Source organism: Somniosus microcephalus, chromosome 2, assembly GCF_052327205.1.
Source record: "Somniosus microcephalus isolate GS21.2 chromosome 2, FLI_Smic_1.0, whole genome shotgun sequence".
Classification (NCBI taxonomy): domain Eukaryota; kingdom Metazoa; phylum Chordata; class Chondrichthyes; order Squaliformes; family Somniosidae; genus Somniosus; species Somniosus microcephalus.
The window spans coordinates 302,102,151-302,223,763 of record NC_140988.1 but is presented as its reverse complement, the minus strand read 5'-3'; the positions used below and the strand labels follow the sequence as shown (position 1 = coordinate 302,223,763).

Below are 121,613 nucleotides of genomic sequence, written 5' to 3'. Positions count from 1 at the left end.
ATATATATAAAAAGAATAGTGGTGTCTGTCTGTCTGTCTGTCCGGGCATCACTCAAACATTATAGAGCATACCTACACATATGTTATATCAAAAGAAAGGTTATGATTAGGAGGGTGTCCTAGGCATATTTACTTTTAAAAAAACATTCAAAAAATGTACAAAATCCGCTAATTAGCGGTTGACCAATCAGGGGAGTGTCATAGGCATTTTTGACCAATCAGGGGAGTGTCATAGGCGTATTTACTTTTAAAAAACGTTCAAAAAATCAGGGGAGTGTCATAGGCGTATTTGACCAATCAGGAGAGTGTCATAGGTGTCTTTACTTTTAAAAAACGTTCAAAAAATCAGGGGAGTGTCATAGGCGTATTTGACCAATCAGGGGAATGTCATAGGCGTCATTACTTTTAAAAAACATTCAACGGTTGACCAATCCTGAGGTGAGTGGCGACCATTACAGACCGGCCGGACCAGCAGCTAAAAAAATTATTCTCTCTCTCTCCTTCCCCCCAGTCTCTCTCTCATCTCTCTTCTCCCCCCAGTCTCTCTCTCTCTCTCTCTCCATCCCCCCCTCTCTCTCTGAGCCGTCCCCAGACCGAAATCGGACACGGAGTCCGCAGCGAAAGGCGTTCGTCTGCCGCCCGGCCAACCGGGTCCAAAGGCCCGCCGCGTTAACGATGAGGAACCACGGGCTCGCTTCAGAGCGATGGGCACCCGATCTCCCGGTGTCGGACTGACTCCGTTCTGGTACCAGAAAGGAGGGAGAGACAGGGGGAGGCAGAGTGAGAGAGGGGGAGGGAGGGAGAGGAGAGGGTGAGAGGGAGAGAGAGGGAGAGGGGAGGGAGGGATGAGAGAGCTGGGAGAGTGAGGGGCGGGGGGGAGAGAGAGGGTCGGGGGACGAGAGAGAGGGGCGGGGAGCGAGGGGCAGGGAGGGAGCGAGGAGCGGGTGAGACGAGAGGGGCGGGGGGGACGAGAGAGGGGCGGGGGAGACGAGAGAGGGGCAGGGGAGAGCGGCAGGGAGAGAGAGGGGGAGGGAGAGAGAGAGGGGTGAGGGAGGGGGAGAGGGGGGGAGAGAGGGCCAGGGACGAGAGAGGGAGGAGAGAGAGAGGGAGAGAGAGAGGGGGGGAGGAGAGAGAGAGGGGAGAGAGAGGGGGGGGGAGAGAGAGGGGCAGGGAGAGAGGGGGAGAGAGAGAGAGGGGCAGGGAGAGAGGGGGGAGAGAGAGAGGGGCAGGGAGAGAGAGGGGAGAGAGAGGGGAGAGAGAGGGAGAGAGAGGGGGGAGAGGAGGGTCAGGGAGAGAGAGGGGCAGGGAGAGAGGGGCAGGGAGAGAGGGGTGAGAGAGAGAGGGGCAGGGATGAGAGGGGGAGAGAGAGAGGGGCAGGGAGAGACAGGGGAGAGAGGGGGGGAGAGAGAGAGGGGAGAGAGAGGGGCAGGGGGGGGAGAGAGAGAGGGTGAGAGAGAGAGGGGGGGGAGAGAGAGAGGGGAGAGAGAGGGGGGCAGGGAGAGAGAGGGGGAGGGAGAGAGACAGGGTGAGGGAGAGAGACAGGGTGAGGGAGGGAAAGAGTGAAGGGGTGGGAGAGGGAGGGAGAGCTCGCCTTCTTCCTTTCTTCCTTCGGCCGCCGCAATTCAAACTCTCTCTGTCTCTCTCTCCTTCCCTCTCTCTCTCATTCCATCGAATATTGGAAGGTGACCAGCAATGCACCTATTATTTCTAGGGCCACTTCCTTAAGTACCCTAGGATGTAGATTATCAGGCCCTGGGGATTTATCGGCCTTCAATCCCATCAATTTCCCTAACACCATTTCCCTACAAATACTGATTTCTTTCAGTTCCTCCCTTTCATCAGACCCTATGTTCCCCGACATCTCTAGGAGCTTATTTGTGTCCTCCTTTGTGAAGACGGAACCAAAATATGTATTTAATTGGTCTGCCATTTCTTTGTTCCCCATTATAAATTCCCCTGATTCTGACTGCAAGGGACCTACGCTTGACTTCACCAATCTTTTTCTCTTCACATATCTATAAAAGCTTTTACAGTCAGTTTTTATGTTCCTTGCAAGCTTACTCTCACACTCTATTTTCCCCCTCTTAATTAATCCCTTTGTCCTCCTTTGCTGAATCCTAAACTGCTCGCAATCCTCAGGTTTACTGCTTTTTCTGGCCAATTTATATGTCCGCTCCTTGGATCTTATGCTATCCCTAATTTCCCTTGTTAGCCACAGTTGAGTCACCTTTTTTGTTTTATTTTTATGCCAAACTGGGATGAACAAATTCTGTAGTTCATCCATGTGGTCTTTGAATGTTTGCCATTGCCTATCCACCGTCAACCCTTTGAGTGACATTCCCCAATCCATCCTACCCAACTCGCGCCTCAGACCATCGTAGTTTCCTTTATTTAAATTCAGGACCCTAGTCTCTGAGTCAACTACTTCATTCTCTATCTTAATGAAGAATTCGATCATATTATGATCGCTCCGACCCAAGGGGCCTCGTACAACAAGATTGCTAATTAATCCTTTCTCGTTACATAATACCCAGTCTAAGATGGCCTGATCTCTAGTTGGTTCCTCGACATGTTGGTCCAGGAAACCATCCCGTATACACTCCAGGAATTCCTCCTCCACAGTATTGTTACTAATTTGGTTAGCCCAATCTATATGTAGATTAAAGTCACCCATGATGACTGCTGTGCCCTTATTGCACGCTTCTCTAATTTCCCTTTTAATGCCATCCCCAACCTCCGCCTTACTGTTTGGAGGTCTATATACCACTCCCACTAACGTTTTCTGCCCCTTGGTATTTCTCAGTTCTACCCATACGGATTCCACATCATCAGAGCTAATATCCTTCCTTACAATTGTATTAATCCCTTCATTAACCAGCAATGCTATCCCACCTCCCTTTCCTTTTTGCCTATCTTTCCTGAATATTGAATACCCCTGGATGTTGAGTTCCCAGCCTTGGCCACCCTGGAGCCATGTTTCGTAATCCCAATCAAATCATATTTGTTTACCTCTATTTGAGCAGCTAATTCATCCACCTTATTACGAATGCTCCTCGCATTAAGACACAAAGCCTTCAGGCTTGTTTTCTTAACGCTCTTAGAACTATTAGAATAATTATTTACTGTGGCCATGTTTGATTTAAACCGTTGATTTCTCTGACTGCCACTTTTACATAGATACATAGATACATAGAAGATAGGAGCAGGAGTAGGCCATTCGGCCCTTCGTGCCTGCTCCGCCATTCAATGAGATCATGGCTGATCCTTTAATTCAGTATCCCGTCCCCGCCTTCTCTCCGTAACCCTTAACCCCTTTTGCCCGTAGAAATATATCTAATTCCCTCTTAAATATATTTAATGAGCTGGCGTACACTGCCCTCTGTGGCAATGAGTTCCACAGGTTCACCACTCTCTGAGTGAAGAAATTCCCCCTCATCTCTGTCCTAAATGGTTTAGCCCTTATCCTTAAATTATGTCCTCTAGTTCTGTTCTCACCCGCCAAGGGAAACATTCCTTCTGCATCCAGTCTGTCTAGACCTGTCAGAATTTTATACACTTCTATGAGGTCCCCTCTCAATCTTCTAAACTCCAGTGTGTACATCCCTAAACTACATAGTCTCTCCTCATAGGTCATTCCCGCCATTCCTGGTATCAGCCTGGTGAATCGCCGCTGCACCCCCTCCATGGCAAGAACATCCTTCCTCAGATGAGGCGACCAAAACTGTACACAGTACTCGAGGTGTGGTCTCACCAGTGCCCTGTACAGCTGCAGCAAGGTATCCCTGTTCCTGTATTCTAACCCTTTTGCTATGAAGGCCAGCATACCGTTTGCCTTCTTGACCGCCTGTTGCACCTGCATGCTCGCCTTCAGTGACTGGTGTACAAGAACACCCAGGTCTCTCTGTACTTCCCCCTCTCCCAATCTATTGCCATTTAAATAATAATTTGCCCTCCCGTTCCTGCACCCAAGGTGGATAACTTCGCACTTGTCCACATTATAGTGCATCTGCCATTTATCCGCCCAATCGCCCAGTCTGTCCAAATCGCTCTGGAGCTTCCTGGTCTCTTCCTCTGAGCCCACCCCCCCTCCTAGTTTAGTGTCGTCTGCAAATTTGGAAATGCTGCATCCGACTCCCTGATCCAGGTCATTAATGTAAATTGTGAACAGCTGGGGGCCCAGGACAGATCCCTGTGGTACCCCACTTGTTACTGCCTGCCATTCAGAAAATGAGCCGTTTATTCCAACTCTCTGTTTTCTATCTGACAGCCAGTTCCCTATCCACGCCAATACTTTCCCCTTTATCCCATGAGCCTCAATTTTCCATGCTAATCTTTTATGTGGGACCTTATCGAAGGCCTTTTGGAAGTCCAGGTACACCACATCTACTGGCTCTCCCCCATCTATTCTACCAGTTACTCCCTCAAAAAATTCCAATAGATTAGTCAAGCACGATTTACCCTTTGTAAATCCATGTTGACTCTGTCCTATCCTGTCCCCATTTGCTAAGTGCTCCGCTATTTCATCCTTAATGATGGACTCCAGCATTTTGCCCACAACTGATGTAAGGCTTACAGGTCTGTAATTACCTGCTTTTTCCCTACCCCCCTTTTTGAATAGTGGGGTAACGTTAGCTACCCTCCAATCCATGGGCACTGTTCCCGAGTCTAATGAATTCTGAAAAATCATCCTTAGTGCATCCGCTATCTCTAGGGCCACCTCCTTCAGTACCCTAGGATGCATGTTATCAGGCCCTGGGGATTTGTCCACCTTCAATCCCTTTAGCTTCCTTAACACCATATCCTTAGAGATATTGATTTGCGTCAGTTCCTCCTTTGCCAATGTCCCTATTTTTCCCGATATCCCAGGGAGGTTTTTTGTGTCTTCCTTCGTAAAGACTGACCCAAAGTATGCATTTAGTTGATCTGCCATTTCCTTATTTCCCATTATATATTCCCCCGTATCTGACTGCAATGGACCAACTTTGGTTTTCACCAGTCTTTTCCTTTTGATATACTTATAAAAGCTTTTGGAGTTAGTTTTTATATTTTCCGCCAGCTTGTTTTCGTAAGCTATTTTGCCCCTCTTGATTATGCCCTTTGCCCTCCTTTGCTCTATCTTAAACTGTTCCCAATCTTCCGCTCTGGCGCTTTTTTTGGCTATTTTATACGCCCTATCTTTGGATTTTATGCTGTCTCTAATTTCCCCTGTTATCCACGGTTGAGTCACCTTTTTAGATTTCCTTTTATGCCAGATTGGTATAAACAATTTTTGCAATTTTGTCATTCTATCTTTAAATGTTTGCCATTGTTTATCTACCTCCAGTCCTCCCAGGAACGTTGTCCAATCAGACCTACTCAGTTCCCGTCTCATGGCATCATAATTCCCCTTGTTTAAATTCAGGACCTTAGTCTCTGAGTCAATTTCTTCGCTCTCCATTTCGAGTGAGAAATCGATCATGTTATGATCGCTCTGACCCAAGGGTCCCCGTACAACAAGATTACTGATTAGTCCCTTCTCATTGCACAGTACCCAGTCCAATATAGCCTGTTCCCGAGTTGGTTCCTCGACATATTGATCCAGATAACCATCCCTTAAACACTCAAGGAATTCCTCCTCCTCATTATTTTTACTGATTAGGCTAGTCCAATCTATATGTAAGTTAAAGTCACCTATGATGACAGCTGTGCTCTTATTGCACGCTTCTCTAATTTCCCTCGTGATGCCCTCCCTAACCTCTATTTTACTATTTGGAGGCCTATATACCACTCCTATTAATGTTTTTCGCCCCTCGCTATTTCTTAGCTCCACCCATATAGATTCTGTATTAACTGAGTTAATATCCTTCCTTTCAATTGCATTTATCCCCTTTTTTACTAGCAATGCTACCCCTCCTCCCTTTCTTTTTTGTCGATCCTTCCTAAATACTGAATACCCCTGTATGTTAAGCTCCCAGCCCTGCTCACCCTGCAACCATGTTTCCGTAATCCCAATTAGATCATAATTATTAACCTCTATTTCCACAGCTAATTCATCTACCTTGTTCCTGATGCTTCTCGCATTAAGGTATAAAACCCTCAGGCTTTTTTTATGCTCACATTTTTTATGAATTAGTTTGGCCCTTTGTTTTTTGTTCCTCACCCTTTTACCATTTATTTCTGTCTGCCTTTCACTTTCCTCTATTTCACTACATAGGTTTCTAGCCCCCTGCCATACTAGTTTAAATGCTCCCGAACTGCTTTATCAAAAATTACCTCTTTATCTTTTGCTTTTATCCTTGTTTCCCTTTCCTCCATTCCCCTGCTCAGGTTCCCAACCCCCTGCCATTTTAGTTTAAACCCTCCCCCAGAGCACTAGCAAACACTCCCCCTAGGACATCGGTCCCGGCCCTGCCCAGGTGCAAACCGTCTGGGTTGAACTGGTGCCACCTCCCCCAGAACCAGTTCCAATGTCCCAGGAATTTGAATCCCTCCCCCTCACACCATTCCTCTAGCCACGTATTCATCTGAAATATCCTTCTATTTCTACTCTGACTAGCACATGGCACTGGTAGCAATCCTGAGATTACTACCTTTGAGGTCCTATTTTGTAATTTACCTCCTAACTCCCTATATTCAGCTTTTAGGACCTCATCCTGTTTTTTACCTATATCGTTGGTACCTATATGCACCACGACAACTGGCTGTTCATCCTCCCCTTCCAAGATGTTCTGCAGCCGCTCTGAGACATTCTTGACCCTTGCACCAGGGAGGCAACACATCATCCTGGAGTCTCGTTTGCGGCCGCAGAAACGCCTATCTATTCCCCTTACAATAGAATCCCCTATTTCTATAGATCTACCCCTCTTTTTCCTCCCGTCCTGTGCAGCAGAGCCACCCTAGGTGCCAGGAAGTTGGCTGCTGCTGCCTTCCTCTGATAAGCCATCCCCCCCAACAGTACTCAAAGTGGTGTATCTGTTTGAGAGGGGGATGTCCACAGGGGACCCCTGCACTACCTGCCTGTGCCTAGTACTCTGTCTGTTGGTCACCCATTCCCTTTCTGCCTGTCCAACCTTTGCCTGCGGTGTGACCAACTGATCAAACGTGATATCCACGACGTCCTCAGCCTCGCGAATGGTTCAGTACGTATCCAATTGCAGCTCCAGCGCCGCAATGCGGTCTGCCAGTAGCTGCAGCTGGACACACTTCCTGCACACATAGTTGTCAGGGACACAGGAAGTGTCCCTGAGTTCCCATATAGCACAGGAGGAGCATACCACAGCACCGGCTGTCCTGCCATGACTTACCCTTTAATTAATTGCAATTAAATTAAATCAAATCAATCCCACCAATTACACTACAGTTAAATGGTTTATTTAAGGGCCCTGGTTTACAAACAGTCCCCGCTACACCACAGAGACTTTAGAAACTATAAACCACAGAGTAAAAGTTTAAAAAGAGAGAAATACTCACCAACCAATCACTTACCTGCTTTCTGGTAACGTCACACTTCGATTACTTTTTACTTCTCTCCCTCTCTCTGAGACTGGAGATTAGTATGACTACCTGAGCCTCCGCCGCTCTTTTGTACCTCGCCGCTCCGAGACTCCCGCCGCACTGAGGCCTACGTGAGCCTCCGCCGCTCTTTTGTACCTCGCCACTCCGAGACTCCCGCCGCACTGAGGCCTACGTGAGCCTCCGCCGCTCTTTTGTACCGCGCCGCTCCGAGACTCCCGCCGCACTGAGGCCTACGTGAGCCTCCGCCGCTCTTTTGTACCGCGCCGCTCCGAGACTCCCGCCGCACTGAGGCCTACCTGAGCCTCCACCGCTCTTTTGTACCTCGCCACTCCGAAACTCCCGCCGCACTGAGGCCTACCTGAGCCTCCGCCGCTCTTTTGTACCTCGCCTCTCCAAGACTCCCGCCGTCGCTCCGAGCTTCCCGCCACACTGAGGCCTACCTGAGCCTCCGCTGCTCTTTTGTACCTCGCCGCTCCGAGACTCCCGCAGCACTGAGGCCTACCTGAGCCTCCGCCGCTCTTTTGTACCTCGCCGCTCCGAGACTCCCGCCGTTGCTCCGAGATTCCCGCCGCACTGCGGTCTACCTGAGCCTCCGCCGCTCTTTTGTACCTCGCCGCTCCGAGACTCCCGCCGTCGCTCCGAGATTCCCGCCGCACACCATGGCATGAGCCAGAATCCAGACCCTCTGAGTGCTTGCACCCTCAAAGGGATGACCAGAGTATATCCGGTGATACAAAAATGTAAAGCAGAAGTGACAGCAATGATAGGCATGGTACTCCTGATACCAGTGGTGGGACTAGACACGACTCCATACCCACAGTACCAGGTAACAAACATAGGTATAGTGAGGGGTGAGACATACCTCCAATACTATCCAATACTACCTATGCCATCAGGAAGAATGGTACTATGAGAGGCGTCTCCCTAAACGGATGCCACGGGAAAGGCATGCTTACGATATGCCCACATCCAGTAGGAGAAGGCCCTAAGGATGAGTTTGGCTATAATAAGACAGAGGGGCGTGTGTTGGAATTATCACATGTTGATCACCATCACACCTGCTCAGGATATAGAGGTGAAGGGGAATATTGTATAGCCACCACAGAGACTGAGTACCAATATAGTAACCTTGTATGTGCAATCACAATGCCTAACTTTGCTTTACGCCAAAGATCCCTGTGACAATTGGACACACCAGATTGGTGTACGTACATTCAAGGGAGGAAATAAAACTAAATGTGCCAGATAGTCTAAAGGACGAGTTGGTCAATTATGAAGATCCGGTAGGGGCCCCATACCCTGCCTGCAAGAGGATCTGCAAGAAATGAAAGGATTTAAGTAAGATGGTGAAACAATACATAATGTTGCAAAAGAATCTTGGGGAATTAGAAAAGGACATAGTGGTAGAGCTACAGGAAGTCCCGTGGTATGCGAAGCTGTGGGATTGGGGAATGAATGTCAACATACACCCATGGATCCGCATCATTTCTCATATTAATGGTAATGCAGTTAGTCATGGCTATAGGATGGGGAATAGCAGCATGCACTGCTTGTAAAAAGAAACGGACCAAACAAAGAGCTAAAATGAGTCGGAAAGTGCTGGAAAACACAAGTTTGCTCTAAACATGATGGGTATGCAGGACCTCATGAACCAGCGCCTGATCACCGCATGGGGCAGGAGGCACAGCGATGCTTATACATGTGGTTTAACTTGGGCAGGGGTCAAGTACCAAAAGGGGGGATTGCAGTGGGGAAAGAGTTAAACTGACATCGCTGGCAGTTTCACTGAATGGTGTAAGGAAGATAGGGACTAACATGAAAGACCACATCCATAAAGAAGCGGTCAAGATAAGCTGACTTTGAAAGCTAAACAAAAGCAATTAAATGCAGACAGAGTGTCTAGAATTTCAGCTGCCCGTAAGAACTTTATCATCTAGGTCGCATTCCAAGGTATCTTTTAATCAGCATTCAGCAGTTTGAGTGAGTAATTGAGGAGGCAGCTTTACATTAAGATTTGTAACCAATCAGTGAAGATGCATGCGAGCCAAGATCCAATCAGGTGGCAGGAATGAATTTTGCATGAGCTGGACATGTGTATGGTAATGTATAAAAATGTAGTGTTTGCTGTAACAATTTGGAGAAGTCTGGCTAAGACAGAGCAGACTGTTTCCCCACCGGTGTAATAAAGACAACTTGACTATCGATCTAAAATCTTGTGTCGAGTGTTGGTTTAAAATACTCCACAACAATGGATAGAGGATTGGCTAACTAACAGAAAACAAAGAGTCGGGGTAAATGGGTCATTTTCCGGTTGGCAAACTGTAACTAGTGGGGTGCCACAGGGATCAGTGCTGGGGCCTCAACTATTTACAATTTATATTAATGACTTGGATGAAGGGACCGAATGTACTGTAGCCAAATTTGCTGATGATACAAAGATAGGTGGGGAAGCAAGTTGTGAGGAGGACGCAAAGAGTCAGCAAAGGGCTATAGATAGGTTAAGTGAGTGGGCAAAAATTTGGCAGATGGAGTATAATGTGGGAAAATGTGAGGTTATCCACTTTGGGAGGAAGAATAAAAAAGCAAATTATTATTTAAATGGAGAGAGACTACATATGTTCCCAATGATGGGTGAAACTAGAACTAGGGGGCATAATCTTAAAATAAGGGGCTGCTCATTCAAAACTGAGATGAGGAGAAACTTCTTCACTCAGAGGGTGGTAGGTTTGTGGAATTTGCTGCCCCAGAAAGCTGTGGAAGCTACATCATTAAATAAATTTAAAACAGAAATAGACAGTTTCCTAGAAGTAAAGGGAATTAAAGGTTACGGGGAGCGGGCAGGAAATTGGACATGAGTCTAGGTTCGGAATGGTCATGGCCCTGTGGGTAGTGGAGTGGGCCCAGGGGCCGTGTAGCCTTGTTCTGCTCCTACTGTGTTCTAATTCTGTGTTAGATTTCAGGAGATGGTTTTATTCCTGTTCCTGGCTGGGGTGGAGATCGCCTTTACAGAAGGTAAGTACTGTAGAAAATATAGGGACAGAGTGATCTCCTGGAAGAATTTCGATCGCCTAGATGGGTCAGAGAGGAATTTCCCAGATTTTTTTCTCCCAAATTGGCCATTGGGTCTTTATCTGGTTTTTCACCTCTCCCGGGAGATCACATGGGTTCGGGTGGATGCAGAGTGATAGAAGATTTGAGGTTAGGATCAGATCAGCCATGATCTTATTGAATGGCGGAGCAGGCTCGAGGGGCCAATTGGCCTACTCCTGCTCCTATTTCTTATGTTCTTATGTTCTTAATGCTGCGGTACTGAGGGATCTGGGGGTCCTCGTACATGAAACACAAAAAGTTAGCATGCAGGTACAGCAAGTAATTAGGAATGCAAATGGAATGTTGCAAGGGGGATGGAGTATGAAAGTAGGGAAGTCTTGCTACAACTGTACAGGGCGCTGGTGAGACCACACCTGGAGTACTGCATGCAGTTTTGGTCTCCTTATTTAAGGAGGGATATACTTGCATTGGAGGCAGTTCAGAGAAGGTTCGCTAGGTTAATTCCTGAGAAGCAGGGGTTGTCTTATGAAGAAAGGTTGAGCAGGTTGGGCCTATACTCATTGGAGTTTAGAAGAATGAGAGGTGATCTTATTGAAACATATAAAATTCTGAGGGGGCTTGACAGGGTAGATGCAGGGAGGATGTTTCCCCTCGTGGGGGAATCTAGAACTAGGGGGCACAGTTTCACAATAAGAGGTCGCCCATTTAAAACGGAGATGAGGAGGAATTTCTTCTCTCAGAGGGTTGTGAATCTTTGGAATTCTCTACCACAGAGAGCTGTGGAGGTGGAGTCATTGAATATATTCAAGGTGGAGATAGACAGATATTTGAGCTATAGGGGAGTCCAGGGATATGGGGAGCGGGCGGGAAAGTGGAGTTGAGGCCAAGATCAGATCAGCCATGATCTTATTGAATGGCGGTGCAGGCTCGAGGGGCCAAATGACCTATTCCTGCTCCTATATCTTATGTTCTTACTAGGGAAAGAGGGAGCTGTTCCTTTGGGATGGGCTCCACTTAAACCTTGCTGGGACCAGTGTCCTGGCAAATCGAATAATTAGGGTAATAGACAGGGCTTTAAACTAATGAACGGGGGGAGGGGATGATTCAGCAAAGAGTAAATTTAAAAGCAGCAAGAGAAATGTCAAGGCTCTAGGGCAGAGTAGAGTTTTGGGTAAAAATAAACAGAATGGGTCAGGAAGGGACAGAGAGGTCATCGGGCATCAGTGACTAAGGTGACATCAGGGAAAAATAGTAAAAAGTCAAAGCTAAAGGCACTATATCTGAATGCACGAAGCATTTGCAACAAAATAGATGAATTAATAGTGTAGATAGAAATTATTAAGTTTGATCCAATAGCCATTACGGAGACGTGGTTGCAAAGTGACCAAGGTTGGGAACTAAATATTCCAGGATACTTAACTTTTAGAAGAGATAGGCAAAATCGAAAAGAAGGAGGGGTAGCCCTGATAATAAAGGATGGGATCAAGACAGCAGAGAGAAAGGATCTTAGCTCCAAAAATCAAGAAGTAGAATCAGTTTGGGTGGAGCTAAGAAACAGCGAGGGGCAGAAAACATTGGTGGGAGTAGTTTATAGGCCCCCAAACAGTAGTTGCAATGTAGGGCAGAGTATAAATCAGGAAATTAGAGGCGCATGTAACAAGGGTAATACAGTAATCATGGGGGACTTTAATTTACATATAGACTGGGCAAACCAAATTTGCAGTACTAGTGTGGAGGACGAATTCATGGAATGTATACAAGATAGTTTTCTAGATCAGTATGTTGAGGAACCAACTAGGGAACAGGCTATTTTAGATCTAGTATTGTGCAATGAGAAAGGGTTAATTAATAACCTTGTAGTAAAGGGGCCTTTAGGGAAGAGTGACCATAATAAGATAGAATTTTATATTGAGTTTGAAAGTGATTTAGTTAAATCCGAAACTAGGGTCTTAAATCTAAACAAAGCAAACTACGTAGGGATGAGGGGCGAGTTGGCTAAGGTAGATTGGGAAACTACATTAAAAGGTATGACAGTAGACAAGCAATGGCTAGCATTTAAAGAATTAATACATAATTTACAACAAATATACATTCCTTTAAGGCACAAAAACTCCACAGGAAAAGTGGTCCAACCGTGGCTAACAAGAGAAGTTAAAGATAGTATTAGATCAAAGAAAAAGGATTATAATTTGCCAAAAAGAATAATAAGCCTGAGGATTGGAAGGATTTTAGAATTCAGCAAAGGAGAACCAAGAAATTGATAAGGAAAGAGAAAATAGAATATGAGAGTAAATTAGCAAGAGACATAAAAACAGATTGTAAACGTTTCTATAAGTATGCAAATAGGGAGAGATTAGTGAAAGTAAACATGGGCCCATTACAGGCTGAGACAGGAGAAATTATAATGGGCAATAAGAAAATGGCGTAGACATTAAACAAATACTTTGTATCTGTCTTCACAGTAGAGGACACAAAAAACATTCCAGAAATTAGTATACATAAAGACATATTACTGGAGAAATTAATGGGACTAAGTGGCGACAAATCCCCTGGACCTGACGACCTACATCCTAGGGTTTTAAAAGAGGTAGCTGTAGAAATAGTGGATGCACTGGTATTAATCTTCCAGAATTCCATAGATTCTAGAACAGTCCCTAAATATTGGAAGGTTTCAAACATAACCCCGCTATTTAAGAAAGGAGGAAGAAAAAAAACAGGGAACCAAAGGCCAGTTAGCCTGACATCAGTAGTAGGCAAAATGCTAGAATCTATTATTAGAGACATGGTAACAGGGCTCTTAGAAAATCGTAATATGATTAGGCAGAGTCAACATGGTTTTACGAAAGGGAGATCGTGTTTGACAAATCTGTTAGAGTTTTTCGAAGATGCAACTAGTAGGATGGATAAGGGGGAACCAGTGGATGTGGTGTATTTGGATTTTCAGAAAGCATTCAATAAGGTGCCACACAAGAGGTTATTGCACAAAATTAGGACTTATGGCATCGGGGGTAATAGATTAGCATGGATTGAGGATTGGAAAACAGACAGTAGGAATAAACGGGACTTTTTCAGGTTGGCAGGCTGTAACTAGCGGGATACTGAAAGGATCAGTGCTTGGGTCTCAGCTATTTACAAACTATATTAATGACTTAGATGAAGGGACTGAGTGTAACGTATCCAAGTTTGCTGATGATACAAAGTTAGGTGGGAAAGTAAGCTGTGAGGAGGACACAAAGAGGCTGCAGAGAGCTATAGATAGGTTGACTGAGTGGGTAAGAACATGACAAATGGAATACAATGTGGGGAAGTATGAAGTTATCCACTTTGGTAGGAAAAACAAAAAATAATCTTTTTTGAATGGTGAGAGACTGGGAAATGTTTGCACTCAGAGGGACATGGGTGTTGTTGTACATGAATTACAGAATGTTAACATGCAGGTACAGCAAGAAATTAGGAAAGCAAATAATAGAATCTTAGAAATTTACAGCACAGAAAGAGGCCATTTAGCCCATCTTGTCCGTGCCGGCCTACAAAGAGCTATCCAGCTTAATCCCACTTTCCAGCATTTAGTCCATATCCTTGTAGGTTACGGCACTTCAAGTGCATATCCAAGTACTTTTTAAATGTGATGAGGGTTTCTGCCTCTACCACCCTTTCAGGCAGTGAGTTCCAGACACCCACCACCCTCTGGGTGAATTTTTTTCCCTCAACTCCCCTCTAAACCTCCTATCAATTACTTTAAATCTATGCCCCCTGGTAATCAACCCCTCTGCTAAGGGAAATAGGTGCTTCTTAGCCACTCTATCTAGACCTCTCATAATTTTATACACCTCAATTAGGTCTCCCCTCAGCCTCCTCTGTTCCAAAGGAAACAATCCCAGCCTATTCAATCTTTCCTCATAGCTAAAATTCCCAGGTCAGGCAACATCCTCGTAAATCTCCTCTGCACCCTCTCTAGTGCAATCACATACTTCCTGTAATGTGGTGACCAGAACTGTACGCAGTTAGCTCCGGCCTAACTAGTGTTTTATACAGTTCAAGCATAACCTCCCTGCTCTTATATTCTATGCCTCGGCTAATAAAGGCAAGTATCCCGTATGCCTTCTTAACCACCTTATCTACCTGGCCTGCTACCTTCAGGGACCTGTGGACATGTTGAAGGGATAATTACAGTCCTAGCCCTTTTGGGCTACCCCAGATCAGGCATATTCCCCAGACGTTCACCTTCAACTTAAGTTAGAGATAGCTGAATTCCATAAGATGCCTAAATGGGTCTTAAGCTTCAGGCTATCTCTCCCTAAAGGAACGGAACGACTAAAGATGTTACCGTCCTCCGGATAGTACTTTTAATAAGTTGAACTAGACTGTAACCTTCTGGATATTATAAGGGTTCGGAATACCCCCCAGAATTCTGCAACTCCTTACAAAAGAGTGTACAGAATTTGTGGGTTCGCGAGTTTATACAGAATTACTCTTTGAGACAATTCTAAAAATATATCGTTTTATTTAAGAGCCGACATTCAGTTAACATCTGTTGAATCAGTCGCAACATTAACAATTCAAAGTACTATTAGCTTACATTTCTTATTTCTCAGAAAGCCTTATTCTCACATCTTTACTTCGTTACATTTCTTATTTCTTACTTATTTCTAAATCCAGAACATCCCCCAAAATCAATCTGACTTCCCGAGACTCATAGTTAAAGACTTACAGAGATGCCTCTGTAAAGTTGAGAAACGCCCTGCCCGTCCAGCGTGTTCTGACTTCTGTTAAAAAAGGTCTTATTTTTATACCCTTTTGGCATTGGTTTCTTCTTTGATGTTCTCTGCTGATGTCAGCTAATTGTCTTATTCATTCTCTCTTTTGAATGCTTCTATTCTTTACCCTCATTTCAGCTGTTGCTCTTAGACTTCTGTCTCTTGTTTAGGTGTTTCAAATACGTATCATTAAATAACTACTATCGATTTATCTCCTTGATGTAATTCTTATTATCAGACGTTGTGACTCCATGTTATTCCAAGTTCAATACAAAAACAATGTAATTGCTTGGTGTCATCTATTGAAGTCATATTTTCAAAGCCTTCTTGTTGGTATGGTTTTTACTATGTCTAAATTAAAGACACTTTGACCAGGGTGGTTCATGCATTTCTAGCTATCTCAATTGGTTGCATATTTAATCTTATGGTTCCTGTTTTCCAAGTTTAACATAAAACTATTTGACCAGCAGATGTTTCTTTTACTTGATGTCATGTTTTCAAAGGCACATGCCTCTTTTAATGTTTGTATTTCTGTTCCAACGTGTTAGCTCTTAACACTTAAACTGGGTGATTCCATTGTGTTGGTTGCAAACCATAGACTCTCTGGAATCGCCAAACTGCCATTTCAATCTTTCATTGTTTTAGTATTTAACTAATTCCCATTTCAAAGCTTGTTTACAACTTTGTTATCAACTGATCTTATCTCAGAAACCTGTATTTCTGTTTACAGCCTGTCTGCTGAGACTTGTGTCTTTTAAACCCAGTATGTCTTTTATTAATAAATTAGAAATCTGTTCATAGTATCGTGTATTTCTCTGAATCATGGCTATTCCTTCACAATGCACTCCAAGGTCCCTCTGATCCTCTACACTTCTCAGTATCCTACCATTTATTGTGTATTCCCTTGCCTTGTTAGCCCTCCCAAATGCATTACCTCAGACTTCTCTGGATTAAATTCCATTTGCCACTGTTTCGCCCACCAGACCAGTCCATTGATGCCTTCCTGCAGTCTACAGCTTTTCTCATCATTATCAACCACACGGCCAATTTTTGTATCATCTGCAAACTTCTTAATCATACTTCCTACATTCAAGTCCAATTCATTGATATTTACCACAAAAAGCAAAGGACCCAGTACTGAGCCCTGCGGAATCCCACTGGAAACAGCCTTCCAGTCACAAAAACACCCTTCGACCATTGCCCTTTGTTTCCTGCCTCTGAGCTAATTTCGGATCCAACTTGCCACTTTGCCTTGGGTCCCATGGGCTTTCACTTTCGTGACCAGTCTGCCATGTGGGACCTTATCTAAAGCCTTGCTAAAATCCATATAGACTACATCAAATGCACTACCCTCGTCGACCCTCCTTGTTACCTCCTCAAAAAATTCAATCAAGTTAGTCAGACACGACTTTCCCTTAACAAAGCCATGCTCAAATGGTATGTTAGCTTTTGTTACAAAGGGTTTAGAGTTTAAGAGTAAAGAAGTCTTACTACAGTTATACAGGGCATTGGTGAGGCCACACCTGGAATACTGTGCACAGTTCTGGTCTCCTTACCTAAGGAAAGACACACTTACCTTAGAGGGAGTGCAGCGAAGGTTTACTAGACTGGTTCCTGGGATGAGGGGATCGCCCTATGTTCTGGACATTATGTGGACATTATGGACATTTTACATGCAGATAGCACCCTCTGGTGGTAGCTATCGTATTGCAGTGACATTCTGGACATTTTTACATGCAGTAGCACCCTCTGGTGGTGGTTATTGTGTTAGCAGTGTGTTTGTATGAAACAGAGGTCATTTGACCTTTGTTCCTTTCTTCCTGTGTGAGGTCATTTGACCTTTGTTCCTTTCTTCCTGTGAGAGGTCATTTGACCTTCGTTCCTTTCTTCCTGTGAGAGGTCATTTGACCTTCGTTCCTTTCTTCCTGTGAGAGGTCATTTGACCTTCGTACCTTTCTTCCTCTGTAACCCAGGAAGTAGAATCCCAGGAAGTAGAATTCCAGGAAGAACCTGGCAGTAATGGAGGATTCCATAAGGGTTTCACAATCCAATGTAATCTGATTTCATATGTTAGGCCAAGCGCAATATCTGTGAATATCTTTGTTTGTTAGCATAATAGCAACGTTGTCAGAGTAGTATCTCTTCCCCCCCGGCTCTCTCTTCCCCCCGGCTCTCTCTTCCCCCCCGTCGCTCTCTTCCCCCCCAGTCGCTCTCTCTCTTCCCCCCCAGTCGCTCTCTCTCTTCCCTCCCAGTCGCTCTCTCTCTTCCCCCCCAGTCGCTCACTCTCTTCCCCCCCAGTCGCTATCTCTCTTCCCCCCCAGTCGCTCTCTCTCTTCCCCCCCAGTCGCTCTCTCTCTTCCCCCCAGTCGCTCTCTCTCTTCCCCCCCAGTCGCTCTCTCTCTTCCCCCCCAGTCGCTCTCTCTCTTCCCCCCCAGTCGCTGTCTCTCTTCCCCCCCAGTCGCTCTCTCTCTTCCCCCCAGTCGCTCTCTCTCTTTCCCCCCAGTCGCTCTCTCTCTTCCCCCCAGTCGCTCTCTCTCTTCCCCCCCAGTCGCTCTCTCTCTTCCCCCCCAGTCGCTCTCTCTCTTCCCCCCCAGTCGCTCTCTCTCTTCCCCCCCAGTCGCTCTCTCTCTTCCCCCCCAGTCGCTCTCTCTCTTCCCCCCCAGTCACTCTGTCTCTTCCCCCCCAGTCGCTCTCTCTCTTCCCCCCCAGTCACGCTCTCTCTTCCCCCCCCCAGTCGTGCTCTCTCTTCCCCCCCCCAGTCGCTCTCTCTCTCTCTTCCCCCCCACCCCAGTCGCTCTCTCTCTCTCTCTCTCTCCTCCCCCCCCCAGTCGCTCTCTCTCTCTCTTCCCACAACAACATGCCCTCGAAAAGGCCTCGGCACCGCCGGGCACCCCCAGCTAGTATGTTTATAAAAGGTTAATATTTGATAGTTACAGAAGTTAGTCCAAATGTTAGTTAGTTATACAATTAGTCTACTCTACTGTTGTAAATATGTTTATATCTTATGTAATATCGAATGTATAGTACTCAGTTTATGTACAAAACATACTTTATCTTTGTTTACAGTTTCACAAAAAATTGTTCAAGTAAAGGCTTCAAACAGCAAACGGCTTCACGAAGAATTATTTTGAATAAGTGTTTAACTTGCTGGATAACTAGATAGGAGCACGTCTAGCGTGGCCAGTACACCCTATGAGGAGAGATTGAGTAGATTGGGCCTACATTCCTTAGAGTTTAGAAGAATAAGAGGTGATCTAATTGAAACATATAAAATTCTTAAGGGGCTTGACGGGGTTAATGCTGGGAAAATGTTTCCCCTGGCTGTGGAATTTAGAACACAGGGTTACAGTCTCAGAATAAGGGGTAGGCCATTTAGGACTGCGATGAGGAGAAATTTCTTTACTCAAAGGGTTGTGAATCTTTGGAATTCTGTAGCCCAGAGGGCTGTGGATGCTCAGTCGTTGAGTATATTCAAGACAGAGGTCGATAAATTTTTGAGAACGAAGGGAATTAAGGGATATGGAGATAGTGCGGGAAGGTGGAGTTGAGGTAGAAGATCAGCCATGATCTTGATGAATGGCGGAGCAGGCTCGAAGGGCCAAATGGCCTGCTCCTGCTCCTATTTCTTATGTTTTTATGTACGAGACCGGAACTCTTGTCTCCGCTTGCCAGGACTGTCTAGAGTGGGGCTCGAACCCATAACCTTCCAACTCAGATAGGGAATACTACCACTGAGCCAAAGGCTCACTCTGCCACATGTGTGTGTGTCAAAAATACTGTAAATCTGCAATTAGTAATGTAAACTAAATAAAGGCAATTACAAAATGCTACAGAATATAAATTCAGTTTTATTGCCAGCCTTTACAGGAACTATGATTTTTAAATATTAATGACAAATGTTCAGAAATCTGGTCATTTCTTATAAAAATGTAAAACAGTTTTTCATGTCAGTAATATGTTCTAAAGAATGTTATTTTGTAATTCTGAATTATTGTTAGCATGCAGCATTCCTTATAACACGTGTGCACATGTGACGCCTAGAGTTAAGTAACAAAACATCACGGTTCAACAAGCAAGCCCTTCCACTTGTTTAGAAGTGAATGTAATTTTATTCCTTGGAAATATTACAAGTGCTCAATATTTAAAAATAAATTGATTAGCTTTCCAAATATGCAGCTTTTTCTTTCAGGTTATGTGTCTAAGAATAATTTTTCCAGCCTATTAAGTAAATTCAACCTATGATATGGTACTGAGGCATAGAAACTAGGGAGATTCTTGGTTCAGTCCCTGGTTTGTACAGCTGCATGGGGTGCTGCAAGGGGCTTCAACACTACACGTGACAAAATTGTTGTTGGTTCCCGCACCTAGAGGCGTATCATGTGACCCTTGCTGAAAAATGAGAGTGTGAAGGGCAGAACTGCGTTCAGCTATCATTTCCCTTCCCTCCTACCAGTGAAACATAGAAACATAGACATAGAAACATAGAAGATAGGAGCAGGAGTAGGCCATTTGGCCCCTCGAGCCTGCTCCACCATTCAATGCGATCATGGCTGATCATCCTAATTCAGTACCCTGTCCCTGCTTTCTCCCCATACCCCTTGATCCCTTTAGCCTTAAGAAATATACCCAACTCCTTCTTGAATATATTTAATGAATTGGCCTCTACTGCCTTCTGTGGTAGAGAATTCCACAGGTTCACCACTCTCTGGGTGAAGAAATTCCTTCTCATTTCTGTCCTAAATGGCTTACCCCTTATCTTTAGACTGTGACCCCTAGTTCTGGACTCCCCCACCATCGGGAACATCCTTCCTGCATCTAGTCTGTCCAGTCCTGTCAGAATTTTATAAGTTTCAATGAGATCCCCTTTCATTCTTCTAAACTCCAGCGAGTATAAGCCCAATCGACCCAATCTCTCCTCATACGTCATTCCTGCCATCCCAGGTATCAGCCTGGTGAATCTTCGCTGAACTCTTTCCATGGCAAGAACGTCCTTCCTCAGATAAGGCGACCAAAACTGCACACAATACTCAAGATGTGGTCTCACCAAGGCCCTGTACAACTGCAGCAAGACATCCTTGTTCCTGTACTCAAACCCTCTCGCTATGAAGGCCAACATACCATTTGCCTTCTTAACCGCCTGCTGCACCTGCATGCTTACCTTCAGTGACTGGTGCACAAGGACACCCAGGTCTCATTGCACTTCCCCTTCTCCCAATCTATTGCCATTCAGATAATAATCTACCTTCCTGTTTTTGCCACCAAAGTGGATAACCTCACATTTATCCATGTTATATGGTCACGTAGGCAGCCGGTACTCACTGGGCTCACACATGAAGAATCATCACTTTGGTTACTGTCGCCTGTACAGTCATACAGTTATTTTCAGGAGAGTAAAGAAAAATGGGAGAAAACTAGCAGAAATTTTTGTAAATTCTCTATCCGAGATTATTTTATTTTATTTCCTGTTGCATGTCTTGCATACCAGTTAGAAACGATTAGCAATTTAATTTGTTTCCCCCCCACTTCCTACTCCCAACAGCTTGGTGCTTTTCCTAATAGCTTGTCAAAGATAAAGAAATCAATATTTATGGAATAATGTTCTGTATCTTATCATGAATTCTATTAAGGCTATTAGAGAAATGTTCAGAACTGTAGAACGTTGGCAGATTCATAACCTGTTGAAACTAAGTGGCCAAAATTCCAACTCCTGCTATGTCTGGCAAGAGCGCAGCAGAAGGTCAGTAATTAGACCGGGATCTGAATAAGTCAGGTCCCTCCGTCCAGTACAAACAAGGCCATCCATGCTCGGCGGGGGGGGCAGGGCATGGCCAGGGAGAGGGGACTCCAGGCTGGGAGTTTCCTTGTCCCTGGCCTGGTGGAACAGCAGTGGGCAGTACGCCCTGTGAAAGGAGGTGTACAAGCTGCTTCAAGAGTGCAACTGGACCCACCTCAGGTGTTCAGACCTGGGACTTTGACTGGACCCCCAAAAATGCTGACAGTTGTTAAAATCTTTTTCAATCCCCTGGTAAAAGGGTACGAACAGCATGTTTCCGCGGGGTGGGGCCTTGGCATCTCCCCCTCAACCTTGAAGCAGGCAACCTGTGCTGCAGTTTGTGCTAGTGTTAGCACCCTCATTGAGAAAAAGAGACTACAATCTGATCTCGATGTGATGAGGGAATGAGCCTGCATCTGACAGATTTTAGCAGCTGACGCACCTCCAAACCCGCCTCCTCAGGGCTGTTAAAATCGAGCCCTAAGTGTCCTTCTCACAACTTGCTTTCCACCTATCTTTATATCTTCAGCAAATTTGGCTACATTACACTCGGTCCCTTCATCCAAGTCATTAACGTAGATTGTAAATAGTTGAGGCCGCAGCACCGATCCCTGTGGCACCCCAATAGTTACCGTTTGCCAACCAGAAAATGACCCATTTCAATCATGCTATGATCACTCTTTCCTAGAGGATCCTTTACTGTGAGATCATTTATTAATTCTGTCTCATTACACAGTACCAGATCCAAGATAGCCTGTCCCCTGTTGGTTCCATTACATACTGTTCTAGGAAACCATCCCGGAAGCACTCTATGAACTCCTCCTCAAGGCTACCATGGCCAATTTGATTTGTCCAGCCAATATGGAGATTAAAATCACCCATGATTATTACTGTACCTTTTTACAGGAATCCATTATTTGTTGATTTTTACTCTGTCCAACAGCATTGCTACTGTTCAGGGGCCTGTAGACTACACCCACCAGAGACTTTTTCCCCTTATTATTTATCTCCACCCAAACCGATTCTACATCTTGATCTTCTGAACCAATATCACTTCTCACCATTGCACTGATCCCATCCTTTACCAAAAAAGCCACACCACCTCCCTTTCCTTTCTGTCTATCCTTCCGAATTGTCAAATACCCTGGAATATTCAGTTCCCAGCCCTGATCACCTTGCAACCACGTCTCTGTAATGGCGATCAGATCATACCCATTTGTAACTATTTGTGCCGTCAACTCATCTATCTTGTTATGAATGCTGCATGCATTCAGATATAGAACTTTTAACTTTGTGTTTTTACCATTTCTCCTTGTTTTGGCCCCATTTTCTGTTGCACTCTTACTTTTAAACATTCTGTCCCTTCCTGTCACACTCTGGTTATTATTTTCTCCATCTCTGTCCTGCTCTATTGCTTTCTCATTTCTCATTGACTTTTTAAATTCCCACTCACCTGGACCACCCCCCCCCCCCACAATTTAGTTTAAAGCCCTCTTTACAGCCCTCGTTATTCGATTTGCCAGGACTCTAGCCCCAGCATGGTTCAAGTGAAGCCCGTCCAAATGGAACAGCTCCCTCTTATCCCAGTACTGGTACCAGTGCCCCACAAATCGAAGCCCATTTCTCCCACACCAGTCTTTGAGCCACTCGTTCATTTCTCTGATCTTATTTACCCTATGCAAATTCGCTCGTGGCTCAGGTAGTAATCCAGAGATTATTACCTTTGTGGTTCTGCCTTTTAATTTAGCCTCTAGCTGCTCATACTCTCTCAGAAGAACCTCTTTCTGCTGGAGCGATACTAAACTACTCCCATTGCCCTGCTTTCTGCCCGTAGCTCTATATCTTCCTCTGTTTCAAATGTTTATCTACTCTTCCCTTAAAAGATGCAGTGATCTCAACCACTCGCTATGGCAAAGTATTCCACGCTCTAACAATTCTGCAAGAGAGATTAATGGCAAGTAGCTTTAAATTCAACCATTTCAAAAGGAATAGATGTGGGAGAGTAACGCTTGCCATGGGCAACATCTTTACTCAGAACCAATAGGATCAGTATATTGAGACATTGCAGGCTGTCTACTTTTGCTATTTTCTTTTGTTCAGAGTTTTGCCACAAGGAGGCCTCAGTTGAGCGTAGATTTCTCTGCTGTTGTGTTGATCCAGCATGTCCATTTCTTTGTAATAGTCAAATACAGGACTCTACAGAGGTTAGATGTAAATGTGAAAACTAGGAATTAATTCTAAAAATTAAAAAATAAGCTCCATGGCAGACACATTTAGAGGCAAATTGTTACCTATTCTGCTCCTTTAAGACAGTAGAATTGTATGATCCATCTATCAATGTCTTTTTTTATTTTTCTTAAATTCTTCCTGTGGTGTATGTGCCTTTAACAGCCCCTGTGTACTGTAATGCCGGTAGTGGCCACTCGGGCTATATAAGCCTGTATAGTGTCTTGTATCTTTCAGTTCACCTCCAGACTTTGTTCAGTAAACACCTGTTAAACCAGCTCCTGCATTCCGTGTCTCCATTAACACACGGATACAACAGTGGCGACGAATTGGAAACGGACTTAACTGCAATTCGGCAGCACTTCAAGGAGATCGATTCCTCAGAAGAAGGTCGAAGAAAAAAAAAAGAAAAAACTCTGGTTTCACCAGCTAGCCAGGCTGGTGGCAGGTACTGCAATAATCCTTCCTGGGCGGCGGGCTGGGGCTCGATCGGCTGGCTCTGCAGCGGGGCCGAGCAGCGAAGGCGTAGGCAAACAGAGACGGAGGGTGGAGCACTCAGGAGACGGCCAGCGCTGCAAAGCAGGTCGGCGTTCGGACCAAGCAGAGGGAGGGAAAAGTCCCAGAGAGTCCGGCGGGAACGAGTGTCCAACTATTAAAAATATCTGTACAAATAAAAACCGTGGAGAACAGCGTTGTCAGCAGCGGCAGCGGCGGGAAAGCGCGGGAGGCACCATTTTTTCTCGGCAGGGAAGAAAGGAAAGCGCGGGAAGCGCCATTTTTTTTCAGGATGCCTAAGACTGGCAATATTACTGCTTTCGATAGTGATGTAGAGGATTGGACCACATATGTGGAAAGAGTGGAGGTATATTGCACAGCGAATGAAATAGAGGATGATAAAAAGGCATCGGTACTTCTAAATCTAATGGGCGCAAGGACATACGGGCTGTTACGAAACTTAATCACTCCAGCCAAACCGATGGACAAGAATTTTAAAGAGATTGTTGATACCCTACAGGAGCACTTAAACCCAACACCGCTGCTGATAGCGGAACGATTCAAATTCTTCAGGAGGAATCAGCACAAGAATGAAAGTAACGCTGATTACCTCACCGAATCAAGAAAGCTGTCAAAGCACTGCCAATTCGGGGCAGGACTGGCAGATTCTCTTCGAGACAAATTCGTCTGCGGTCTCCTAAGTGAAGGAACACAAAAAAGGCTACTTTCTGAGAAAGATTTAACACTGGACAAGGCTTTCAGTGTGGCTGTATCATACGAAGCAGCAGCAAGAGGAGCTGCAGAGATACAGCAAAAGCCACAGGACTTCGGCACCCATGAAATGACACAGGGTTTCGAGAGATGTTATCGCTGCGGCAGATCCACCCATGACCAGAGGGACTGCTGGTTCAAGGACAAAGCATGCAGGCAATGCGGAAAGATGGGACACATTGCACGTGTATGCCGATCTGGAAACAAAAAATCCACTGACAAAAAAAAAATCAATAAGGAAAAGTAAAGAAAGGTACAAATGATGACGGACAGTAGCTCCGAAGACCAGAAGAGTGATAGCGACTCCGGAAACAAGAGACTAAGCTGTCTCAAATTACATAATGTAATTGCCAAAGAAGATTACCAGACCATTTGGGTTACCCTCACGATAGCGGGGTCCCCAGTTAAAATGGAGCTAGATACAGGATCAGCTTTGACCGTCATAAGTCGACGGGATTACGAGTGGCTATTTCCGCATATACCTTTGAAAGACACATCCATTATCTTGAAAACATATACGGGGCAGAAAGTATACCCCAGAGGGAAAATAAGGGTGCCTGTTGTATACAACGGCAAGGAAATACAGAAGTTGTATTTATACGTTCTGCAAGATGGTGGTCCACCGCTGTTGGGACGTGAATGGATCAGGAAGATACATTTAGACTGGCACTCCATTCAGGCACTGACGGTGACCAGTAAGAAAAAAAATGATGATGACGTCATACCTGAACGATTAAAAGACATCTTGGCCAACGCCAAAGAAGTGTTTCAACAGGAACTAGGAACCTTGAAAGGCATCACCGCCTCAATAAAAGTGGAAGATGCGGCAATTCCCAAGTTTTTTAAGGCAAGGCCGGTGCCATACGCAATTCGTCCAGCAGTCGAGGCAGAGCTGGAGAATTTGGAAAAGGCAGGCGTGTTATCCAAGATAGATTGGAGTGAGTGGGCAACACCCATCGTCCCGGTCATGAAGAAAATGTTGAATAATGATAAATCTGAAGAACAGAGAAAAATTCGCATCTGTGGGGACTTCAAGGTGACTGTAAACCCGGTCCTTCACACGGTACAGTATCCTCTTCCGAGGATAGAAGATATTTTCGCCTCACTATCCGGAGGGAAACGTTTCACCAAAATTGACTTGGCACAGGCATATCTACAGATGGAGGTTGAGGAGGCCTCTAAAACGTATCTCACGATAAACACACACAAAGGCCTGTACCAGTACAATCGACTGGTTTTCGGAGTAGCATCAGCTCCAGCTATCTGGCAAAGAGCTATGGAGCAAGTCCTGCAAGGGATTCCGGGGACTCAATGCTACCTAGATGACACCCTTGTAACAGAAGAAAACGACAACGAGCACCTTGCCAATTTGGAGCAGGTGCTCACTAGGCTGAGAGAACGGGGCCTACGAGCAAATCGCCCCAAGTGCGAATTTTTCCAGAAACAAATATCATATTGTGGCCACATAATTAACAAAGAAGGGTTGCATAAGTCACCTGAAAAAATTGAAGTGGTCATAAAAGCCCCAGCACCTGAAAATGTCTCACAATTAAGGTCATTCCTGGGATTGATAAATTACTATCATAAATTTTTACCGAACTTGTTAACTTTTCTGCACCCTCTTAACGAACTGCTACAAACGGGAGTAAATTGGAAATGGAGCGAAGACTGTAAACGTGCCTTCCATAAATGCAAAGGCTTGATCACGTCCAAGGAAGTTTTGGCTCATTACAACCCATCACTGCCAATCAGACTGGTGTGCGATGCATCCCCTTGTGGCGTAGGAGCGGTATTATCGCATAGGTTCCCTGATGGCTCGGAGCGGCCGATAGCTTTTGCGTCACGCTCATTGAACTCAGCTGAGCGTAACTATGCCCAGATCGACAGGGAAGCACTCAGCCTGGTATGGGGAGTGAAGAAATTCAACCATTACCTACACGGACAAAAATTTACCTTGTTGACTGACCATCAACCCCTCGTCTCCATATTCAACCCTAAAAAGGGCGTTCCCATTATGACAGCGCTAAGGCTACAGAGGTGGTCCCTTTTACTAGGGGCACACCAATATGACATAGAATACAAAGGATCAAAACAGCATGGAAATGCTGACGGCTTATCGCGTCTACCATTGCCAACGGTAGAAGAGGCACCTACAGTGGACCCAGTGGAGATGTTCCACTCAACCATAGTGGAATGTCTACCAGTAACAAATTCTACCATTGAAAAGGAAACAAGAAATGACCCGACTCTCTCACGAGATTACAATTTAACAGTGAAGGGATGGCTAGCACATGGCGAACCACTGTTGCCAGCATTCTCGCAAAGAAGAGAACAGCTGTCAGTGTGCCGAGGAACCTTGATGTGTGGATCCAGAGTGGTGATTCCATCCAAACTCCAGGATAAAGTGCTAAAGGAGCTTCACGAGGGGCATCTGGGTGGAGTGAAAATGAAGAACCTAGCCAGAGCGTTTGTGTGGTGGCCAGGTATCGATGGAGACATCGAAGAAATGACCAAGGGCTGTCTAGGATGCCAGAAGGTCCAAAACGCCCCACCACAAGCCCCTCTACATCCATGGGAGTGGCCCTCATCTCCCTGGCAAAGGGTACATATCGACTTTGCTGGTCCATTTATGGACTCAATGTTCTTAATCGCGGTTGATGCACACTCCAAGTGGCCGGAGGTAATAAAGATGTAATGGACCGCAATTTGTGTCCGAAGAATTCAGGAAGTTCTTAAAAAACAATGGGGTTAAGCACTACACGTCCGCCCCATACCATCCCGCCACCAATGGATTGGCTGAAAGGTTTGTCCAGACCTTCAAGAAGGCCATAAAGGCCATGGGTAATGAAGACGTAGATAACTTCTTGTTTGCATACAGGAATGCAACACATGTGGTTACAAACCAAACTCCCGCCATGATGTTTTTCAATAGAAGACTAAGATGCCGGCTGGATTTGATCAAGCTAAACATCAGAAGGGACGTAGAGAACCGGCAATTTCAAGGCATGAATGAAAGGCCAACTAGAACCTTCCAGATAGGTCAACAAGTTTTGGCCCGGGACTACCGTACCAAGAAATGGCAGCCTGGAACTATTTGCACACGACTAGGACTGCTGATGTATACCGTGGACATTGGAGAAAGCATAATAAGGCGCCATGCTGACCAGATCATAGAGTCATCCGAAAAGGGACAACCTACACCACAACTCTATACGCCTAATGATGAAGCAGAGATACCCATAGTATCTACCTCCGATCCGGTGATACTGGAACCAGATGAACCCGACACTGGCATTCAAGCCGAATCGACCTTGCCAAAAGAACCTACTACACCACCGAAAACTACTACACCACAGAGGCGTTATCCGGACCGAGTCAGGAAGCCTCCAGAGAGACTGACTTATAATTGATTAACTGCAGCAAATGTGTAGATTATTGTTCTTGTAAACATGTTAATTAATGATTACTTAAAATGTTATGTACTGGTTGTCTAAAAGGGGAGGAATTGTGGTGTATGTGCCTTTAAGAGCCCCTGTGTCCTGTAATGCCGGTAGTGGCCACTCGGGCTATATAAGCCTGTATAGTGTCTTGTATCTTTTAGTTCACCTCCAGACTTTGTTCAGTAAACACCTGTTAAACCAGCTCCTGCATTCCGTGTCTCCATTAACACACGGATACAACACTTCCTTTGCATTTAGTATTTTATGCAGGTTTAGGATGAGCAAGTATAACGGTCCATCTGAGAATCCATTTAATGCCGTCATTTTGTACATTGTTAATAAAGCAGCAGTCTTTGAGTACTTCTGATTTACCCCAGTTGGATTTAGTTGTAAGTATACTGCATGTTAGCATTGTCTTGGGTGTGTGATGTGCCAAATAACTGCCTGAATCCATGAGGTTAAAGCTTAAGACTAAAGGCTTTTATTAAGTAAGAACATGGCATCAAGTTAACACAGTCATCACCAACCCAGCCCTTGGTAGAACATTCCAGAAGAGGGGCAGGGCTAGGGAGGAGCATTAGTGGTTACACCGGTGGAACATTCCAGACATTAACAAGTACAACAACAACAACAACAATACAAATGCCAGAACACAGAGTTATTTCATCACATTCACCCCCTGCTATAGATTCAGTCTGTCAGGAGGTCTGATAATCCTCTGGGAACAACGTATCTCCTGCTGAGGCTCTTCCCGGAGTACTAACTCCGGTTCATTCGAATTCCCAGAATCATCAGTATTTTCCACACTGAGGGTTTGTGTCTCTGAAGGTCCAATACCACGATTGAAAACTCTACTCTCAGAGTCAAACTCTTTTCGAGCTCCAGCAGGTGCAAGATCTTTAATAGAGACCATATCCTCTCGCCCATCCGGATATTGAATATACGCATACTGGGGATTAGCATGGAGGAGTTGTACTCCCTCCACCAGTGGATCAGTCTTGTGGCCTCTCACATGTCTGCACAACAACACAGGGCCCGTGGTCGTCAACCGTGTGGGTAACATTACTCCGTTAGTAGCTTTTCTTGGAAAACTAAACATCCTTTCATGAGGGGTGGCATTCGTCGCTGTACACAAAAGAGACCTTATGGAATGCAGCATGCCTGGCAGGACATCCTGCCAGCAAGAGGTCGGCAGGCCTCGTGACTTCAGAGACAGTACAATAGCCTTCCACACTGTCGCATTTTCTTTCTCGACCTGCCCATTACCACGAGGGTTATAGCTGGTAGTTCTACTCGTTGCAATCCCTTTCGATAGCAAAAACTGTCGCAATTCTTCGCTCATAAAGGAAGAACCCCTATCACTATGTATATAGTTAGGCATGCCAAACAAGGAAAACAGTTGGCAGAGGCATTTAATTACAACAGCACTAGTCACATCCGGACAGGGGATAACAAAAGGGAACCGAGAGTACTCGTCTATAATATTAAGAAAATAGACATTACGGTCGCTTGATGGAAGGGGACCTTTAAAATCGAGACTCAAACGCTCAAATGGTCGAGTTGCTTTAATAAAATGAGCTGGCTCGGACGGCTTATAGAAGCGGGGTTTGCATTCAGCACAAACATGACAGGTTCTGGTCATTGTCCGGACCTCCTCAATAGAGTAGGGTAGATTGTGGGACTTAATGAAGTGGTTCATTCTGGTAACCCCAGGGTGGCAGAGTGTGTCGTGGAGACTTTGAAGCTTATCTATACCTAGACTAGCACATACTCCTCATGACAAAGCATCCGATGGCTCATTAAATACTCCAGGCCTGTACTGAATATCATAGTCATATGTTGACAGTTCTATTCGCCATCTTAAAATCTTATCATTTTTGATCTTGCCTCTCTGCTTAGTGTTGACATAAAGGCCACGGACCGCTGGTCAGTAATGAGCGTAAAACGTTGGCCAGCGAGATAATGTTTCCAATACCTGACTGCTTCGATAATCGCCTGTGCCTCCTTTTCCACTGAAGAATGTCGAACTTCTGGTCCTTGCAATGTACGAGAGAAGAAAGCTACTGGTCTACCAGCTTGGTTAAGAGTTGCTGCCAACGCAAAATCAGATGCATCACTTTCCACTTGAAAAGGGATCTTCTCATCCACGGCACATACCACTGCCTTCTCAATGTCCCATTTGATATTAAGGAAAGCCTCCTGAGCTTCCGCCGATAGCGGAAAAGACATCGACTTACTAAGAGGTCAGACTTTATCTGAGTCGTTAGCCACCCACTGGGCATAGTACGAGAAGAATCCCAGACACCTTCTTAAAGCTTTTACAGTGTGAGGTAAAGGTAATTCCTTAAGTGGGCATAATCTTTCAGGATCTGGCCCGATTACCCCATTCTCCACAACGCAACCAAGAATACACAAACGTGTAGTATTGAAGGTACACTTGTTTATGTTGTAGGTCAGGTTTAACCTCTTTGCAGTCTCTAGGAACTTCGCGAGATTTTGATCATGCTCCCGTTGGTCGCGCCCACAGATAGTAACATTGTCCAGGTACGGGAATGTTGCTTCCAACACGTATTCATCCACCATACGATCCATCTCCCGTTGGAAGATGGATACCCCATTTGTCACTCCAAAGGGCACCCTAAGGAATTGGTACAGGCGCCCATTAGCTTCGAAGGCCGTATAAGGTCGGTCTTCCATTTTAATGGGGAGTTGATGGTAGGCAGACTTTAAATCAATGGTGGAGAACACGCGGTACTGAGCTATCTGGTTCACCATCTCAGAAATATGAGGCAAAGGATAGGCGTCTAATTGGGTATATAAGTTTATAGTCTGGCTATAATCGACCACAAGTCTTTTCTTTTCATTAGTTTTAACCACCACCACCTGGGCATGCCACGGGCTATTACTGTGTTCGATGATTCCCTCCTGTTGAAGCCTGTCCACTTCCTCTTTTATAAATGTTTTATCTTCTGAACTATACCGTCGACTCTTAGTCGCTATAGGTCTACAATTAGGAGCAAGGTTTGCGAACAAAGAAGGCGGACTTACTTTTAAGGTAGAAAGGCCGCAGACTGTGAGTGGAGGCTGATATCCACCATACTTAAGGGTAACGCTCTCATGCTGACACTGGAAGTCCAGGCCTAAAATTAAGTTCACACACAACTGAGGTAATATGAGGAGTTTAAAGTCCTTATACTCCGTATCCTTAACGGTCAATGTGACTTTACAATATCCAGTTACCTCCGAAGTAAGGGACTTGGACGCCATCACAATTTCACTTCGAGTAGGATACACCTTCAATGAACATGAGTTAACAAGATTGGGGGTGTATAAAACTTTCAGTACTGCCACAGTTTATCAAACACCCAGTAGGACGACCATTAATCTTGATGTCCATCATAGATTTCGACAAGGAACACGGTATGGTCTGCTCAACCGTAGCCGAGGCTAGAGTAAAATGATGGGCGGCAGCAGAGAAGACATCGGGTACAGGATTACCCTTACACGCTTTACTAAAATGTCCCCGTTTCTTACATTTAAAACAGGTAGCCTCTCTGGATGGGCATCTTTGCCTGGGGTGTTTAGATTGGCCACAAAAATAACACTTAGACCCATGGGGTACAGCCGCAACAATAGGATTAAGTGGAGGCTCCATTGGTGTTATGGATGCCTCCATACTCGGAACACACGAGGCTGAGAGAGACGCATGGGCTGATGCATACACTTCTAAATTCTTCTGGGCTACATCTAACGATCGAGCAGTAGCGACGACCGTTTTTAAAACTAACGAGTCGTTCTCGAGGAGTCTCTGTCTAATATAATTAGATCGGAGGCCAGATATGAAAGAATTGCGGATGGCTTCTTCCTGATACACTATGGCAGAGACAGCCTTGTAGTTGCAATCCTTAGCCAAAGCCTTAAGGTCCTGCAGGAAATCGTCCAGAGATTCCTCGGGTAATTGCCTGCGAGTAGGCAAAAGATACCTGGCGTATACTTCGTTAACCGACTTAAGGTACTGGGCCTTAAGGGCTGCGAGGGACTCTTCATATGTAGTAATATCTTCAATTATCGAGTAAGTTTGATGACTTACCAAGTTGGTTGGAAGACCCAACTTGTTAACCGTCGAATCGACCGATGTGATGAACTGTTCAAAACATCAAAGCAATGCGTAAATTTCTTCGACGCGTCTGCCGAATGGGGATCGATATCCAGACGCTCTGGTTTCAAAAATCGATCCATCTTCCAAAAGTTGTTACTTAATAAAATTGATGTGCCAAATAACTGCCTGAATCCATGAGGTTAAAGCTTAAGACTAAAGGCTTTTATTAAGTAAGAACATGGCATCAAGTTAACACAGTCATCACCGACCCAGCCCTTGGTATAACATTCCAGAAGAGGGGCGGGGCTAGGGAGGAGCATTAGTGGTTACACCGGTGGAACATTCCAGACATTAACAAGTACAACAACAACAACAACAACAATACAAATGCCAGAACACAGAGTTATTTCATCACAGTGTGCATCAATGCAAAAAGTAGCGCCGTAATCTCAAGTCAGGTCCTGATCAAACAGCAGAATGTTCTGAAGCTAAGTGCTTCCAGACCCCTTCAGGAGGCCATTTTACACTACTTGAGCTTGGCAAAGCACTGTATGACAAACAACTCCAATCAGGTGTAATGTTGGATTTAAAAACTGGTCAGGCCATCCATTGGATCTCCTCGGCCTTTTATAAACTTAGTACTGAATCTTTTTATTGTTATGATAAAACAGATATTGCTGCGTTCTACTACCACTAAAAATATAACCACGAGGAGGTGGGCAGAGCACTACACGTGTGTAAGCATGCACTCGCGCACCTCACCAACACACTGTTATTCACAGTTCATAACCTGGACTTGCCAGCCACATTTTGCACTCTATAGCTATTGGTCTTAGGCCAGTAGTGCATTATATCTGCAGCCTTTAGTGTCCCTAGATTTTATATTACATACGAATATACGAATTAGAAGCAGGATTAGGCCACCCGGCCCCTCGAGCCTGCTCCACCATTCAATAAGATCGTGGCTGATCTGATTGCTCCACATTCCCGCCTACCCCATTCTCAAAGATTAGTTCCAGTATCAGTTTTAATGAGGTGAGCAGTTTTGGTTTCATGTTAACATTCGGATGCCAATTGCATACAGACAAATTGTAACACAAGATCCCATGGCACCGGATGAGCAGTGTGTGTCCTGACGACTACAGCAAAAAAAGTTGCAACACTAAAGCTACTTTTATACTGACCTTAGAGGAGTGCTAGTGCCGCTGGCACCCGGCAATGCAGATTTTATGCAGCCAAGGGCAACTCTAATGTAAACTTGCTATGTCCAGCTGCCAGGAACACCCAGTAAAAGCAGCCTGGGGGCTGGGGTTTGCGAATCTGGCTAGTTTACATTGGAATTACCTCCAGGACCTACACTGTCAGTAACTGGCAGCAATAACACTCTCAGCATAAATGCAAGTTTATAAAAATAGTATGTAAAGCACAGAGCAATCTTGTGCTGTCCCTCTCGCTTTAACAAAAGAGTTCCTTTATGGTACCACTCAATATTCAGGATGCCTGAGGTGCCTAGTGGAAGTCGATCAGGTAAGTTTAAGCTCATGTTAAAATGATTTGAATTTAGAATGATAGAATAAGCAAAATCATTCATCAAACTTTGCATTAAACTAACATAGAAGGTTATTTACACCTTTGTTTGAATGAAGAGTTTTGTGGAGTACATTCAATGGTGTAATGTCATTTAATCCTATTTGATCATATCATTTTCACCAATTTCCTGGAGGAAATTATCTCAGGTAGTGTCATTTGAATTGAGCGTCCTCTCTCAATTTGGGCTGTCACTCAACGTGTCCAGATCAATGACTTCTCCATGTATAATCCTACCTCCCCTTACTAGTAATCTCTCATAGAAACATAGAAGATAGGAGCAGGAGTAGGCCATTCGGCCCCTTGAACCTGCTCCGCCATTTAATGCAATCATGGCTGATCATCCAAATTCAGTACCCTGTCCCTGCTTTCTCCCCATATCCCTTGATCCCTTCAGCCTTCAGAAATATATCCAACTCCTTCTTGAATATATTTAATGAATTGGCCTCAACTGCCCTCTGTGGTAGAGAATTCCACAGGTTCACCACTCTCTGGGTGAAGAAATTCCTCCTCATCTCTGTCCTAAATGGCTTACCCCTTATCCTTAGACTGTGATCCCTGGTTCTGGACTCCCCCGCCATCGGGAACATCCTTCCTGCATCTAGTCTGTCTAGTCCTGTTAGAATTTTATAAGTTTCAATGAGATCCCCTCTCATTCTTCTAAACTCTAGTGAATATAAGCCTAATCGACTCAATCTCTCTTCATACGTCATCCCTGCCATCCCAGGTATCAGTCTGGTGAATCTTCGCTGCGCTCCCTCCATGGCAAGGCTATCCTTCCTCAGATAAGGCGACTAACACTGCACACAATACTCAAGATGTGGTCTCACCAAGGCCCTGTACAACTGCAGCAAGACATCCTTGCTCCTGTACTCGAATCCTCTCGCTATGAAGCCTTCTTAACCACCTGCTGCACCTGCATGCTTACCTTCAGCGACTGGTGCACAAGGACACCCAGGTCTCGTTGCACTTCCCCTTCTCCCAATCTATTACCGTTCAGATAATAATCTGTCTTCCTGTTTTTGCCACCAAAGTGGATAACCTCGCATTTATCCACATTATACTGCATCTGCCATGCATCTGCCCAATCACCCAACCTGTCCAAATCATACTGGAGTTTCTCTGCATCCTCCTCACAGCACACATGCCCACCCAGCTTTGTTTCATCTGCAAACTTGGAGATATTACATCTAGTTCTCTTGTCTAGATCATTAATATATATTGTGAATAGCTGGGGTCCTAGGACCGATCCCTGCAGTACCCCACTAGTCACTGCCTGCCACTCGGAAAAAGACCCGTTTATTCCAACTCTTTGCTTCCTGCCTGCCAACCAGTTCTCTATCCAAGTCAGTACCTTACCCCCAATCCCATGTGCTTTAACTTTGCATGCCAATCTCTTATGCGGGACCTTATTGAAAGCCTTCTGAAAGTCCAAATACACCATATCCACTGGTTCTCCCTTAATTATTCTACCAGTTACATCCTCAAAAAATTCCAGTAGATTAGTCAAGCATGATTTACCGTTTGTAAATTTATGTTGACTTTGTCCGATCCTGTCACTGTTTTCCAAGTGCTCTGCTATTACATCTTTTATAATGGACTCTAGCATTTTCCCCACTACCGATGTCAGGCTTACCAGTCTATAATTCCCCGTTTTCTCTCTGCCACCTTTTTTAAATAGTGGGGTTACATTAGCTACCCTCCAGTCCATGGGAACTATTCCAGAGTCTATAGAATTTTGGAAGATGACCAGCAATGCATCTACTATTTCTAGGGCCACTTCCTTAAGTACCCTAGGATGTAGATTATCAGGCCCTGGGGATTTATCGGCCTTCAATCCCGTCAATTTCCCTAACACCATTTCCTTACAAAGACTGATTTCATTCTATTCCTCCCTCTCATTAGACCCTATGGGGGAAAAATTCAGTTGATTGCGCCTTCCATTAGCGCCTTTAGAGGGCGCCAATTGGGGCGCAAAGCAACTAGAGGCCAAGCACGGCGATGTTTGTGCCGCTCGTGAAATTAACTAGACATTTTGCGGCAGCACTAAACACTGCCGCCACGATGTCCTGCGCCGCCAGATTGTGATGTCATTCGAGTGCGCAACGCCCCGTTAGCGCCCCAGACCAGATATTGAGTGGCGCCCCCTGCCTTACCGCCTGCCGCTAGCAACGACAGGTTGAGGGGAGCGTTATGCTGTCAGAAAGGGACTAGGGGAGCGCTATTTAAAGGCGACCGCTTCCTGCCTTTCTTTGTCGGTGACATTTTTGCACCACGCATTCAGAGAGAGAGAGAGACTTCTGGAGAGATTCAACGCTGTGTGAAGGAGTTTTGAGTACTGAGCAGCACTTTGCAGAGTTTATTTTGATTTGCCCTTCCTTGCTTCACCAGCACTCTAAGGTAGTGCCTCATACCTCAGCCTTTGTGCCTTAAGAGAGATGTGAAGCACCTGATAGGGCGCTCCAATCACCTCCAGGGGCGATAAAAGCCAAGTTTGCTGTCGGAGGCGATAATTAGCGCCAGGCGCTAAACATTGCGCACGGCCGATAACGGCGCCCCAAATGGGGCGATACCGAATTTTTCCCCCTATGTTCCCCGAAATCTCTGGCAGGTTATTTGTGTCCTCCTTTGTGAAGACAGAACCAAAGTATGTAGTTAATTGGTCTGACATTTCTTTGTTCCTCATTATAAATTCCCCGATTCTGACTGCAAGGGACCTACGCTTGACTTCACCAATCTTTTTCTCTTCACATATCTATAGAAGCTTCTACAGTCAGTTTTTATGTTCCCTGCAAGCTTTCCCCTCTTAATTAATCCCTTTGTCCTCCTTTGCTGAATCCTAAACTGCTCCTAATCCTCAGTTTTGCTGCTTTTTCTGGCCAATTTATATGTCCTCTCCTTGGATCATATGCTATCCCTAATTTCCCTTGTTAGCCACGGCTGAGTCACCTTTTTTGTTTTACTTTTATGCCAAACAGGGATGAACAAATTCTGTAGTTCATCCATGCGATCTTTAAATGTTTGCCATTGCCTATCCTCCGTCAACCCTTTAAGTAATGTTACCCAATCCATCCTACCCAACTCGTGCCTCATACCATCGTAGTTTCCTTTATTTAAATTCAGGACCTTAGTCTCTGAGTCAACAACTTCACTCTCCATCTTAATGAAGAATTCTATCATATTATGATCGCTCCGCCCCAAGGGGCCTCGCACAACAAGATTGCTAATTAATCCTTTCTCATTACATAATACCCAGTCTAAGATGGCCTGATCTCTAGTTGGTTCCTCAACATATTGGTCCAGGAAACCATCCCGTATACACTCCAGGAATTCCTCCTCCACAGTATTGTTACTAATTTGGTTAGCCCAATCTATATGTAGATTAAAGTCACCCACGATAACTGCTGTGCCCTTATTGCACGCGTCTCTAATTTCCCGTTTAATGCCATTCCCAACCTCAGCATTACTGTTTGGGGGTCTGTATTCAACTCCCACTAACGTTTTCTGCCCCTTGGTATTTCTCAGCTCTAACCACACAGATTCCACATCATCAGGGCTAATATCCATCCTTACTATTTTGTTAATCTCCTCTTTAACCAGCAATGCTACCCCACCTCCTTTTCCTTTTTGCCTGTTCTTCCTGAATATTGAATACCCCTGGATGTTGAGTTCCCAGCCTTGGTCACCCTGGAGCCATGTCTCCATAATTCCAATTACATCATATCCGTTTACATCTATTTGCGCAGCTAATTCATCCATCTTATTACGAATGCTCCTCGCATTAAGACACAAAGGCCTAGAAATTGGGTTCTGGTCTTGCCAGGGCTGTAGCGCCAGAAAGTTTGCGCCAGCGGTAATGCGGCAGCGCCCGACGAAAATTCGGGTGCGCCGGGCCCAGACGGCGGCGGGCGCTAAAACCCTCCTTTAGCGCCTCAAAACGGGCGTGAACTTGGGTTTCCCGGCGCTAATCCCCCGCTGCGGCACCCGATGCGGTGCGGCAGGCGGGGGAACTGCAGGCCTCCTCCTCCTGTTAAGGAGGAGCTGCCTGCAGCCGACAACTGTCCGGCGGATTGACCCGACATCTGAGCCCGGCACCTCGGGGAAGTGCCGGGCTCGCATGAGGCACTGATCAGGGCCGCGGGGGGGGAATGCAGGAGTCCGGGAAGGGAGGTGCGGGCAGGCGGCCGCCGGGAACGCGGCCGGCCGCCGCTCCACCTTTATGCGCCGGCGCACACTGGGGGAAGACTCTGTTGCCAGAGTCTTAGTTGCGCCTGCCACGGGCGAGGCGGGCGCAACTGAATTTCGGCTTGGGGCCGGGTTACCACGGCAACCGGGACGCTGCGCACACCGATGACGTCATCGGTGCTGGCGCAGCGCTACCGGTCTACCGCCGCGGAAGGGCCCCAGGCAATTTAGGAACCGGCGCCAATTGCAGCGCTAGGCCCTCTAGTGCCGCAAAATCGGTGCTAAAGGCACTGAATTTCTAGGCCAAAGCCTTCAGGCTTGTTTTTTAACACTCTTAGTCCTTTTAGAATTATTACTTACTGTAGCCCTGTTTGATTTACACCCATGATTTCTCTGCCTTCCACTTTTGCTTTTCTCCTTCCTGTCTTTTGTTTCTATCCTTGCTTCCCTTTCCTCTGTCTCCCTGCACAGGTTCCCACCGCCCTGCCATTTTAGTTTAAACCCTCCCCAACAGCACTAGCAAACACTCCCTCTAGGACATCGGTCCCGGTCCCGCCCAGGTGCAAACCATCCAGTTTGTACTGATCCCACCTCCCCCAGAACCGGTTCCAATGTCCCATCATTGTACCTATATGCACCACGACAACTGGTTGTTCACCCTCCCCCTCCAGAATGCCCTGCAGCCGCCCTGAGACATCCTTGACCCTTGCACCAGGGAGGCAACATACCATCCTGGAGTCTCGTTTGCGGCCGCAGAAACGCCTATCTGTTCCCCTTACAATAGAATCCCCTATCACTATAGCTCTCCCACTCTTTTTCCTCCCGTCCTGTGCAGCAGAACCACCCATGGTGCCAGGAAGTTGGCTGCTGCTGCCTTCCCCCGATAAGCCATCTCCCTCAACAATATCCAAAGTGTATTTGTTTGAGAGGGGGATGGCCACAGGAAACCCCTCCACTACCTGCCTGCGCCTACTACTCTGCCTGGTGGTCACCCATTCCCTTCCTGCCTGTGCAGCCTTTACCTGCGGTGTGACCAACTCCCTAAATGTGCTATCCACGATGTCCTCAGCATCGCAAATGCTCCAGTATGTATCCATTCGCAGCTCCAGCGCTGCAATGCGGTCTGTCAGTAGCTGCAGCTGGATACACTTCCCGCACACATATTGGACATATACAATGTTACTCCATAAGTCTTACACCTGTTCAGCATAAACTGTGCCTTCACCTCTTCCAATGAAATACATCCCTGCTGATAGCTTTCTAGTTTCTTACTCAACTACATGATTTACATGTTTTAAATTATCTTTAAAAATCTGAAATACAAACTATTTTAATAAGTACTAGTGCATCTCCCATGACATTGCTCATGAGTAGTGTGGAGTATAGTCGTGAGGTTTAGCTTCTAAGAGGGAGCTGCGCCTGTCCCTTTAAGAGCACTCCCTATGGGGAAGTGGCCTACATAGGCAAATCCAAGTAATTGTAGCTGCGCCTATATTCCTGAGGTGCTTGAAGTAGCTGCTTGTATAAATTTCAGGCTCCAGCTCATTAGAACACAGCATTTCCTGACTGGCCTTCTTTCTCTTTTTAAGATTGTTTAGCATTTGTACCAAACTGTGACATCTGGGTAGTGATGGACTAGCCATAAAATCTTTATATAATAGAGGTGTAGGCCCCGATATTTACGGGGAGGTGGGGAGGGCGCGGGGAAAACCGGGCAAGCCTGGGGATGCGGAGGTCCTGCCGAATTTAATGCCAGGACCTCAATTATTTTCTTCCGTTTCCCACCTGGCAGCCAGCCAAATTGACAGGCTGGCCGACAGCCGGGCGGTAAAACCAGTGGGAAGAGACCACAGCCTCGGATCCTTAGGGACTGACCCCAGCAATTGGGAGGGAGGAAGGGAGCGAGAGATTGGGGCTTGGTGGGCGGTGGGGGGGGGGGCGGAAAGAGAGCGGCAATTGGGGGGGCCAGAGATCGGGGCTTGGTAAGAGGCGGGGAAGAACAGTAATTGGGAGGGAGGGAGCCACAGATCAAAGCTGATGGTGGAGAGGGAAAGGTCGACGATCGTGGCGGGGGGCGGGGGGGGGAGGGGCGGGGAGAGAGGCCGTAATTGGTTGAGGAGCCGGGGGGTGCACTCCTACTCCTCCTGGCCCACAAGTAGTGGTGTAAAAGGCACTTACCTTCTTGAGCCGGTAGCTCCCGCCTCCCTTTCACTGCCGGGTTTCCTGAGCCCTGGGAAATCCGCATGGCAACTGTTAAATTTAAATCAGGCTCCCAATTCCACTGTGGAATATTAGTGAAGTGTCTCGCCTTGCGCGGCTGGAAACCCGCCACCGTGAAAACGGCAACAGGCGCATATGCGGCAGATTGGGGACATGCTCCCCATTTAAAATGTTGAACCCCTCTCCCACCTGTCATGGTCGGGGTTAATATCGAGGCCATAATTACAATGAACTCTGTAGGATTTATTTGTGAAAGTAAATGATCAGAATCAGATTTCTGTTAGTGACAATTCTGGTATCTCAGTGCTCTGTTATCAAAAAATACTTTTAGAGCTGTTCAAGTAAGGGAGTAACTGCAGACACAATGGACTTGAATTTCTGCGTGGTTGACCTGATCTCCTGCCGTTACTTCAGCAGAAACCCCATGACAAGTGGCATAAGTGGGTATTTTCAGCTATTTATGACATTTATGCAGGGGGACAGGTCTGCGGATCCCCTGCTGAAGTTATGGTGGGAGATCGGGATAATCCCTGTGGACATGCAGCCAACATTTGCTTTTACAAATGTAGATGAAATATCTCCAGTTCGTTAAAACACAGATAAAGTAACTTAATCCTGCGTTTCCCTTATTGAATAAGCATAGTTTAATTCAATTAATGGAAATCCTGATTAATTATGTATACAGAATAAAAGAAAAACTGTTCATTTTACTCACACTCTACAATTGTCAGGCCAGATACAATAACAAAAGCAATAATCAGGCTATTACATCTGTGCATGGTCCATGGACTTTACAGGAAATGGGGTTAATTTGCAAGGGCATTTCCAAACCAGTATATATCAGAAATAATGGAAACGTGTCCGCTAGGAGTATATATTGGGAATTCACCCCACGAGTTTTCATCTATTTCCATTCATTGTAACCTGGGTTGGCGGAGAAGGCAAATCAAGCAGGGAGCTGATCTGGTGGACTTCCACAATTTTCTGGTGGCGGTCATGTCAATTGTATACAACATCTTTCCAAATATGGACAGGCATATTATAATAAAGAAATAAAAAAAGAATTTGCATTTATATAACACCTTTCACAACCTCAGACATCCCAAAGCACTTTACAGTCAATTAAGTACTTTTGAAGTGTAGCCACTGTTGTAATGTAGGAAAATACAGCAGCCAATTTGCGCACGGCAAGGTCTCACATACAGCAATGAGAAAAATGACCAGATAATCTGTTTTAGTGGTGTTGACGGAGATACAAATACTGGCCAAGACACCGAGAGAAATCCTCTGCTCCTCTTTATTTGCTCCCACAGTCTAATAGTGCATCTGAGAGGGCAGATAGGGTCTTGTATTAACATCTTATCTGAAAGTGCAGCATTTCTTCAGTACTGCACTGAAGTGTCAGTCTAGATTATGCGCTCAAGACTCTGGAGTGGGGCTTGAACTCACAACCTTTTGAGTCTGAGATGATAGTACTACCACTGAGCCAAGGCTGACATCGTAAAAGGCTTTATTTTTTTCATAGCCCTTCTGTATTTATATTGAGATTGAGGATAGTTAAATTGATTTGATGGTTAAACATTAAAGTTATACGAAAAGGTAAGGATTCAATTACTCTATATTGCATTAGAAGTCTATAGTTTCTTTAAGGTATCATATGCACTCTGCCAGTGCAACTGTAATTGTGTTAGTTGTTTATACTGCATACTTAGGGAATAATGAGGCTTCCTCTTAAATATAAAAAACTTTAGGATGATTTCTGTTCCAGTTTTAAATCCAGTTTTAAAATAACCAATGCGGGGCTGACCACCAAGTTAATCAACTTGTAAGCGATGCCATGAAATGGTAGAATACAGGTTTGCAGCCACATTTTGCCACATAGCGAGATTTCCCATCTCAGCAGAACCATCAGAGGAAGTGCTAATTGAGGGAGGGCAGATGCTCCCCACAACAGAAGGAGAAGAAAAATCAGAGTGAATCAACCAATCCTATTCTTGCCCTTCACAAAGTAGCTGTGTACAGAGCTGCGTTGGCAGAGACCGACCAGAAATCACTCTCCTGCTCGCTCATTTGGGTCTGGTGCAAGAGGAGTGGGGATTAAAAACAATTTCTAATATAATCATGGAGGAAGACAATAATTAGTATTAATTCCACAAAGTTCTTCATAGACAGAGTGATCAGTACCTGGAATAGACTTTTGGACAGGGTAGTGAAGGCCACAAACCTGGATGCTGTGATTGGAGCCTACTTAGTCTGGATGAATGAACTGCAATGGGTTGAATGGCCTACCTCACCCATATTAATCTTGTAAAGTTTTATGTATTTTTTCTTTTATTATATTTTATATCCTTGCTAAATTTATCACTACCCTGTGAAAGACACTGACTACTTGCTGCGGTACAGGTCCTCAGGTGGAGGGGAACCGATGCCTCAATCAAGTGGTCATTCTTCACATGTGAGCCTTGGCGGTGAGTGCCAGCAAATTATGGAAAATATCATAACTGAGCACAATCTTGTCCTCAGCTGTTGTCTACACATGTGCATTTGTAGCAAGGATTACTGGATAATGATCAGCAACAGGAACTGTGGATGACTTTCCCCTCCCTAACCCAGGGACAGCGTGAGCAATTGTTGCCACCCAACTGAGATCAACAAATTGAACTTGTGACCTTTTTGGTCTACGTGGCTCAATGACTCATTCTGTAAACTTGCCATTGGGGGATTTTGTACATTTTTTTTTTAAGTATGCCTTATTCCTGGTGGTTTCACTAATACAGGGGCCAATTTTCACCTCTGCCCCCATGCAGGCAGGAATGGGGTGGTAGCACGATCAAAATGGCAGTGCCACACTTACTGCTCAGTTCCTGCCAACGTCCAGATTTCCGCAATATTGGTGCGGACTGGAAGCAGGCAGGAGCTTTATTAGCCCATTCAAATTGGAATCCAATGACATCAATATCACCCTGAGGCAAGTTCGAGGTATCAGCGGGCAGAGCGTGCACCGTGCTCACTCCACCCACTGGTACTTGGCATTGGGAAGCACTAACTAGTGGTCCTTAAAGTGATTGCTGCAGGTTGCTCAAACTAAAAAGTTTAAAGAGAGGTTGTCGGGATCTGGAACGCTCTACCTGAAAAGGTGGTGGAAGCTGATTCCATAAATAATTTTTAAAGTGAGTTGAACAGGTAATTGAGGATGAGGAACTTACAGGGTTACGGACAAAAACAGGGGATGTGGGACTAAGCGCGACTGCTCTTTCAAAGCGTCAGCTCAGGTACAATGGGCCGAATGGCCTCCTTCTGTGCTGTAAGTTTTTGTGATTCTATCAAGTGATTTTTGTAAGATCAGGAGCACCATTAAAGCTCCTCCTAGTCCCACAAAAATCAACTCCACTCATTTCCCGCCTTCCACAGCCCTCCCCCAAGATTACCTCCCGCCCCCTTACTTTGACTTGCTGGGCTGCACAGTGAAGCTGCTGGATTTCCCAGCCCTTCCGATCAGCAGGCTGCTCCAAAAGCGCAAACAGCTGACCGACGGAAAGCTAATGAGGCCCAAAGCATGAAAATGGTTCTGGCCTTAGATCGCTTCCAACAGGTTGGCTCGCGCCAGCATCCTTCCTACCCGATGGTAGCGGTTACGTGAAATTCAACCCCATAGTTCTGAGATCTTCCACAGGGTTACTTTCCCAAGAACTAAAATCATGGATAACAGTCAGATCTCCCTGGGCAACAGGCAGACTTGCAGAACAGACATTTTTCACCCCACCTTCCTCCCCCCCTCCCAAAAAAAAGTGAAATAATGGCCTCATTCTGTAGTATCTAACCCACTGTAAGGGCAGCATACACTTGCACACAATATCGATACTGTAGAATGAGGCTGTACTTCACCATAGTTGGCAGGTCTGGTCCAACAACATCATGCGGCTTACACAAACTCCTATTACACCAACAGTTGCCATCTTAATTGTTGTCAAAAAGAGGTGTTATCTTGCCATCTTTCCATTCAATCAGTATTTCTCCATGTCTTAAAGATGGGGAGCGAGAAGCATCATGTTGGAGTTTGTGTCCCGTTGTCAAGGATGTTTTTTCATCTGCTGAATCAGCAACAATTCCAGCACTTAACTTCTTTTTACTGTTGAGAAGAGTCAAGAAACATATGCTTAGAAGTATTATTGTAAATACGGTTTGTGTTCATTACAAGGTTATTAAGGTAAAGTTTCACCACTTGTGCCTTAAAATCTACAACTAAATTGATTAAAATGACAATGTTAAAATCAGATTACCCTCTTAATACTTAAAATTTCAACTAATCATATAATAAATCCTGTTTATAACAGTGGGAAATAAACAAGTCGCTAGTCTGTAAAAGAAAGTTTATTGTATGCGGTGTTTTCCTTCAACAAAACTGAAACCTGGTTGAGGGAAGACTGAGGGTAGAACTCCTTGTTCTTCTTCAAGTAGCAGCATAGGAGGTGGTGGATGGTATGGCACGACATGACGTAGTGGGCAAAAGAAGCCACCAACGGCTAAAAGCTACATTTGGGGTGGGGTTTTGGAGAAAATGTGGTCCTCAGCAGCTCCCTTACCATCCATTCGCCACTGATTCATGCTTCCCTCTACTCCCTCACTTATATCGCTTACCCTACCCCTTCATCTTCCCTCTGCCATTCGCACCACACAAGTGCCAGGCAATGACTATCTCCAACAAGCGAGCGTCTAACCATCGCCCCTTGACATTCAACGGCATTACCATCACCGAATCCCCCACCATCAACATCCTGGGGATCACCATTGACCAGAAACTTAACTGGTCCAGCCACATAAATACAGTGGCAACAAGAGTAGGGCAGAGGCTGGGTATTCTGCGGCGAGTGTCTCGCCTTCCGACTCCCCAAAGCCTTTCCACCATCTACAGGGCACAAGTCAGGAGTGTGGTTGAATACTCTCCACTTGCCTGGATGAGTGCAGCTCCAACAACACTCAAGAAGCTCGACACCATCCAAGACAAAGCAGCCCACTTGTTTGGCACCCCATCCACCACATTAAACATTCACTCCCTCCACCACCGGTGTACCGTGGCTGCAGTGTGTACCATCTACAAGATGCACAGCAGCAACTTACCAAGGCTTCTTCAGCAGCACCTCTACCACCTAGAAGGACAAGGGCAGCAGGCGCATGGGAACACCACCACCTCCAAGTTCCTCTCCAAGTCGCACACCATCCTGACTTGGAAGTATATCACCGATCCTTCATCTTCGCTGAGTCAAAATCATGGAACTTCCTCCCTAACAGCACTGTGGGAGTACCTTCACCACACGGACAGCAGCTCAAGAAGGTGGCTCACCACCACCTTCTCAAGGGCAATTAGTGATGGGCAATAAATGCTGGCCTTGCCAGCGATGCCCACATCCTATGAATACTGAGCGGGCAGTGTTAAAATCAGCCCTAGAATCTTCGTGGACCATGTTGCTCAGTACCAAACACTCAGATTTAAACAAAAAAATCATTTAATACAAAAATAGAAAAAAAAACAAAAGTTAATATAATTCTATTTACCAAAAAAAGGTATTAACATCATGTGGTAGATAATCCAGGTGTTATACACAAACATTAATCTGAAATGATTTTCCAGCTACATAGGAATCAGCGGTGAAAGAATGATCTAATCCAGGGCAAGCCCAGTATTTTCAGATGCTTTAAATTCCTTTCATTTAATTTTGACTTAAAAAGTACTGATTAACTATGGTTAGTGCTGAGTTTCTTAACATCTACAAGTGGCAGATCTTTGCTTTTGTAACTTACCTTCACAAGAGGACAGAATGCCTTATATTGGGTCAGTTCTCAAGGAGAATATATATATGAGTAAACAAAGCTACAAGATGTGAAAATTCCCTACAGTCACATGTCCTCCCCACACGGCTTGGCAGACTGCTGAAGGGACCACTTCTTTGCCTCCGCCATCTATTCTACTCTATTTGTGGAGATCAGAGTTTTATTCTGTACCACTGGAAGATTTCCAATCCTCAGTTGGGGTGATTGGAATAGAAATGAATTGCTCCTTTATGCAAAATGCATTAAATGCTGAAATGCATCCTGTACCATTAGAATGGGCTTTTTGATTAGGAATGCTGTACAAGTGTTAGTGCTGGAAGATGGACGTTTTCCAGTAATTTTATAAATCTATGCTCCTGGGGCAGATCTTATGGGGGGAGGGGTATATAAGGAATTTGGGTGTGCATTCCCATGATTTTCTATCTATAGTAAACAGAAAATTCATGGGGAGCACAGCCTGTATTCCTGATATGCACTCCCAGCAGAAAAGCTCTATGCCCGGATCAGAAAATCATAAATTTACTACTCTTGTGCCAGTTTGGATACACATAATGGTCAGAAAATCAAGTGCACTGTGAAGGAGAATTTCAACATGCACTTTTGATGGGTGAAGCTCACCGCCGGAAGTGCAAAGTCAGAAGGTGCCAAGTCAGGAGCAGGTTTGTGCCATTGCCCCCCACATTCGGAACTGAGTTGAAAATGCCCAAGGTCATTTCACAAGATTTAACTGTTTAGCATTTCCTTTTTTTTAGAAAAACTTCCTCTCCCTTTCTTAAATCTTTTCTAGAAAGACTGAAAGAACTTGCATTTAAATAGTGCCTTTCACGTCCTCAGGACATTCAAAAGTGCTTCACAGCCAATGAATTACTTTTGCCGTGTAGTCAATGTTGTAGGAAAACACAGCAGTCAATATGCACACAGCAAAGTCCCACAAACAGCAATAAGATAAATGACCAGATCTGTTTTAGTGATGTTGGTGTGGGAGATAAATATTCGACAGGACACCGGGAGAACGCAATTTTTTCGCCTCCTTTTGTTTTTATTGTGATTTCCTGATGAACAGAATTATACATTTTAACCTCGTCTTTGTACGTAAATATTGGAACTAATTTTGTGAGGTTCTGCTCCAGGGGTTGAACCGTTCCACCAGCCAGTATGGTATGGAGATATAGCTGCAAAATTTGTGACTCTGATTTTTCAACCTGTGCCCACCACTAGTGATGCTCTGCACCACTGCCTTGCAAAATTACCCCCCATTGTATAGTCAGCAATTACAGCCTGGATACACACCATTCTCCACTCAATGGTGGTTCCGCCACTTGGAGATGTGGAGCTTCAGCAGCAAATGCTTGTTTTTCTGCAACCCAATTATGGTAGGCACTGAACATTCAGTCCTGAGTGCATGGTGTCGTGACAACCCTCTAGGTAACAACTTCCAACATCTGTCGTGCCCAAAGTTTCCTCATCAGCTAAATGATGGACATCTGCCTTCAGCAGGATGGCGTGACCTGTGCAGGATTGTTTGTGATATCTAGAACATCAAGGTGTCTGGCTGTGTGATAATTTGTCCCCCTCCCTGCTCCAGGACACTAGAGCAAACTGTTGCACTGATGCTGTCACTGTGGTGAGATTAGTTCATCTAGTAGATAAGTCTTTAATTCATAATTAAGAGCTGTCTTAATTACCTTAATTTTCAATCATCTCCGCTCATAATTTTAGCTATGTATAAATAAATTATTTATAAATTTAGCCTTTCAATCAATATAGTTGTTTTGAGATGTAACTATTTTAGAGGACAAACTGAAATTTGGCTATCATGCTGCTTAGTACTGTGGTTGAACAATAATAGCTAGGGATAGACTGCACCACCTTTTTCTGAGATGTTGCATTATTGTTATAACACAAAGACATTTAACCGGTCGACAAACTAATCAGACATGTCTGATATTTGTCTTTATTTCAAACCGACAATTTATGCAAAAGTGCAAAGGATACTCTTCAGTAACAAGGTTCACCATTAATGTTTTCACACTTACTTATTATGAGTGATATTCAGTATCAGTATAATTAGTCCTAGAATCAATGCTATCGCACCCAGAATGAGCGTGGCAATTTTCCAAGTAGTTCCTTAAAGGACAGAGATACATTATGTTAGTAATACCTATATAATTTTAGGAGCACTCTATCTACTGGGTTATAGAAAATATCAATTAATTAGCAAGTGCAGTGAGACAATCTCTGAGAAGAGTATACAATCAATAGACACCAACCTGAACTGCCACTAATTTTCAGGGGAACCTGTCCATATGTGAACAAATGTTTTTTAATCTTAATCATGACAGATATTACCTTCTTAACACTCATGCATATGTACAGGTAGGAAAGTGAGAGTTCAGAAAAAGATAAATCGAAATTTGTATTACAATTTTCTATTTAAAGCTAAATGACTAAGTGAGAAGTACAAAATGTAATGTAGTATTGTCACTTCAAACATAGATGTCTAAATCATTTACATAAAAATACATAGACGTTCCAACATGGAAACAGGCCATTCAGCCCAACCAAGCCACACAAATAAATAGTCCTAATCACATTTACCTGCCCTGTTCACATATCTCTTCAACTTGTTTTCCTTCATCCATCTATCCAATCCAATGTTGACATTGTTTCTGCCTCAACCACAAACCCTGGAAGTGAATTCCACAGCCTCACATCTCTATGTAAAGATGTTTCTCCTGCCCTATGTCCTAAGGGCTAGATTTTCAGTTGCTTGCGCCAGCAGTTAGCGCCTTAAGAGAAGTGATTTCCGGGCGCTATGCGTGTAGCGCCCGGGCGCAGCGCAGTTTGCGCCCCGCCCCAAATTAAGTTGCCCGTTAGCGCCGGCGCAAAGTTTAGCGCCCGCCCGGATGCGCGCGCAGAAAATGACGTCACATCCTCGTGCAACGCCCTTTGGCCGCCCCGATTGCAAACTTCAGTCGGACCGCCCCATTGTGCGGCGGGCGGCCGGAGCGTTTGGAAAAAGGAACGCAACACAACCAGCGCGGGCCCCGGGGGGCGCTAATTAAAGGGAACGTCCTCTCCAGTATAAAGGCCATCCATTATTTCAGAAAACAGTCTTGTGCAACGCATTTCTGGAGACACAACAAGGAGGATAGCTAACTGGTTTCAAGCAGCAAGAGCCAGGTATTTTTGGACTCAGGCAACAGCGCTGCAAGTGGCCATTTGGAAATTAGAGTGTTTGCCAGGATTTGATGGGGGTTGCATGGGGTGCCAACGCGGAGCTGCAGCTCCATGTCCGTAGGGCTCGCAGACGTATTGTGAGAGGGGCAGCCCTGGCTAGAGGCAGAGGGGGCTACAGGCGTCGGCCACGTAGGCCTTACCCAGTCAGGCTATACCGCCAGCAGCGCTCCTACCTAAACATGAGTGCCGCGCGATGTGTTAAAAGGCTCCGATTCCGGAAGGGGGTGATTGCAGAGATCTGCCACCTGCTTCGCCGAGATCTGCGGCCAAAGCTCAGGTGCAGGACGTCTCTGTCGGTGGAAGTGAAGGTGACAGTGGCATTGAACTTCTATGCCACCGGCTCCTTCCAATACGCTGCTGGGGACATAGCAAACATCTCCCAGTACGGCGCGCATCGCTGCATCCGCCAGGTGACCGAAGCACTGTTCAGAAGGAGAAGCCAATTCATCTCCTTCCCCATGGCCCTGGAGAGCCAGCATCAGCGCGCATTGGGATTTTCCAGACTCGGGGAATTCCCCTTGGTGCAGGGCGCCATTGACTGTACGCATGTGGCTTTGCGGGCCCCTCTGGAGCATGGCGAGCAGTATCGCAACAGGAAGGGCTACCATTCTCTGAATGTGCAGCTGGTCTGTGACCACAAGCAGCGCATCATGGCAGTCAATGCCAGCTTCCCAGGCAGCAGCCACGATGCCTTTATCCTGCGGCAGAGTACTGTGCATGACATGTTCCAGGCACAGCCTCCCCCAAGAGGATGGCTACTCGGGGACAAAGGCTATCCTTTGTGCACCTGGCTCATGACCCCGCTCCGCGCGCCCAGGACCGCTGCTGAAGAGGCCTACAACGAGAGCCATCAAACCACCCGCAACATCATCGAGCTAACTATTGGGGTCCTCAAGCAGCGGTTCCGCTGCCTTGATCGCTCCGGAGGAGCTCTCCAGTATTCGCCGGACCGGGTCTCCCAATTTGTGGTGGTTTGCTGCATGCTACACAACCTGGCTATCCGCAGGACTCAGGCACTGCCACCTGACGTTGGACCAGCACCTCAGGAGGAGGAGCAGGAGGAGCATGAGGAGGAGGAGGAGGAGGAGGAGGAGGAGCAGGAGTACGTTCCCAGGAGGGAGCGACCAGGGCCAAGGGCCGCACGACGCCACCTTATTACACGGTACTTCTAAGCCCCCTGTCAGGGAATGGCCAGGGGCCATGAGGGAAGATGAATGCAGCCGCTCCGCAAGCCCTCAGCCGGCGAAGCCAACAAACACTAAGAAGAACAACCATGGAGACTGCATGAATAAAGATAATTTTTTATTAAACAAAAATGAAAAGCCCTTCCCACATGAATCCCCAAAAACAATAAACGGGCCCCACAAAAAGCCCAACAAACGACTCACTCCCACAAACTGGGGAGGAGCCACTCCACCTTTATTGAAACCGGGCCTCAACGTCGGCCTAACGCAAAAAAAAAGCCCTCCAAAAGCACAACCATGGGCAAAATAAAGATGGCCACCGCCATATTAAAGGAAAGCTGGCCACACCCTCTACTGAGTGGCCCGCGAGGGCGAGACCTTGGCCAGCATTTTGCCTCCCCTGCCCTGCCTGCTGCTCCTTCGCAAGCTCTGCCCAGTGGCTGCTGTGAGGCTGGGGGAAGGCGCCTGAGGCTCAGATGCCCTTCCGCCAGATGCCGCTGGGGGGCGGCCTACACGGCGTTTGGGCCTCGAGGGGCCGTCTCCTGAGTGGCGCGCCTGAGCCTGGCCACCATCAGCTGCAGCCGCTTGCCCTTGACGCCCCAGAGGGGGAATGGCGGCGACGGATGGTGCAATGTGGGCCAGCTGGCGTCTGGGATGCGCTGGCTGGTGCTGTGGCGCGGTGGCACTCGGCCGGGCCCGCACTGCAGGATCCGCAGCAATCAGCCGACGGCCGGCTTGCTGGGATGGTCCAGCGCGGCGCCTGCCCTGGCGATGCCTGCCTGAGACAGCGCGTGTGGCAGCAGTGAGTGGCCCTGTGGTCCTGGTGTGCGCGCGCATCACATCCGCCAGGGTCTTGACGGCATCAGTTAGCATGCGGCCAGTCGCGGCAGTTGCTGCCCCGAACTCGCGCACACTGGTCGCCAGCGACTCGATGGCCTCAGGCATGCGCCCCACCACGCTCATGAGCTCCGTGTGGCGCCGGTCCGAGTCGTCGGCCATCTGATCGAGCTTCCGCACCTCCTCCAAAGTGAAGGTGTCCGGACTGGAGTCGCGACTCTCCCGCTGGGGAGGAGGGGGCCGAACTAGGGGACCCTTGCCGCGTTGGTGACGGCGAGTGTGCCGAGCAGCAGCACTCCCCTCTGATCCTTCCCCCCTTTGGGGGGAAGGCCGCGGGCCACGCGCACGGCTGCTGGGTGGCTGGACGCCACTGGTCCCAGAAGCTGCATTGCCCTGCGACAGTTCCTCCAGGCACTCGTCCAGTGAGGAGGTGTCGAGCATTTCCTCCTCTCCTGCGGGACGTGACTGTTCCCCCGAAGGTCCGGCTTGCTCCTCCTCCTCCTCCTGGTTGGAGGTGCTGTCACTGGCAGCCTCAGGGTCCTGGTCGTCACCAGCTGAAAGCAGGAATGCACAAGAGTAGCTTCAGAGTGAGGAGACGGCGTCAGCGAGGGAGTTAGGACTGGTGGGATTCAGCGCATTGGTGGGACAGTGGCAAAGGAGGTAGCTCGGATGGGCCAGTGCGACGCGAGAGGGCCAAAAGGCGAGGTCCTTACCATTGCCGGGCAGTGGAGGGTCGGATACACCGCACGCTGTGGGGACAATCACACGTGCTCCCATGAGCACACACACGCGCTCCTCCAGCCGAGTGAGCTTCTGCAGCTTGGCGCGGCCACCCCTGGCACGGGCCTGGCGATTAAACGCTACTTTAGCCTGCAAGAGAAAGGACGGGCTGTAAGTGCGCAGTGAAGCCCTGATGTAGTGTGCACTGCCTCCCATGGTGGAATAGCTTGGACAGAGTGAAGCCCTGATGTAGTGAGCACTGCCTCCCATGGTGGAATAGCTTGGACAGAGTGAAGCCCTGATGTAGTGTGCACTGCCTCCCATGGTGGAATAGCTTGGCCAAAGTGTAGAGTGCCGAATGGCCATTTGATGCTCATGACTGTCCCAATGCTGCTGGCTGAGGGCTGGCCAAAAGGACTTTCAGGTCCCTTTGCCCATCATGTCAGGTGTACATGCAAGAATGAGGAGGAGACTGGAAAGGCTACTCACCCTCACAATCCTGGTCAGATCGTTGTACTTCTTACGGCATTGTGTGTGGGTCCTGGGGGCCTCGCCGGTGAACGTCACCCTCTGGGCGATCTGCTTCCAGGCTTTGGTGTAGTCGTGGTGGGTTGGATTCCTCCCACTGTCTGGAAACAAGATCTTGCGCCTCACCTCCAGAGCTGTGAGCATGATGTCCAGATCACCCTCTGAGAAGCGCAGGGCACGCTGACGGGCCTTCTCTGGCGTTGCCATGACTCCCTGGGGCTGAGCAGTAGTGTTGAGGCCTCTTTGCAAGGCTGCAGTGTGCAGGGCGTGGCAGCAGACCAATTCGTCCCTTCCCCCTTTAAGAGCTGGTCGGCACCACGGGGTCTGCTGTCAGTGCAAAAATGACCGCACCCGTGCTGCGCCCCGCCTGGGCGCTATCCCTCTGGACCGCCGGCTTAGCGCCTAAAGAGAGTAGTGGAACGCCTCTTTTAGCGCTCCACCAACCTCTTAGGGCGAAGCCACTGAATTCCCGGCAACGGGGCGCTACTTTGGGGCGGGCGCTAACTTCGGGCGGGCGCTAAAGCTAGCGCCCCAAAACTGCCTAAACTGAAAATCTAGCCCTAAATCTCTTACCTTTACTACAGTCTTTTCCTTTTTATAACTAGTCCATTTGATTTTATTCCTCTAGCTAAATTATTTTATCAGTGCAATTTTTATAATGATCTCATGGAAGAGGGGTGGAAAGCATGAGCCTGGGTGGCTGCTCTGGTAGCTGTCATGCAGCCAGACAATTGGAAGGAAAATCAAGCGGTGCTTGGGAACAGGAAGTGAAGGGCAGGACATGACAGAGTCACTGGAGAAATGTACGATGTGGAGGAAGAGACTATAGTCTTGCCTAACTAGGATCAAATATTTTCCAATTTTTCTCTCTTTAATTGTATCTGTATGTTAATGTCATACTGTGTGTGCTTTAATTTTAAATATCAGTTTATTTTGTCACTTGGTTTTATGTTTTCCTAGTTTATTGCTTACACCCCTACCTTTCTCTCTATTACCATTTTTGTAATTTTTCTCATTATTTCTTTTCTTTCTTTTCCCTCTCTCAGACTCGTCACCTTTCACAGTTGAGGGGGCAGACACCAGGTCTACTCATAAAGCTATGTCAATTCCGCTAGGAAGTATGCAAGGCAACACAGGATGACTGGCCTCTGAATTTGTGAAATAGAACATCAGTAACACTAGAATTATTGAAAGCACTTCTGTTCCCACAATCATATAGACACCATTTTTAAAAAGCCATAAATGCACTGACCCTGAATTTGCATGGTGTGCTCTGCCTGTGGAAGTGTAAGGGAGCAGGTGGTGGTAATCTCTGCTTCTGTCTCCAGGTGTATCCAGGGTCAGGGGTGGTCACCTTATCAACATGGTAGGGGTGGATGCTTGTGCCTGGTGGTGGTGGGTGAGAAACATGAATCTGGGTGGGCTGCTTGGCGGAGGCCGCTGAAGGCCCCTCCCCAGCCCCCCAAAAGTGCTGGCACACAGGTGGATCGCCACCTACCCCTCCCCCACCCCCCCACCACTTTATAGGGTGGCCAATCAAATCAGGTAACAATCCAGTTTCTGGGGTTTTCTTGGCCAGGACTCCAGTCTGGAGACCTTGGTAGTCAACACATCCACTGCTGAGATGACCTGTACACCAGGTATGTCCTGATGTCCAGATCACTCGGTGTTAGAGAGGTAGGGGCTGAGGAAATTCCCAAACCCAGCCCCACCGCTCCTACATCATGGGCTTATGTTTGGGGTGGGAAAAGGGTTTGACCCAAACAGGTCTCGATGGAAACTTGTTGCCTCTGCAGATCCCGGTCCCAACTGATTTTTCACCGTTTCCGCTGCTCTTTCAGCCAATCTACACTGGAAGTACGCCATTGCCCCACAGATTTTAGGGCCATTTCCTGAAAGCACATATTTTCTGAAAGCAAATCATTGTCTTACCATCAGTGAATTTGAACCTCACTGTTTTATCATTTTCTGTAGGGTATGTGATGTTTTCAAAAGTAGGGTCGGAAGAGTCAGAGACATAAGTAGTCACAGGGATGTTTGTTGATTTTTCAACATTTTCTGTCTGGGCTTCCGAAACGTCAATATGATTACCTGAAATGAAGACAGTAAACATCAGATTCCATCAACAGCGACCCAAGTTTTTATCTTTACTGCCTGGGCTTAAAGACCCACTTGGGCATAGCACAGGGAGCAAAATTAGGTGGGGCGGATTGCACTCCCATTCATTTATATAGATGGAAAATCGGGTTGTCTTCATTATGAGTATGCAATCCTCCCTGTCCAATTTTACTTTCTGCACTGCACCAAGGCGAAGCTTCACGGTCAAGCACTAAAGATGAAAAACTACTCCTTAGATTCTCAAAGTGTTAGAACTAAAATGGTTGATGGGATGATCGTTTAGCACAGAGAGGGGGCGATTTTTGATTCGGGCGAACATCAGACGGGCGGAGCGATCGCACCGCCTGCTCGATGCCGCCGGCTGTAGGCCTGATCAATTTTGGTGATTGGGCCTTATTATAATAAAACTGGTGAGCTGCTGACAGACAGCTCACTGATCAGGCAGTGCAGGGGTGGGGTGGGGGGGCATAAAATCCAGCGATTCCTCCACAGATCCCAGCCGACAGACACACCTGAAGGGGAGGGGGTGTGGAGGACCTCCTTGGTGAAGTGAAGCCTCCTAATACACTGCTGCTCGCTTAATTGAAGGTAGGAGAATTGCTGTCGGAAGACCCTCGGAGGGTGTTAATGTTAATTATTTAAATTAAAAAATTTAAATTTTATTTAACCATCTTCCTGTTGAGAACCCCGATGGCCCACCTCTTCCCTCTCTGCACATGTTCCCATCTTTCTCACTGCTTTCGCTCCCTCCACCGTAGATCCTGGAGGGCGAGGTCGAGTGCTAGTACAGCCCCCATGATTTTTAGCAAGTGTTGTGTTTGAAGCGTTTCAAAAATAATGAGGGAGTTTTGTACTTGCCAGAACACTCCCTGACACCAAATAACCTTGAAACTACTAAAAAAAAACTCTTGCAGTAGCAGGAATTAGCACACAGCCACTCAAACTACAAAAACCTGTCAGTTGTGAGTGTTTGGTGAGGATGTCTTTAAATAGCGTCACAGGAGCTGGCTTCCTGCCGCTGCACGTCAGCTCAACTTGTTGTTGTTTTCTCCAGCCAGTAAGTTCAATGGTCAAAACGAAGTTGGGAGATCAGGCGTCAAGTGAGCGTTGCACACTCACTGATGTCATGATCTCCGTGATTACGATGTCCCTGGCGATCGACTTTACTGGCAGTGCTACCGGCAAGATGGATATGGTGTGCGATGCTGGAACTGCCATCAGCTGGTGGTAGAGCTCTGAACAGCATTTTAGCACCATCTCGTGGTGCTAATATGTGGCGCTAAACATGCGAATTTCTCCCCCTTATGTTCAGATCCAAAATAACAACAGATTTTTTTCATATCAATTTTTTAACTTGACATAAACTACATCCAAATAAATTTGCAAGAAGAGGTAGGGAAAGGGGGGAAAGGAATGGAGATTTTATAGTGAGTACAGGACTCCTTTCTCACCCAGTACTTATGAAGCCCAACCAGAAAGGCATCACTGCTGGATCTAGTAATCGGAAATGAACCAGAACAGACAAGAGAAGTAAGTGGAGGGGAATATCAAGGTAATAGCGATCACAACATAATACAGTTTAAAATAATGATTGAGAAAGACATAAATAATACAAAGACCAAGTAGTAGATTAGAAAAAAAGCTAGTTTTGAGGGGATGAGAGTGGAACATGGGAAGGTAAACTGGAAAATAATGTTGATAGACAAAGAAATAGAACAGCAATGGGAAACATTTAAAACAGTGATCAATAGAGTTCAGGAAAAATATATTCCTCTTAAAAAACCAAGAACTAGCCAATAAAGGAACACCATGGATGAATAAAGACATAAGGGTTAAATTGAAACTAAACAAAAAGGCATACTCTAGTACATCTATCTATATATATATATATATATAAGAGTATGTCTCTCTGTCTCTCTGTCTGTCTGTCTGTCCGGTTATACAATCAAAAGTTATAGAGCGTACCTACACATATGTTATATCAAAAGAAAGCTCATCATTAAGGGACTCTTGTAGGTGTATTTACTTTTTGGTCGGACAAATATTGTTCGCACATTATACAAAAAACCTTCAAAATTCCACTCATTATCCACTCATTAGCATTGACTGACGTCAAGGTTGACCAATCCTGTGCCGTGATGATTGACCAATCCTACAGTTCAGTCACCTGATGGTTGACCAATCGGTGTGTGTGTGGGCGGGACTAACCATTCTCAGCTCAGGGATCTGGCAGCCATTGCCTCAAGCTAAAAACCCCATTGCCTCAACCTAAAAATATGCTCATCGAGGTTAGTATCTTATTTTTTTTTTTAAAGATTTACCAAAAATGTTTTATAAGTACTTTAACTTTCATCTTTGAAGGTATTAAAAGCTACAAATGTTTAGGTTAAAAAACACTGGAAAATACCCCAGCCCCGGGGCCTAGGCTTCTCCAACTGCCGACAGCCCAAATCCAGTCCCAGGCTCCCAGCCCACACATCGACCAGGCCCAAAAAAGCCCTGCAACGCGGGGCTCCCCTGCTAGTAGACAATAAAGGAGAGGATGACAAAAGTGAATAAGAGGTTAGGAAAGAAGTCAAAAAAAATTAGGAAAGGAAAGAGGAACTACAAAATTAAATTACTATGATATATAAAAAGCAATGTGTATTTTACAGACACATAAATAGCAAAAAAAAACAGATAGCTATAGGGCCAGTGTTCTTAACTTTTTAAAATTAATTTCTTAATTCCCTAATTTTTCTTTGGGTGCGCGGCCCATTCGCAATTTCACACATGCACAAAATTTAACATGGGAAAAGCCAGTCCTGGGCTGCGCAGGACCGGCAGAGAGCTGCGTGGCCGCGCAGCTTAGTGGGAACATTGGATAAGGCCACCAAAGGATGCACAAGATAAATTCACAGGTAATAACAGTGAAATGGCAGAAATATTGAGTAGCTATTTTGCTTCAGTATTTACCAGAGAGACTAGCAAGGTAGGGATTACATTAGAAGAGAACAAAAAAGATATAAAGACATTTAAGATAGAAAGGGGGAGATAATTGATAAACTAATCAAACTTAGAGCGAATAAAATCCCTGGTCTGCATGTATTGCATCTGTGCATTAAAAGAAGTTGGGGAAGAGATAGCAGAGGCACCATTACATATATATAAAAATTAATTAGAAAAAGGAACAGTGTCTGAAGACTGGTGAACAGCTAATGTGATTCCTATATTTAAAAAGCGAGATAGAAGTCCAGGGAACTATATACTAGTTAGCTTAACATCGGTGGTAGGAATGATAATGGAATCCTTACTCAAAGATGTAATTGTTAAACATCTAGAAAATGAAAATATAATAAAGAGCAGTCAGCACGGATTTCAAAAGGGAAGGTCATGATTGACCAACCTTATTGAATTCTTTGAAGAAGTAACAAAAAGTGTAGACAAGGGTAATGCAGTAGATGTAATATATTTGGATTTTCAAAGACCTTTGATAAAGTAAAGGCACCACGTAGCAGACTCATGACTAAGGTCAGAGCATATTGAGTCAACAGAGAGGTGGCAGAATGGATAGCAAGCTGGTTACAAAACAGAAAACAGTGAGTAGGGGTTAAGGGTAGCTACTCAGACTGGCAAAAGGTGGGAAGTGGTGTTCTGCAGGGATCGGTGCTAGGACCACTGTTGTTCACAATTTACATGAACGATTTGGACTCAGGGATCGGAAGTACAATTTCAAAATTTGCGGACACCACCAAACTGGGGGTGCAGTTAATACAAAGAAGGAATGGCACAAAATACAAGACATTAATAAACTTGCAGAATGGGTGTCTAATTGGCAAATGAATTTCACAGATAAGTGTGAGGCCACATACTGCTTGGATAATAAGAGTCTGAATGGGGTAGAGATGCAAAGGGATCTAGGAGTATACATTCATAAGTCACTAAAAGTAGCAACGCATGTTAATAAGGCCATCAAAAAAGCAAACCAAGCACTGGGGTTCATTTCTAGAGGGACAGAATTGAAAAGCAGAGAAGTTATATTAAACTTCTGTTGAACCTTGGTTAGACCACACTTGGGGTACTTTGCACAGTTCTGGTCCCCATATTATAAAAATGCTGTAGAGGCATTGAAGAAGCTGCTAAAAAGATTCAGAAGGATGATACCAGAACTAAGAGGTTATACTTATCAGGAAAGGCTGAACGGGCTGGAGCTCTTTTCTCTAGAAAAGAGAAGGCTGAGGGGTGACCAGATAGAGGTCTTTAAAATTCTGAAAGGGTTTGATAGGATAGATGTACAGAAAATGTTTCCACTACTGGGGGAGTCCAAAACTAGAGGTCATAAATATAAGATAGTCACTAATAAATCCAATAGGGAATTCAGGAGAAATTTCTTTACTCAGAGAGTGGTCAGAATGTGGAACAAGGAGTAGTTGAGGCAAATAGCATAGATGCATTTAAGGGGAAGCTAGATAAGCACATGAGGGAGAAAAGAATAGGACATGTTAATAGGGTTAGTTGAGGAGGCTCATGTGGAGCATAAACGGTGGCATAGATCAGTTGGGCCGAATGGCCTAATTCTGTGCTGTAGACTCAATGTAACTCGCTGTAACTAGACCTTGGAAAATTCACACTAGTAGCATTAAGGCACATTGACAGGGTAAAGTAGAAGGAGATTTACTCTGCATCTGGCCCAAACTATACCCAACTGGATTGGCTGATGGTGACAATGGGTCAAAATGTAGAAAAGTGTCCTACTTTTAATACTGACTTCACTCACCTTGATGAGCATAAAAGTTAACCAAAAATAGTATTTAAATAAAAAAGTAACAAGCAAAAGAGCGAGGGAGTGGGACTAACTGGATTGCTCTTCGAAAGAGCCGGCGCAGATTCGATGGGCTGAATGGCCTCCTTCTGTGTTGTACTATTCTATTCTACGAGATGAATAGATTAATGACTGGAGATTCTCTGGCATAGCACATTGAAATTAAAAGTTAAAATCAACTCCTTATCATGTCATATGGAAGGCGAGAATAAAATATTCTGTAAAAGAAATGTGTGGATGTGGGATCACCTGGGGCTTGCCTACTCGCCCATGTGGAATCCAAGAGGAATTTTCAAAACAGCATTCCAGATTTGGCCACTATTTGTTTTTGCCTCGCCCAGGAGATGGGGACAGGATGGTTGATGCATGAGCATGAAATCGGCCGAAGGACCTAGGTAGAGGGAGCACATTGGGCCTGATGGTCTTTTCTCATCCTAGATACCTAAACAGAAACACATAAAAGGATCTCAAGTGTCCCTCAATATTTGAAAATGTACTCTTTTGACCATTTGAATCTCACAATCCAAAGATGCTTCTAAAATAAAAGTAGGAAATGTTGGAAATGCAAAGCAGGTCAGTCAGCACTTTGATTTTATTTCAAATTTACAGTATTTGATTTTTTTTATATTTCAAAATTCTCCTGAGGTATCCTGGAAACTCGGACAATTCCATCATCTACACTTTGCCAACAGTTTTAGTAAGTTCTCGAATTTCACACCTTCCAAGTTCTTGGCATGGGGTCTATTTTTCAGTGCTAATTCGTAAACAGATATTTGATGCGAATGGTTGATTTTAGGCTGGTGTCCTGGGAACAGTATTTGAAAAAAACTGAATTGTCTTTGAGGGAGATTTAATTTTTTTTTAATGGAAAATAGCTGTTAGGTTTAGAAACAAGCCTAATTTAATGAACATGACAGTGAAAAAGTTCAATTTGTTTTAAATTAATGTTACTCTACATAAAGGCAGTGACAACGATATGGCATTATGTTATTAGAGCTGTTCAGTAAACTAAGTTGCAGACACAAATCTGAGTTAAACTGGCACAGTAGAAGTATGGCATTCAGAAAACTGTAACATTAACTTTAGAACCGGGCGGAAATAATAAAAAAATGGCAGCAAGTTATATTTAACTCCTTGTAATATCTTAAACTGTAAGTCCTGCCATACTGTATTTTAAACATGAAGTTTCTGTTGGAGTAGTTTTCACTCAGAATATTTTCCTTTGGTTATAGTATCTACAATTTAATCTGTGGTTCACTGTTTCCAAAGGTTATAAAGTAGAATGTATTTTAAAAAGAGCTAATACTAATGAAAAATGCAAGTGCAGCCAACACAGGGTTAAAGAGAACTTTGCTGTTAATCAGCAGAGGGTGTTCATTGGAGAAATGCTTCATGAGAATGTGCTTTCTCCATAGTAACAAGAGAGTAGAACAAAGAGGGTGAGTCTAATAAAGCAACAGAGGCTTTAGTAGGCACCAAACAAAAATCAAACGCGAAATATCCACAGCAGACTTGTTTTTCATCGAGACTAGACTGGTTACACTAGTAACAAATCCAAACTATGAAGAAATCTCAATGTATAGAAAAGAGAACACTTAGTCAATGATGGCATAAAAAAACCTACTTCTGTCAGCAGCAGTAATCCACCATCCATCTAAAATGGGCCAGATTTTACTCTCAAAATAATGGTGAGGCTAATGGCGCTTATTTTTCAATTTTTAAAATTAAAAATCCCTCAAAGACAATTCAGTTTTTTTCAAATACTGTTATTTATACGCAAATAGTATAGCAACTTCAAGCGAGGGGCAGATGTACAGTTAATAGCGAATATCCAAAAGTTACTGTCCAAGTTGCGCCGCTCCGCTGTTAGCTTTGTGAAAATGGCATCTCACTGTCTGCCTCACCGTTGATATGCTGTGAACGGCGTGAAGTTCCTGTATTTGCACGGTAGATACCAAGTAAACTCGCCACAGAAAGTTAAGTCTTATCATTTCAAGTCTAAGTACACTTTAACGATATTATAAGTGTTAATTACTGCCAGTCGACCACTCTGGCACTGAAAATTAACTATTAACTATTACAAGTGTTGAGTCTCATTCTCATTAATTGTTGGAAATTTTAAAAATGTAAAATTTTAAATGTTTTAATGTTCTTTACTTTTCCTTTCTCTTTTCTCTCTCTCTTAATCCAATCTTTCTTTCCCCTTCTTTACTTCTCTTTCTGTACCTGATTCGACATTGAATTGACCCACTCTAACATACACTTCTTTCTCAGTCCTTGCGCTGTTTATTTCACAATCCTTCGATTTGATTAGTTAAGGAGATAGAAACATAGAAACATAGAAGATAGGAGCAGGAGTAGGCCATTCGGCCCTTCGCGCCTGCTCCGCCATTCAATGAGAAATTCAGTACCCTGTCCCTGCTTTCTCCCCATATCCCTTGATCCCTTTAGCCTCAAGAAATATATCCAACTCTTTCTTGAATGTATTTAATGAACTGGCCTCCACCGCCCTCTGTGGCAGAGAATTCCACAGGTTCAACACTCTCTGGGTGAAGAAATTCCTCCTCATTTCAGTCCTAAATGGCTTACCCCTTATCCTTAGACTATGACCCCTGGTCCTGGACTCCCCGGCCATCAGAAACATCCTTTCTGCATCTAGTCTGTCCAGACCTGACAGAATTTTATAGGTTTCGATGAGATCCCCTCTCAATTTTCTAAACTCCAGTGAGTATAAGCCCAATTGACACAATCTCTCCTCGTACGTCATTCCTGCCATCCCAGGTATCAGCCTGGTGAATCTTCGCTGCACTCCCTCCATGGCAAGAACATCCTTCCTCAGGTAAGGTGACCAAAACTGCACACAATACTCAAGGTGTGGTCTCACCAAGGCCCTGTACAACTGCAGCAAGACATCCTTGTTCTTGTACTCGAACCCTCTTGCTACGAAGGCCAACATACCATTTGCCTTCTTAACCGCCTGCTGCACCTGCATGCTTATCTTCAGCGACTGGTGCACAAGAACACCCAGGTCTCTTTGCACTTCCCCTTCTACCAATCTATTGCCATTCAAATAATAATCTGCCTTCCTGTTTTTGCCACCAAAGTGGATAACCTCACATTTATCCACATTATAGTACATTTGACATGTTTCTGCCCAATCACCCAACCTGTCCAAATCGTACTGGAGTTTCACGACATCCTCCTCACAGCATACCCTCCCACCCAGCTTTGTGTTGTCTGCAAATTTGGAGATATTACATCCAATTCCCTCGTCCAGATCATTAATATATATTGTGAACAGCTGGGGTCCAGCTAGTCACTGCCTGCCACTCGGAAAACGACCCGTTTATTCCAACTCTTTGCTTTCTGTCCGCCAACCAGTTCTCTATCCAAGTCAATACCTTGCCCCCAATCCCATGTGCCTTAATTTTGCACGCTAACCTCTTATGCGATACACAGTTGCTTGCCATGTTCACTCAGGTTGCACTTTCAGCAACTTGCCACACAAAAAATTAAAAAATGTAAATGTGCAAGGGAAAGTCTCACTAATGGCAGATGCCATTAGATGCTCTGCTGCAGCAAAATCTGTGCCATTATGTCTTTCACTTAGTGTTTTTAATTACTGCAGTCCTCCTGAGGGAGGGATTTACTCAAATCCAGAAAGTGTGGCATCTTTATGGCCATCTGCAGGCAAGCCCCAAAGCAGTGAGAGACCAAGCATGGCAGAGAGCTCTGGCATCATCAAGACCTTGGGCACCCAGTTACAGAAGTTTAACATTGCTGGATGTATGAGGTGCAGTGACGACAGGCTTCACATCAGAAACACTCTACAGCCTACACTCATGCATATCACAAGGCATCCAACTGGTAGGCTCAACCAACATAACAAAAACAGATTATCTGGGCATTATCATATTGCTGTTTGTGGGAGCTTGCTGTGCGCAATTTGGCTGCTGCATTTCCCACATTACAACAGTGACTCCACTTCAAAAAGTACTTCATTGGCTGTAAAGCGCTTTGAGATGTTCGGTGGTCGTGAAAGGCGCTATATAAATGCAAGTCTTTCTTTTCTTTCTTAGCAGGGCAAGAGTCATATGAACAACTTTTTCTCAAAGAGACCATACCATTTCCCTCTCTAGCCAGGGTCCTCAAGGGATTCAGGAGTTGCCATAAAGCAGACAAGTGCTGGTGGTCACAGCATCAGTGACAGCTTGTTGCTGGCATATTGTTTGAACCTGCCTCCAGAGATTCCAAGCACCTGCCAGCCATACAGCTTTTACCGCCAAGAAGGATAAGAGCCGCAATATTCTGGAAACACTATCATCTCAAAGTTCCCCTCAAGACATATACTACCCTGAATTGGACATATATTGCCACCGATCCTTCATCATCAATGGCCCTTCGATCCTTCTGAGGTGGCCATCCTCCCTGTCCCCATAGAACGCTCAAGGTAGCCTTTTCCCCTAACCCGCTTTCATTTCAACCTGTGTTCCCTCCAGAAATGACTTACAAGTAAGGAGGCCGCTTTTAATTAAAAAAAATACTCCTCTTCTGAAGTCAAGACCACATCCTGGCCTAGATCCCATAACCACTGGTTGTTGGTGAGGCATGACTCGACTAACACAACACTAGGTTCCACTGAGGGCCAGGAGAGCAGGAAATCTCAATTACACAGGGATTACTGAGGGGAAGGCCCCCTGCTAGGACAATAGGCATGTTGGGGGGTGGATTTCACCCCCCAACAGGCCAACCAGAATCCCGAATGCAATGTCTGACCCCTAAGTAGTTACAGCAGGAGTATGCTGGAAGGGCCAGGTACTTTCAGGGCCATGGTGTATTTAAGTTTTGTCTCCTTCCAGGCAAATGATAAAAATGTGGGAAGTAGTTTTTGTTTGGATTAAGAACTTGAAAGCAAATAAAATCATGAACTTTGGGAGTTTTATTTATCTGAAATAAATAATCTTTTCTAAGGTGAACTTTAGAAACTTTTCCACAAGACTGGCTATTCATAGAGGTCTTGTTGTTAGTAATCCCTACCCCAGAAACTTTCCAAATGATGTAAAAATTGCTGACAGAATCCTTTTCCACAAAACTTAAAACAAACCTTTTTTTTCAATTCCAGTTAAAAAATTTCTAAAATGTAATTGAATAATAAACGTTATCAGTAATCATGTGGAAGACACTGAGGTTAGTCTAGAGAACAGAAAAGGAAACAATTTGAATGTCATGATTTCTAGTGGTTAGGTTGGAATTTTTTGATTTGCTGAAAATCTAAAATTTAATTTGAACACACAACAAAAATCTATACCAGGCATATCAGTGGAAAAAGAAACAAAAGTGACTATTCCTCTTCTAGTACAGGAAACTTTCTTTTATCCGGCACGGACGGGACCGACGTGGTGCCAGTTCATCAAAAATTCCGGATAACCGAACACTATAGTAAAAGATACGGAGCTGAGAGCTCCGTATAAAGCAACAAACCCTGTTGCTTAGCAACAGGTTCAAAACAATGGCCACAAGTTACAAGCGTCTCTGTAGCTTAGCAACAGCTGCAGCCACACCCTTGCACAGCAACACATGGAGCAAGGCAAGTAATAAAAGTTACCTGAACCTACTCCTGAATTTTGCCGGTTAACCGACATTTCTGGTTATTTAGGGGTCGGTTAATCGAAAGTTTCCTGTACGTTAAATGAATATGTGCAAGCGATTGTTGGATGGATGATGTGGTTTTCTATATTACACCTATGGTTGATCTGAATGCTGCCAATAATCTAAATCTTACTTGGCACCAAATAAGTTGGTTGCGAGACCAAATCTTCTGGAGTATCTTCATGCTGCCAAATATGATTAGCCTCGGCACAGATGATTTTATCTTTCAAGGTTCGCCACTTGCTTAGTTTGCCTTTTTCATGTGAGACATGCACTTTGTTCGTCTTGTGCTTTACATTGAGACGCAAGCTGAAGCCTTCAAGAGTTAAATGACCCCGTTTGCTGCACATCCATGCCTGATGTTGACCACTGCCACAGGGCTCCAGTTTCACAGCTCCGAATTCATTGGCTTTATGAACGGTCAGACACTGCTCGGTTTTAAGGCTGACTATGGTGTTGATGCGGGAATCCCATCTCCACTGCTGCTGTTCAGAATCCGGGTTACACTCAGTGAGAGATATTCTATTGTTCTCATTGTTTGCACGGATACATTTGTCTAGACGGACATTCTTGATGTTGAAGCCTAGAATATTTAATAACAAAATAAAATTTAAAAATGCATAAATTAAAATATACATCAAGGAGGAATGTTTGAAGCATTAAACATACACGTTGGTTAAAAATATGCATACTCAATTATTAACTTTCTTTTTGTAATGTTACAATGTATCTACATTCTAAAGGAATGGATGGACTGACTTGCCTTATTGTTTTTGTGCTAAAATTGTTTGTTCTGTTATCGCCAAATAACTATGCCCAGGTAAGCTGGTTTATAATTCTACAGGTTTGTAAAAATTTAACCAAGGTGTAATTTTAGTTAACAAATCAATTTGAACTTACAACAGCAACAAGAACTTATATTTATATAGCACCTTTAACGTAGTAAAATGTCCTAAGGTGCTTCACAGGAGCATTATCAAAAAAAACTTAACACCAAGATATATAAGGAGATGTTAAGGCAAATGACCAAAAGCTTGGTCAAAGAGGTAGGTTTTAAGGAGCATCTTAAAGGAGGAATGAGAAGTGGAGAGGGGAGACATTTAGGGAGGGAATTCCAGATCTTAGGACTTAGGCAGCTGAAGGCACGACCACCAATGGTGGAGCGATTATAATCATAATATGATAGAATTCTTCATTAAGATGGAGAATGAAGTAGTTGACTCAGAGACTAGGGTCCTGAATTTAAATAAAGGAAACTACGATGGTCTGAGGCATGAGTTGGGTAGGATTGATTGGGGAATGTCACTCAAAAGGTTGACGGTGGATAGGCAATGGCAAACATTCAAAGACCGCATGGATGAACTACAGAATTTGTTCATCCCAGTTTGGCATAAAAATAAAACAAAAAAGGTGACTCAACTATGGCTAACAAGGGAAATTAGGGATAGCATAAGATCCAAGGAGAGGACATATAAATTGGCCAGAAAAAGCAGTAAACCTGAGGATTGGGAGCAGTTTAGGATTCAACAAAGGAGGACAAAGGGATTAATTAAAAAGGGGAAAATAGAATATGAGAGTAAGCTTTCAGGGAACATAAAAACTGACTGTAAAAGCTTCTATAGATATGTGAAGAGAACAAGATTGGTGAAGTCAAGTGTAGGTCCCTTGCAGTCAGAATCAGGGGAATTTATAATGGGGAACAAAGAAATGGCTGACCAATTAAATATATATTTTGGTTCTGTCTTCACAAAGGAGGACACAAATAACCTCCCAGAGATGTCGGGGAACATAGGGTCTAATGCAACCCCACTATTTAAAAAAGGTGGTAGAGAGAAAATGGGGAATTACAGACCGGTAAGCCTGACATCGGTAGTGGGGAAAATGCTAGAGTCCATAATAAAAGATGTAATAGCAGAGCACTTGGAAAACAGTGACAGGATCGGACAAAGTCAACATGGATTTACAAAAGGTAAATCGTGCTTGACTAATCTACTGGAATTTTTTGAGGATGTAACTGGTAAAATAGATAAGGGAGAACCAGTGGATGAAGTGTATTTGGACTTTCAGAAGGCTTTCGATAAGATCCCGCATAAGAGATTAGCGTGTAAAGTTAAGGCACATGGGATTGGGGGCAAGGTATTGACTTGGATAGAGAACTGGTTGGCAGACAGAAAACAAAGAGTTGGAATAAACGGGTCTTTTTCCGAGTGGCAGGCAGTGACTAGTGGGGTACCGCAGGGATCGGTCCTTGGACCCCAGCTATTCACAATATATATTAATGATCTAGACAAGGGAACTAGATGTAATATCTCCAAATTTGCAGACGACACAAAGCTGGGTGGGCGTGTGTGCTGTGAGGAGTATGCCGAGAAACTCCAGTATGATTTGTACAGGTTGGGTGATTGGGCAGAACCATGGCAGATGCAATATAATGTGGATAAATGCGAGGTTATCCGTTTTAGTGGCAATAACAGGAAGGCAGATTATTATCTGAATGGCAATAGATTGGGAGAAGGGGAAGTCCAACGAAATCTGGGTGTCCTTGTGCACCAGTCGCTGAAGGTAAGCATGCAGGTGCAGCAGGCGGTTAAGAAGGCAAATGGTATGTTGGCCTTGGTAGCGAGAGGGTTTGAGTACAAGAACAAGGATGTCTTGCTCCAGTTGTACAGGGCCTTGGTGAGACCATATCTTGAGCATTGTGTGCAGTTTTGGTCGCCTTACCTGAGGAAGGATGTTCTTGCCATGGAAGGAGTTCAGCGAAGATTGACCAGGCTGATACCTGGGATGGCAGGAATGACGTATGAGGAGAGATTGGGTCGATTGGGCTTGTACTCGCTGGAGTTTAGAAGAATGAGAGGGGATCTCATTGAAACTTATAAAATTCTGACAGGACTGGATAGACTAGATGCAGGAAGGATGTTCCCGATGGTTGGAGAGTCCAGAACCAGGGGTCACAGTCTAAGGATAAGGGGTAGGCCATTTAGGACAGAAATGAGGAGGAATTTCTTTACCCAGAGTGTGGTGAACCTGTGGAATTCTCTACCACAGAAGGCAGTAGAGGCCAATTCATTAAATATATTCAAGGAGGAGTTGGGTATATTTCTTAAGGCTAAAGGGATCAAGGGATATGGGGAGAAAGCAGGGACAGGGTACTGAATTTGGATGATCAGCCATGATCTCATTGAATGGCGGAGCAGGCTCGAGGGGCCGAATGGCCTACTCCTGCTCCTATCTTCTATGTTTCTATGTTTCTATGGATGTTCAAAAGGCCAGAATAGGCAGAGTGCAGAGATCTCAGGGGATTATAGGGCTGGAGAAGATTACAGAGATAAAGAGGGGCAAGGCCATGGAGGACTTTCAAAACAAGGATGAGAATTTTACAATTGAGGCGTTGCTTAACTGGGAGCCAGTGTAGGTCAGCAAACACAGGGGAGATGGGTGTGCGGGACTTCGAGTTAGGACACAGGTGGCAGAGTTTTGGATGACCTCACGTTAATGGAGAGTAGAACGGGAGGCTGGCCAAGACTGTGTTGGAATAGTCAAGTCTAGAGGTAACAAATGTATGGATTAGGGTTTCGGCAGCAGATAAGCTGAGGCAAGGGTGGAGAAGGGGAATGGGCGATCTTAGTGGTGGAACGGATATATGGTCGGAAGCTCAATTTGTGATCAAATATGACACCAAGATTAGCCTCAGACAATTGCCAGGGAGAGGGATTGAATAGGTGGCAAGGGAATGGAATTTGTGGCGTGAACCAAAGACAATGGCTTCGGTCTTCTCAATATTTAATTGGAGGAAATTTTTGCTCATCGGACAAGTAGTCTGACAGTATTGGCAAGATGGAGGGTTCGAGAGAGGTGGAGTAGAGGTAGAGCTGGCTATCATCAGCGTACATGGGAAAACCCGCGCCGGATGTTGTCACCAAGGGGCAGCATGTAGATGGGAAATAGGAGGGGGCCAAGGATCCTTGGGGGACACCAGAGGTGACAGTGCGGGAGTGCGAAGAGAATCCACTGCAGGTGATTCTATGGTTACGGCTAGGTACTAGGTAAACTAGACCTGTATTCTCTTGAATTCAGAAGAATGAGAGGGGATCTCATTGAAGCATACAAAATTATTACAGGGCTTAATAGGGTGGATGCTGGGAGAATGTTTCCCTTGGCTGGGGAGTCTAGAACCAGGGGCCACAGCCTCAGGATAAAGGGTAGGCCATTCAGGACTGAGATGAGAAGAAATTTCTTCACACAGAGGGTGGTGAATCTTTGGAATTCTCTACCCCAGAGGGCTGTGGAGGCTCAGTCATTGGGTATATTCAAAACAGAAGTCGATAGATTTCTGACTAGTAAGGGCATCAAGGGATATGGCGATAGGGCTGGTGAATGGAGTTGAGGCAGAAGATCAGCCATGATCTCATTGAATGGTGGAGGAGGCTCGAAGGGCCGAATGGCCCAATCCTGCTCATATTTCTTATGTTCTTATGTTCTTAAACATAGGAATAGAACCAGGCAAGTGCAGTCCCATCCAGCTGGACGATGGTGGCGAGGCATTGGAGCAGAATTTTGTGGTCAACGATGGCAAAGGCTACAGACAGGTCGAGAAGGGCGAGAAGGGATACTTTACCTTTGTCGCAGTCAATTAGGATGTTATTTGTGACCTTGGTAAGAGTCGTTTCAGTACTGTGGCGGGGGTGGAAATCTGATTCGAGGGATTCAAACAAAGAGTTCCGGGAAAGATGGGCATGGATTTGGAAGGCAACAACGCATTCAAGGACTTTGGAGAGGAAAGGGAGGTTGGAGATGGGGTGATAGTTTGCAAGGACAGAGGGGTAAAGGATTAGATTTTGAGGAGAGGGGTGATGACGGCAGATTTGAAGGAGAGGGGGACAATACCTGAGGAGAGAGAGCCATTAACAATATAAGCTAACATGGGAGCCAGGAAGGGAAGTTGGTTGGTCAGCAGTTTAGTAGGAATAGGGTCAAGAGAGCAGGAGATCAGTCTCATTAACAAGATGAGCTCTAAAAGGGCATGAGGGGAGATAGGAGAGAAACAAGAGAAATATGCAAATTTAGGGTTAGGACAGGGGATAAACGGAGAGAAAGTAAGGCCCGGTGGGCTGGGGAAGGGGCAGAAGTAGCAGAGGTAGTTGGACAAATGTTTGCGATCTTTTTAACAAAAAAGTCCATGAGGCCGGTGACGTAATAAAACTCACTACGCACTTGGTTTGAGCATAAAGCAAGGCTTTAATCAACTTGTTTCAGAACATGGAGGTCTAGTTATACTTCACTAGTTCCTTGTCTTACAAAATGTCCCTGGCAAGCTGGGCCCACGCCCGAGTATTTATACTCCTTGGACGGCGCCACCAGCTGGCCATCCAGCGTTATTTCATGAGTAGTTTCTTGATGATGATGAGATTTATAACAGCCGGTGTCGGGAGCAGCAGGAGAGCGGCAGTACAGTGAGTATTTAAACTTACTTTCACTGGCTTTTTTCCTCAGAGGCTTACCAGTCTCGCAGACTGGCGGCAGCGTTCCGGAGCCACGTCACGATTCAAAAAGTGACGTGGGCAAGAGGAAGCAGCTGATTGGGTGAGTACTTATACTACTCTATAGTTTGACAGTTAAGGTTTTTTAGAAGGTCTTAATTTTTGTGGTTATAGTTTCTAAGGCCTCTGTTGTGTAGCAGGGAGTGCTAGTAAACAAGGGCCCTTGAGTATATCATTTAATTGTAGTGTAATTAGTGGTAGTGATTTGATTTAATTTAATTTAAATTAATGAAAGGGTAAGTCATGGCAGCACAGCTCGGCCTCGTGGGATGCTCCTCCTGCACTATGTGGGAAATCAGGGACACTTCCTGTGTCCCTGACGACCATGTGTGCGGGAAGTGTATCCAGCTGCAGCTATTGGCAGACCGCATTACGGCACTGGAGCTACGAATGGATACATGCTGGAGCATTCGTGATGCTGAGGACGTCGTGGATCGCACGTTTGATGAGTTGGTCACACCGCAGGTAAAGGCTGCACAGGCAGGAAGGGAATGGGTGACCGCCAGGCAGAGTAGTAGGCGCAGGCAGGTAGTGCAGGGGTCCCCTGTGGCCATCTCCCTCTCAAACAGATATATCACTTTGGATATTGTTGGGGGAGATGGCTTATCGGGGGAAGGCAGCAGCAGCCAACTTCTTGGCACCATGGGTGGTTCTGCTGCACAGGATGGGAGGAAAAAGAGTGGGAGAGCTATAGTGATAGGGGATTCTATTGTAAGGGGAATAGATAGGCGTTTCTGCGGCTGCAAACGAGACTCCAGGATGGTATGTTGCCTTCCTGGGGCAAGGGTCAAGGATGTCTCGGGGCAGCTGCAGGGCATTCTGGGGGGGGAGGGTGAACAGCCAGTTGTCTTGGTGCATATAGGCACCAACGATATAGGTAAAAAATGGGATGAGGTCCTAAAAGCTGAATATAGGGAGTTAGGAGGTAAATTAAAAAATAGGACCTCAAAGGTAGTAATCTCAGGATTGTTACCAGTGCCACATGCTAGTCAGAGTAGAAATAGAACGATATTTCAGATGAATACGTGGCTAGAGGAATGGTGCAAGGGGGAGGGATTCAAATTCCTGGGACATTGGAACCGGTTCTGGGGGAGGTGGGACCAGTACAAACTGATTGGTTTGCACCTAGGCAGGACTGGGACTGATGTCCTAGGAGGAGTGGTTGCTAGTGCTATTGGGGGAGGGTTTAAACTAAAATGGCAGGGGGTTGGGAACCTGTGCAGGGAGACAGAGGGAAGGGAAGCAATGATAGAAACAAAAGACAGGAAGGAGAAAAGCAAAAGTGGAAGGCAGAAAAATCAAGGGTGGAAATCAAACAGGGCTACAGTAAATAATAATTCTAAAAGGACTAAGGCCTAGAAATTCAGTGGGCTGCACCACTTGTTAGCGCCTTAAGAGGGCGCTAAGTGGGTCGGAAGCCACTGGCCATGCCTCCCGCTAAATTCTGCGGGACGCTAATGGTGGCGTTAGCCGTTAGCGCTGCGCCACTACCGATGACGGCATCAGTGTGCGCAGCACCCCGCTAACGCCCCGTCCGCAATATTAGGAAGCGCCCCCTGATTTACTGCCGGACGCCATGTGCAACCATTTCAGGGGGGCCTACCTGCGGTGGTAGAGGCGCTAATTAAAGGAGAGGTGCGGGGTGGCCATTTTTTTGTTGGCCGCCTGCCAGCACCTCTCTGTGCTCCTGTCCCCGGCCTCCTGACCACCCCCCCCCCCGCCCCCCGTGGAGTGCCGGCTGCGTTCCAAGAGCCCGGCACTTCGCCTCCTTTGAAACTGGCATGGAGGCGGGCTTGGTTGCGGGATTGGGGTCAGGACCCCTGATTTCAGGATTTTAACCCCCCCCCCACGCCTCCAATCCCAACTCCATGGCACAATGAAAATCCTGCCCTTTGTGTCTTAATGCGAGGAGCATTTGTAATAAGGTGGATGATTTAGCTGCGCAAATAGATGTAAATGGATATGATATAATTGGAATTATGGAGGCATGGCTCCAGGGTGACCAAGGCTGGGAATTTAACATCCAGGGCTATTCAATATTCAGGAAGGACAGGCAAAAAGGAAAAGGAGATGGGGTAGCATTGCTGGCTAAAGAGGAGATTAACAAAATAGTAAGAACATAAGAACATAAGAAATAGGAGCAGGAGTAGGCCAATCGGCCCCTCGAGCCTGCTCCACCATTCAATAAGATCATGGCTGATCTGATCCTAACCTCAAATCTTCTATCACTCTGCATCCACCTGAACCCATGTGATCTCCCGGGAGAGGCGAAAAACCAGATAAAAGACCCAATGGCCAATTTGGGAGAAAAAAATCTGGGAAATTCCTCTCCGACCCATCTAGGCAATCAAAATTCTTCCAGGAGATCACTCTGTCCCTATATTTTCTACAGGAAGGATATTAGCTCTGATGATGTGGAATCTGTATGGGTAGAGCTGAGAAATACCAAGGGGCAGAAAACGTTAGTGGGAGTTGTATACAGACCCCCAAACAGTAATGTTGAGGTTGGGGATGGCATTAAATGGGAAATTAGAGACGTGTGCAATAAGGGCACAGCAGTTATCATGGGTGACTTTAATCTACATATAGATTAGGCTAACCAAATTACTAACAATACTGTGGAGGAGGAATTACTAGAGTGTATACAGGATGGTTTCCTGGGCCAATATGTCGAGGAACCAACTAGAGATCAGGCCATCTTAGACTGGTTATTAGGTAATGAGAAAGGATTAATTAGCAATCTTGTGCAAGGCCCCTTGGGGAGGAGCGATCATAATATGATAGAATTCTTCATTAAGATGGAGAGTGAAGTTGTTGAATCCGAGACTAGGGTCCTGAATTTAAATAAAGGAAACTATGATGGTATGAGGTACGAGTTGGCTAGGATGGATTGGGGAATGTTACTTAAAGGGTTGATGGTGGATAGACAATGGCAAACATTTAAAGATCGCATGGATGAACTATAGAATCTGTTCATCCCTGTTTGGCATAAAAATAAAACAAAAAAGGTGACTCAACCATGTGTGAGGGTGCCAGTCAGTTCCTTCTGTGGCCTCTAGATGGCACCTTCACTTGTTTTGACTCTAGCCCTTTGTTAATTGTTCCTTAGCTTCCTGTGTTAATTCTTAAACGGCCTGTTAGCTGTTCATGGGTTTCACCTGGTTTTCTGGTGTATATAAGTTCTATGGTTGTTTCACTCTGTGCTCAGTCCTCACTAGGGACTAGCCATTGCTCTGTGGCTCCTGACTTTAATTAGTTGGGTGCCATGGTTCTCTCGAGCTTTGTGTTTAGGATGTATTCTCGAGCTTTGTGTTTAGGATGTATTCTCGAGCTTTGGGTTTAAGATGTATTCTCGAGTTCTGTATTTAAGATGTAACTAACTTTGTTCTTGTTGTTCGTAGTCTTGATAAGGTCTGGACTGGCGTGTTGCCATGCTGGCGCTTGTCTTGAGCTCTTGAGAAGCCTGTTACCCGGCAGCAGCCCCTCGTGATAGCTTGTCTCGAGTCTCGTCTCGGCAAAGCTGGTTGTGCCTGTGGTAAGCTTATCCCAGCTCAGTTTGGACAAGTATGATGCCTCATGGAAGCTGTCCTGAGTTCTTATTCTTGACTAGTCGTTTTTGTAACTTGTCTTGAGTTCTATGTATATTGTTCTTCTTTCTAGTTCTATGTATGATGTGGTGTTCCTATCTCGAGTTCTATGTATATTGTTGTGTTCCTGGTATGAACCTAGTTATGTGTGAATCTAGTTAAGTAATGAATAAAGTACGGTTCCTTAAGATTGTATACCTGCCTTTAGCCTGGTTTCTGCACTTGGGTCCAGAACCTACCTTACCCGGAGATCACGGCCTCGTGGCTCCCCAAACCCTGACACCATGGCTAACAAGGGAAATTAGGGATAGCATAAGATCCAAGGAGAGGACATATAAATTGGCCAGAAAAAGCAGCAAACCTGAGGATTGGGAGCAGTTTAGAATTCAGCAAAGAAGGACAAAGGGATTAATTAAGAGGGGGAAATAGAGTATGAGAGTAAGCTTTCAGGGAACATAAAAACTGACTGTAAAAGCTTTTATAGATATGTGAAGAGAAAAAGATTGGTGAAGTCAAGCGTAGGTCCCTTGCAGTCAGAATCAGGGGAATTTATAATGGAGAACAAAGAAATGGCAGACCAATTAAATATATACTTTGGTTCTGTCTTCACAAATGAGGACACAAATAACCTCCCAGAGATGTCGGAGAACATAGGGTCTAATGAGAGGGAGGAACTGAATGAAATCAGTCTTTGTAGGGAAATGGTGTTAGGGAAATTGATGGGATTAAAAGCCGATAAATCCCCAGGGCCTGATAATCTACAACCTAGGGTACTTAAGGAAGTGGCCCTAGAAATAGTAGATGCATTGCTGGTCATCTTCCAAAATTCTATAGATTCTGGAACAGTTCCCATGGATTGGAGTGTAGCTAATGTAACCCCACTATTTAAAAAAGGTGGTAGAGAGAAAACGGGGAATTATACACCGGCAAGCCCAACAGCGGTAGTGGGGAAAATGCTAGAGTCCATTATAAAAGATGTAAGGTAGATTTAAGGTAGTCATGGAAAAGGACAAGGATGGACCGGAAATAAAGGTTCTAAATTGGGGGAAGGCCGATTTTAATATGATAAGGCAGGATCTGGCCAATGTGGACTGGGATCAGCTACTTGAAGGAAAATCCACATCGGAGCAATGGGAGTCTTTCAGAAACGAAATTGAGAGAGTACAATGGCAACATGTTCCCGTAAAGGTCAAGGGTGGGACCAACACGCCCAGGGAACCTTGGATGTCAAGGGATATACGAGAATGGATTAGGAAAAAAGGGGGTCTTTTGGCAGATACAAAGGACTAAAGACAGAGGAAGCCCTAGAGGAGTATAAAAAGTGCAGGGGGATACTTAAAAAAGAAATTAGGAAAGTGAGGAGGGGCCATGAAATAACACTGGCGAGCAATATAAAGGAAAATCTTAAGGTGTTTTATAAGTATATTAAGGGCAAGAGGATAACTAGGGAAAGAGTAGGGCCCATTAGGGACCAAAGTGGCAAGCTGTGTGCAGAGCCAGAAGATGTAGGTGGGGTTTTAAATGAATTTTTTGTATCTGTGTTCACTATGGAGAAGGACGATGTGGACATAGAAATCGGGCAGGGGGACTGTGATATACTTGAACATATTAGCATCGAGAGGGAGGAGGTACTAGCGGTTTTAGCAGGCTTAAAAGTGGATAAATCCCCAGGCCCGGACGAGATGTATCCCAGGCTACTATGTGAGGCAAAGGAGGAGATTGCAGGGGCTCTGACACAAATTTTCAGAACCTCTCTGGCCACAGGGGATGTGCCAGAGGACTGGAGAACAGCTAATGTAGTACCATTATTCAAGAAGGGTAGTAGGGATAAACCAGGGAATTACAGGCCAGTGAGCCTAACATCAGTGGTAGGGAAGTTATTGGAAAAAATTCTGAGGGACAGAATTAGTCTCCACTTGGAGAGGCAAGGATTAATTAGGGATAGCCAGCATGGCTTTGTCAAGGGAAGATCATGTCTGACCAATTTGATTGAATTTTTCAAGGGGGTGACTAGGTGTGTGGATGAGGGTAGTGCAGTGGATGTGTTTTACATGGATTTCAGTAAGGCTTTTGATAAAGTCCCGCATAGGAGACTGGTCAGGAAGGTAAGAGCCCATGGGATCCAGGGTGCCTTGGCACATTGGATCCAAAACTGGCTTAGTGGCAGAAGGCAGAGGGTGATGGTGGAAGTTTGTTTTTGTGACTGGAAGCCTGTGTCCAGTGGGGTACCGCAGGGATCGGTGCTGGGTCCCTTGCTGTTTGTGGTCTACATTAATGATTTGGATGTGAATGTAAAAGGTATGATCAGTAAGTTCGCAGATGACACGAAAATTGGTGGGGTGGTAAATAGCGAGGAGGGGAGCCTCAGGCTACAGGACGATATAGATGGGTTGGTCAGATGGGCGGAACAGTGGCAAATGGAATTTAACCCTGAAAAGTGTGTGGTGATGCATTTTGGACAGACTAACAAGGCAAGGGAATACACAATGAATGGTAAGACCCTAGGAAAGACAGAGGATCAGAGGGACCTTGGTGTGCATGTACATAGATCCCTGAAGGCAGCAGAACAGGTGGATAAGGTGGTTAAAAAGGCATATGGGGTACTTGCCTTCATTAGCCAAGGCATAGAATATAAGAGCAGGGAGGTTATGATGGAGCTGTACAAAACGCTGGTAAGGCCACAGCTGGAGTACTGTGTGCAGTTCTGGTCACCACACTATAGGAAGGATGTGATTGCTTTGGAGAGGGTGCAGAGGAGGTTTACCAGGATGTTACCTGGGCTGGAGCGCTTCAGCTATGAAGAAAGACTGGACAGGCTGGGGTTGTTTTCCTTGGAGCAGAGAAGGCTGAGGGGGGACCTGATTGAGGTGTACAAAATTATGAGGGGCATAGATAGGGTAGGTAGAAAGGAACTTTTCCCCTTAGTAGAGGGGTCAATAACAAGGGGGCAGTGATTCAAGGTAAGGGGCAGGAGGTTTAGAGGGGATTTGAGGAAAAACTTTTTCACCCAGAGGGTGGTTGGAACCTGGAACTCACTGCCTGAAAGGGTGGTAGAGGCAGGAACCCTCACAACATTCAAGAAGCATTTGGATGAGCACTTGAAATGCCATAGCATACAAGGCTACGGACCAAATGCTGGAAAATGGGATTAGATTAGACAGGGCTTAATGGCCGGCGTGGACGCGATGGGCCGAAGGGCCTCTTTCTGTGCTGTATAACTCTATGGCCTAGAAATTGGGTTGGTAGCGCCAGCACAGAGCGCCTAAAGAGACCTAGAATTGGGGCGAAGCCCTATGTTGGGGCGAACGCTATGAAGATAGCGCCAACTCAGATATTGACTATACATTTAGCGCCTGCGCTAAGTGTTTGCACGCGCCCGCGAGCGCAAGCAGCTCATGATGTCATTTCAGTGTGCAACGCCTTTTAGGAGCGCCTGAGCGCATATTGGGTGGCGCCCGGAGCCTTAGCGCCCAGCGCTATTAGTGACAGTTCAAGGGAGGGCTAACAGGCCCTTCTCGGAGTAGGGCGGCGCTATTTAAAGGGGACAGCTCTAGTGCAGAATCTTCTGCCACTTGGCCTGCTCATTGCGATCGCTGCTAGAGAGAGTTGGCGAGCTAATGTGGAGCGGAGTTCTGGGATTTGAGCTTTACAGTACTTGGGACCTTCAACCCTGTCCGAAGCACTTGCAGCACTACACCTAAAAGCCTTTTGACCAACTGGCATCGGAATGGGAGCTTGTTTGGAGGGCGACGGCCTCATCGCCCAACACTGTGAAGGGGCAGAGAGACGGCGGGAGAGAGGGCCGGGATTGGCCAGAATGAGGAGGGGCAATGGAGGTCGGCCAATCCGACGGGATGCTGCGAGGGTCTTTAGACAGCAGGTGACAAGCCTTGACATGTCGGAGAAGCAGTGTTTGCGAAGGCTCCGAATCTGGAGGGACATTGTTACTGATCTGTGCCACCTGCTTGGTCAGGATCTGCAGCCGCGTGAACGCTGCAGAACCTCTCTGTCCGTGATGGCTAAACTGACTGATAGGATCCATTGGCATAAAAATGGAGGCCTTCAGTCAGCCATTGGGGACAATGCGACTGTCGCTCAGGCTGCAGTCCGCTGTTGCATCCGGCAAGTGACAGATGCCCTTTATAGGCGAACGCGTCAATTCATTACCTTCCCTCGGACCCTGCACAAGCAGGCGGAGGAGGAGGAGGAGGAGGAGGAGGAGGAGGAAGAGCAAGCGGAGGAGGAGGAGGAAGGTGGAAGGGCTGCTGAAAGTGGAAGGTCCATACGTCAGAGGCTCCTCTGGACTCGTGTCGATACCCCTGTGGCGGAATGATGAGAGTCTTAACTCATGCGCACTTTGGATGTTTGAGGGCCTCTGAATGCCAGCATCACTGAAAGTAGTCACATGCACCATGCAACATTGAAACTTCTGTTTATTGACACAAAAGTCTTTCATTACAGCTAAACAACGTAATGTGAGCAGAAACCATAACTTTCAAAATAACTGTGAACTGTTCGGCAAAGCCGCAAAACTCAACAAACCTTCTGCAAATATAACAGCAGGTGAGGGTGTCCTTGAATTTGGACAAACAAACGTCTCAGCACCTCCCTCTACAACTTGCCCCTTGAGGGAGAACGACTTCTCTTCTGCGCCCGGCCCCTTCCCTCCCTGCTGCTCCCACGTAATTGGACCCCAGTGGCGGGCTCAAGGCTGGGGGACGCTTGCTGACTGTCTGGAAGCGCAGAAGCCCCTGAGGGACGGCCTGGCCGACCTCTGGGCTTGGAGGGTGCGGACGCAGGATGCTTGCTGTGACCATGGCTGGAAGCAGTGTGGCCTGCAGGTGGTGGCAGCTGCAATGCAGGCGTCCCAGCGCTGGCATGTGCAATGCTCTCCTGCCGAGAGAGTACACCTGCACCATGGTCGGACGACACACTGGCTATCTGAGGGGAGCGGCTCAGCTCATCTGCCACAATCGCATGCTCCACTGATTCCTGGCCTTGTACGGGAGTGGAAGGGCCCGGGGTGATCCTATCTGATGCAGAGAGGGTGGCTGCAGTGAGAGATCGCGTTGCGTCAATCTGGCTGTGGAGGAGCCCAGCAAGTGACTGCGTGGCAACAGTGAGGACCTGTGTGCCAGGTGCCAGTGCTTCGGAGAAGGCCTGGACAGTTCTTCCCATGGCTTCGGACAAGGCAGGTGCCGACCGCTCCACTGCCTCGGACAAGCCCTGCACAGACCTTTCCAGGGATTGTCCGAAGCCCTGAACAGTCCTTTCCATTGCCGACTCAAAGCCGTGGACAGTCCTCTCCATTGTTGGGCCGAAGCCCTGGATAGTCCTGTCCATTGTGGCCCCGAAGCCCTGGATAGACCTGTCCATTGTTTCCCCGAACACCTGGAGAGTCCTCTCCATTGTTGCCCCAAAGCCCTGCAGAGTCCTCTCCATTGTGGCCCCGAAGTCCAACATACTCCTAGCCAATGAATCTATTGACTCCGGCATCTTCTCCACTGCAGCCATCAGCTCCGTGTGTCTGACCCGGGCCTGTTTGCTCATCTCAGCCAGGCGACGGACCTCATCTGCACTCTGTGCAGCAGTCATGACGACCTGCCTTGCCCTGCGGGGAGACGGTGGCCGAACTTGCTTATCCCCCGTGCGTTGCTGCATGCCGCTTGGTCCAGCAACTGGTTCATCCTCAGAGCCACCCACCCTCCCCTCCAGGGGACTACTATCCCCAGTCTGCAGATGTCTCAGCTCCCCGGATTCTGCAGCGGCTGGTCCGGTTCCCTCCTGGTCCTCGCCTCCGGTGGCACTGGCACTGGCAGCTTCAGCGCATTGAGCCCGAGTTGGTGCTGCTTCATCTGAAAGTGGGAGGTGGAAGAGTGGCTTTAGCAAAAGGACAGCTTTGCTGAAAGGCATGCCAGATTGCGGCAAGGCTCTGACATGCCTGCACACTGAGGATGCATGCTGGCGGGGGGACCAAGTGGAAGGCAACAGGTGAAAAAGGTGAGAGTCTTACCCTCGCTGTCGGTAATGGGGTCGGCAGATGCAGAGGTCACAGGACCAGACAGACATCCTCCAAGTATCTGGTGCACTCTCTCCTCCAGATCCGTGAGAGTGACCACTTGTGCAGGTCCGCCACCGGTTTGACGCTGCTCCTTTCGAATCATCGCCAGCTTGGACTGCAGGGGAAAGAAGGGGAGGTTCTGTTACACGATGCCTTGAGACCTCATCGCATGCCCCCCATGGTGCAAGAGCCCTTACATGAGGCCTTGAGACATCTGTCCATGTGTGTGCCCAGAAAGGGCCATGGGTGCATACTGACAGATGGCCATTGGCGCATCATTGCAGCAGGGTGCCCGAAGTCATCTGCAGATGGAGGGAAGCACAAGTTTGGTAAACCATCACTCACCCTAACGATCCGTGTGAGGTCGTTGAATTTCTTCCTGCACTGAACAGGGGTCCTGGTCGCCATGCTGCTGGAGTTCACCCTCACAGCAACCTCCCTCCAAGATCGTCGATAAGCCTTCTGATTCGGCCTCTTGCCATTATCCGGATACAGGACCTCTCGACGGTGTTCAACTGCAGCCACCAAGTGGTCCAGAGCCTCAGTGCTGAAGCGCTCTGCTCTCTGCCTGACCTTCTCCATGATGAACAAGTTTGTACCGCCAGACAAGGGTGAGTGCCGAATCTGAGGCCTACAGGGCGTTGGGTGTTGAAGCTCAGGCTGACTGACCCACCCCGTTAAGAGCCGGCCGGCGCCTGGAGGTCTCGTGCTTTCCCGTAATTGAGTTCACCTGCGCTGCGCCCGTCCGCGTCGAAATTGAGTAGCGCCTGACCTTTTGCACCTTAAGAGCACCGTGCAACGGCTGATTTAGCGCCTCAATCCCCTTTGGGGCGATGCAACCCAATATCGCGCCAGGCGGCGATAAGTTTCGTCTGGCTATAAACTTTGCGCATCGCCAGTTCTAACGCCTCAAGCGGGGCTATACCCAATTTCTAGGCCTATGACTCGACTCTAATAACAGAGCACTTGGAAAACAGTGACAGGATCGGACAAAGTCAACATAGATTTACAAAAGGTAAATCATGCTTGACTAATCTACTGGAATTTTTTGAGGATGTAACTGGTAGAATAGCAAAGGGAGAACCAATGGGTGTGGTGTATTTGGACTTTCAGAAGGCTTTCAAAAAGATCCCACATAAGAGATTAGCGTGCAAAGTTAAACCACATGGGATTGGGGGTAAGGTACTGACTTGGATAGAGAACTGGTTGGCAGACAGGAAGCAAAGAGTTGGAATAAACGGGTCTTTTTCTGAGTGGCAGGCAGTGACTAGTGGGGTACCGCAGGGATCGGTGCTAGGACCCCAGTTATTCACAATATATATTAATGATCTAGACGAGGGAACTAGATGGAATATCTCCAACTTTGCGTACGACACAAAGCTGGGTGGGCGTGTGTGCTGTGAGGAGGATGCAGAGAAACTCCAGTATGGTTTGGACAGGTTGGGTGATTGGGCAGATGCATGGCACATGTAGTATAATGTGGATAAATGCGAGGTTATCCACTTTGGTGGCAAAAACAGGAAGACAGATTATTATCTGAATGGCAATAGATTGGGAGAAGGGGAAGTGCAACGAGACCTGGGTGTCCTTGTGCACCAGTCGCTGAAGGTAAGCATGCAGGTGCAGCAGGCGGTTAAGAAGGAAAATGGTATGTTGGCCTTCATAGCGAGAGGATTCGAGTACAGGAGCAAGGATGTGTTGCTGCAGTTGTACAGGGCCTTGGTGAGACCACACCTTGAGTATTGTGTGCAGTTTTGGTCAACTTATCTGAGGGAGGATGTTCTTGCCATGGAGAGAGTGCAGCGAAGATTCACCAGACTGATACCTGGGATGGCAGGAATGACGTATGAGGAGAGATTGGGTCGATTAGGCTTATATTCGCTAGAGTTTAGAAGAATGAGAGGCGATCTCATTGAAACTTATAAAATTCTAACAGGACTAGACAGACTAGATGCGGGAAGGATGTTCCCGATGGCGGGGGAGTCCAGAACCAGGGGTCACAGTCTAAGGATAAGGGGTAGGCCATTTAGGACAGAAATGAGGAGGAATTTCTTTACCCAGAGTATGGTGAACCTGTGGAATTCTCTACCACAGAAGGCAGTAGAGGCCAATTCATTAAATATATTCAAGGAGGAGTTGGATCTATTTCTTAAGGCTAAAGGGATCAAGGGATATGGGGAGAAAGCAGGGACAGGGTACTGAATTTGGATGATCAGCCATGATCTCATTAAATGGCGGAACAGGCTCGAGGGGCCGAATGGCCTACTCCTGCTCCTATCTTCTATCTTTCTATGTCTATGAGCTCCTCTCATTTATTGTTGGAGGTGATGGATGAGAAGGTAGGGGAGGATGGTTTGAAAAGACACTTAGTTTTGAAGAAGGGTTCGACCCGAAACGTCAACTCAAATTTCTGTCCACGGATGTTGCCTGACCTGCTGAGTTTTTCCAGCATTTTCTGTTGTTATTGTGGAAAAGAGAAGCCTGGTGTTATTTTTTTAACATTTTGTTGATATTAGTTCCTGGGATGTGGGCGTCGCTTGCAAGGCCAGCATTTATTGCCCATCCCTAATTGCCCTTGAGAAGGTGGTGGTGAGTCGCCTTCTTAAACTGCTGCAGTCCTTGTGGTGAAGGTACTCCCACAGTGCTGTTAGGGAGGGAGTTCCAGGATTTTGACCTAGCAACGATGAAGGAATGGCGATAAATTTCCAAGTCAGGATGGTGTGCAACTTGGAGGGGATCTTGCAGTTGATGGTGTTCCCATGCACCTCCCGCCCTTGTCCTTCTAGGTGGTAGAGGGCACAGGTTTGGGAGGTGCTGCCAAAGAAGCCTTGGTGAGTTGCTGCAGTGCATCTTGTAGATGGTATACACTGCAGCCACGGTACGCTGGTGGTGCAAGGATTGAATGTTTAAGGTGGTGGATGGGGTGCCAATCAAGTGGGCTGCTTTGTCCTGGATGGTGTCGAGCTTCTCGAGTATTGTTGGAGCTGCACTCATCCAGGCAAGTGGAGAGCATTCCATCACACTCCTGACTTGTGCCCTGTCGTCAAATTACAGTATGCAGACGACGCTTGCGTCTGCGCACACTCTGAGGTCGAACTCCAAACCATTATCAACACCTTCACCAAAGCGTACGAGAGCATGGGCCTTACACTAAACATCCATGAGACAAAGGTCCTCTACCAACCTGCCCCCACCACACAGTACTGCCCCCCGATTATCAAAATCCATGACAAGGCCTTTGACAACATGGACCACTTTCCATACCTCGGGAGCCTACTGTCAACAAGGGCAGACATCGATGACGAAGTCCAACACCGCCTTCAGTGTGCCAGTGCAGCCTTCGGTTGTCTGAGGAAGAGAGCGTTTGAAGACCAGGACCTCAAACCCAGCACTAAGCTCATGGTCTACAGAGCAGCAGTGATACCTGCCCTGGTGTATGCCTCAGAGACACGGACCATGTACAGCAGACACCTCAAAGCACTGGAGAGGTACCACCAACGCTGCATCTGCAAGATCCTGCAAATCCATTGGCAGGATAGGCGCACCAACGTCAGTATTCTCACTCAGGCCAACATCCCCAGCATCGAAGCTTTGACCATGCTCGATCAGCTCCGATGGACGGGTCACATCGTCCGCATTCCCGATACGAGACTCCCAAAACAAGCGCTCTAGTCGGAGCTCCGACACGGCAAGAGAGTCCCAGGTGGGCAGAGGAAATGCTTCAAGGACACCCTCAAAGCCTCCTTGAAAAAGTGCAACATCCCCACCGATACCTGGGAATCCCTGGCCCAAGACCGCACAAAGTGGACGAGAAGCATCCGGGAAGGCGCCGAACACCTCGAGTCTCTTCGCCGGGAGCAAGTGCAAGCCAAGCGCAAGCAGCGCAAGGAGCGCACGTCAACCCAAGCACCGTCTGCCCCACTTGTGACAGAGACTGTAGGTCCCACATTGGACTCTTCAACCACTTGAGAACTAATTTTTAATATGGAAGCAAGTCATCCTCAGTTCCGAGGGACTGCCTAAGAAGAAGGTGGAAAGGCTTTGGGAAGTCAAGAGGTGAGACACTCACTGCAGAATACCCAGCCTCTGACCTGCTCTTGTTGTCACACTATTTATGTGACTGGTCCAGTTAAGTTTCTGGTCAATGGTGATCCCCAGGATGTTGATGGTGGTAGATTCGGCGACGGTCATGCCATTGAATGTCAAGGGGTGGTAATTAGACTCTCACTTGTTGGAGATAGTCATTGCCTGGCACTTGTGTGGCACGAATTTTACTTGCCACATACCAGCCCAAGCCTAAGTGTCATCCAGCTCTTGCCGCATTCGGGCATGGACTGCATTATCTGAGGAGTTGCGAATGGAACTGAACACTGTCCAATCATGAGTGAACATCCCCATTTCTGACCTTATGATGGAGGGAAGGTCATTGATGAAGCAGCTGAAGATGGTTGGGCCTAGGACACTGCACAGAAGAACTCCTACAGCAATGTCCTTAGGCTGAGATGATTGACCTCCAACAACCACAACCAACTGCAGAGATGAGGGGTATACTGGGGGAATGACTAGGGTGAGAGAGTGTAATGATTTGAATGGGGATAAGGGCATTAAAGGTGGTGGAGAGAGTGTGATTTAGCAAATCTTCCTTTGTGCTAGGTATGACTCCAACCAGTGGAGAGTTTTCCCCGATTCCCATCGACTTCAATTTTACTAGGGCTCCTTGATGCCACACTCGGTCAAACGCTGCTTTGATGTCAGGGGCAGTCACTCACACTTCACCTCTGTAATTCAGCTCCTTTGTCCATGTTTAGACCAAGGTTGTAACGAGGTCTGGAGCTGAGTGGTCCTGGCAAAACCCAGGGTGAGAGAGTGTAATGATTTTAATGGGGACAAGGGCATTAAAGGTGGTGGAGAGGGTGTGATTTAGCAAATCAGTAGCTGCAGAAATGTCAAGAAGAATTGTAAACCAAAGGCTCGATAGTTGGGAATTAGAAAGTGCAGTGGTAAGGGACTTGAGGGAGAGTTGTTTCCAGGGATGGACACAGAAAGAAGTGGGGTTTGGAGGGGGAAGGGGAAGATGGGTAGAGAGCAATTTAAGGAAATGGTTAGAGATTGCCTTATCAGTGATAGTTACGGTGGGGGTAGCAAGGCCACATGAGATGACACGATCGAGGGAGTCGCCGTGTATATGAACATAAGAACAGAAGAAATATGAGCAGGAGTAGGCCATTTGACCCCTCAAGCCTGCTCCGCCATTCAATGAGATCATGGCTGATCTTCTGCCTCAACTCCATTCATCGGCCCTATCGCCATATCCACTGATGCCTTTACTAATCAGAAATCTATCGACTTCTGTTTTGAATATACCCAATGACTGAGCCTCCATAGCCCTCTGAGGTAGGGAATTCCAAAGATTCACCACCCTCTGTGTGAAGAAATTTCTTCTCATCTCAGTCCTGAATGGCCTACCCTTTATCCTGAGGCTGTGGCCCCTAGTTCTAGACTCCCCAGCCAAGGGAAACATTCTCCCAGCATCCACCCTATCAAGCCCTGTAATAATTTTGTATGCTTCAATGAGATCCCCTCTCATTCTTCTGAATTCAAGAGAATACAGGCCTAGTTTACTCAATCTCTTCTCACACGACAGTCCCGCCATCCCAGGAATCAATCTCGTGAACCTTCATTGCACTCCCTCTATGGCAAGTATATCCTTCCTTAGGTAAGGAGACCAAAATTGTACACAGTACTCCAGGTGTGGTCTCACCAAGGCCCTATATAATTGGATGTAAGACTTCTTTACTCCTGTACTCAAATCCTCTTATAATGAAGGCCAGCATACCATTTGCCTTCCTAATGGCTTGTTGCACCTACATATTCACTTTCAGTGACTCATGTACAAGGACACCCAGGTCCCTTTGAGCATCTGCATTCCCCAATCTTTCACCTTTAAGGAAATACTCTGCCTTTCTGTTTTTTCTACCGAAGTGGATAACTTCACATTTATCCACATTATATTCTATCTGCCATGTTCTCGCCCACTCGCTGAGCCTGTCGAGATCCCCTTGAAACCTCTTCACGTCCTCTTCACAACTGACACTGCCACCTAGCTTTGTATCATCAGCAAATTTGGAAATATTACATTTAGTCCCCTCATCAAATCATTGATATAGATTGTGAATAGCTGGGGCCCAAGCACTGATCCTTGCGGTATCCCACTAGTCACAGCCTGCCATCCTGAAAAAGACCCGTTTATCCCTACTCTTTGTTTTCTGTCTGTTAACCAATTCTTAATCCATGCTAGTATATTACCCCCAATTCCATGTGCCCTAATTTTGTTCACCAACCTCTTGTGTGGGACCTTATTGAAGGCCTTCTGAAAATCCAGATACACCACATCTACCGGTTCCCCTTTGTCTACTCCACTAGTTACATCCTCAAAGAACTCCAATAGGTTTGTCAAACCGGATTTCCCTTTCATAAATCCATGTTGACTCTGCCCAATCTTACTATTCATTTCTAAGTGCCAGTTATTGCATCCTTTATAATAGATTCCAGCTTTTTCCCAACTACTGATGTGAGGCTAACAGGTCTGTAGTTCCCCGTTTTCTCTCTCCCTCCTTTCTTAAATAGTGGGGTTACATTTGCTATCATCCAATCTGCAGGAACCATTCCAGAATCTATAGAATTTTGGAAGATGACAACCAATGTGTCCTTTATCCCAATGGCCACCTCTTTCAAAACCCTAGGATGTAGGTCATCCAGTCCTTGGGATTTATCAACTTTTAGTCCCATTAATTTTGCTAGTACTGTTTTTTTTACTAATAATAATTTCTTTAAGTTCCTCATTCTCGCCACAACCTTGGTTTTTTCGTGTCTTCCTCCGTGAAGACAGAAACAAAGCATTTATTTAATTTCTCTGCCATTTCCTCATTCCCCCATTATAAATTCTCCCATCTCTGACTGTAAAGGACCTACATTTACCTTTGCCAGTCTTTTCCTTTTCACAAACCTATAGAAGCTTTTACAATCTGTTTTTATATTTTTTGCCAGTTTGTGCTCATATTCCATTTTCCCTTTCTTTATCAATTTCTTGGTCACCCTTTGCTGATTTCTAAAAAGATCCCAACCCTCAGGCTGACTGCTTTTTCTGGCAACTTTATAAGCTTCCTCCTTTGACTTAATACTAGCTTTAATTTCTTTTGTTAGCCATGGTTGGATCATTTTTCCTTTTGGGTTTTTATGCCCTAGAGGAATATATGTTTGTTGCAAATTATGCATTATTTCCTTGAATGTTAGCCATTGTATGTCCACCTTCATACCTTTTAGTGTAGTCTCCCAATCTACCATGGCCAACTTGTCCCTCATACCTTTGTAGTTTCCTCTGTTTAGATTGAAGACCTTAGTTTCAGATTGGACTACATCACTCTCAAACTTAATGTAAAATTCAATCATATTATGGTCACTTGTCCCTAAAGGCCTCTTTACCACAAGATTATTGATTAGCCCTTTCTTATTACACAGTACCAGATCCAGAATAGCCTGTCCCCTGGTTGGTTCCTCCACATACTGATCCAGGAAACCATCTCGCATGCATTCCAAGAATTTGTCCTCCACACCATTAGTGGTAATTTGATTTGCCCAGTCAATATGCAGATTAAAGTCCTATTGATGGGAGAGTTTATATGGAGGGAGAGATTAAGGGAGGAAAGGAGTGCAGTGAACTCAGAGTAGAGAGAACACGAAGAGTTAAGGTGAAGGTTGAAATCACTGCGGATGAGAAGTCGCTCGGTGCAGAGGCAGAGGGAGGAAAGCAGAGAAGATTCCTCAGTGAGAAAATTGGTGTGGTATTTGGGTGGGCGATACAGAACAAGGATCTTAAAAGAGAGACATGAGTGGTGGAACAGGTGAGATGCTCAAAGGAGGAGAACTTGCCAGAGGAGTAGGGAGACAGTCCAAGGTGTGATTTAGAGATAAGGGCTACACCGAGGCAGTTTGGGCAGGGAAAGTATAGCCAGACAGGGAAGCTTCATTAAGGGGAAAGGTATCATCACCCCTCAACCATGTCTCCATCAATGCCATGACGTCAATGTGATTGTCACAATAAGGTCATGGATGGCAAGGCCTTTACTTACAAGTGAGCGTACATTTTGAAGGGAAATGTGGAGAGGGGCGATGGTACCCAATTTACTGGCAGGGTCCAAAGGGGCAGAGCAGGGAGGGACTGGAAGGAGGTTGATGAGATTAGCCCGCAGCAGGCACTTAGGGCAGGGAGAGAATAAGATGGGGCACACCATATATACCTTGATAAGATTTTAGGACAAGAATATATACTCATAAACTTATAGGACAGGAATATAAATGCAAGTTTTTTCCTTCCTTCCTTAGGGATTCTGTTAAAGCAGTGCAATATTAATTTATTCATGAGGGGTTAGAATAGGATCACAGTTCCAATATCTGTTTGGATTCTGAAGAAATTCATGATGTACATGCAATACCTTTGACGACTGGACAACTTTATGGACACTCATGAATTATATGTATGTTGAGAAAGACAGAGACAGGACCTGGACGAAAAAAGGTTGAATCTGGGGGACCTGCACTAACCAACCTGGAAAGAAATGTGTTAACCTTAACTGGTCAGTTGAGTGAAGCAATGTTTCAGCAGAACTATTTAATTATTCGTTAAAGTAAAATATTGTAACACATGTAAGTAGAACACTGGGGAGGAAGTCTGTGCTCCCTGAAAAACGTTTGCTAATATAAAGGGGGAAATATCTATTGCCCAGAAATTCGGGTCTCCACGGGTGAGTACGCATGGGGTACTCACCCATAGGCCCAATGGAAGTGCCGGTTTCCTGCATGCACTGCGCATGCATGGGAAACCGGCACTTCTGTTCCCCTGAACGAAGGGGCTCAGAGTTCGAACGCGTGCACAGGAGAGGCTGCGCGTGCACATCGAACTTCGTTTTTTTTTTGCAGGTTTTCCCGGGAGGGTAAGTCTGCAGAAGTTACACATTTAAGTAAGTGGTGAATTAATTAAAATTAAAACATTTTTTCCACAGGTTTATTATTTTTAAATACTTTAAAGCAAGGTAAGTTTATTTTTAGCCCCATTAGAAAATTAAAAAAAAAATTTAAAAAATTTAAATTATTGTTTAAAATAGTTGTTTCATGTAATTTATAGTTTATTTAAAAAATGTGATTTAAAAAAAAATTATTTAAAGATTTAGTGATGTTTTGGGGCCGTAGTATTTATAAGTTTTGACAGCTCTTCCTGTCAAACTTATGAATGGAGCATTCCCTGCTCCGATTGGCTCCCCATGGCCCACGTGATCCATGGGGATGCATCGAACTAACTGCACCCCTGGGATACGCAAGCACTGCGCGCCGGCAGCTGGAGCTGGCCCCGGATCGGAATTCCATGGGGGCCCACAGCTCAACGGCCACGCGCAAGGTAATGCAGGTCGGGGGCTTACACCCGTGGGAAGCCCCCGACCTGAATTTCTGGGCCATTATGATATACTCTGCTAACTTTTGAAATCCAGATCACAAGATAATATTGGATGAGGAAGGGCCATTCAGCCCATCTTAGTTCATCCACCCAGAAACATCCTACACTCCCCCAATGCAGCTTCTAATTGTTTCTTAAATAATTCCAAGGTTTTCTCCTTCATTAGTCTATCTGGGAGTCCATTCCATGTTTTGATCACTCTTTGTATTAAGCAGAACTGGAGGGCGTTGAAGGCAAAATGAACAGAGTTCCGAATGTGAATGTGAGGAAGCATGAAACTCATGTTACGTGGAGGGAGGTGGCACTGACACTGAGTGCCAACTCCCTTACCCCCAGGACTGCAGAACTGTGCCGCAAAGAGTTCTACATCTTCAGCAGGACAGGCAAGGTAACACACTGGGCACCTCTCCATTTTCTTCCTTGCCCACCATAGAGGAATTTTTCCTCCTCTTAAATCCATACTTGCACAACCAACCCTTTACATTGCTCTCTGTTCTAACTTGACACCTTGCACTATTGCTACCCAGCTCCATTCAGAGCAATTACTTATGCGTACAACCCTAATACTCCATCCACTTTAACAGCCACGTACCCCAACATCGTCTACTTCACTGCTCCCATCTGACAGACACTCCTCAACTGTTAGCCTGTCCCTCATTCACTGTATCTTTTTGTAGGACAAATGGGCAGACAATGCTCGTAAAGGCAGGCCACCGGAGCAGCTCTGCACTGTCACACTCCTCATCCTCTTCGAACAGAATGCCACAGAACGAATGGGCACTCACTCAACTCGAGTTGTGGGAGGTGGTGCGGTTGATGTTGTGTACATGGACTTTCAAAATGTGTTTGATGAAGTACCACATAATGGACTTGTTAGCAAAATTGAAGCCCATGGGATTAAAAAGCAGCGGCAACATGGATATGAAATTAGCTCAGAGACAGAATGCGGAAAGTAATGAACGTTTTGTTTAGATTGAAGGGAAGTATACAATGGTGTCGTCCCAGGGCTTGGTATTAGGACCACTGCTCTTTGTGATATATATGAATGATGAATTGGACTTGGGTATCTGGGGTATAATTTCAAAGCTTGCAGATGACACAAAACTTGAAAATGTAGCAAACAGTGAGGAGGACAGTAACAGACTTCAGGAGGACATAGACTGGTGAAATGGGCAGGCAGTGGCTGCTAAAATTTAATGGAAACAAGTGTGAAGTGATGTATTTCGAGAGGAAGATTGAGGAGAGGCACTATATGTTAACTGGTACCATTTTAAAGGGGATGCTGGAAAGTTTGTTTCATAAAATAAATGTGGCTCGGTGCAATAAACATTAGACGGTTTACCCTTATACCAGTTAAAGCAGTTCTGTGGGCAACTATTATGACACTTTTAATCTAACAGATTTTTATATTTTGTTTCCCAAGCACATTTACAATCTTGCAATTGGCCACTAATACCACGCACAGTTATTCGTCTTCACCGGGGGCACTGTAATCCATTACGAGCAGCAGTGCTTTCAGTCGCAGTTCTAGATTGCAAATTTGTATGATCTTGTTTGGGACGAAATTTAAATCTTGCATCCTGCATGAAGTCAAATATAAACGGAGAAGTCCGCCTTACCTTCAAACCACGCTATTTGAAGAAAGTAGAAGAGAAACAGCACCAAAGTGACCCTCCTCATTTCGCCTTCTCCTCTCTTGTTTTCTCACCTCTTTCTAACGGTAAAGTCTGCGGAGGGGTAAGTTGTTGTTGTAATCTTGTAAGAGAAAGAACATTAAAATGTTTTGCCTTTAGCTGAACTTTTTCGTTGCTTGGATAATAAATATCTTCAGCAACTAAAACAGGCTTAAGAACTTCCCCCCGTGGATTTCAATTCGCAAAATGTTACTCACCAAGTTGTATTGTTAGTTCCTGCTTCAAGGCTGGGAGATAATATTGTAACGATTTGCTTTCTTGGAGCAGATAAATTGGACCGTCTGCCTGGAACTTACATTTTAAAGTAACAGACAGAGTCGCTGAATAGCGGAGTTAGATATGGGCCCTCTAGCGCTTGGGTGAGTCAGTTCTGGGGGGCGGGGGGACAATTCCAACAATGAATGGGTGCAATTTATTATGATTAAAACATGTCACATTAAGCAGATGTGACAACTAGAGTGACATTCTTATTGAAAATAATGTCTTCAAAGATATACTGAGGAATATGCAGGATAAATGCATACCTAAGATTTGCACGGGTACACCCATTTAACAACACAATCAGAGGAGAGGCAAAGATGGAACTGGAAATGTGTATAACTGCAGATGCTTAACAGAACAGCAAGAAATTCTTCCAGTAACATAACAGGGAGAGGACAGTGAAGGGAGAGGTGAGAAGCTTAAAGGATCCTACATTACAACAGTGACTACACTTCAAAAGTACTTCATTGGCTGTAAAGGCTTTGGGACATCCTGAGGTCGTGAAAGGCGCTATAGAAATGCAAGTCCTTTTTGAAGGGCATGAAACTGAAGATGAACAAAGAATAGACAATTATATTCAATGAATATTTCCCTACATTGACATAAATAATTCATGAAGATCTACAGACTTTCAAGGGATGGGCACAATTAAAGGGGAGTGTCAGAAAAACCGGACACAAATTCTGTAAGTCTTTGGAAAAGCTCCAAAGCACGAAAAAGGAGATGACGAAGAAGTGACAGACACAAATGAAGAGAAAGGACCCTGAAATTCCATGGGAGGCCATTTTGGGGCAGAAGACCTGCCCTGGCCCGGTCCCATCTTTTGGGGTCAATCACATAAATCTGGAAGATGCCGACACCATTTGTGGCACAGCTGGGGCGCCCATCGTGGGGAAGGGAGGAAACGGGCTGTGTAGTTGTGCCACAACTTTACAGAGCTGGGAACGCCAAGCAAAAGATTCTTTATAAACTTCAAAGAAGGGGCTAGATTCCAAATGACAACCAATTGTTCTAATTATGGAAGTTATGGAAACCCTCATTAAAGATAAAATCATGGAGCATCTAGATATAAATCAAATCATAAAAGATAGCCAATATGGATTCATGAAAGGGAGGGCTTGTCAACCTAACTTACTAGTTTTTTTTGAGGGTGTGACAAAAGAGCTGGATAAGGGTACTTTGATTACATAGGATATACGGCACAGAAACAGGCCATTTGACCCAACCAGTCCATGCCAGCATTTATGCTCCACTTGAGCCTCCTCCCGTCTTTCCTCATCTCCTTCTTCTTCTTAGGCAGTCCCACGGAACCGAGGATGACTTGCTTCCACATTAAAAATGAGTTCTCAGGTGACTGATTAGTCCAATGCGGGACCTACAGCCTCTGTCACAGGTGGGGCAGACGGTGGTTGAAGGGGCGGGTGGGTGGGGTGCTTGGGTTGACGTGTGCTCCTTGCGCTGCCTGTGCTTGGCTTCTGCTTGCTCCCGGCGAAGAGACCCGAGGTGTTCAGTGCCTTCCCGGATGCTTCTCCTCCACTTTGTGCGGTCTTGGGCCAGGGATTCCCAGGTGTCGATGGGGATGTTACACTTTTTCAAGGAGGCCTTGAGGGTGTCCTTGAAGCATTTCCTCTGACCATCTGGGGCTCTCTTGCCATGCCAGGGCTCCGAGTAGAGCGCTTGTTTTGGGAGTCTCGTATCAGGCATGCGGAAAATGTGACCCCTTCATCGGAGCTGATCGAGCGTGGTCAAAGCTTCGATGCTGGGGATGTTGGCCTGAGCAAGAACACTGACATTGGTGCTCCTATATCCTGCCAATGGATTTGCAGGATCTTGCGGATGCAGCATTGGTGGTACCTCTCCAGTGCTTTGAGGTGCCTGCTGTACATGGTCCATGTCTCTGAGGCATACAGCAGGGTGGGTATCACTGCTGCTCTGTAGACCATGAGCTTAGTGCCGGGTTTGAGGTCCTGGTCTTCTAACACTCTCTTCCTCAGGCGACTGAAGGCTGCACTGGCACACTGAAGGCGGTGTTGGACATCGTCGTCGACATCTGCCCTTGTTGACAGTAGGCTCCCGAGGTATGGAAAGTGGCTCCACGTTGTCCAAGGCCTTGTTGTGGATTTTGATAATCGGGGGGCAGTACTGTGTGGTGGGGGCAGGTTGGTAGAGGGCCTTTGGTCTTACGGATGTTTAGTGTAAGGCCTATGCTCTCGTATGCTTCGGTGAAGGTGTTGACGATGGTTTGGAGTTTGACCTCCGAGTGAGCGCAGACGCAAGTGTTGTCAGCATAATGTAATTCGATGACAGAGGATGGGACAACCTTGGATCTGGACTGGAGACGACGGAGGTTGAACAGTTTCCTTTTTGTTCTGTAAATTAGCTCCACTCCAGTGGGGAGCTTACTGAGGGTGAGATGGAACATTGCAGCAAGGAAGATCGAGAAGAGCGTTGGTGCAATGACACAACCTTGCTTGACCCCAGTTCGTACGTGAATTGGGTCTGTGGTGGAACCGTTGGTCAGGATCACGGCTTGCATGTCGTCGTGAAGCAGGCGGAGGATGGTGACAAACGTTTGAGGGCAGCCGAATTTGAGGAAGACACTCCATAATCCCTCATGGTTGACAGTGTTGAAGGCCTTTGTGAGATCAAAGAAGGCCATGTACAGTGGTTGGTGCTGTTCCCTGCGTTTCTCTTGTAATTGACGTGCGGTGAAGATCATGTCCATTGTGCCCCTTAGTGGGCGGAATCCGCATTGCGACTCTGGGAGGAGCTCTTCGGCCACTGGGTGAAGGCAACTGAGGAGAATTCTTGCGATAACTTTCCCTGTGGCAGACAGCAGGGAAACTCCTCTGTAATGACCACAATCGGACTTGTCACCTTTCTTGAGGATGGTCACAATTACGGCGTCTCTGTGATCCCCTGGCATGCTCTCCTCCTTCCAGATAAGAGAAATGAGTTCATGAATTCGTGCCAGTAGTGCTTCTCCGCCATGCTTTAGTGCTTCGGCAGGGATTCCATCTGCTCCGGAGGCCTTGTTGTTCTTCAGTTGTCAGATGCCTTTTCAACCTCATGCCGTGCTGGGGTTGTGCTGAGATGGTGGCGGGTAGTATGCTGTGGGATGGAGTTGAGGACACTTGCGTCGAAGACAGAGTCGCGGTTAAGGAGATCTTCGAAGTGCTCCTTCCAGCAGGCACTGACTGCCTCTCTGTCCTTGATGAGTACCTCTCCGTTCATGGCCCGCAGAGGGGTAGGGCCTTGGGTGCTTGGGCCATAGATGGTCTTGACTGCACTAAAGAATCCACGCACATCGTGCTTGTTGGCCAACTGCTGGATCTCCTGCGCTTTCTCCACCCACCATCTGTTCTTTAGGTCGCGAGTTTTTTGTTGGACCTTGGCCTTCAGGCGTCTGTAGAGCTGCTTTCTTGCTCTCGAGTTCTGTTGCTGTTTCCAGATCAGGAATGCCTTGTGCTTGCGGCTTATTAGCTCCTGGATCTCCTGGTCATTCTCGTCGAACCAGTCTTGGTGTTTCCTGGTCGAGTGACCGAGCATCTCTTCACAGGTGCTGATTATGGAGGCATTGAGTGCAGACCAGGCGCTGTGGGCACTCTGTGTCTCTGCCTCACTGGGAGTCGTCAGGTTGTTTGTGAGGCACAGGCTGAATAGGGCTTTCTTAGCAGGGTCTTTGAGTGCTGCAGCGTTAATTTTCCTGTGGCATTGTTTCTGTTGCCGCCGCTGTTTTGGGGCTACATTGATGGAGATGACAGAGCAGATTAGGCGGTGGTCTGTCCAGCAGTCGTCAGCTCCTGTCATGGCGCGGGTGATGCGGACGTCCTTGCGGTCCTTCGCTTGGACGATGACGTAGTCCAGCAGATTCCAGTGCTTGGAGCGAGGGTGCTGCCATGAAGCCTTGTACTTGTCTCTCTGACGGAACAAGGTTTTATGACAAGGCCATCAGCCATGATCTCATTGAATGGTGGAGCAGGCTCGAGGGGCCGAATGGCCTACTCCTGCTCCTATCTTCTATGTTTCTATGTTCTAAGCATTTCGACAGGAGGAGGGTACCGTTGGAGTTAGCTTTCCCCACCCCCTCTCTGCCGATCACACCTCCCCAGAGGTCAGTGTCCTTTCCAACTCTGGCGTTAAAGTCGCCAAGGAGGATCAGCTTGTCGCCCGTTGGGATTCGAGACAGGGATTGTTCGAGGCTGGAGTAGAATTCCTCTTTGGTCTCATCTGTGGCTTCTAGTGTTGGGGCATAAGCACTGATGACCGTAGCGCACTGGTTCCGGGCTAGGGTGAGCCGAAGATTCATGAGGTGCTCGTTTATACCGCTAGGGGAGTCTCTGAGACGCACAACTAGTTCATTTTTTATGGCGAAGCCTACCCCATGGAGGCAGCGTTCTTCTTCAGGTTTGCCTTTCCAGAAGAAGGTGTAGCCACCACCTTGCTCCTTGAGCTGGCCTTCCCCTGCCCACCAGGTCTCACTTAGGGTGGCGATGTCAATGTCGAAACGTCTGAGCTCACAGGCAACGATAGCAGTACGGCGTTCCGGTCTGTCACTGTTGGGGTTGTCCATGAGGGTCCTGACGTTCCAGGTCCCAAACTTCATTTTAAAGGGTGGAAGATACCTGTGCGTGAATTCTTTTAACGTGGGGTGGCCGTTGCACCCCAGCTACCACACGGGCTTGACAGGGCAAGGTCTTGGTCCAACGGCAAGGGGATCCAAAATGATTGGAGACCAGGCTCTGCTACAACGGCCTAGCACACACACACACAAACATAATGCTACTGTCCTCCTCCTTCCTTCCCGCAGGTCCTCTCTGCCTGGGTTTCGTAGGATGCATTGTGGTCCTCCCGACCTCGCTGTTGGCCTGTGCTGCACCTTCCCTGGGCACCGGCCCCTGCTGCTGGTCCACGCTGCGCCACTCCTGGGCCTTGACTTCGCTGCTGGGCTCGTCCTCGCTCCTGGGTCCTGGCCTCGGACATGAATGCTGTTGTCTCACAGGATCAAATTAGCACTGATATTCTCGCGATCCCTGGCCCCGAACTCCACTCGTGATCCACTAGTCACTGGATCACTAGTCTAGTGGAGAAGCGTAGTCTTGACGGCAGAAGGGTCTGGGAATTTGGGAGCTAAGTTTAAGTGAAGAGCCAGTGCTCACTGAGAACAAAGAACAGGCATGGTCAGGGGATGGGCAGTGGGCTCAGGTAACTTTAACCTTGCAGCTTGAACTTGCCGTTAGGGATAAAATGCACCCACTATTAGAGCCAGTGGAACTTAAACAGCAGCATAACCCTGAATTCCCTTCTCCCTCATATGCTTATTTAGCCTCCCCTTAAATGCATCTATACTATTGGCTTCAACCGCTCCCTGTGGTAGCGAGTTCCACATTCTCACCACTCTCACCACTCTCTGGGTAAAGAAGTTTCTTCTGAATTCCCTATTTGATTTCTTGGTGACTATCTTATATTAATGGCCTCCAGTTATGCTCTTCCTCACAAGTGCAAACATTCTCTCTGTATCTACTCTATCAAAACCTTTCATAATGTTATAGACCTCAGCCTTCTTTTTTCAATAGAAAAGAGACTCAGCCTGTTCATCCTTTCCTGAAATGTATACCCTCACATTTCTGGTATCACCCTTGTAAATCTTCTCTGCACCCTCTCTGTTGTGTCGGTACCTTTCTACCTAGACACAATTTAGGGCTCAGAACTCAGAGATTCAAACATGAAATGCATATTCCTCCCCTCTTAAATGAAAGGTCCACATTATTCCTCAACAGGTAAGTTACTTTCAATGCACTCACTAACCAAGGGTAGAGGTAGACTGCCTCAAACCCTGACTTTACCCTGGGGTTTATTCTGCCCCAGTCTTGTGGGTAAGTCACTAAGCCTACAGATCCAAACGTCTTGGAGGCCGCCGCTCCCTGACAGGATACCGGCGGTCATCGCTGGCTCCCACAGCAGTAGGCATTGACACAGGCCTAGATGGGGAAGGTGCCTGTAGTGTCCGTCTGTAGATAAAGACACTGAAGACAGGAGTTGGTTCATAGGTATTTACTAAGCAAGTCTGGGGGGGGTTTCTAAAGGATATACACAATACACAGGCTTATATAGCCCAAGTGGCAATTACCGGCATTACGCACACCTGGGGCTCTTAAAGGCACATACACCACAATTCCTCCCCTTCTAGCTAACTAGTACATCATATTTTAAGTAATTATTAATTACATGTTATATGCAAAATAATATACATTGCTGTATTAATTAATTATAAGTTAGTCTCTCAGGAGGCTTCCTGACTCGGTCCGGATAACGCCTCGGGGGTGTAGTAGTTTCTGGTGGTGTAGTAGGTTCTTCTGGCAAGGCTGATTCGGCTTGAAGGCCAGTGTCGGGTTCATCGGGCTCCAGTATCACCGGATCGGAGGTAGATATGGGTATCTCTACTTCATCGTTAGATGTATAGAGTGGTGGTGTAGGTTGTCCCTTTTCGGATGACTTGATGATTTGGTCAGCATGGCGCCTTATTATGCTGTCTCCGATGTCCGCGGTATACATCAGTGGTCCTAATCGTGTGCAGATAGTTCCAGGCTGCCATTTCTCGGTACGGTAGTCCCGGGCCAAAACCGGTTGGCCTATCTGGAAGGCCCTAGTTGGCCTTTCATTCATGCCCTGAAACTGCCGGTTCTCCACGTCCCTTCGGATGTTGGGCTTGACCAAATCCAGCCGGCATCTTAGGTTTCTATTGTAGAACATCATGGCGGGAGTTTGGTTAGTAACCATATGCGTTGCATTCCTATATGCAAATAAGAAGTTATCCACCTTGTGCTGAAGTTTTATGTCTTCATTACCCATGGCCTTGATGGCCTTCTTGAAGGTCTGGACAAACCTTTCAGCCAATCCATTGGTGGCGGGATGGTATGGGGCGGACGTGTAGTGCTTTACCCCATTGTTCTTTAAGAACTTTCTGAATTCTTCGGACACAAATTGCGGTCCATTATCAGAACATATCTGCTCCGGCAGCCCATTCCTGGTAAATATGGCCCTTAATACTGTGATGGTTTTTTCCGTGGTGGTGGAGGACATCTTTATTACCTCCGGCCACTTGGAGTGTGCATCAACTGCGATTAAGAACATTGAGTCCATAAATGGACCAGCAAAGTCGATGTGCACCCTTTACCAGGGAGATGAGGGCCACTCCCATGGATGTAGAGGGGCCTGTGGCGGAGCATTTTGGACCTTCTGGCATCCTAGGCAGCTCTTGGTCATGTCTTCGATGTCTCCATCGATACCTGGCCACCATACAAACGCCCTAGCTAGGTTCTTCATTTTCACTCCACCCAGATGCCCCTCGTGAAGCTCCTTTAGCACTTTATCCTGGAGTTTGAGTGGAATCACCACTCTGGATCCACACATCAAGGTTCCTCGGCACACTGACAGCTGTTCTCTTCTTTGCGAGAATGCTGGCAACAGTGGTTCGCCATGTGCTGGCCATCCCTTCACTGTTAAATCGTAGACCCGTGAGAGAGTAGGGTCATTTCTGGTCTCCCTTTCAATGGCAGAATTTGTCACCGGTAGACATTCCACTATGGTAGAGTGGAATATCTCTACTGGGTCTACTGTAGGTGCCTCTTCTATCGTTGGCAACGGTAGGCGTGATAAACCGTCAGCATTCCCATGCTGTTTTGACCCTTTGTATTCAATGTTGTATTGGTGTGCCCCTAGAAAAAGGGACCACCTCTGTAGTCTTTGTGCCGTCATAATGGGGACACCTTTTTTAGGGTTGAATATGGAGATGAGGGGTTGATGGTCAGTCAGCAAGGTAAATTTTTGTCCGTGTAGGTAATGGTTGAATTTCTTCACTCCCCATACCAGGCTGAGTGCTTCCCTGTCTATCTGGGCATAGTTACGCTCAGCTGAGTTCAATGAGCGTGATGCAAAAGCTATCGGCCGTTCCGAGCCATCAGGGAATCTATGGGACAATACCGCTCCTATGCCGTAAGGGGATGCATCGCACGCCAGTCTGATTGTTAGTGATGGGTTGTAATGAGCCAAAATTTTCTCGGATGTGATTAAGTCTTTACATTTATGGAAGGCACGTTTACAGTCTTCGTTCCATTTCCAAATCACTCCTGTTTGTAGAAGATCATTAAGAGGGTGTAGAATAGTTGATAAGTTCGGTAAAAATTTATGATAGTAATTTATTAATCCCAGGAATGACCTTAATTGTGAAACATTTTCAGGTGCTGGGGCTTTTATAACTGCTTCAATTTTTTCAGGTGACTTATGCAACCCTTCCTTATTAATTATGTGGCCACAATATGATATCTGATTTTGGAAAAATTCGCACTTGGGGCGATTTGCTCGTAGGCCCCATTCTTTCAGCCTAGTGAGCACCTGCTCCAAATTGGCAAGGTGCTCGTTGTCGTTTTCTCCTGTTATAAGGATGTCGTCTAGGTAGCATTGAGTCCCCGGAATCCCTTGCAGGACTTGCTCCATAGCTCTTTGCCAGATAGCTGGAGCTGATGCTATTCCAAAAACCAGTCGATTGTACTGGTACAGGCCTTTGTGTGTGTTTATTGTGAGATACTTTTTAGAGGTCTCCTCAACCTCCATCTGTAGATATGCCTGTGCCAAGTCAATTTTTGTGAAACGTTTCCCTCCGGATAGTGAGGCGAAAATATCTTCTATCCTCGGAAGAGGATACTGTACCGTGTGAAGGACCGGGTTTACAGTCACCTTAAAGTCCCCACAGATGCGAATTTTTTTCTGTTCCTCAGAGTTATTTTTCAATGTTTTTTTCATGACTGGAACGATGGGTGTTGCCCATTCGCTCCAGTCTATGCCTGCCTTTTCCAAATTCTTCAGCTCTGCCTCGACTGCCGGACGTATTGCGTATGGCACCGGTCTTGCCTTAAAAAATTTTGGAATTGCTGTATCTTCCACTTTTATTGAGGCGGTGATGCCTTTCAAGGTTCCTAGTTTCTCTTGAAACACTTCTTTGGCGTTGGCCAAGATGTCTTTTAATCGTTCAGGTATGATGTCATCATTGTTTTTTTCCTTACTGGTCACCGTCAGTGCCTGAATGGAGTGCCAGTCTAAACGTATCTTCCTTATCCATTCACGTCCCAACAACGGTGGACCACCATCTTGTAGAATGTATAAATACAACTTTTGTATTTCTTTGCCGTTGTATACCACAGGCACCCTTATTTTTCCTTTGGGGTAGACTTTCTGCCCCGTATATGTTTTTAAGATAATGGATGTGTCTTTTAGAGGTATATGCGAAAATAGCCTCTCGTAATCTCGTCGATTTATTACGGTTAGAGCTGATCCTGTATCTAGCTCCATTTTAACTGGGGACCCTGCTATTGTGAGGGTAACCCAAATGGTTTGGTAATCCTCTTTGGCAAGTACATTATGTAATTTGAGACAGCTTAGTCTCTTGTTTCCGGAGTCGCTATCGCTATTCTGGTCTTCGGAGCTATTGTCCGTCATCATTTGTACCTTCCTGTACTTTTCTTTATTGATTTTTTGTTTTCTGTCAGTGGATTTATTTTGTCCAGATTGGCATACCCGTGCAATGTGTCCAATCTTACCACATTGCCTGCATGCTTTGCCCTTGAACGAGCAGTCCCTCTGGTTATGGGTGGATCTGCCGCAGCGATAACATCTTCCGAACTCCTGTGTCATTTTATGGGTGCCGAAGTCCTGTGTCTCTTGTTGTATCTCTGCAGCTCCTTTTGCTGCTGCTTCGTATGATACAGCCATACTGAAAGCTTTGTCCAATGTTAAATCTTTTTCAGAAAGCAGTCTTTTTTGTGTTCCTTCACTTAAGAGACCGCAAACAAATTTGTCTCGAAGATAATCGGATAGTCCTGCTCCGAATTGGCAGTACTTTGATAGCTTTCTTAATTCGGTTAGGTAATCAGCGTTACTTTCATTCTTGTGTTGATTTCTCTTGAAGAACTTGAATCGTTCCGCTATCAGCGGTGGTGTTGGGTTTAAATGTTCCTGCAGGGTATCAACAATTTCTTTAAAAGTCTTGTCCTTTGGTTTGGCTGGAGTGATTAAATTTCGTAACAGCCCGTATGTCTTCGCGCCCATTAAGTTCAGAAGTACTGAAGCTTTTTTTTCATCTGTTATTCCATTTGCAGTGCAATAAACCTCTACTCTTTCCACGTATGTGGTCCAATCTTCTATTTCGCCATCAAAAGCCTCAATATTACCAGATTTAGGCATTTCAGAAAAGATATGGCGCTTCCCGCGCTTTTTTTTTTCTCTCTGTAGCAAAGATATGGCGCTTCCCGCGCTTTCCCGCTGCTGCTACCAATAACAACGCTGTTTTACTGTGGTTTCCGTTTATTCACTGTTGGAGACTCGTTCCCGACGGAGGTCTAAACGCTGACCTGCTTGCCGCGCCGGCCGTCTCTCGAGTGCACCCTCCCAGTCCGTTATTGCTTGCCTCCGATTTCGCTGCCTGTCTCAGCTGTAGAGCCCGCCGCTGGAGCTCCAGCCTGACGCCCAGGAAGGATTAGCGCAGTACCTGTCACCAGCTTGGCCAGCTGGTGAAACCACAGTTTCTCTTACTTCCTTGAGTCTTCTGGACGCTGGAGGAATCGATGTCCTTGAGGTGCTGCCGAATTGCAGGTAAGTCCGTTTCCACTTCGTCGCCACTGTAGTGTCCGTGTGTAGATAAAGGCACTGAAGACAGGAGTTGGTTCATAGGTATTTACTAAGCAAGTCTGGGGGGGGGTTTCTAAAGGATATACACAATACACAGGCTTATATAGCCCAAGTGGCAATTACCGGCATTACGCACACCTGGGGCTCTTAAAGGCACATACACCATAATTGCTCTTAAAGGCACATACACCACAGTGCCTGTGTCAGTCGAAAGTCAGGAGTTTGCACAGGTGGAACAGTCTCTATGACTTCCTGTGTTGGAGAAGAGCACTGTGGCAAAGGATGCTGGTTTGCGGTATCATCCGTAAACAGTTCAGGCCAACCAGCCGTTGGAGCCTCTGTGGCTGTCTCTGCTCCTAGCAACAGTTGATCTGTGTGTCTTCTCCAGACGACGTCCTCGGCAGTCTCAACCGTGTAAGACACAGGGCCTGTCTGCGTGATCACCATAGCAGGAACCCATTTCGGCCCAGTGTTGTAGTTTTGAGCTAGGATGTGCTCTCCAGGGTGAAACCGTCTCTTCTTGGCTCTTTTCTTGCTCTTTGCAACTTGAGCTTGTTGTTGACAATGGACAACCTGTTCTGCCCTTGGAGGTTTGAGTAAGTCAAAACTTGTCCGCAACTGCCTCTTCATCATGAGCGAAGCGGGGGAAGTTTTGGTTGTGGCATGCGGCTCGTTCCTGTAGGACAACAGGAAGCTGTTCAGACGTTGGTGGATGGAGCCCTGACCTTGCGATGTCTTCAAGGCGTGCTTCAAAGTTTGCACGAACCTTTCTGCCAGGCTGTTAGTAGAGGGATGATAGGGTGCAGACCTGATGTGTTGGACACCATTCACATGCAGGAAGGTTGCAAACTCCTGTGATACAAATTGTGGACCGTTGTCACTTACGAGTTGTTCCAGTGAGCCATAACGGCTGAACATCTCACCAAGTTTCTCAATTGTTTTCTCTGCCATGGTAGACCTCATCACAGCGACCTCCGGCCACTTGCTACGAGCGTCCACAACCACCATAAACATCTTCTCTTCGAAAGGACCGGCGAAGTCCACATGTACTCGCTGCCACACTTCTGCAGGCCAATCCCAGGGGTGTAGGGTTGCCAGCTGTGGAACATTCCGGTCCCTTTGACATGGGGAACGTGTTTTGGCTTTCTCCTCAATATTTCCATCAAGACCTGGCCACCAGAAGTAGCTTCTTGCCATTTCCTTCATCCGAACCATCCCACTGTGGCCTGTATGAAGTTGTTGCAGTATAGGTTCCCTCAGAGGTGGCGGAATGATGACACGGCGTCCCCAAAGAAGACAACCTGCCTGGATGGAGAGCTCATTTCTTTTTGAAACGTAAGGTTTCAAACTAGGAGAATCTCCTATAGCTCTCCCTCGAATGACATTGTCCATTACCTCAGACAGGACTGGATCATTGCGGGTGTACCTTCGCACTTGAACTGCCGTGACAGGTGCTCCCTCCACTTGTCTAAAGTAGAAGATGTCTATCTGACGAGGCTCTGGGGGAGTAACAGGCAAGGGTAGCCTCGAGAGACCATCTGCGTTACCGTGCAAGTCTGATTTGCGATATTTGATGTCGTATGTGTGTCCTGACAACAGTAAAGCCCACCTTTGCATCCTGCTTGCAGCAAGAGACGGAATTCCGGTGTGGGGCCCGAAGATTGAAGTCAATGGACGGTGGTCCGTCAGGAGTGTGAATTTTCGAATTCTAAAAACGATTCCCAAGACCTCGCGCTCAATCTGTACATAGTTACTCTCGGCCTTGTTCAAGGTGCGTGATGCGAAGGCGATAGGTTTCTCTTCACCAGAAGGCATGATGTGGGATATGACTGCTCCCACACCATATGGTGACGCATCACATGCTAGCTGCATGGGTAGCTTTGGGTCGAAGTGTGTCAGGACCTCCGATTTCAGCAATGCTTTCTTTGCTTGGGCGAAAGCTTCATTGCACAGTTCAGTTCATTTCCATGTTTTGCCTTGACATAGCAACTGATGTAACGGCTTCAGCAATGTTGCTAAGTCTGGAATAAACTTCCCATAGTAGTTAAGTAGCCCCAGAAATGAACGTAACTGGCTCACATTCTGGGGTGCTGGGGCCTCCACGATCGCCTTAACCTTTGACGGCGCCTTATGCAGGCCAGTAGCGTCAATCACATGCCCCAGGTACTCAACTGAAGACTGAAAGAATTCACATTTGTCCTTATGAACTCTGAGTCCGTACTCTTTCAGTCGTTGTAGTGTCGCATCCAAGTTCAGAAGATGATCCTCCTCATTTGTCCCAGTGTCAAGGTTGTCGTCCTGGTAGCACTGGACTCCTGGCAGTCCACTTAAGATCTGATTCATTGCCCTTTGGAATAGAGCAGGGGCCGACGTAATTCCAAACGGAAGGCGGCAGTACCTGTATAGCCCCTTGTGTGTCACAATTGTCAGCAGCTCCTTTGATTTGTCATCGACATGCATTTGTAGATAAGCCTGGCATAAGTCTATTTTGCTGAACTTTTGCCCTCCGGCCAGGCCCGTAAAAAGATCATCAATGAGGGGAAGAGGGTACTGTTCCGCAGACAGCACCGGGTTAATAGTCACTTTAAAATCCCCGCAGATTCGAACAGATCCGTCCTTTTTCAGGACAGGAACAATGGGTGTGGCCCATTTGCTCACGCTCACAGGCTCCAGGACTCCATTCTCAACTAAGGCCTCCAAGTTAGCCTCAACTTTTGGCCTAATTGCATAGGGTACAGGTCGGGCTTTGTGAAACTTCGGCTTGCTGTCAGGTTTAATGTCCAGTCTCACGCTGATCTTTTTCATGCTCCCAAGTTCCCCATTGAAGAGTTCTGCATGTTTGTTTAACACTGCAGTCAGACCTGACTCCCTTTTTGACATCATGCGGACTGCAGGCCAGTCCAGCGTGATTTTCTCTAGCCACGCACGTCCCAGTAGCGATGGGTAATTTCCCTTTACCACATATAGTGGCAGTTTCGCAGTCTGTCCGTTCAATTTAACTATCACCTCAATGGCGCCTCTCATGGCCACAGGTTCGCTGGTATACGCCTTTAGCACAATGTTTGTTGGCTGAAGGGTAAGATGCTTTAGCATTTTGCTGTAGACAGTGTCTGAAACAAGGGACACAGCCGCGCCTGTGTCCACCTCCATCCGCACTGATTGTCCCTCCACCAGTGGTGACACCCAGTAGCCATTTGAACCACCTGCAACCGTCAGTATGTACACCTCTTCCTCCTCAGAGGTGTCGCTCCCCTCTGTTTTGCTTGTTCCATCATACTGCACTGAATGAACACTCCTTTTCCTCTCTTGTCCAAATACAGACATTTTGCTTTCATGCTTCCCAGCTCTGTCTGTTCTTTTTTTACCTCTACAGGCACGTTCAATGTGACCCTTTTTGCCACAATTTCGGCATTCCAGCTCCGTACACCAGCAGTCATTAGCGTGATGGCCCGTTTTCCCACAACAGTAACATGTGCCGTTCCGCGCACCTTTAGGCTCAGACGACACCTTGTGAACTCTCCCTGTTGAACTCAACTGGTGAGCCTCCTTTTCCGCCATCTCCATGGAGACACTAACTTCAATGGCCTTTTCAAGAGTAAGGTTGTCCTCAGTAAGAAGGCGCTTCTGTGTGGCTGCATTTTGCAGACCACACACGAGTCTGTCTCTAATGGTGTCCTTCAGCACCTCCTTGAACTCGCAGTGTTCTGACAACCTTTTTAAAGCAGCAATAAACATCGTCACTGATTCCCCCTCCTCTTGATTCCGTTTGTGAAATCTAAATCTCTCAGCAATAACCAGAGGTTTTGGTGAAAAATGTGCTCCAAGAATTTCCACTAGTTGCTTATATGTTTTAGTTCCTGGCTTATCTGGCTGCATGAGGCTGCGAAGTAAATTGAATGTCTTCGGCCCCATTACACTCAAAAAGGGTAGGCACGACCTTTTCGTTTGCCACCGCATTCGCCAATACAAAATAGTCAAAGTGTTCCGTATATGTGCTCCATTGCTCCACATTTTCATCAAAATCACCAACGTTTCCTAATATAGTAGCTATCTCACGTTTCAAATTAAAATTTCTGTTTACTCACTGCCGTAACGTTAATGTGATGCTGCAATCTCTGTTCAGAGTGTTTTGTAGTCGAAAACAAGAAAGTTCCCACAACGCAGATTCATCCGATCCTCGTCGCCACTTGTGTCGGTACCTTTCTACCTAGACACAATTTAGGACTCAGAACTCAGAGATTCAAACATGAAGTGCCTTATTCAGGAAGGAAAGGAAGTTCTGGAAATTTCCGAACAAAGAGAGCTAAACTTAACCAAGAGAACACCCAACCATTTATCTGCTGTGACAGCGCCACCACAGGTGGGAGGAGAGCACACAATACATAACACTCTCCAGTGCATCCATATCCTTTTTATAATACGGCGACCAGAACTGTATGCAGTACTCTAAGTGTGATCTAACTAAGGTTTGATACAGGTTCAGCATAACTTCCCTACTTCCCTGATGAATCAGTACTCCTCCATGTTGTACACCACTTGGAAGAAGCACTAAGGGTAGCAAGGGCACAGAATGTACTCTGGGTGGGGAACTTAAATGTCCATCACCAAGAGTGGCTCGGTAGCACCACTACTGACCGAGCTGGCCAAGTCCTGACGGAAATAACTGCCAGTCTGGGCCTGCGACAGGTGGTGAGAGAACCAACACGAGGGAAAAACCGACTTGACCTCACCTCGCCAATCTACCTGTCGCAGATGCATCTGTCCATGACAGCATTGGGAGCAGTGACCACCGCACAGTCATTGTGGAGAAGAAGTCCCGTCTTCACTGAGTACACCCTCAGTTGTGTTGTATGACATTACCACCGTGCTAAATGGGATAGATTTAGAACAGATCTTGCAGCTCAAAACTGGGCATCCATGAGGTGCTGTGGGCCATCAGCAGCAGCAGAATTGTATTCCACCACAATCTGTAATCTCAAGGCCCAGCATATCCCTCACTCTACCATTACCACCAAGCCAGGGGACCAACCCTGGTTCAATAAGGAGTATAGAACAGCATGCCAGGAGCAGCACCAGGCATACCTAAAAATGTGGTGCCAACCTGGTGAAGCTGCAACACAGGACTACATGCATGCTAAAAAGTGTAAGCAGCATGCTATAGACAGAGCTAAGCGATCCCACAATCAATGGATCAGATCAAAGCTCTGCAGTCCTGCCACATCCAGTTGTGAATAGTGGTGGACCATTAAACAACTAACAGGAGGAGGAGGCTTGTAGGGGTTCACAAAAATCCCCTCAGTCCCCGAAGATCAGGAAATATTAATCTACATCTTGGAAATTGTCTCTCGGTTGGACAATGTTTTAAAACGTGCCCAGAACCGCAAAAGGCTGCATTGAGTTGGGCAGCACGTGGACAACACCGGAATCGAGGAACTTCGTGGAAAATTCGCACACTTTAAGACAGCACATTTTATTTTAAAAAGTGTACTCTTGAGTTTTGAACTGTGTAAATTGCAAAGGGATAAAAATGGCCATCAGCAAGCATGGCCAAGGACAAAGGCGTGTATGTCTGTGAAAAGGGGAGGATCAAGCAATGGCAGTCAAATTCTGTCAATCAAAAAAGGGAGTTTCCCTTCCCTTCAGAGACAATCGATGTTTGTTTACAGGAAACTGCTACCTTGTTGACATAAGGGATTAAACCACTTGAGGCTGCGGTTTAGAGTGACCACAATGAATGGGTTTCTGTTTACATAGTAATACAGCCCCATTCAAAACCCATCAGGGTGAATGGAGATGGTTCGAAGGCTCAGCCCAGACTTTTGAAAAGGACACTCAAACTGAGGAAGGGAACAGTTTAAACTGAATGGGTTTGAATCACCCATTCCAGACAATGGGAGCAGTTTGGCCACTGGGAAATAGCCCATTTGAATCAGCCAATCGTGGCCTTTCTCTTGTGTATTCAAACTTTTCGGCGCGAATTTGCACACAGCCCTTTTCAGCGCCAAAACAGCAGGAGCTCCCAGGATATAAAGATAGCTTCTCAGAAGCATATCTCTCTCTTATTCCTTGGACTGCAGGTGAGCTCTTCTCTCTCTTTGGACCATAGGTGAGCAGGTTTCTGACTCCTCAACAAGGCAACCTAGTGAGAAGTAGAGGGGTGGTAATTTAAGGGAAATTGCTAAGATTGTAAGACTTACATTGTAGCCATTTATCCCTCATTTTTGCCGTCTGCCTTCCCCTGTTAAGCAATTTTACATTGATCGTGTGGTGTAGTTTCTTTATTACTTTGATCGTGTGGTGTAGTTTTCTTTAGTTAATAAAGTTTGATTTTCTCGCATCCAGACCATTTGTCCATTTTTAATATATCATTAATTATAAGTTCCTCCAGTCAGAACTGGAAGTTCAAGATAAACCGCTGTTTGGAAATTGGTTTACAGTGCAGCAGCAAAAAGCTGCTTGACCAGGTAAATTACCATAAACCAGGTAAAGGAAGGTAAATTACCGTAAACCAGGTAAAGGATGCCCCCTACAGGTTCCATGAATATCACCATCCTCAATGATGGTGGAGCCCAGCATGTGAGTGCAATAGACAAAGCTGAAGTGTTTGCAACAATCTTCAGCCAGAAGTGCCGAGTGGATGATCCATATCGGCCTCTTCCTGAGGTCCCCACCACCACAGAAGCCAATCTTCAGCCAATTTGATTCACTCCATGTGATATCAATAAACGGCTGAGCGCACTGGATACACAAAGGCTGTGGGCCCCAACAACAACCCGACTGCCGTGCTGAAGACTTGTGCTCCAGAACTAGCCGTGCCTCTAGCCAAGCTGTTCCAGTACAGCTATAACACTAGCATCTATCCGACAATGTGGAAAACTGCCCAGGTATGTCCTGTCCACAAAAAGCAGGACAAATCCAATCCGGCCAATTACCGCCCCATCAATCTACTCTCAATTATCAGCAGAGTGATGGAAGGTGTCATCGACAATGCTATCAAGCAGCACTTACTCACCAATAATCTGCTAACTAATGCCCAGTTTGGGTTCCGCCAGGACCACTCAGCTCCAGACCTTGTTACAGCCTTGGTTCTAAAATGGACAAAAGAGCTGCATTACAGAAGTGAGGTGAAAGTGACTGCCCTTGACACAAAGGCTGCATTTGACCGAGTGTGGCATCAAGGAGCCCTAGTAAAACTGAAGTCGATGGAAATCTGGGGGGGGGGGGAACTCTCCACTGGCTGGAGTCATACCTATCACAAAGGAAGATAGTTGTGGTGGTTGGAGGTCAATCATCACTGCCCCAGGACATTGCTGCAGGAGTTCCTCAGGGCCGTGCCCAAGGCCCAACCATCTTCAGCTGCTTCATCAATGACCTTCCCTCCATTATAAAGTCAGAAGTGGGGATGTTCGCTGATGATTGCACAGTGTTCAGTCCCATTCGCAACTCCTCAGATAATGAAGTAGTCCATGCCCACATGCAGCAAGACTTGGACGACATTCAGGCTTGGGCTGATAAGTGGCAGGTAACATTCACGCCACACAAGTGCCAGGCAATAGCTATCTCCAACAAGTGAGCGTCTAACCACCACTCCTTGACATTCAACGGCATTACCATCGCCAAATCCCCCACCGTCAATATCCTGGGGGGTCACCATTGGCCAGAAACTTAACTGGACCAGCCACAAAAATACTGTGGCTACAAGAGCAGGTCAGAGGCTGGGTATTATGCGGTGAGTGTCTCATCTTCTGACTCAAAGCCTTTCCACCATCTACAAGGCACAAGTAAGGAGTGTGATGGAATACTCTCCACTTGCCTGGATAAGTGCAGCTCCAACAACACACAAGAAGCTCGACACCATCCAGGACAAAGCAGCCCGCTTGATTGGCACCCCATCCACCACCTTAAACATTCACTCCCTCCACCACCGGCGCACCGTAGTTGCAGTGTGTACCATCTACAAGATGCACTGCAGCAACTCGCCAAGGCTTCTTCGGCAGCACCTCCCAAACCCGCGACCTCTTCCACCTAAAAGAACAAGGGCAGCAGGCGTATGGGAACACCACCACCTCAGAGTTTCCCTCCAAGGCACACACCATCCTGACTTGGAAATATATCGCCATTCCTTCATCGTCGCTGGGTCAGAATCCTGGAACTCCCTTCCTAACAGCACTATGGGAGTAACTTCACCACACGGACTGCAGCGGCTCAAGAAGACGGCTCACCACCACCTTCTCAAGGGCATTTAGGGATGGGCAATAAATGCTGGCCTTGCCAGCGACGCCCACATCCCATGAATGAATTTTTAAAAATGCAAAGTGCTTCACATGGGGACAAAAAAAACCAGGAAGGGGCTATTACTTAATTAGAAAGAAAATAACGTGTATTTAAAATGAAAGAGATCTGCGGGGTCCTGATTGACAAATTGAAGCTGTCGCAACAATGCTCAGTGGCAGCAAGTAAAGTACAGGAAACTCTCATTTAAACGGCACCTAAATATCCAGAATTCTCTGATGCACTATCAATTGCTACAAAAGACTGGAGATTGAGAAAGTAATAAACAGGCTTTTATTACCAAAGAACAGAGCATGCCTCTTGTGGTTGCCTGGTATCCAAAAGGGCCGGGGGCTGCCGAGCAGCGACCTTTATACCCAGCCATGAGGGTGGAGCCAGGGGCGGAGTCAGCTGAGGCATGCACAGACAAGTACAACAATATGCAAGAGTGAACAACAGTACTAACAGTGAACAACAGTACTAACAACAGTGGTGAACAACAATACTAACAACAATGGTTTACCACATTCACCCCTTGTTTAGAATTGAGTCCGGCGGGGTGAAGTGCACTAAAAATTCGTGTACTGAAGTCTATCAGGAGGCCTTGTAAGCCGCCCTGAGCGTCGCAGCAGCGGCGGTGATGGTGCAGCATCCAACGTTGAACCCGGTGTCTCGTTCAGAGGAGGAGTAGCAGGTGGCGGACCCTGGGGCTGCTGCATGCCGTCTACAGGGGTCAGAGCATGGGTAATGGGAGGTAGTGATGGTGGTCTCTCAGAGGCACCCGAAGGTGCGAGGTCTCGTGCGGGGACTGTGTCCTGGGGGTAGGCAGGAGTAGCGGTGGGTGGCGAAGAGGGTGTTTCAGGAGCACCCGCAGGTGCGAGGTCTCGAATGGAGACTGTGTCCTCCCGCCCGTCCGGGTACACCACGTAAGCATACTGCGGGTTGGCGTGGAGGAGGCTCACCCTCTCGACCAGGGGGTCCGCCTTATGGGTCCTCACGTGCTTCCGCAGTAGGACGGGGCCTGGAGAAGTCAGCCATGTTGGTAGCGAAATCCCCGACGTGGACTTCCTGGGGAAGGAGAACATTCTCTCGTGAGGAGTGGCATTGGTGGGTGTACAGAGCAGCGACCGAATGGAATGGAGCGCCGCAGGGAGGACCTCCTGCCAGCGGGAGGTCGGAAGGCCCTTAGATTTTAAGTTTAAAAGGACTGCCTTCCAGACTGTCGCATTCTCCCTTTCCACCTGGCTGTTACCCCGGGGGTTATAGCTGGTGGTCCTGCATGTAGCAATGCCTCTCGCGAGCAGGTACTGCCGAAGTTCGTCGCTCATGAAAGATGAGCTCCTGTCGCTATGGATATAGCTAGGGAATCCGAACAATGCGAAGAGGTCATTCAGACATCTAATGACCGTGGTACTGGTCATGTCCGAGCAAGGGATGGCAAGCGGGAAACGGGAGTACTCATCAATTATAGTGAGGAAGTACACATTGCGGTCAGAGGAGGGGAGGGGCCCTTTAAAATCGATGCTCAGCCGCTCGAAGGGGCGCGTGGCTTTGATCAGGCTCGCTCTGTCTGGCCTATAAAAATGCGGCTTGCACTCGGCACAGATCTGGCAGTTCCTGGTGACGGTCCTGACCTCCTCGATGGAGTAGGGCAGGTTACGGGATTTGATAAAATGAAAGAACCTGGTGACCCCCGGGTGGCAGAGGTCATTGTGGAGGGTCTGTAATCTATCAACCTGTGCGTTGGTGCACGTACCACGTGATAGGGCATCTGGGGGCTCATTGAGTTTCCCGGGCCGGTACAAGATATCGTAATTGTAGGTGGAGAGTTCGATTCTCCACCTTAATATCTTGTCATTCTTGATTTTGCCCCGCTGCTTATTATGAAACATAAAAGCTACTGAACGCTGGTCAGTGAGCAGGGTAAATCGTTTTCCAGCCAGGTAATGCCGCCAATGTCGCACGGCTTCCACAATGGCCTGGGCCTCCTTTTCGACAGAGGAGTGTCGAATCTCGGGGCCCTGGAGGGTCCTTGAGAAAAAGGCCACGGGTCTCCCCGCCTGGTTAAGGGTTGCAGCTAGGGCAAAGTCGGATGCGTCGCTCTCCACTTGAAAAGGGAGGGACTCATCCACAGCGTGCATTGTGGCCTTCGCAATATCGCTTTTTATGAGAGTGAAGGCTGCACAGGCCTCTGCTGTCAGGGGGAAGGAGGCGGACTTGGTGAGGGGTCGGGCTTTATCCGCATAGTTGGGCACCCACTGAGCATAGTAAGAGAAAAACCCCAGGCATCTCTTCAGTGCTTTCTGGCAGTGGGGGAGGGGGAGCTCCATAAGAGGGCGCATTCTATCGGGGTCTGGGCCGATGACTCCGTTCTCCACTACGCAGCCAAGAATAGCAAGGCGCTTAGTACGAAACATACATTTGTCTTTGTTGTATGTGAGATTCAGCCGCTAGGCCGTCCGGAGGAATTTCTCTAGATTAACGTCGTGGTCCTGCTGGTCGTGGCCGCAGATGGTGACGTTGTCTAGATATGGGAAAGTGGCCTGGAGCGCATTCTGGTCAACCATCCGGTCCATCTCCCGTTGGAAGACAGAAACTCCGTTGGTGACGCCGAAGGGAACTCTGAGAAAGTGATAGAGCCGACCGTCAGCTTCAAAAGCTGTGTACTGGTGGTCCTCAGCCCTGATGGGGAGCTGGTGGTATGCCGGCTTCAGATCAATCGTCGAGAACACCTGGTATTGTGCTATCTGATTGACCATGTCAGATATGCGGGGGAGTGGGTATGCATCCAACTGGGTGTAGCGATTGATCGTCTGGCTGTAGTCAATAACTAGGCGCTGTTTTCTGCCAGTCTTCACCACCACCACTTGTGCTCGCCATGGGCTATTGCTGCTCTCGATAATCCCTTCCTTCAGGAGTCTCGCTACCTCGGATTTAATGAAACCCCTATCCCCGGTACTGTAATGCCTACTTTTGGTAGCGATGGGCTTACAGTCGCGGGTGAGGTTAGCGAACAAGGAGGGGGGGGAGACTTTAAGGGTGGAGAGGCTGCAAATGGCGCGCGGCGGGCGATTTAAAAACTGCTGGCTGCAGACCGTGAGGGGGGGAGGGGTCCACCGTACGCTAAAGTGACACTCTTAAGGTGGCACTGAAAATCCAACCCCAGTAGGACGGCAGTGCAGAGATCGGGCAGGACCAGAAGTTTAAAATTTTTGTATTCAGTACCCCGCACTGAAAGAGTCACCATACAGTAGCCACCGACTTCCGCTGACTGGGCTTTGGAAGCCATAGAGATGCGATGACGCGTCGGCAGGACCGGGAGAGAGTAACTGCGCACCGTGTCGGGGTGTATAAAACTCTCCGTGCTCCCGCTGTCAAAAAGGCAGGTAGTGGCGCGGCCGTTTACCGTAATGTCCATCATGGACCTGGACAGTTGATGCGGGAGAGATTGATCCAGCGTCACGGAAGCCAGCGTATGTTCAAGCGTGTCGATGCGGTCGTCCGATGAGGCGGTGGTGGAGTCCGGGTCCCCCGTAACCGCAGTCGGAGGCGTCCAAGATGGCGGACAAAATGGCGGCGCCCACGGTCCCGATCCCCACGCGGCTGGGGGAGCCCAAGATGGCGGGCAAGATGGCTGCGCCCACGGTTCACACGCGGCGCTGCTGGCGTTAGCGGTCTTCCCTTTGCAGGCGCTAACGTAGTGACCTTTCTTCCCGCAGCCGGAGCAGGTAGCATTCTTCGCGGGGCAGCGTGCTCTAGGGTGTTTAGCTTGGCCACAAAAATAGCATTTTTGTGCCTTGGACATCGCTGCAGCAGTCGGAGGTGGCGGTCCCATGGCCCAAGATTGCGGCGTCCACGGCGCGGGGCGATTAGGGGAGAAAGCGTCCATATTTCTGTGGGCCCCGTCGAGCGAGAGCGCGAGGGACACTGCCTTTGTCAGGTCTATTTCACCCTTCTCCAGCAGCCTCTGCCGGGAGTAGTCGGACCTTAGACCCGCAACGAAAGCATCTCGTATCAGTCCCTCCGCATGTGCCGCGGTCGATACTTCCTTGCAGTCGCAGCCGCGTCAGAGTACCCGCAGTGCCCGTAGGAAGGCCTCCATCGATTCCCCGGGCTGCTGTCTGCGAGATCTTAAAAGGTGCCTGGCATAGACCGTGTTAACCGGGCGTGCATACTGCCCTTTCAGTAGGTCGATAGCCGCCGCGTAGGTCGTCGCATCTTGGATTAAAGTATAGACTTGGTGGCTCACCTTCGAGGTTAGGATTTTCAGTTTATTTTCATCAAGAGTCACGGTCGAGGCTTCCAGATACGCCTCAAAGCAACGCAGCCATTGTGCGAATTTAGTCGACGAACCCGCTTCTTGGGGGTCTAGGTCCAGGCATGTTGGTCTGAGGGCTCGCAGCAGCGCCTGCTGCTCAGCGTTTTGCGCCATCGGTTGATCAGCATCCGCAGCCAACATTTAACTTTGGTAATAAAATTGATGCACTATCAATTGCTACAAAAGACTGGAGATTGAGAAAGTAATAAACAGGCTTTTATTACCAAAGAACAGAGCATGCCTCTTGTGGTTGCCTGGTATCCAAAAGGGCCGGGGGCTGCCGAGCAGTGACCTTTATACCCAGCCATGAGGGTGGAGCCAGGGGCGGAGTCAGCTGAGGCATGCACAGACAAGTACAACAATATGCAAGAGTGAACAACAGTACTAACAACAGTGGTTTACCACATTCTCTATTAACCGGCAAAATTCATACTCCGAAAACACCTCAATAACCGGAAATGTTGCCGAGTCCGAGTCTCCCGCAGTGGCCAAGTTAGTCAGTGGGGGTAGTTCTACAAACTGCCACTACTCGGCTTCTTGGCGCTGTCAGAAGTATAATTATTGTATACTGCACATTTCTTGATTTTTTTATTTTTGCTTGTTAAAAATAGCCTCGGTAGATAACCCTCTCCATCATCCAGAATTTTTAATCAACTGACACCATCCCGGTCCCGTCAGTGCCGGATACCAAAGAGTTTCCTGTAAATCAGAGATTGCGATGTAGTAATAGGCCACCATTGATCCAAAATAGTGAGGTAATCCTGCCACTTTAAAAATAATTTGTGCAACTGCACTTATAATACTGTGCACAGTTCTGGTTGCAACAGTACAAAAAGGATATTGTAGCTATTGAAAAGATGAATGAAATCAGTATCTGTAGGGAAATGGTGTTAGGGAAATTGACGGGATTGAAGGCCAATAAATCCCCAGGGCCTGATAATCTACATCCCAGGGTACTTAAGGAAGTGGCCCTAGAAATAGTAGATGCATTGCTGGTCATCTTCCAAAATTCTATAGACTCTGGAACAGTTCCCATGGATTGGAGGATAACTAATGCAACCCCACTATTTAAAAAAGGTGGTAGAGAGAAAACGGGGAATTATAGACCGGTAAGTCTGACATCGGTAGTGGGGAAAATGCTAGAGTCCATTATAAAAGATGTAATAGCAGAGCACTTGGAAAACAGTGACAGGATCAGACAAAGTCAACATGGATTTACAAAAGGTAAATCATGCTTGACTAATCTACTGGAATTTTTTGAGGATGTAACTGGTAGAATAGATAAGGGAGAACCAGTAGATGTGGTGTATTTGGACTTTCAGAAGGCTTTCGATAAGGTCCCGCATAAGAGATTAGCGTGCAAAGTTAAAGCACATGGGATTGGGGGCAAGGTACTGTCTTGGATAGAGAACTGGTTGGCAGACAGGAAGCAAAGAGTTGGAATAAATGGGTCTTTTTCCGAGTAGCAGACAGTGACTAGTGGGGTACCGCAGGGATTGGTGCTTGGACCCCAGCTATTCACAATATATATAAATGATCTAGACGAGGGAACTAGATGTAATATCTCCAAGTTTGCAGATGACACAAAGCTGGGTGGGTGTGTGTGCTGTGAGGAGGATGCAGAGAAACTCCAGTATTTGGACAGGTTGGGTGATTGTACTGCATTTGCCATGCATCTGCCCAATGTGGATAAATGCGAGGTTATCCACTTCGGTGGCAAAAACAGGAAGACAGATTATTATCTGAACGGCAAGAGATTGGGAAAAGGGTTGGTGCAACGAGACCTGGGTGTCCTTGTGCGCCAGTCGTTGAAGGTAAGCATGCAGGTGCAGCAGGCGGTTAAGGTGGCAAATGGTATGTTGGCCTTCATAGCGACAGGATTCGACTACACGAACAAGCATGTCTCGCTGCAGTTGTACAGGGCCTTGGTGAGACCACACCTTGAGTAGTGTGCGCAGTTTTGGTCACCTTATCTGAGGAAGGATGTTCTTGCCATGGAGGGAGTGCAGCGAAGATTCACCAGACTGATACCTGGGATGGCAGGAATGACTATGAAGAGAGATTGGGTCGATTGGGCTTGTATTCGCTAGAGTTTAGAAGAATGAGAGGGGATCTCATTGAAACTTATAAAATTCTAACAGGACTAGACAGACTAGATGCAGGAAGAATGTTCCTGATGGCGGGGGAGTCCAGAACCAAGGGTCACAGTCTAAGGATAAGGGGTAAGCCATTTAGGACTGAGATGAGGAGGAATTTCTTCACCCAGAGAGTGGTGAACCTATGGAATTCTCTACCACAGAAGGCAGTTGAAGCCAATTCATTAAATATATTCAAGAAGGAGTTAGATATATTTCTTAAGGCTAAAGGGATCAAGGGATATGGGGAGAAAGCAGGGACAGGGTACTGAATTTGGATGATCAGCTATGATCTCAGTAAATGGCAGAACAGGCTCGATGGGCCGAATGGCCTACTTCTGCTCCTATCTTCTATGTTTCTATGAAGGGATATTTACTAGTCCTAGCCCCTTTATGGCTACCCCGGATCAGGCGTATTTCTCAGACGTTCACTTTCAACTAAAGTTTGAGGTAGCCAAATCCTAAAGACGCTTAATTGGGTCTAACGGTCTGGGCTATCTCTCCCTAAAGGAAAGGAAGAACCCCAGAATGTTACCGTCCTCCAGATATTGCTTTTAATAGGTTTAGCTAGACTGTAACATCCCAGATATTATGAGGGTCTGGAAAACTCCCCCAGAAATGTAACTCTCCACCAAAGAGTGTACAGAGATTGAGTTTGCGAGTTTTTGATACAGAAGACTTATGCGAGACAATTCTAAAAATAGAGATTTATTAAAGAACCGACATGCAATTTACAGTTGGTGAATCAGTCAATCGCAACTTTAACAGTTCTAAAGGGAAAACATATGGTCTTATTAACAGAGAATCATACTTTTAAATCTTAACTTTGCTACAGTATTATAGTTCTTAAAGTTTTCTTATATAGGATATCCATCAATATCAAATACCTTTGATCCCTGAGGTACAAAGAGTGGTAGACTACAGAGCCGCCTCTGAAGCCGAGAATTGCTTTGCCCGATTAAAGCGAGTCTCCTATCCCATTTGAGAGTTCAATATTTATACCCTTTTCCAGTGGTATCTCCTTTAAGGTTTTCTGCTGATGCAAGTTAATTATCCCTAGTCATTTTTCTACCGACCTCTGCAACTCTTACTGCCACATCAGCTGGTAGCATTACAGAATCTTGCCTCATCTCTAGGTGTTCTAAGTTTACCATACAAAAATGGTGTGATGGCATGTCAGAAATAGCTGTTAGATTCAAAGATGAGTTTTAATTCTTAGAACAGAGACTGACAACATGCAGCTGGGAACAGATAGCAGAAATGCCAGCAAGGTCAAATAACAAGCATCAAAAGACAAATAGAAGTGATAAGGGAATCACAAAATGCAAAACACAGGGTGATGGGATAATAGACAAAAATGGAGCCGAAAAGTCATAAAATGTCCTTAAAGAAACGTAACAAAACATTCCTCAGAATGATGAGGCCTCGTCAGCTACGCAGAAAGGGACGGCGAGGGATGCCTTCCCGCTACACAATTGGACAATAGGATGGGGGATCAAATGATTGACACCAAGTGATTACCAGCCCACTGAAATAACTACAAATATAGACAATCGAGAGAGGAAATTAGGCAGTTAGGGGCGAAGGCTTCCCCGAGGTGGCTACGGCCTAACACCTTGGTCAAGTTTAGCCTCTGAGGTGGCTGACGGCCTAACACCTCCAACAGCTTGAGGGATGACCCAATGGAAGTGACCGTTGCAGCAGACTGCAGGAATCCACCCAATCCGAGACCACCGTACTGCCTCCCCGGCCGTCCAGTCGTGGCATTCCAATTCGGGAGTTGTAGATCGCTCTCTACTATCACGGGCTGTATGTCTAGTATACTCGGCTTAAACCATATATATCTGATTATTTGATTAAAACTGTAGCTCTAATAAAAAACCTTGCAACTCCTAAAACCCTTTGGGTAATGTGTGTGTGGCCTGTGATCCTAAACTTACAGGCAGGCGTTCCTTACTTTGTCATCTTTATGAGGGCAGATGTTCCTTATCTTATGTGCCATCTTTATGAAGTTTAAATTAGAACACTTTATCCAGGGTGAACCATTGTTATGTTCCCAAAAGGTCAGCTTGTCGGAGCCATTCACCTTCTGTTTCAATAAGGTTATTGATTCAGGGTCAACAGCTGTCTTATCTCAATAGCCAGAATGCTTTCACAGCTATTTCATCGTTAGGTTTCTAAATTTCCAAACCCAGCTTGTCATGTTTTTATAAGGCCAGAATTCTTTCATAAGATGGTGTATTTTTCCTGAATCGGTTTTATGGCTCATTCCTTCACAGGTTTACTCATTAACAGTCTAGCCCAGTTTACTGAGTTTATTGCACCGCATCATAAATTGGCACCCATATACTATACAAACTATTGAGCAGAGCTGGTATCTCCTGACAGACAAGATGCAATATTTACCTTCTGGGGAGGGTGTCTTAAAGTGCTCACAATTTTTTTTGTTCAGGATATGGGTGATACCAGCAAAGCCACATTTTTATTGCTCACAGAAGGGAACAGAAAGTTACAAAAGGGACATGGACAGACTAAGTGAATGGGCAAAACTATGGCAGATGGAATTCATTGTGGGGAACTGTGAGGTCATCCAGTTTGGATCGGAGAAGAACAATCGGAATATTTTATTAATAACGAGAGACTAGGAGCTGTGGGGGAGCAAATGAATTTAGGTATTCCTGTGCACAAATCACAAAGGTAGCACACAGGTACAAAATAGTAAGCAAAAAGGTTTGTGGAATTTGTGGCTTTCTCTCAAGTGGGTTGGAATATGCTTCACTTGTACAGAGCCTTGGACAGACTCCATCTTAAGTACTGCATTCAGTTCTGGACACTGAACCTCAAAAATGCTATATTGGCTTTGGAGGGGGTACAGCGGAGATTCATCAGAATACTAGAACTTAAAGGGTTAAATTTTGAGGACAGGTGGCAAAAACTTGTATGTATTCCCTTGACTTAGCAGATTGAGGGGTGATTTAATTGATGCAAGATTCGATAGGGTAGATAAACTATTTCCTCTGGTGGGGGAATCCAGAAGTAGGGGTATCATTTAAAAATTAGAGCTGAACCATTTATGAGTTAAAATCAAGATGCAGGGTAGTGGAATTCTGGAAGGTTCTCTCCCAAAAGGCTGTACATGCTGGGTGAACTGAAATTTTCAAGACTGAGATTGATAGATTTTTGTTAGATAATGGTATCAAGGAATATGGATCAAAGGCAGGTAAATGGAGTTGAGATACATGAATTAATTGAATGCTGGAACAGGGCTCAAGGTGCTGAATGGCCTCATCTTGTTCCTGTGTTCCTAATGAAAAGAAAAATACAACTTTCCAACCAATTAAAAAACTTTTCGGAAGCTGGTTCCTACAGGCCGGACCTTTTTAAATGTCACAGCACTATCTTCGAGGAGGCGGCAAGAAAGCTGCTGAATCTGGCGTGGGACCAATCAAGTATTTTTTGAAGCTTTAACAAGGCTTCCACTCGTCACCAGTGTAGTCTCCAAAAAGCCAGGGGGCAAATCATCCACACCAGCCTGTCCAATTTTGTGATCCACTCTTGCCCTTGTGGCACTGCACCACCGGGAGCTTCACCAAAACAGTGGTTTAGTATCAGCATCAACTAGTGCTAGTGCAGCATTATACAGGAAGATGCACAGTAAAGTTTTCTCTATCCTTCCATAATTAAAGAAATACAAAATGTATCTAAATATTTGAAATAAATTTTTTTGCAGATCTGATTAATTAATTTTTTCTATTGAACTGATTTTACCCAATTGGATACAATGCAAGCATTCAACACTCTCCCATTGGCCAGGATGGGATATTAAAAAAAAGATGGTCAATTTACCAGAAATAAAATTACATTAAAGACCAGTGGTGCAATGCAAAAAACGTCCTCGTGTACAAAGGTGTAACTTTTCCCGTTAGTGTGTTCCACACACTAGAAAGATTTCGGCTAGTGAAGTGTCGATACAAATTTGTTTACCATTTCTAATGCCCATTCGCCATGTGAAGTCAATGGCATACAGGTTCTCCACTATGAGACTCCTCATTTGTCTTGTCAGAAACATGATTGTAATTTGGGAATTCTCTTATGTTAGGCAACCTAAATAAACTACAAAATGTTCAATGTTTTCTGATGTTTCTTATGTCTATGGATACGGGAATGTAATAAAAGGAATAATTTTAGCTCCCCTGATGGCGTAGAAAATAAATGCAGCATCTGGTGTGGTACAGGCCAGCAGGCCCAATTTTGATCCCTGGCTTGTACTGAGTTAACGAATCTCAATTAGGTAGCAGCTGAGGTGCTACAATTGACCTCAGTGCCCAAGACTAGGGTAGATAGGGAGAAAAAACAGCTGCAGTTTTTGATTGATTGATATCCAACAATCTCTGATGGAAAGTGCTCAAGTGCGAGCTCAGTTATGATGGCTTCCAATGTTGAAAAGCCTGCAAACACTCATTGTCCAGACCCTCTGGAACCAACAGGTTGCCAGTGCTTGTGGATCATATCCCAGGATGGATCAGTAACTTTAATAGAGGTGGGGAATCA

General features: G+C 46.3%; 1 protein-coding gene across 2 annotated transcripts; it reads right to left on the bottom strand.

The window, feature by feature from the left end:
- Positions 1-32,306: 32,306 nt before the first annotated feature.
- On the bottom strand, positions 32,307-91,709 carry LOC147123493 (uncharacterized). 2 transcript variants are annotated; one of them, XM_085973747.1, is made up of 6 exons: positions 91,592-91,709; positions 91,320-91,455; positions 65,138-65,587; positions 54,369-54,527; positions 47,964-48,054; positions 32,307-44,227 (listed from the first exon to the last, which is right to left on the bottom strand). In XM_085973747.1, the coding sequence occupies exons 2-6, from the start codon at positions 91,378-91,380 to the stop codon at positions 44,056-44,058; spliced, it is 933 nt and encodes a 310-aa protein (XP_085829873.1). In that variant the 5' UTR covers positions 91,381-91,455; positions 91,592-91,709; the 3' UTR covers positions 32,307-44,055. The 2 variants fall into 2 exon arrangements, with proteins under 2 accessions (XP_085829873.1, XP_085829881.1); XM_085973755.1 differs by having other exon boundaries at positions 91,320-91,427.
- Positions 91,710-121,613: the final 29,904 nt, after the last annotated feature.

What these genes read in the sequence shown, in the direction of transcription:
- LOC147123493 (XM_085973747.1), bottom strand. Translation starts at nt 91,380, where the DNA reads ATGAGGAGGGTCACTTTGGTGCTGTTTCTCTTCTACTTTCTTCAAATA. An exon ending in TCAAATAGCGTGGTTTGAAG is followed by an intron (nt 65,588 to 91,319) that starts GTAAGGCGGACT and finishes TAAATATTCTAG; the next exon opens with GCTTCAACATCAAGAATGTC. An exon ending in ACCAACTTATTTGGTGCCAA is followed by an intron (nt 54,528 to 65,137) that starts GTAAGATTTAGA and finishes TCTTCATTTCAG; the next exon opens with GTAATCATATTGACGTTTCG.